The sequence below is a fragment of the Cebidichthys violaceus genome, unplaced genomic scaffold, assembly GCF_023349555.1.
Source record: "Cebidichthys violaceus isolate CVI_PGR_0920_01 unplaced genomic scaffold, fCebVio1.0.p SCAF_1, whole genome shotgun sequence".
NCBI classification, from domain to species: Eukaryota; Metazoa; Chordata; class Actinopteri; order Perciformes; family Stichaeidae; genus Cebidichthys; species Cebidichthys violaceus.
The window spans coordinates 20329028-20431603 of NW_027176262.1; the positions used below are offsets into that span (position 1 = coordinate 20329028).

At 43.1% G+C, this 102576-nt stretch overlaps 5 protein-coding genes across 6 annotated transcripts; 2 read left to right on the forward strand and 3 right to left on the reverse strand.

Annotated features, from left to right (window-relative positions):
* Positions 1-1009: 1009 nt before the first annotated feature.
* On the reverse strand, positions 1010-14227 carry zgc:153184 (uncharacterized protein LOC751652 homolog). Of its 2 annotated transcripts, none has more exons than XM_068714287.1 (6): positions 14005-14227; positions 3845-3928; positions 3623-3691; positions 3013-3081; positions 2123-2338; positions 1010-1460 (listed from the first exon to the last, which is right to left on the reverse strand). In XM_068714287.1, the coding sequence occupies exons 1-6, from the start codon at positions 14008-14010 to the stop codon at positions 1050-1052; spliced, it is 855 nt and encodes a 284-aa protein (XP_068570388.1). In that variant the 5' UTR covers positions 14011-14227; the 3' UTR covers positions 1010-1049. The 2 variants fall into 2 exon arrangements, with proteins under 2 accessions (XP_068570388.1, XP_068570378.1); XM_068714277.1 differs by lacking the exon at positions 14005-14227 and adding an exon at positions 5212-5599.
* Positions 14228-19906: 5679 nt separating this feature from the next.
* On the reverse strand, positions 19907-22774 carry mlnr (motilin receptor). Its single transcript, XM_068714262.1, has 2 exons — positions 21997-22774; positions 19907-20214 (listed from the first exon to the last, which is right to left on the reverse strand). Exons 1-2 carry the CDS (start codon positions 22772-22774, stop codon positions 19907-19909), a joined length of 1086 nt encoding a protein of 361 aa, XP_068570363.1.
* A 3199-nt stretch (positions 22775-25973) lies between these two features.
* Positions 25974-58899, reverse strand: fndc3a (fibronectin type III domain containing 3A). Its single transcript, XM_068714299.1, has 26 exons — positions 58505-58899; positions 56807-56882; positions 46100-46176; positions 45752-45998; positions 45391-45501; positions 45130-45330; positions 44271-44329; positions 42974-43140; positions 42797-42856; positions 42568-42706; positions 41776-41829; positions 41532-41656; positions 41149-41323; positions 40452-40538; positions 36425-36563; positions 35794-35862; positions 35556-35674; positions 34467-34572; positions 34059-34234; positions 33790-33903; positions 33452-33601; positions 32010-32356; positions 31058-31270; positions 30591-30757; positions 29603-29727; positions 25974-28523 (listed from the first exon to the last, which is right to left on the reverse strand). Exons 1-26 carry the CDS (start codon positions 58619-58621, stop codon positions 28200-28202), a joined length of 3744 nt encoding a protein of 1247 aa, XP_068570400.1. The 5' UTR covers positions 58622-58899; the 3' UTR covers positions 25974-28199.
* A 16829-nt stretch (positions 58900-75728) lies between these two features.
* On the forward strand, positions 75729-83978 carry rcbtb2 (regulator of chromosome condensation (RCC1) and BTB (POZ) domain containing protein 2). The gene is made up of 12 exons (XM_068714311.1): positions 75729-75931; positions 76979-77113; positions 78016-78166; positions 78505-78671; positions 78771-78929; positions 79350-79457; positions 79535-79677; positions 79979-80169; positions 80624-80750; positions 82657-82796; positions 82880-83010; positions 83139-83978. The coding sequence occupies exons 2-12, from the start codon at positions 76988-76990 to the stop codon at positions 83277-83279; spliced, it is 1584 nt and encodes a 527-aa protein (XP_068570412.1). The 5' UTR covers positions 75729-75931; positions 76979-76987; the 3' UTR covers positions 83280-83978.
* A 6988-nt stretch (positions 83979-90966) lies between these two features.
* Positions 90967-93345, forward strand: lpar6a (lysophosphatidic acid receptor 6a). The gene has a single exon (XM_068714321.1). It carries the CDS (start codon positions 91821-91823, stop codon positions 92907-92909), a length of 1089 nt encoding a protein of 362 aa, XP_068570422.1. The 5' UTR covers positions 90967-91820; the 3' UTR covers positions 92910-93345.
* Positions 93346-102576: the final 9231 nt, after the last annotated feature.

Sequence of the window (102576 nt, forward strand, 5' to 3'; positions counted from 1 at the left end):
TTTGATTTTATAAATACTCTTGATTCCTTTAAAATCACGTCATGTGTTTTATGTTCTCTTGCTTTTCACACAGTTGTTCTGATTAGACCTCTGCTCAGGTTAAAAATGGGCAGAGCTACGGTGTAAAATAATGTGCCTCCATGTACTAATAAGAACGATCAAAGTGTAATTCGTCCTATACCTTAACAGATGCACTAGAGCATAAGAATATATTTACTGACTGGCCCATCAGAATCATTTTGACTCATAATGATTCTTACAACCCAACACAACGTTGACCATACACATGCAATGTCAACTTTTTTTCTGAAAGAAGAAGGAAGCTGTTTATTGTCTTCACATTTCTGTGCATAATTGCTGAGGATCCGAGCCATTCCACAGTAGCACTGTGATTTAGACATTTTGCAGTGTACAAAATAAAACAAACAAACAAACAGAGAATTAGACCGACATACATCAAACGAGAGCTAGATAAGCAAAGTACATAATTTCAACCTAAAGAGATACCCATTGATGTCAGAAAATGTTATATATCTGCTAAATATATGAAGTCTAATAATATGTTGTCTTTTGTCAACACAGCATTCAGTATTTCCAAAGTCCAAAGTGTAAATGACAGATACTTCCGACATGGAATTGCACTCTTAATAATGTCTATAGAGAAAAAAATGAAAGACTTGATAAAATATGAAACTCATTTCCAGATAACTGATACAGTATCAACTTTGAGGCTTGTTTCCATGTGCAGAGAACAGCTGCTTCTCCTAACTCTCCAGTGTTTATGGACCTGTTCTGTAGACGGCCAGGAGGGGGCGACAGAGGGACTAAAAAAAAGAGCAGGAACCAAGAAATTTAAAACTGATTAACTGTTTCTGAGGAGTATTTAAAGAGTTCTCTTAATCAAAGCACTGAATACATTATTCAGTGAAAATATGTGTGTGTGTGTGTGTATATATATATATATATATATATATATATATATATATATATATATATATATATATATATATATATATATATATATACACACTTAAGTAAACATTCACAGTTCACACCATGTCTTTTCCTCCTTGGTGCTCCTCCAGAGGCATCTCCTCTTCCTCTTTTGTCTTAACATGGCCCTCTATCTGCTCAGCAGGGCAAGGCTCTGAAGGCTGCTGTTCCTCCTCCAAAGCCTCCAAGTTCTGGGCTTCCTGCTCCAACCCCGGATCTCCCCTGTCATCTGGGTCACTCTCAGCTACCCCATCCTCTGTTTTTTCACAGTCCCCGTCTTTCTCTTCAGCTTCTTTCAGACTTGCCGGCTGTCCGTATTCGAAAACCTGGTCCGTGTCCCCGTTTTCTTTTTGTCTGTGCAGTTCACACGGGGACAGATCAGTCCCAGAGGCTCCCGCCTCCTCTCCAGCTGACCTCCTGTGCTGTCTCGTGGGCGGGCGTCTTTTGAATGATAGGCGTGCACGAGTCTGTGTGGATAAGATGGGAAGAACCAGCAGGGAATTTAGATTTTTGTTTAACAAAATAAAAAATCAAGGCAACTTAGATCTACAAGACAGCTAAGAATCTATATGCAGTGTCAATTCTTTTGCACCATCAAAGTATTTATGTACACGTCTTAGCATGTGCGTGCGAACACCGCACAAAATGGTACCTAGGGACTCTAACTAGGCTAAGGGGATTACATCTTCAATCCCCCTTCCAGCGGCACTCATGCACTACAGGGGCATCTTGCTCCAGCTTATCCAAGGCCTGCTTAAACAGAAGATGCAGAGCGCCTGCTGAGAAACACGTCAGCGAGGACAGGGACAATGTGTCCGGCTGTGACGTCACAGTTCAGTCGAGGAATAGCGTGAGAATCATTTCAGGGGCCTCAATGTGACAGTAGCTCATGTTTGACTCAGAACTTGTGCAAAAACCCATGCAAACATGAGAAACACATGAGTACCAACTACTAAAAAATGCTTACAAATGGCCTGTAACCAGAAAAAGAATAATAACATGATCTAGGGTCTTCTTCAACACCATTCCTACAACAATACCACAACACTAGTCCCACTGCATTATAAGAAGATGGAACAAATAGCTCAGATCTATTTGTTCTATTTGTCGCGCCAATATGCCGCTTTACCTTGTTGATGCTCGGCAGCGGGGCGCCTTCAGGAGGGCTGTCGAAGCTGACGGCATCCTCCTCTTCACTGGACAGGTGCGAGGGCCGCAGGGTGGGGCTCAGGGGGCTCCGCGGGCTGCAGGGTGTGATCGGGGACAACGGTGCCGGCTGGAGCTTCACCTCGGGACTCTTGTTGGTTGAAGGCAGCAGAGCAGTGGGTGACAGGGCAAGATTGGCCTACAGTGGGAAAGAAGAATCCTGAAGCCTGGACACTGTAATCTCCTTAGTGCATCGTGTTCCCGATGAAACTTAAATTGTCAAACAATGGCTTTCATTAAATGTGTTTGAACAGCACTTTTGAAAAAGAGCATGGCTCTGCCTCCTACTTTGGAAACTCGGCTGTTAGGAGCATGGCCTGAAATTGCACCTTACGTGTCACAAACAACACCTGTCACGTTCAGACTAAGAACTAAAGCACATGAAATCAGGAGTTAGCACCCAAACCACTGTTGACGTTTAGAGCAGAGTATCCTACCTGCACTGGGGAGAAAAGGAAGAAGGAGAAGCGGCAGCCCTTTTGTCCCATGGCTGCCCACCGTGTGAATCGTTAACTAATGGATCAATGGTGGCGGGTTTGTACGAGGATGAGTGACCCGTGATCCCATTAGCTCATTAATCTGAGCCGATTGTGGCATCAGGGACAAGCCCTTCCCCTTTTTTCCTCAGCATGCTCACAGCTCAGGCACCAGTGTCAACTGAGCAGTGGATGGCAGTAATGCCTCACATCTCCTGATGACGCACACTCCTCACTACTCCTGCCCGTTTACTACGTCCTGTGATAACACATCATTGGTGAGGCTAGCGTTTTGTTTCCCCTCACTAAATATTCACATGTTGAATGATGCATCTACCTGGAGTTTCTCAATGATGGCGGAGTTCTTCATCTTCATCTTAAAGGGATTTGGTGAGACGACAGTTTTCTGGAAGAGAACACAATCAGACCAGAATGAATGAAAAGACAAATACGCAAAATCATCACAACCCCCATTTAAACCATTGAAAGCTAATATGTTGTGTGATACTTCCACTCTGTTTACAATGTGTACTGTCAGTGTAGAGTACACCGGGCCATACAAGCACGTACGATGATGGAAAATGTATTAGTATTAAATAAATACTATTATATTTTGCTGTTCATGCCTGTGATGTATACATTTTTGCACTGTTGTGCTTTTCGACTGCTATAATGGGATGGGTTTGTGTGATTTGTTTGGCTATGTCAATGTTTGTTTTGATTTCACTGGAAGAAAAAGCAGCACCACTTTCCCGATGTGTGAGCAGAAGAAAGAAATAGATAAATTGTCTATTGAGGAACAGTACTCCGTCTACTGTGATGAAATTGTGAGGTTGCAATGAAATTGCACAGTAAACAAATCCAAGCCTGTTTTCTGGAGACTTTCTTTGTATGCGAAGAAGACACATTAGTAGCAAATGGGTCAGTGAAGTAAGAAAATGACTTACATCTGATTCATTATCATCTTTTTGGTTCTGCAACTTTAGGGAACATGGGGGTCTTCTTCGAAATGGCAACTATAAACAAAAAGGAGGAGTAAAGAAAAGCTGATCACTTGGGGTCAATATGCATTCACCAACTATTCTATTTAAGTTCTAGGGCAGCTAAACAAACATTGTTTTGTATATTTTTGCATGGATGCTTTAAGACATAAGACATGAATGAAGTACCTCATCATTTGAGGTGGGCATCGGTAGAATGTGACCTTTGAACCTTCCAGCCAGCTCAGCCACAGATGGCTTGGATGGAGAATCCTATTGGAGAGGAAAGACATTTAATCAAACCCTTTATGTTTTGACATATTGTTTTGTTACATTTTAAAATGAAGTACTGAATCCTGTGAGTTGAGAGTAAAGTGTAAAACCTTCAAACAAATGTCAGTTTTATTGAATGTTAAGAATGTATGCATGGCATGCCAACAAACCCTTCTTGGGCACTGACTTGCTGAACCAAGACAGGTAAAAACATGGAAACAATACATTGTGTAAGTTCACCCCCAGGTCTGAGCTTAATGCCTACCATTGCATAAGTGTAAAAAATGCAAAAAAATTAGGGGGGGGTGGGGGGGGTGTTGACAGGAGTTGCTCAGTGACCGATTCGACAGCATTAACATTCTTTTTCTTAAATATAAATATGATGTAGAGAACGGTCGACTCCATTTCAGCCTTGGTCTGGCAAGATTCAGGGTTGATTTAAAAACAGCAGATGACGCAGTGAGCCATTTTTCAAACCCATGAAATGCCGATTTTAATATCTTTGGTAAGAAATGTCAGTATTAACACCAGCACTGCTGTGTTTCCTTTAAGTACAGTCATAAAAACATCATTTCAGTGTGCAGCACCTTTTTGAGCACGTCATGTGCACAGAGCCATTTTGCAGCTGAACAAGGAGATTTTCTAAGACTAAAGAACAAAGTCTCACTTCCCTCTTCTATGCAGGAGAAAATGCAGACGGGTAGAGAAAGGCAGCAGAAAGGGTGAACATGCAAAACCCCATCAGAGTGTTGGATTCGATGCTGTCCTTGGAAGGAACTCGTCTCTTCTCTGGCTAAAGAGTGTATTTTGCGGGTTTGGACACAGGAAGTGAGCCCCTCTCGCTCTCCACAGCTGTTCAACATCACGCCCGTGACAGCAGGGACCTGTCCTTGAAGCCTCACACTCTTATCACTTCTCGGCCCCTTTACTTTCTGTCTCTCCCACTATTCCCGAGCCGATTGCTAAACTTCCCTCCTCCGCGCTGCCCTTTCATGACCATTGACTCACTCCACATATCTGTGGCCGAAGTGATAAGTTGGCCGTCGGCTGCAGGCTGTAACGTGCATGAGCGCGAGCCTTGAAAAGAACTCTGTTTTCTAGGTTCTAGCTGTTTTTGTGCCAAGTATTTGATGTCCAGATGTGTCAGGGACTGTGCAGATAGCCCATGTGATGCATTTGCATTGTACAGTTACGGCTTGTGGTGCTCCTCCCTTCCTGGCTTTGGTGCCACATCTCATTTCCATGCTACTTTTAATTGACCACTAAAAAGCTCATGCTTTTACCTCACAGCTGCCAGTTCCGTCACATTTCCTGGGTGTGTGCACTCTCGGTTCCTTCCCTCCCTGCACAGTTTGAGCCGTAGCCCATGGATCTCCCAAGCTTCGCAGATTCCACATGTTAATCACCAGCTTTATTTTCCTTCTCCCCCTTGTTCTCAACATGACCTCACCACCTTGGTCCCTCCACCCAAACGTATTACGGCATCAGCTAGCCCCGCAGTGCCTCTGTTGACGCTTCTCTGCGTCCTAATCCACATCCCAACCCTTTTCCTGAGTTCTCCTTTCTCATCCGTGATAAATAGTAATCACCAGGGACCACCCACCCACCGCACCATTATTTTGGAACCTCCAATTGTTTAACTCTTTCCTGTCCATCAAAAACAAATGCCTCCTCCTTCAGAGCGCAAACTGTCGTCACAACAGTGCAGGCAAAGGATGTTTAAAACGTTGCTCAGGTGTTTTGGGCAACAACAAAAAAAAATAATCATCGTTTCAGATTTTTTGAAACTTTAATTAAATGACACACAGGAGGGCTGTCTACTAGCACCCTCAAACATACAATCAATATTTACTTTGAGTTACTTCTATTCCTAGACATATGATTTAATAGAATATAAAAACTCATTTTAGAGAGAAAACGTATTTCTACATACGGAAAGAAAATAATGTCTCAATGCAAATACCTCCATGACTTCAAATACACCACGCTTACAGTTGTAGGATTGTATTACACGTATCAAAATGTCAAATTACTGTTACTTCAGAACTACAGTCTAGCATAGTTTGATGCAAGCTTTTTATCTACTATGATTTAAAAAAGAACCTTTTAGAAAGACATTGTCAGCAGCATTGTGCACAATTTTGAAATTTGAACAAATGTAATAATTAGCCTGTTTTCCTTTGTCTTTTAATTGACAATGAACATATTGTTCTCTCTGTTAAACTCAAATCATTTCACCAACTGTTTCCCTGAGATGACAAAAGAGACCCATTATTCCAATGAGCCATACAAGGCCTTCGGCTGGTTTTATTAAGTATTGCTCATGTTTAACTCAGCTGGGACCCCAAGCTTTTTGAGGAGTGGGAAACTTTGGTTCACTGCAGGAGAGAGCAGGGCAAGCTCTATTTCTGGGCCTCCAGGCCTGGGAAAAAGCCCCAGAGCTGTGCAGGCAGCCTGGATCACAGCTCTGCTCTGTAACCCCTCAGCTCCTAAGAGAGAGCGTCCCTGGATATGCTAGACCACATCTGAAACATACTGTAATCCAGCATACAGAGAAATTGAGCATGTCTAAACAAGGAACTACGAGAGGAAAAAAAAAAAAAAAAGGTTCTCAAAGCAGTGCCTTACCCATGTGATTAAAGTTTTCCAAAAACGGGCCTGTGTCGACGCTAAAAAGAAACAAGCTATTTCTGAACTCTTGACTTCCATGGAAACAGATCCTTTGGCTGTCGCTGGCTTTACAGTTACACATACAGTACAGACTTAGTGGACTGTTTGCTTTGAATAATCAGGAGACATTAATACCGTTGAAGTTCATCTGAGCAATGCAGTGAAACTGCTGAGTGGCTGACTTTGGTGACCCTGTGGTGGCGGCGGTATATCATACCAATCGTTGTATGAGGATACGTTGCAAAAAGGACAATGTGGCAGAAAGCAGTGCATGACCAATGTCACAAAAATAATGCTGCGTTCAAGAAATTCAACAGGAAGTGTCGAAAGACCCGATACAACGAGAAATAATAAATGGATGGAGGACAAAAAGCCCTACTGAAGAGTACAGTTTAAAGATGTGATCAGCTGTTTTTAGCCATTTGTGCTAAAAACAAAACAAAACGGTCGATTTGCAATACGCACATGACCATAAGAAAATGTTATGAGTAAAGATTAATCCAACAAGCATCTTCATTTCCAAGCTGCGGAGGGAGACACGAGGTTAACTGTATGACCGGCCGATTTGGAGAGAGAACACAGAGACAAACAGATCACACAAAGCCCGCTTTTGTCCGGTCCTGTTATTCCTATGTCCAGAGGCAGGGGAGAAGAAGCACATGACAGCAGTCTCTCTAAATCCAAACATTTCTGCTTGATACAACAGCGGTGGTCAGAGAGCAACAGGCCATGTAATCCACCGTGGAGCTGATGAAGACGACGTCTGGCTCAGGATCTTTAACCCTTCTCTAGGAACTAATCCTCATAAACTCACCAGCGGAGTGAAGATAAATAAAGCGCACCGAAGCACAGCTGTTGAGCAAGCACTTTCACCTAGCGTAATGGCTTCAGTTTGAGTCTGCAGACTTTTATTTAGACAAGTCAGCGTGTTCTGCCAGGAGTAAAAAAGACACCGTAGTGAGCAGCTCCCTTCTGCCTGCACTTGTTAAGTGGTAAGAGAGCAGAAAGGCACCTTCCCCCTCGCTGCCTTTCCAGGAAAACATGATGCGTTTTTGGATCAGACCTCATCTGAATATCTCACTTTTCCGCTGCCCTCGCTGGCACAGACTATGTGTGTTTTCGCATTTGTAGAAGTACACTAGAAAGGCCCTCAATCAGAGGGATGAGGCAAACGGACACCCTCATCTACGAGACATTGCTGCCTCTGCCACAAAGGAAATGGGAGATGCTGCAGACACAGACTAGTACTGTAGGGTTGGGCAACAAATATGTAATAAAATAATAAGCAGAGAGGAATAATAAAACCAGATGACCTGGGAACAGAAAGCTGCTGACAAAGCTATAATTCCAAAGATGGAAATATTTATTTTTCTTAAGTGTGACAAATGCAACAACAATTGAGTCAAGACCCCAAGAGGCTTTAGCGATATGCTGTTTAACTGCAATTTGACTGGCAAATGATAAAGATATGAGAACCGATGACGGAGCCGGGCTCGCTCGTGGAATGCACCGTGATATAACTACAGTAGCCTGCCTAGGATACTCTGGACTGTTGTGCAATGAGAAGGCGGGGTTATGGAGAGTGAATGGGGAGTAAGAAAAGACAAATGTAAACAGCTCACAGCAGACGGTACATGCTCAAAATGTTTGAGGCTAAGCAAGGAAACTGTGATACAAGCATCTGATGGGGATTCTACATGGTGTTCTGGTATTCTCATCCTCTCTGATCCAGCAATCACAAAGACAAAAAACATCTGGACAGTGGATCAGATAGTTGTCGTGGAGGGCGGCTGAGAAAAACAGACGTGGGATGACTTCATACAGTAAAGCCCCGCACCTTCCCCACTACAACGCCGTGTAAGACCTGCAGCGATCCATTGCCACAGGGTTTGGCATCCATTCATCCACAGCAGGCTTGAGACAGTGCTGCTTACTCTACTACACATAAACTCTCTGAAAGGGACCATTCTCCATGTAGTTGGATTTTTCGGTACTTGCATACATTTTGCTGATAAAATGTCTGTCTTTTTATTGCAGTACATTTTGGAATCCAGGGCTTTGACTCCCAATGGAGTATTTTTACACACGTTGCTACTTTTACTTAAAGCTACAACAAGGAACTTTCATTTTGTGTTGATTTTGGTGGTTCCTGAGGACATAAGTGGTAGTGTTTCCAAGCACCAGAGTCCCTTTAGAAAACCTCTCATTTTACTGCAGCAGGGTCTGACAGTCTGCCCCTTTCAGTCCTGGTTCTGGCTCTGCGGTGCCTCCCTTCCCTCCAGCAGGCCCGGCAATGCGGCCAGGGTCTACAACAGCGTGGTGACAATCTTCTCCCTGATGGTTCCGTTAACTTATGTACATCATATAGACACATCAGCATTAAATTTAAACCGTTTCATAACCAGTTAAAAGTTCCCCATGCGCTGTGGACTTGTCTCTAGAGTCGCTATTCTGATATTGAGTTGTCTTGGTTTCAGCCAGCAGTTAACGTTCATGCTCAAACTTGCAGCGTGCACCTGCCTTCTAAGCCTAAAACCATAACCTACAAATGTCAATATTTTACAAAATGCAAAACATTGGTTTGAAAAAAAAAAAAAAGCCACTTGCAAAGTACAAGCAGCTTGTAGCACTTATTGTGTTTGCACTCCTTTCTCCCAAAAAAAGGGAAATAAAGAGCATGGCTAGATGCCAAATAGAAAAGGGTGGTTGAGGAGGTGCAGGCAGTATGGGTTAACTGTTCTGCAGGGAGATTTGCAAGTTTATTTTCTGGTGTTTCCACTTCCTCTGTCTGGCTCACTGCTCTAAAATCCCATCTGCACGAATCTCACATTTTTAGACACGATACTGACTAATTTCAACATGTTTGAGAATCTGCAGATGTCTGAGACAGCTTTAAGCCGGACTCAGGCTGCCTCCCCGTCTCAGTCTACATGTGTCCGTCCATGACATAACCTCCCTGAGAGCCAACATCGTGTGTTTTTCTATCACAGATCACAGTGTTCTCCTCGCTATCTTGTCTGTAGTTCCCACCCAGGTTATCTCTCTGCCCCACGCACTGGAGGAAAAGGGTCTGACACAACCTCATCTCTGATAGCAGGACTCACACTGCACCATGTATAGCGTGAGGGCCTGTGATGGCAACAACATACAAGATAATAACAACAACAACCGCTCTGCAATAAAAAAGCAGCTATGGAATGTCGAGGCTTTATGAAGCATTTGATTGGTCGTAAAGGTGCATATATCCTCCAATGAGCCAGGCTTCACAAGAAAAGTCAGCAAGAAGATGTAAAATACAGGCAACAAACTAGATGGTGAAATTTACACACATAACAACACAACCAATATGATATTTCAGAATGATATTTGAGATTAACTTCAGGCGATCACACATTTACTGGAAACAATTTAAATGCTTCATGCAGCAAGTCAGTGAGAGCTACGTACTTATCTTTTTTTAAAGCAAATATATCTTCGGTTTGTAAGAGCCTGCTATAAAAGTCTCAGCTTGTACTATATGTCATCGCCTTCAGAGTATACAAAGCAGTCAACAGAAATACTATCACCTAGTGTGGGTTTAAGTTACTTTTATGCCGAGTGCAGCTTAGCTCACATGGAAGCAGTTCATTTTGCACAAATCTAGTTCAATTTTATCACCAGGGAAACTAAATATGTTGTGAAACAGTGAAAACGAACTGCAGTAAAAATATGAATATTCTGCAGAAACTTTGCACTTCCTGTTTGCTTCTCTTTTCCAACTAATTTCGCAACTATAATATTTTTGTCATCGTAAAGTGCTGGTTAGAAAAGATGATTGAGTTCAAATATGTGGACGTAAGATAGAAAACATGCTAGAAAGACAATTTCAGACAAGCTGATGTGGTTTGCAGGATGTTGAAAAAGCAGGAAGCATTCGTGGAATCGGAGTTTGTCACACGACATGCTAAAGGTTTGTCCTACTGTATCATCACTAATGATCATGGCTCTGAAGCACTTTAAATCGCCGGACTTTAATGAACTGTGTAAGCTAATAAAATCAGATCACATCTATACATTGTATACACCCTCTGAACACAGATATCCAGCTATAACTAGACCTTGAAGTAGAGAGCGTGGCAACGTTTTGTGGCCTTTCCTTGATGCCGATGCTTTAAATTCCACTGAGCTTCACGGTCAGTTAGGTGTCTGTTTTATGACAGAGTGAACCATTCATACTGGCCTGAAACACACACAGCTTTATATACACACACACACACACACCCACACCCACACACACACACACACACACACCTCAGGCTGCATCGGTCACAATAATGAATATCCTGTTCTTTACCCTGCGTCTCATCATACAACAAGAAAGTTTTATTTACTGTCACACTGGACTTTTTATTGCTTTTTGTGGTTCTAGAAGTAGTTGTAAGTAGTCGGCATAGAACTATTGGTCCATAATAACAACAATAATAATAATAGTGTGTCACTCTAAGTAAATGACATACTGTTGTAAAAACAAAATAGGGAAAATACGGACTCATTAGCAAACATCTGGCTGGTACAGAGTTCTTCTGTTATTGGTCTCTTAACTTTACTATGGATTACATAATAGATGTGCACACCATATGGTTGGCAAGGCAATCCCAAATATTCCCTCCTCCAGCAGTGGTGTTGTTTTTCCATCAGAGGAAAATCTCCACCCCCCCCCCCCCCAGCCCACAAGCCGACACACACATGCAGTAAATCCTCAGGTGCATGCACAAACACACAAATGCACAAAATGTCCAGTTTGTCCACTTCATTGTTTGTCGTTGCAACACAGGAAACACAAAATTTTAGAATTTCCATGCGTCAATCTCCTTAAGGCTTGCTAGAGGCAGTTAAAGCTAGAAACACACAGCAGAATTTAGACTAAGAGGTGATGTCATGAAATGACGGTGAGACTGACTTTACAGGCTTGTTTTAGGGGTTTGGTCAAGTAGACTAAGATTTATTTAGTCAATTAGTCATTTCTTTATGTTTCTTTCATGCTGAATAACTTTTGAGCATTAGCCCTTTCTGGTAAACACAAGATTACAGTGGCGCTTTTGTGTGATTCTTTGTTGAGAAACTCAATTTTACAGATTTTTCGATATCAACTATTGAATAGCTGTCAAAATTGTATGATAGTTAGTCGAGGACAGCTGTAGCTTAATACCAGCCTATTCAACTCAAAACCGACGCCGCAGCAGACGATGCCTCCCATTCCCAACAGCTGACATCCGGGAGAACTGACTCAGTTTCAGGTAGAGCTGGGTGAGGTGGAGAAAATCAAATATCATGACAGCTTGGACGAAATACCTCAATATTGATTTGAAGACCATATACTAGGGTTGACCATTGGTGCTTCTACAAAATATTTACACAATGATATTTTTGAAAAATAATCATCAGGGACGTGGACAATAACAGAACAGTCTAGTAAGATCAAAGAAATACATCTCTTTTCTGTAAAAGCAGGAAAAGACAACACTCCATATTACGATATCCAAAATCCATAACGATATCTAGTCTCGTATCAATGTAATATGGATATATTGCCCGGCCCTGAAATCAATTCGGTCACATCAATTTCATCCTCAACAGCAGCAACATACCGTTGCACAACCAGCTGACAGATTTCACTTCACCCATGAATGTTGCAAGACTCAATTGGCATTGCTTGGGTGTCATCAGTGAGTGCAGACCAAAGTGACTTTGCAGGAAACCACTGACAGATGACTGTCTGCAACATCAAACACCTGAACCTGACAGGACTCAGCGGGCCGTCCACAGCTTTCACTTCAAGTTTTAAAATCACGGCGGCTGCCATGGAAGGGTCACATTATACCCAGACCGTCAAAAGAAATACGTTTCTGAATACATTCCAGGTGAGAGATCAACTATGAAATCCCTGAGCAACGTTTACATTTCTAACCGGGCCTTGGTTTGGTTGTTCACCAAGATCAGAGAGTTAACAAGAGGCAAGTAAGAATTCAGTTGCAGCGCTGGTCATTGTCATCGACCTCTAAATCACTTGCTAGACTACTATTAAAACTGAGCTTGCTGGGTTTGTGAGGCTTCTTCTAGAAAAAGCTGGAATCATCTAGTTGAACCGGCTTTCATGTTCAGCTTGCTGCTTGCGCAGGTTTGTTTTTCTCTCTCAAAACAGTGTTATCTCAGAGAAAGTGTAACTATATCAGAAAAAAAAAATGTTGACCTCAGAAAGCTCCCCTCTATCTTAATAGTTATCATTCGTTCATCTTTCCCCAATCCAAATTATTGTCTCTCAATTTTGGCAAAAGGGAAAGAAGAAGTTTTTAGATCCAAGCTGAACTGGCCTAAAGCATATCTGAGTCCTAAGGTTGGGTGGTGTAAGTATGAGAGAGTAGCTCTGTGGCAGATTACTAATGTGCTCCGTCACATGCTGGTGGGGGGGGAAAAAAAAGAAGGGCGTTTCTCTTCCTATTTGCCACATGACATTAAACACTTGAGAAAGATGTAAGAAGTCAGAGGGAACAGCTTGTTTTGCAGGGAGGAGGTCACAAACCCTGCATGAAAAAACGGACTTGGACAGGCCTCCAGTTCCATGAAGAAGAACACCTTTTTTAAAATCCGGCGTAAGTGGGTGAAGTGCGGTTTGAGAAGAGAAAGCATGGCTCGTCAGCTGTGGGTGCGATGGGTGGGAAATTGTCTACGTTTAGACTTAAATGCTGACTTACAGTGAAGACGAAAATTGACTTCACACATTCATCGCAGCGCACAAACACTGGCTCATGACAGATGCTCTGCCAGCTCCAGTTCCCTCCGCTCCCCCTGTGGTGACTTGGTATGAAGTCGTTACCACAAACCTACTTTTAAACCCCATCAGCCGGATGCTCAAACATACATGTTTATGTTGAGACGTGTTTGTGTGTGTGTGTGTGTGTGTGTGTGTGTGTGTGTGTGTGTGTGTGTGTGTGTGTGTGTGTGTGTGACGATAGCACAACAACTACACCCTCAGGAAAGTACAGTCATCTTTTCACATAGAACATAAAATGTTGGTCAAACATAGTATCACATACAATGCCAGAGTTCGGAGGTAAATAAAGGAAAGATTAGTAGGAACTTTTACAGTGATGAGTAGCCAACACAACTACACCTGCAGAGTACTTTATAGGTGTACGATTATTACTTGTTAAGCGGTTGCACAGACAGGGCCTAGTCCTTTCAGAAATATCACAGTAAATACACAGACCATTAAATATACTACACAGTTACTCACTGAGCTCCTATGATGTCATGTTTTAATAATTCCAACCACACATGGCTGCACAAAACCACATCAAATGTTAAAAACATCTGCTCAAGTGGCCTGAAAGTACAGGCTAGAACAGAAAACTGAGCTTGGTTGTTACCTCCATCCTAGGGGAAATGCCAGAGATCGTCCCCTCCTGCTTTTTTTTTTTTTTTCTGTTGTTGTTGCTGTGTTTCGGCCTGTTGGAGCAGACTGCCCGCTGGTTGAGAGGAGACTGAGGAGCGCAGCGCCGACAGAGAGCAGCTCTGTGTTTATATCTGGAGCCAAATGAGCCTCATGGACGAGGAGGAGGAGTGGACAACTTTTACGCGCATTTGGCTCCGTCAGCGCTGTCAAAGCGGTCAGGGTAAAAAGAAAACTACTTCTGCAACAGCCTATCAAAATAAAATAAAATAACCCTGAAACTGTTGCGCTGAATTATTAGACCAAAAAGTCTGTGTCTTCATATAAAAATATATATTTTTTTGAGATTTGTAGGTCCGACTGATGCAAACTTCTACCAACCATACCGTTGGTGTAATCCAATTATAATAATGGAGCATCTACAAACTGTGTAAATGATCAATTGGTATTATTTCACCATTAGATGAATACAGCGACAGTACATATACTCAAAAACCATTCATAAAACAAAACGTTTGAATTGTTTTTAATCAATGTACCAATCAACCCAAGCTTTCTATGAGCCAAAACCTTCTAGCCGGTGTGTTCTTACTCCTGGCCACAACCAAATGAGTTAAGTCACCATGTTTCCAGCTGATGGAAAACACCTGCTGTGACGTCATTGATTGAAATGTGGCCAGATGAGCAACATTGCAGTGTAGCACCAGTTTTCTCTATTTACCCTTTCAAACCTTAAATTTACTTTCACCTGGAAAGTACATGTAGACAACACCTATAGCTAGAATTACCCTAAATATTTATACTTTTAATCTGAAAGCAGTATTTTCTTACGGTCTGTCTCTGTCTTGACTCAGCTGTGTGAGGTGGGGCATCACTACCTACAACTGCTGTGAATAAGAAACCTATTGGAAAGCTATTTAGCTGTTCCTCCACCCACAGTACATTCACCCTGATAAAAAAATATATATATCTATAATCTTTATTATTCTTATAGGCTCTTTTCATATGCTGTGTATCATCATAACTTCCCAAAAAAATCCTGTAGTTTCTCTAAAATTTCATTGGAAAAATAGACCAACTTAAAAATATATAATCTTCAACATCTACAAGCAAAAAAAAAAAAAGTTGTTCAAAGGTCTGACGCTCAGTTTTAAAAATAGATCTGCAGATAAAGGAGTTTTTTTCTTCTATAGGAAAAAGTATCTGAAGGCTGGATTAATGAATTGCACTTCATATGGACCATATGGCTGCAGGGTTCTTATTAGGTCCAGGCCTAAACGTGCATGTCTAAAATGCCTGTAGTTTAAGTCTCACCTTCACCTGTAATAACTTTATCATGTGCATTGCAGAATGTAGTCTTCACTGTTGCACTTTTCTAATGTTGCCTGTTCTCCTCTGAATGTACTGCAATCTGCATGTTCTCTCTGTGTTTCCTACGATGCCAGTCCAGGACACTCACAGCTGGTAAGCATGTGAAAATGACTAATAGCTGCTTTTTAGTTAATTATTCTCATTTTGAGTTTCAATGGAAGGACAAAATATCTGGGAGCAGCTCTGCTGTCCTGCATGGGGCCAGGAGGAAGGCGAGTCAGTCACTTAAGAGGCTTGTGGTGTGGTAATGTAGAGAAGCCATCTAAGCTAATGGGTTGGTTTCTAACTCACCAACAACGCGAAGCAGCTGCAGGATCGACCGTTCCTCCTCCTGCTGCTGTATAATATTCTTTACAATATCTCAGTCCTAAGTCGTGATGGAGAGAAATAACATTACTGCCCTTAAGTTTGGTGAATTAGCCGCTGAATCTGCTCACATGGAAAAATGCATTCTGATCCTCATCCAAGCCCAAATTGTTTATTTGACATATTTTTGTTTACTTGTCAAATAGCAAAAAGCAAGTTGTGATCTGGTTTCACAGGTTTGAAACTCACAGACAAACAGGTTCGGCTTTTTTAGAGTTTACATTAGTCTCTCAGTAGGCCTAATTTCAAACACTGTTCATGAACAAACACTTCACAGTATACATTAGCCTTCGAATTGCAGAGCATTCTACTTCTAATTTAGAGAAAGAAACAGAGCAATGGCTTTGTGAGTGACATGGTTCATTACACAACGGAAACTGTTTACTAAAAGCTTTAGGAGACAAGGTGATTAGTGCTTTATAAATGAAGCTTATTATCATAGTTACTGCCGTTAAAGGCATTTGAATGCACGGTGGGAGTGCCTGATGGTTTGTAAAAGCCGACGACACGTTTTAGTTTGTCATCTTGCTGTCATGCAGCTGTGACAACACGAGCGCAGAATGAAAGTGAGGTGGCACCAGGCACACGCCTGGCTCTTTGTGGCAGAGAGACATGATTGCCAAAGAGGTGGACTGGATTAACCACATCAGGCTCTTATGTTTGCACAAGTTGCATTACCTCCCACGTCTAAATGAGGTGGTCACCAAATTCTCTAGGTTCTCCTTTATCAGCTTTAACAGCAAACATTTGCCACAATCGGACCGGGGTGGGAAAAACATGTGGGTTCGGTGAGGAGGAGAGAAAGAGCGATGGCAACCGGAGGCCATGAAGAGAACAGAAACCAGCAGGAAAGGTAGTGAGCCCATACAGACTTTCTAGAAAGAGTTGTCGTGCAGACCCTTCTCCTAAACAACCTCCATTTTAGTGCAGCTTCCTGAGGCCACATGCATGGACCAGCAGGCACAGGGAGCCAAACAGGAAGTGAATATGTGTGGCTGATAATTTGTGGAAATGGGCTGAAAGGGGAAGCTGATAAAGATTTCTTACAGGGAGAAGAGAAAAGCAGAACGTTTAAACTTTAATTTCCTGTTTATCTCCCCTGGCAGCAGTAGCCTTTGGCTCCCCCCTCTGGTGGAAAAGACCATTACACTGAAATGATGGCACGTACAAATGTTTCATTTGGAGATGAATGCAAATGAAAAAAAACAGACTGCAAAGTAGTGTTGCATGGCATTACAATGTTATATATGTATGAATCCATGTAGTTTCCGCCAATTCAGTACATCCCATAACCCCCTGTCATTACATTACAGTCATTTAGCAGACGCTTTTATCCAAAGCGACTTACAAGTCAGATTCTATCACATTTCTACAACGTAGGCACAGCTGCGGGAGCAATGTTGGGGTTAAGTGTCTTGCTCAAGGACACTTCGACATGCGACTAGCGGAGCCAGAGCCAGATCGAACCGCCGATCCCCTGATTGAAGGCGGGCCCTGCTATCCACAGTCGCCACAACATGTCATGTTTGTGGTTTGGTATTACATCAGATTTATCTCTGAAGGCTATGGGGTTATCATCCATCCATCGGTGTGCACCAAATGAGGCGAGAAAGAAAATCTATATTCATCTCATTTATAACTTTTACAATTTTTTTGACACTATTTCAATACAATCATTTCAAGTTGCCACAAAAAGCAAATCCATTTTGTTGGTTTTCCGCAGAATCACAGCCATTTGAACAAAATCTGGAGAAATGCACTTTTTGTTGTAAGTGTGCTACATAGTAGCTACCGTTGGAGCAGACTAGAGGGGGCAGACTTTGAAAGATAGTAATGTTAGCTCATTGACTAAATAGCTCCCACCTTAAATTCATTAGGGGAAGTTTATTCAGGTGTTTGGGGAACACAACATAACTTTGAGAAACAGTTTTTTCTTTTAAGTGTGATCTGCATAGCTAGATCTCAAAGACATAAAGCAGTTTTTGTGTGAGTGTGAGAACGCAGTGATTGGTGGTGGAATAGGCTGCGACACAAGGGGCACTAGTTAAAATCATACCTATAGTCCTCTAAATTGGTCAGGGCCGGCTTCTTTAATAATACCAAAACAATTATAAAACACTGCCTGAATGTTAAAATGGGGCAGACGCAGCCATCCAAACTCTGTGCTTGCAAATCAGTTTAAATATGTTTTGTTCATGAATTAAAAACAAATAAACCTACATCTCAGTTGCTTAATAACAGGCCTCAGGACTGATACACTTTTGAGATGAGGGCGACAATGATTACACAGTACGCAGCAGCAGTAATATAACATCATTGCAGTAATTGTTTGATTACTTGTCAGTTTGGAAATAACAGTATTTTTCTCCTCATGAACGTAGTATACCTCTCAGGAAATATGTTATCGCATGTGATCCATTATATCAAATTATTTATGTCATTCGAATAAATCACTGTCTAAGTATTACAGATCCAAAAGACGAGAGGAAGAGGAGTGTGCGGTGTGTCAGAGGTCCGCCGATGGAGAAGAAGTCATGACCTGAAAAGTTGAGTCAAAACAACCGAATTGTATGTTTCTACTGCTGAATGATTTGAGGTGGTGTGAAGAAGGCCTGAGGGGGGTGTTGACAGCTCTGGAAGAGCCTCTCATGGACACTCTCTTCATCATCAGTAAAGAAAATAACCATCAGAGGAGTCGTGACACTCGCTGATCTTTCCCCAGGAGACGGCAGCATGGTCTGTGGCGTAAAAGCGTTTCAGACAGAGATGAATGGCTCAGTGAAAAAAAAAAAAAAAAGTGTCAGAAGGATGAGTCAGCCCAGAGCGACTATGTCTCTTTGTATTTGTGCAAACCAAGGCCTGATGATTCATGGGCAGAATCATGACAGTGCTTTTTAAAGAAGGAGCTGTATGGCAGACAGAACCTGGAAAACTGAGTTTATTTTGGGATGTTGTTCAGGTTATAAATACATAACTTTGACGTTACCTTTCTTGCCAGAGTGCGCGTGGCGCAAAAGTGTACAATTTCTGATCCAAAAACGCAACATCGCAGGAGAATTGAACAACGGTGTCGAGATTATGCAAGTGGAAGCAATAAAAGCAATAAGCTCTGCTGCTGCTGACACCCTAATATCTATCCTTCCTCTTTGAAATACACTTAGAGCGGCCATTACTTTGAATATGGTGATGCAGGGATGTTGGTTGCCGGCCTTAATCTAACTCAGAGCCCAGGTAATATAATAGCTGTGTCAGATTACAGGATGGCCGGCACGTACGCAGGCCCCAAAACCTCAGGGCTCAGGTGGCCTCTGTAACACGCACACAGACATCAACTGTCCCATTTTCATAGTAATGTGCTTTTATGCTCTATCTATTCACTAGAGAGATGGTACACAACCCTGCAAACACACACACACACACACACACACACACACAAACCGGAACACCCAATGTCAGATCTGCACAACTAATGGACCACAGCTAATAGGTTCACTTGTTTTGTTTTTCTTGATTTATGGAAGCAACACACAAACCGTATGATAACAACTGCACACCATACATTAAACAAATCAAATCTTGCAACATTATAAATGATCAGTCATGTCAAACGTGGCAAACGCCATCTGTGGTTAACAAAGAGGGATGACTTATTAATCAGTGCTGTGGATTGATGGTAATAGTGAACTGAAACAGTGCACATGTTCGATAAGCCAAGCATGCAGGCAGAAATATGCAGCGGCACACAATGTATAGTTTGTTTGCTTGAGGTGTAACACTGAAACAGGACAACGTAAATTCATTCTTATTTTCCTCACAAACACAAAAAATAAATGAAATGTGACACGGTTGAAATTCATCATCCAGACTCTTTGAACAAAATGCCATTAAATAGTAAATCTGAATTTGCGTTGAAAGTGCAGTGAAGCTCTCAGCCCTGCTTTCCCCCTCAAAGATGAAAAAAAAATGGGACAAAGAATCCTCCTCTACACATCTTCATCAAGTTTCCTTTTTAGCTGCAGTCCTGAACTTTAAAGAAGCCTGCAAACTCTCCCGTGGTGGTGGAGTCAAACAAGCCTGTTTAAAAAAAAAAAGAAAAGAAAAGAAAAAAAAAAGAACTTCGCTCAAGAGTGTGCCGAGGCCCCTCAGACCCCAGTCAGGCTTTCATTCAGGGTGGAGATGTGGTCGGTCACGCACAGCTGCCTCTGGCCGTGGAGGGCCTGTCTGGGCCGCTGGTGCAGCAGGAAGAGGCGCTTGGCTGCAGCCCTGTACTTCCGAGACATGAGGTTGTAGACGACGGGGTTGATTGAGGCGCTGAGGTAGCAGAGCACCATGGAAGCCATGTTGAAGTTCTGGCTCAGCATGGCCGTGTCGTAGTCGTCCACCTGGGCGAAGAGGTTCCTGCCGATGTGATAAGGCAGCCAGCAGATGATGAAGGCCAGCACCACCACCACTGAGCGGGAAACAAAGTCAGGAGGGGAGATGAGTTTCATTCAGAGGTGGATTTAAGGAATAGCTTGGAAATTATGCTTTTTTTTCCCCCTTCTTACTGAGAGTTAGAGAAGATTGATACCAGAAATTCTAAAGTGAATGTTTCTCATAAACACTCAGCCAATCTGCCTTATTAAGACTGAGTTTGATTAGATTTAATTGACAGCTGCATCTTTTCAGATGGCAAAAATTCAGTTTGTTATATTGTTAGATTCAGACTTTTAGTTTTTTTCAACAGAACCATGTCCGCTTTCAAAGCAGTGAGAATATCAATACACCCAAATTCTCACATAATAACCAGTATTCTCATAACTTGAACGTGTGTTCGTGTTGGGGCTCATCTATCACAAGACGCTAATGAAAAAACATTGTTTTTTCAGGATCATTTAAGTAACATATGATCTATGATCTATGGTCACCCTTGATATTTATTAATGACCAGCAGCAATTACCATCAAAAGAACTTAAACCCACGCACAAACACACTTCCACTTCCACGACCTGCCTCGTTCCCTTAAGTGACGGTGGCCTGCAATTGGCCTCAACGATGAAGTGACATTTTCCCGATTCAGACAAGTGAGCGAGCCGATTAGAGCATATTTGTAGCAGAAACGCCACTGAGGAAAAACATGTCACGAACCCCCCCCCCCCCCCCCCCCACAAAAAAAAAAGAAGCTTTATTTGGCTTCTACAAGGCAGAAATCTCAGTGCTGGGTGAGCTAATCACTGTGTCACTGGTATTGATCAAGAAGCCCCCGCAGATAAAATTACCATCAATTTGTCCGATGGGGGCAGTCATTTCTATAAGGATAATAAATGTCCATTCGGTAATTAGAAGAGTATCTGGCTCTGCATGAGCCTAATTATCTGTGAATGAACTAGTACCAGTTATCTATAAATTGAAGACCTACATCATGGACTCACACAGTGAACAGATGCCACAGTTTTCTGCAGACGATGTCTTTCATCGAGTGACTCCTGAGATGTGTGACACTTTTAAAAGGAAATTTAAAAGGAGCCCAGGATTGTGGGAGCATGTAAATTTCCATTATGGTTGATTTATGGAGGGCACTGATGACAATCCAATTTGGGATTTAACAAATGTGGATACAAATGACAGCCTGACAACGTGTGCTCTGTGCATTGTGTGCTCAGCTAATGAACAGCATTAATATCCTAATGGCTGCATCTTGATTGAACATTTGGCTAATACAGATTGGCCTGGCCACGGTCCTTTACTGTAAAACAGGGTTCCCTGCGCAATATGCCAGAGCTGCAAATTAAGCCAAACATGATTAGCTTCAGACAAAATGGAATAAAAAATTTAAAAAAAAACAGCGGATATCGACCACAACGCACATGGCACTCAAACAACTGTGGCCCGTGAAAGCACTTACAGAGCGCTGGACTTGATAGGGCAGGTTTAACTGCGTTAGGTTTCAAATGTAGATCAGTGCTTTAGATATATATGAAAACAAAATTAAACTTTGCAATGGCAAACACACACAATAGAGCCAGCGCAGAAAACAAGAAATCCTAGATTCTACAGTAATCTGTCAGCCTGTTTAATTTTTTGCCACAGCAACAATGAACGGCAGACTGACTTTGTATTTGTATTTCTGGTTCAAGCTTTTTACCGACAAAGAGAGTTTCATCTGCTGTCGCCCCTGAATCTGAATTGTCTGGCAATGGAAAGCAGAGAAAGGTTTCAGAAAGCATAAAAGAAACATCCGTCTGCACTCACCCAGGATCTTGACTGTTTGTCTGTGTGATCTTTCACGGGCCAACGCGCCCTGCAGGTCGTTTTTGCTTTTCCACAACTTGCACCCGATGGAGCCGTAGAGGAAGATGAGGCAGAGCATGGGGCAGAAGAAGTAGGTGGTGGACACCCACAGCATGATGTGCAGCTGCCCGGAGCTGATGGCGTAGTTGGTGTGCTTGCACTGCCTTGTGTTGTAGTCTGGGTGTGTGTCATTGTCGTACTCCACCCCAACCAGGAAGAGTGTGGGAGCTGCGGACACCAGGGCGAAACCCCACAGGGCGAAGATGATGTACTGGACCCTGCGCCTGGTCACCACCACCTTGCTCCGGAGGGGGAAGCTGATGGCCAGGTAGCGCTCGATGCTCAGGGCCGTGATGTGAAGGATGGTGGCAGAGGTGCAGCCCTCAAAGATGTAGTGATAGAAGCGGCACACCGGCTCCCCGAACAGCCAGGGCACGTACTTCCACAGGCGGTACAGGTCAAAGGGCAGACAGAGGAAGATGATGAGGTCAGATACCGCCATGCTGGACAGGTAGAGGTTGGTGGTGGTCTTCATGTCCTTGAAGTGCTGGATGATGAGGATGGTCATGGTGTTGCCCGTCACCCCGACGATGAAGATGAGGATGCAGATGACCGTGACGGGGATGAGGGTGGAGGTGGGGAACAGGGAGCCCTCGTAGTGGTGGTCGGCTATGTTGTACTGGTCCATGGCCTCTGCTCCAGCAGCATGAAGGTCCACCTGGGGTCTGGTCCAGGGCATGCCTTCCTCGCTGAGGGCTGGCACAGCAAGGTGTGAAATCAGGACCCAACAAGTAGCTGAGGAGAGAAAGATTAGACCGTTACAGGTACACTTTGTTTTATCGCTCTAAACTGTTCATTATGTCGACTTCACATTTCTGCTAACATGCTGTGGAGATTTGAGAGTATTTGTTTTAATTCCAGGCAGCTGTTGGTTTCTATTAATTTATGTACATTGTGAACATCTGTTAGCGGCATCTTAGAACTTGTTACTATATATAGGTAATTCAGCATTATATAGGTAAGTCTGCATTATTTCTGCATTATTTCTTCATTTGAAATGATTGCCCTGCATTTCCTTGTAGCAAGAATGAAAGATAAATGCACAATTTAGTTTTACACATCTCAATTGTCTACACAGAAATTAATGGAAATCAGTGGATACCCAGAAAAATACATTTAAAAAAATGTGAAACACAACAACAAATTCAATTCAATACAAAGTAAAAGCAGCTTGTTGACTACAAGGCAAAATCACTGGTGTGACTCCTTATATTCAACTGTAAAAGCAGAGAAAACATCCGACTTTACCTTTAAAACTGAGCTGAATCCTTCAAACCTTTGAACTGTTTTGGTCTCTGTTGTGTTGCTGTGTGTCGATGGAGAGCAGCAGCAGCAGCAAGAGAATCTCATGAAGTGGCAGAGCAGGTCCCCGATGCTCAATAACCAGTCGAGCTCTGGTGAAAGACGAAGAGAGGAGCACCTCCTCCACAGCACCCTGAGGAGTCGGGGAGCAACAGGGAGGTTGTCTGCTGTGTGTGTGTGTCTAAGTAATCTTCCTAATCAAATGACGACGGGACAGATGACGGTAAAAGGCATAAGATGGAGGCAATACGATTTGAGGGAACCCCCCCACCACCACCAGCTCTGCTCCTCTGGGAGAATAAATGCAGATTGAGGACCATACTAATCCGGACCGAGCATGAATACAAAAGAAATAAACATATAAAAAAGGGATACAACTTTATCAACTAACGCATAAGTCAGTGGTATCCAAGGGTGTTTGCCAAGCTGTCTGGAAGATGTCACTGATAAACAAGTTCTGTGTTTGATTAATTGAACACCAGCCCAAACTGTCCGTCCGCTTGGCCTCATCACTCCACACACCCACCAGCTCATCTCCTCCTCCTCCTCACTCTCACGTTACCCATCAGGCCTGTTATAATAAACCTAACTTCAACAATGCTGGTCAAGAGGAATGCCGTTCTACGAATTTACATAACGTTTGGTCAGTTCTTTGAGGTGTAACCAGGGACTTAAAAGGTCAAAAGTTGTGTGAGTTCTTCCACCTGGTCACAGTTTACACTCTCGTTTTCAATATTAGAATACAAGCCTTAATTTAGTGTGACCTCCAGCAAGTCAGTGCACAGTGTTCTTGACTTCACATCCCACTAATCCACAAATTCTGAGGTTTTCAGTCTGATTTCAAGTTTTGGAGTGAGTGTTTTAAGCTCTGCGGGGTCAGTATGACAACTGGCCAGTATCCCCAACTAGTGTGCAACTAGTAAAAGGTGATGAACATGGACGGCCGTTTATTTTTCAGTTCCTGATCTGCAGGTTTTCCTTGTTGTGTCCGAGCAAACATTAAGTCACCAAAGCCTGGCAGACCTGCTGGATGGCCAGCGGTGTGCTCTGTTGGTTCAGAGCCACCATATCCATTAAATCTGAATGAACCTTTGTGGCAAGAGTCACACTGACATTGAGGTGTATTTGCGTGTTTACACTGAGCTGATCCACAGCCGGATGCACCACTCGGACCTCAGAGGGGCAGCAGGGATGTCCCTCCTCTGTCATTGTTGACTCCTGTCAAAGCAACGCGACGGGGAAAGCTTGTTTGCACGCTCTTTTCTTTTTCTCTTTCCGTTCCTTCTCTCAACAAGAGTCAGTGTTGTACACAGAATGGTGACGGAGACGAGTGAGCCCACTTTCACCCTCATTAATCATTGTTCTCCTGCTTACACAACAGTTAGGTGTGCTTGTGCAGTGAACGGGAACTCATCTATCTTACTCCAGAAACTTCCATTTAACAGGGTTTGTCACACACAGACGCGATAGTGTAAGGGAGCAGCAGCAGCAGCAGCGTGGAACTCTGAAGTCACAACAAAATTGAGACCAGACAGCAAGAGTGTCCCTGTGTTGATGTTCGATTGGTAGTTGATTCTTCTGAATGCTTTGGACACAGAGGTTCTTGTCTTGAGAGACAGACAGGAGGAGAAGAAAAGGAGGCAAACGGTGGAGAAGTAAAGAAATGGATGGGAGCTTATAGTCTTATGGTTTTAGGAGGATGTTGTTGCAACCACCTGTTTCTATCATCATCTGAGAAAATACAATGGTGGTATTCCAGCAATGTATGTGATCTTTGTACAATGAAAGCCTCTGACAGGGTCCTTCCTCTTGTTCACTTGGAGTCTGAACACTATGCAGTGGCACAATCTGCCCGTGACGTGGAGCTCATCAGACTCGTGGTTGGTAAAGGTTTTTTGTAATAAACTGTTTTTGTGTTAAACTAAAATATAGATAATAGATTAACAGCTCTGTTCCTTGGTTAGATGTGAGGTTTTGAATTATGCCACATGAATACAAAAGGAGAAGGCAGAAGCCCACCATGGTGCAGGGTTGCAATCATACCACCTGAGGTGATGCGGTCACTTCTCGTTTCTAATCGGTGCGTCTGTTTCACCAGAGTAGATTAGTGAGTTTTAGCAAGCAGCAGCTGAGGCAAGCACTGTTGTTATCAATGATGGCTGCAAGTAACACGTATTTTCATTAGTCAAATAATCTGAAAATTATTTTTTGATTAAAGTCAATAAATTATCAAAAAAAATTCAGAAAAATGTCCATCTTCAAATGTGTCAGAGCAACAGCCCAAATGAAAGAAATATGCTATTTACAAAGAAAAGCGACAAATAATGAGGTTTGAACAGCTGGAACCAGTGAATGTTTAGTGGTTTTGCTTGATACATTTCTTTAACAATTAATGGATTATAAGAATATCTGACGATTATTTTTCTGTTGATTGACGTCGATATAGACAGATTAATACATTGTTGGTCAGAAATACGTTTGGGGCTTTACCTGGCAGCCAATCAAAAAAAACTATTTTCATGACGATGTTATGTTCGATGAGCAAAGACAAACAAATGCCAGAACTTCAAACACGATTAAGAATTATAAATCTTTTATTGTGCATGGATCCTTTGTAGATATCATGGCTATACAGATACACTTTAGATACATATCTATGATTATACATTTTCCCATAACGAACATTTTAAAGTGATATGTCTGGTAGTATGTATAGTATAACAAATTTTCATTTTGGAATGTACGGTGTATGAGGTAACTGCAAACATTCAAATTACATAAAAATGGTCTCTATTTTTGTGCATATTTTACTCATTTTGTTGATCTCCCCAACCAAAGGTAGTAAGCCCAGGATGGAGAGGCGTTAAAATGGCACACGTTGCAATCGCTATCAAAAATAGGAATTTGATTTCTTTAAATGACAAGGAGAAGACATTTGCAAAATGCCTGAAGGACCAAATCATGTAATTATCCAAGACGTTTTGCAAGGTACCTGTATTTCATTTTGACGGTTGCAACAGCAGTTACCTGCCCCAAAAACCAGACAACACTAGACCCTACAGCCAGATTACCACTGAAGAGTCAGCGTCAGAAATCTGTCACGAATACTTAACACACAGAGAAAAGGCAAATTTAGATTCACAGGAAGTACATGATATAACACATTTTGTATTTGCCATTTGCGTTCCATGATTCATGAGTACTCAGGATTTATTATTTTCTCTGGAGAGTATTAACTTATATTACTTCAATATTATAAAAAAATATACTTCACACATGTATGACCTGACGAAAAAAAGAAAAATCAAAAGAAATTACAATACATAGAACTACTTTCCATTTCTCTCCCTATTACGTAGGTTTACTAACATCAAATAAATGTTGCAAAAAGAACAGTAAATAAAACACATTTTAAAGTTTACACTAAAAGAAAACAAAAGAAAAAAAAACATCAAAACTTAAGAGAAATTAAGAAAATTCTCCCGAGATTTTTTTCCTCTCCAATTAAGGCCTCTGAAACAACTGGTACTTACTTTTTTTCAGTTTTTTTTTATCCTCTTTTTTGTTTTTGCTGAGAAGATCAGCTGTTTCAGTGACACATTATGTGGTACTACAACTTTTAAAAACACCCAAAACACAAGTAGGGTTGCACAATCTCAAAGTGTGTTCTATAAAATGCATCACGAGACCAAGACGCAGTCAGTCGAGGTTTTCTTCCACTAAGGTGCAAAATCAATTACTGGGGGAAAAAACAAAATAAAACAAAACATACAGGTAAGCATACATTTTTTGTGCTGAACAACAATATTTCGGAGTAAAGCAGCAGTATAACTATATGATAGTAAAAATAATTAGAATTCGCTGTTAGTTTGGTTTTTGTTTGTTTTCTAACTTTATACTGAGTCTCTTTTTTTTTTTTCCTTCAAACTTACAGGTCCTTGTGTCGTCACTGTACAAAAATATACTAACATTTCTCCAGTCATTTTTGCATCCTTAAACATTCTGAACATCAAAAAGGTTGGAAAGTGCTAAATGAACGCTCTATAGTGTGAACAAGATTCGCTTTCCTGTTTTCTTCTCGCATTAGAACCCTTAAACTCCAGCCGGGGGTTAAGACCCTTCATCTAGCCCTGAAGCCCTCCCAGCCGTGTAACCTCTGTGGCACCAACTACATACAGTATACACATCTGGACACACACACACACACACACACACACACACACACACCCCCCACTGTGCAAACACTGGCCCACCGGGTCCCAAGATCAAACAGCACATAGGCTACAGACTCACCTACACACTATTTTTGGAACACATCTATCAAAAACGGTTTCATACTGGATACATAAATGGAAATATAAATAATGACTATTTCTATACACATATATATATATATCTATCTATATATATCTATATATACTGTAATCAACAAGTACATGAGTCGAAGCGCCCCTCCCCTTCCTTCTCCCCAAAATAAACCATATCCCTGCTCTTTCTTTTGCGCGGGAAGCTGATGATGAAACAAATGTGAACTGAACAACAGATAGCACAAAGTTGGGACTGGGTGACAAGGAGTCACAGGTACCAAATAAGGTGTTACATCCTCAATTTCTAACTGCCATTGAGCTGTTACTCACCAGCCCTCCCTTCCTATGCACCCCGATGCAGCGAACGCGATTACTCTGTCGACAGCGGGGGGGGGGGGGGCAAACAAAAAAAAGGTACAAAATGGAGAATACAAAACAACATAAAGAGAGGGAAAGAATAAAGCTATAACCCTGCAGCTGGGTGGTGCAAACTGCTTATTTAATGACAAAGTACTGGATGACAAAAGCGATGAGGATGGCGATGACAGCGAAAACCATGAGGAGGAGGAAAGCGCACTGCTCGTCCGTCAAGCTCCGTCGGGCTCGGTTGGACTCTGTGCCGGCCCTGGAGCCCGAGGCGGCCGCACCGCCGCCCACCGCCACGTCGTTCCGCTGGGGAGAGAGGGTCACTGTGGGGCTGTAGGGCCCGCTCAGCTCGGGGGCGTCCTGGCACTGCCTGATGGCGCACACCCTGAAACGGTAGTCGCTGTTGGGCTGCAGGTTCTGGACGTGGAAAGATGTGGCAGAGCCTTTGTAGGCCTGCGGACGGGAGGGAAGAGCAGAAGAAGAGTGATTTCAAAAAACGGATTTCGTTGTGGATGAATTATCGGTCTCTTTCTCATCTTTATTCATGATGTTTATGATAATGTGTCACTGAGGGACGGCTATAATTGAGCTACTTTAAGGACTCCTGAACCTGATGACAAATAGTGGAGGAATTAGGTTGGTTTGATGAATTTAACTTGCTGACAAAATGCTTTCCATTTTACTGCTTCTGCCTAATGGATTGCATTGCAGCTCTTTTAAGTGGCAAGTATAATAGGAAAAAAAACCAGTTATGCATCCCTCACTAACAGGCTATGTTCTGATTTATTTTAGAGTTATGTTGTTTGTTGCCGCGGATGAAGGGGGAAGCCATCTGCCTTTCCTGTTTACCCAGCTGACACACCCACACGTTTTCAGACAACCTTGCGTGTGTTTGGTAGCTTTTAAATTGTGACAGCAAGCCTAAAATCGTATTAAACAAATTCCTAGTTTATATTGGTTATACATTAGGAATGTAAACAAATTCCTAGTTTATATTGGTGATACATTAGGAATGTAAAAAAAAGTCTGTTTAGTGCAAAGACTGAAGCAAAGTGCCTCAATCAAACTCTATCCGGAGAAAATGAATAATTCTTTCTCATACATTCTAGCCTTCAGTCTACGCCACCGGGACAGACAATAAGGATTGAAACAAAGTCATGCAGGATGGCAGCCACATATTTAAACTCCCTGATTCAATCGCCATGTATGATGTGGTGAGATTAGCATAAGCCTGCAGCGGCCATTACTCCAGGTTAACATGGCTGGAGGCCAATGAGAGGGATGAATGTGCTGGCAGGGGCTAGACACCTGGGATACCTCATGGATCAATGACCTTTGCATAATGGGCAATTTAAAGCCAGCGGTGACTAATGCCGACCGCCGCAAAGCCGCGGTGAAGACATTAAGGCCCTGGGTCCATCTGTATCCTTATCGGCATAAAAAGGCCATTGTGACGAATGTTATGTCAGCCGCAGGTAAGGACATCAAATACAAAGAGGGAGAAGCAAACCTTCACACGACAGCATCGGTACCTGTTTAAACTCAGAGTTTCCCATCATGCACTGCAAGGTGTAGATGATCGGGTCCCCCTTCATGGGCGGCAGGGCCTCCCATGCAACTTCGCAGGAGTTGTCGTCCAGACGCTCCACTTTAGGGACTAGAGGTTGGAGGAAGAGAGCGCAGATGTGATACAAAGTAGTGCTGAAGATGGGCGATACGTGCAGTAACTCAACATCTACCACTCGAAACAAGAGATCCGTCTGACCGACAAAGGATTTCTAAAAAGGCGGAGGAATAGAATAGAAGCTTTGGGGGATTTCTCAAAGTGCAGCTGCTACAGAAACCTTTTGCGTTAATACAAGAGAACTCACTTTTGATATGTGCACTGGCTCAGCTGATGAATAAAGAGTGAATATAATAACTATGAGCCAGCCTCTTCTTTAGGAAGGTGGCATTTGAAGCAAAAACAATTGTTTGTGTTTGTCAAGCGTTTGGTTTGAGCTCTGGTGTGGTAATCACGAGAAAACACAGTGGCAGGGATTTTTGGCATTACGATGTCACGACGGTTAGTCCGAATTCAAACGGTTAATGGTTTAGAGTCCACTTCACTGTGTGGGGAGACAAACATTGTTGAGTAACACCATATGACTGCTTGACTCAAAAGAGGTGCCGCTTTGAGAATAAAACCCACGTCCTCATTACTGACTTCAATGTGTCGGATCAAAGGAGGCTTCCGCAAAGGCTGGTTGAGACCGGAGCACAGTGCCGAACGACTCCTGGTGACAGCCGACAAGTGAATCTCGGGCTGCCGGGTCTTAATCAAATGCAAGTCAAACTCGGATCAACTGAGGTTAAAAGCTGAGCACGCTGGCTGTCTGTACGTCAGCAGCGAGTGTTTGTGAAGATAATAAGAGCCGATCTACACCGGGGAGAGAGAGAGAGATATATAGCGAGATAGAAACGGATATATTGAGAGAGACATAGAGATAGATAGATAGAGAGAAAGGACCGACACTGTACCTTTCACAGGGGCTGGAGGAGAGCGTGGGGTGGTGAATGTGTAAACATTGGAGAAGGGCCCTTCGCCCGCCTCATTAAAGGCCTGGATGCGGAACGTGTAAGAGGTAGACTCATTAAGCCTCTGGACTTTGTGTGTGTGGCATGGTCCTTTATACAAGGCTAGAAATCTGCAATGACAGAAACATGAAGAAAGAGAGAGAGAGAACGAGAAAGGATTTAATGAGCAAAACATGACAAAAAGCAAACGGGACGAGTGACTCCTCTGCCAGGAAATATACAGAGTCATAACGCACATCATCAGTCCCCGTCTGCCCGTAACGACACTCTGTCTGGAGCATTACTTTCTATGTGCCCCGCCCCTCCTCGGTACAGCCATCGGAAGCTTTCGCTCAAACACCGGTCTCCTCTGTTATCGGTTTATCTCTCGTCAGGTCACTTCCTCTCGTCTCGACTAATGGGCCACTGACCTGCCGCTCTTGTCCCCCATCTGCAGCTGATACTGGAGGGCGTCTGAGGTGGCGGCTTTGGCTGGGCCGTCGCCCCACTTGAGCCTGAGGGTCTGGTGGCTGAAGGCGGTGCACTCCAGGCGGGGTGGCTGTGGGGGCAGGGGCTTCGTTTTCAGCTTAAAGGTGTGACTAAAGGGGCCGGCTCCCAGGCTATTCAGGGCTTGGATGCGGATCCTGAGGAGGAAGCAAAAGAGGAGGTCAAGGACATGAATGACCTGAGCAGAAACACAGCAGTGACTGTCAAAGTGGCATGAACTGGATTTTATTTCATTGGCAAATGTTGATGTTCAGCCCTCACATTTCGTGTTGTTTTGGCTCTTTAACTGGTTCTGAACACACTCATCCGGAATAAAAGCTGGAAGCCAGCTCTTTAATTCACTCTCAGTCTTTTAGTTTATTGCAAGTTCAATATGTAGAGCGAAAACAATAAAAAACATGCCTCTAGACTGCACTGCATAACTGTCACACCTCTGAGTGGGCTTAAAACATAAACCTCATATAATCAAACCAGTATGAAATACACCCGTGTGGATGACTTTCCGAAAACACTAATCCACGGCGGCCATTTCATTTAATTTAACGCTGCGTAACTTGAGTTTCCTGTAAAAAATCTATTTCTCCTAAACAGCTGTCAGCCCTTGCCAGAATAACCTGGATTTACAAATGTAACTAATTATATTTTGCACCGGTTGTCCCCTTTGGTATCCTTTTGTAGAAAGAAACACAGTGTGTGTGTGTGTGTGTGTGTGTGTGTGTGTGTGTGTGTGTGTGTGTGTGTGTGATCAATTTGTATCACATTCTATGACTTGTGAGTACTGAGAGTTAGCTCTGGTTGACATCTGAAAGGTGTAAAGTTGTGTAGTACAAGCGTAACGCAACATTTTGTGACCGCTGTGAGCGACGAGGCACCGACCTGTAGCTGGTGTCGGGCTGCAGATGCTGGATGATGTGTTTGGTGACGGGACCGACAACAACGGGCTGGCGCTCGCCGAGGTCAATCAGGTAGGAAGTGATCTCAGAGCCGTGGTCACACGGCGGGTCCCAGCTAATGCCCAGGCAGGTGGACGGGGAGTAGAGAGGCGGCGGCTGGGAACCGTCGTCCTCGTCTTCCTCGTCTTCATCCGCGTCTACCGGGGTCTCGTACCTTCGCAGCGCGGACTCCTTCAGCGCGTAGATGTTGCTGACGCCCGCGGGCACGGAGCAGGGCGTCTGGCACAACACCGCCTCGCTGAAGGGCCCCACGCCGGCCACGTTCACGGCCTGCAGACAAAAGAGGCAGCTAATTAAGCCGACGTCAAGTCTCACTGAGGACGTGAAAGGACACGTGTAATGCACATGTTTGAGCACAAGGTGGCATTCCAATGTAAACATAACTGCTATGGGTTTCAAGTCCTAGGGAATATATTGTTTTCATTCTCTAGCCAAAGCATCAAGTGAAAAATGAATACAAATTAGAAAAACTAGGACCATAAGGTTTAGGTTTTTAATCTACGATTATGATGAAAGTCTGGTTATATAGCTTGACCAGAGTGTGATATTTAGGGGTGGTCTGGGTACGAGTACAGCCAGTCCTGTGGACCAATAGTGGGGGAAGTAATAAGTTGTAAGTAACCAGTGTCTCCACATTCTTCCTTTTTTGGACCACAAAGAGACTGCAAGAGTACAGCACGGTCTGAAATTTCAGCCTGAACCAGACCCAAGGGACAAAGCCGGTGTTTTAAGGCCAGAATCTGTCTCTGTTTTTGCTAAAACGCTGGCTCAATTGGTCACAGTCTAAAAATGCAGTCGGTGCAACAGCAGAACACAGACACGGTCTAACTCGCTGCTATATCAGCACGATCATCGTGATAAGGTAACAAGTGAACCAACTGTAATTTAAGATTACAAACCGTGATAATTCAGCTCTTAGCAAGCATTAGTTAGCCAATCATGACAGGCAGGGACACACTGAATTAAACCTCTGCCAACCAATACAGCTGATCCTAAAAAGTAATTATCATCAGTTGCTTAATATATTCAAACTGACTCATCCCTTTGCAGTGATGCGAGAACAACATTTCATCAAAAAGTTCACAAATGTTCTCCAAATCACTGCCAATCAGCTAAAAGCTCAAGGAAGGAATCTCTAAAAACCCCAAAATCTGGAGAATGCCTTCGTGGGTTTGGACCCGTACTCCAGTGTTAGGAGCACACTTTACCTACTAAACGAGTCTTCATTTTAGTGTGAGCTCCCTGAAGTCTTCACGACAATTATCACTCAAATAGGGTTTGTAAGGTGAGATCTGATTCTGTTTACAGAGGGAACAGATGAAAATTAGGCTTCATAAAATAAACAAAGTGTCTATCAGTGCTCACCTGTATCCTGCAGAAGTAGTTGGTTGCAGGCAGCAGTCCCTTCATTTCATGGCTGAGCCCTGGTCCGCTGTAGCACACCTGCATGCTGCCCTCAGCAGCTCCCCACTCCAGACGAAACTCGGTCACCGGAGCTCCGTTGCAAGGCGGGGCCTGGAAGACAAACACCAATCAGAATGGCGACCAGCACTTAACTTGATGACGCAGTTTCATCATAATGCAGATATATACGAGTTTTCTGATATATATTCTCAGAATGATGCACAAGTTGTTATAATTCATGCGTGTCAGTGGGGGGGGGGGGGGGGGGGGGGGGGGGGTGGAAGGGGAGCTAGTCTTACCTCCCAGCTCACAACAACACAGCTGGGGGATTTGCATGTGGTGGCAGGAGCCTTGCACTGCTCAGGGGCCCCGGGGCCGGTTGTAACCTCACAGCGCTCCGATAGAGGTCCAAACTATGCACACAGAAAAACAAAAACAATTTAATACATCAATAAAAACATCATAATGAACCTTTATAATCAGATTCAGTGAGATACGGTTGACAGCATGTAGCAGAAAAAGACAATTCCTCCGTTATTGATAGATCAGCGCTGACAGTCTTTCTCACCCCGGCCTTGTTCGCTGCCTTGAGCCGGAAGCTGTAGGTTTTGCCAGGCATTAAGCCTCCCACAGAGCAGTCCAGCTCTGGACCCTGGTGAACCTCCCTGTTCTCCTCAGACTGCGGCCCACTCACTTCTACACTGTAGCAGGACACCGGGCTGCCTCCGTCTACATGAGGCGGACCTAGGAAATTTATGTGTTTATAAAAATCAATATACTTTAAAAAAAAAAGGGTTTTCCAAGAAAGAATAATACAGTATACACACACACGCAAAGACAAATGTACAAACGGCAAAATAATACAAACCGCATCATCAAAGCTCACTGCTTTGAGGTCATTTGCTCGACAAACAAATGCATCAACAGAAGCGAGAATGCATCCCACACAGATCTGAGTTGGAGAAGAATGACTCACCCCAGCGCAGTTGCACCTCCCTGGCTTTGGGCTTGCCCACCAGCCGAGGGGGCTGGCAGGGCCCTGGGGGCACCGCAGGAGTCTGGACCTGCAGGGTCTCCGACAGCTTGCAAGGGAAGACAACACACCAATTAAGACCCAGCGCAAATAACAAATTCACTCCTCTCTTCCTCTCCAACACAACCAAAACACAGTGGGTACAAATTGTCATTTTCAGACCAGAAAGGAGAGAAATGCTAATGCCTCGTTTAAATAACAGCGGCATGCAGAGCCCCCGATAAAGTTAGACAGATTGTCTGGCGAGAGAATAAATAGGTCTTCATTTTTTCCCCAGACACAACTTTGCTGTGACAAAAGGCAAACATGTGAGTGTTATGTCACATTGTGCTGCACCAACAGACAGGATCTCGCCACCATGAGTCACGGTTCTTCACAAGCCCCATCATGAATAAATGCATGCACTAACAGCTGATGAAGAAATTAATGAAGAGTGTCTGTGAACTCAACTAATTAAGGAAAAACATCCTCTGACACATGCAGGGAGGGTTAATCGATTAGCGGGCTTTGTCTTGTTCTTACACACCAGGAAGCATAGTCTAATCTCCCAACACAGGACACTGGCTGAATGACAATTTCCTATTAAAACTCACCATAAATAGAATGCCTATCTAGAATGATTCATGTAAAATTGATCAGATCAACCGAGGGATGTGGTGAGATTCATGGCTGCCTACCCTAGCACTGTATATTAAACTGTACAGCTACGTTGTTGTGGACCGCGGCAGCCAATAAGGCAAGAGTGCCCGTTTACATATTGTTTGTGTATATGAAGTGATCCTTTTAAGTTAGACAAAATACGTTGTTAATCAAACCACGGATTCTAATTTCGAGAATGATCTTGGCACAGAAAAAAAGCAGGTGAATTCATGTGCATGATTTATTTCTACCTGCGAGCAAATAAAATTGTAACTGATCAGCAAACTCTCAGACTCCCTGTGGCAAAACGCAAGGCCGTGTGTGTGTGTGTGTGTGTGTGTGTGTGTGTGTGTGTGTGTGTGTGTGTGCGCACACGTGTGCTGAATGACTCACCGGGCTCTGCCCCCCCTCGCTCATGCAGTAAACTCGCGTCTGGTAAGAGCAGCCGGGCTTCAAGCCTTCACACACGTGCTCCACGGCTGGCCCCGAGTACACCAGCTCCCATGACAAGCCTGAACACAAACGCATTGCAAATGAGCTTTAATTAGTCAAATGGACTGATGCTTTTAATGTCCAAAACACAATTTCCCCTTCAATTTAAACATTTTCATTGTCAGCACTTGCAACTTACCGCTTAAGCCCTCAGACAGCTCCACAACATACTTCGTGACTTCTGCTCCACCATTATCTTTCGGGGTCTCTAAATTGCAAAAACAAACAAAAATGATCAACCTGCACTAAACAAGTTCTTCAACTAGGCGATGCCTGCAAGCGTCCGTTTTCACTAACGCTATGTCTGGATAATCTGGAATGAATTAATTGCAGTAAGATGTGTGCTGAATATCAACAAAACTATGAAATTTGGGGAGATAATAGAGGAACACGCTGCTTCTTAAAACTTCCCAAACTCATTATGAAATATTAAGTTGTATAACTAAGAAATGTAAATGTAGAGGACTTGCAAACACTGAGGTTCTTTCAGCCTCAAACATTTCTTCAGAAATATGACAATGTTTTCAGAGCTGCAGACCAAGTACAGCAGCGACTGATGCGTTTGTCCAGTGAGGTGTGGGACGGATTCATGCTGGTGTCTGAATGAAGGGGAGAACTGTCAGTCATCTACTGTACAGACTACGTGAGACGTCACCACCGGCCTCTAACAGAGTCACATAAACAGTCAGGCAGAGCTCAATGAGAACAGTGGAATTGTAAACTACATGTGAGACAGAGGAGTTTTGATAATTGGTAGGATGGAGACTCACCCCAGGCCATCTTGAAGCTGTTGGGCAGGACTTTTCCTCTGATGACGGGCCTGCAGGGACTGCTGGGTCTGTCGGGGTTGGTGATGAACTCGACCACCTGGCTGGGGTTACTCTTCCCCTCAGAGTTGTATGCCGCCACCTGGAGGAATGGCATGAACGCAGGCAGTGAGGAGTCTTGTTATCTCTCAGTTGGAATACTGTTCCACTGTTTGCATAGACGGTCGATGAGGGCAGTGAATAAAGGTCATTACGTTTCCTGATGACAAGCCCCGACTAGACTCAGAGGAGTGTAATGGAGGCAGTACGACACTCCCCGCCTGCAACGATAACGGCCACAGACAAATACCGTATTATCCGAAGCATTCGGCTCCTTAAATCGATACATAAAACTTAAAAGTGACACCAGACACCACAAGCAAAAAAACGGAGCGATGAGCTTTACTACCATTTGCATTTTCAGAGCACATCTGCGAAGACTGCGATAATATGGAAATCTCTGTGAGCCCGCTGAGTACGGCTCATCCACTTACTGTACCAAGACAAACCTGCACAGCAGCCAGCCTGCCCTCACACTGCGCAACTGGATAATTGGAAATGAGGGAGGGAGGGAATCTTGATAGAAATGTTTATTAGTCACTATCATTTGGGCGAATGGTGGTCTGTTTGGGTAACACAATACCTTTCGGTCAGTATCATGTTGGGGAATTCTGTGGTGCTGCTTTTCATGGCTACACACAGGCAATACAAAGTATAGAATGTTATCGGCCTTATCCTTTAAAAGAGCGTGCAGGATTTAGTGCCATCTAGCGGAGAGGATGCAGATTACAACCAACTCAATTCCCCTTCTGCTCACGCCCACCTTTCCAAGCGAGTCAGAGAACTACGGTGGCCTTCAGGTAGGTAAAGATGCAAAAGGCCCTCTCTAGAGCCAGCGTTTGGTTTGTCCGTTCTGGGCTACAGTAGAAACATGGTGGTGCAACACGGAGGACCCCGTGAGGAGGACACGCTCCCTATGTAGATATGAAGTACTCAAGGTAAGCTAACAAGAACAACGATTCTTAGCTTCAGGTGATTATACACCAACGAAATACTATATTCCATTTCTGCTAATAGATCCCTCTAAATCCTACACACTGAACCCGTAAGACATTGATAACGCAAATATCACATAACAGTGATTCCATACCATTATAATACCCTCATGACGGCACAGCTACGGGTTTTTATTTGTTTCGTGTAAAAGCCGCATATTCACTTAACACTGCAACATTTGACAAGTGAAATAAAATGCTACATGAAGCTCAACACCTACAAAACACAAACTGCAGAGTGCAGATGCATGAAACCGTGCACGACGGGACGCTGCGTCATTAACGGACAATGCATAGAGTCAAAATCAATGTAATTAACACAATGACAAGAACAAACTCATAAGAACCAGTCACATATATTTATTGTATTTCGCCGATCTGTGGCGGCCGGTTCGCAGCCGTGCCGGGATCGGCCGTATTTCGCCGGCCGCAGCGAGACCGGGATCCCACCGGCCAGGACCTCCTCCAAAAGTGAATCCTCTGGAAGCGGCTCTCACTCTTGCTAACGACGAGATCGACCGTCTGAAAAAGCAGCTAAGAGACCCGGAGGCATTCAAGAAGAAGTCTGAGATGATGGAGTTTCTGTAGCAGGGTGCACGATGGTGAGGTAAAAACAAGCCGTCTGCAGAGGAGTCTAGAGGTCGCTGATGAGCGAATAAAGAAACTGAAAGGACTTCAGGGGACAGAGATCAACGAGTACAACAGGATGGTTGCACAATATGAGGAAAAAACCACCAACTCCTTGATCTCAGCGAGAAGAACGAGAGTCTCCCACAGAAGCTTTAAGAGTCTCAAAACCTGCTCGTCACCAAAGAAGCTGACCTCGTCCACAACGATGAGGCCTGGAAGGAAGTCCACGACACTGTGGTGGAAAAGAGCAACCAAGTCCTGGACCTGAGAGACCAGATCTGGGAATCCAAAATAACCGGTTTACAATCAAACAAAGGTCTGGACGATCTATTGAACAAGGAGGTGGCTGAGACCGAACTGTTGGCAGAGACCCAACAGAGCCAGGACACAATCATCGAACAGTTGAAAGAGGAGAACATCTGTCCGACAGTAGAGAAGAAGAGGAGAGGATTCTTCTTCAAAAGCATGGACAAACAGACTGACGGAAGGAAAATGCAGAAGGACATGAAGAAGAAAGACAAGGAGGACAAAGCTGAGCTGAAAAAGAAAGACAAAGAGGAGAAGAAGGAGACGAGGTTCTTCAGCTGGATGCATACGAAGAAGATGTGAGACGGCGACAGAAAGGTGGATGGGGCCGGAAATCAGTAGCAACATCTTCCTCCCCTCTTCACCTACGGTCCGGAGGAGAGGCAGTGGGTTCCGGCTCGTAACATCTGCGAGTTTAAGTTAAAGTGACTTTAACAAAACTGAAGCTAGAAGAATAAAATGATCAAAGTTACGTCATAAAATAAGTTCCAAATGGTATTTGAGTTTAAAAACAAAGATATTATTCTACAGTAAAAACATGTGACCTTCATCACTGATGGGTTTATGGATATTTTTAATATTAGCATTATTTACCGGTATTATAATTGAATTAACAGAGAGTTGTAAACTACTTCAACATGTTTTCTTTGTGAATCACTGGTTCATGTGTTGAATACATGAAGCTGGACAGAATCTACGTATCGACACTTTGAAGATGCAAAGTGTCTCTGAATAACTGCAGGTAGTCGCTGATCATAGTACTAGTATCAATACTAGTACTATCAATACTCTTATCGGTTCTCTCTGATTATGTCTCTCAGAAAGGTTTAAATAACTCACTATTGTTGACTCTACTGTTTCAATGGCAACAACAAATGTAACTCTGAGAACATTCCTACAGGCAGGAGTATATAATCATATCACAAGCACAACCCATAGTATGAACAATTTCCAAACGTGCTCTGAATATGCCAATGCCAGTCACAGAGTTCAAACCATAAAGTACTTTTATTCTAAGCGCCTTAGAGTATTATGACTGTTGTATTTAGCATGAATGGCCTCACTGAGGACTGAACCGCTAACCCCGGCAGTGTTAGACTCACATTTCTAAGAGTACAGTACTGTATGTGTGTATCCTGCCCTAAAATCATTACCTGATATGTAATGAGATGTGTTGTGCTTTTTTCCCCATCATTGTAACAGAGTCAAACTCTGATTCCACACATTCCACAGCCTTCACAAAGCCAATTTTAAGACACTCAACACCTTTACAAACGTACCTGGGACGGATCCCATGACTGAAAGCCAAAGTAGGTCAATCAACGCTCTAAAGCAAAACTAAAAAAATTAAACATAACACAGGCCTTCAATATACTGTAGATCATCTATTAATCTCTGCCAACTGTATTCTCTTGAGTTCAAATAATCATCTTATTATCAGGAGCAGCCAATCCTAGTCACCCGTGATTCATCAGAGCCATTTAGTAAATAATCAGACCTCCAGGAGAGCAACAATTTAGTGGAGAACGTCAGAATGAGAGATGAGGACATGAAGGGAGGGTGAGAGAAGAAGAGAGAAACGCAGTGACATGGAGAGGAAGACACTTGTCGGTCCATAAACGGGTCACGGAGCCACATTAGCTCAAACGCTTTGCTCGACTAGCTTTCTCATTGGGGCCAGGCGTGTGATGAGCAGTGGAGTCCTCCTGATTATGCTGCGAGTTGCCCACCGCCCCTGCTGGCAAAATCCTGCAAAAAACGGATGAGTCATAGGGCCACTGTTGGCCTGAGCACCCTCCTGCGTGAAGCCTGTCCCCAACACACACACACACACACACACACACACACACACACACACACACACACACACACACACACACACACACACACACACACACACACACACACACACACACACACACACACACACTCTCCACCGCAGCTCAAACGCAACCCGCGGATCACCAGCTTTGACTGCAAACATCACAGGACTCCCTTACCCTGAACTTGTACTTGGTACTCCTGTGGAGATTCCTGACGGTGCAGGAGAGCTCGTCGCCGTCGTAGCTTGGCTGGAAGCCATATCCCTGGGACAGAGACGAATGACAGAGGGAAGAATGGAAACAACCAAGTGAGCAATGACTTACAAGACAACCATTGTTGCACGGAAAATAAAGCGGTCTGCAGGAGACAAACGGCTACAGGGGATAGGGGAACGGTTTTTTGTGTTTTCCCTGGCAGGCGTTATGTCTGCAGGTAGCTGCTTGAGGCGGTGCAGACAGAAGTGACAGTAACTAGCTATAAATGTCACATAACTTTTTTTTTTTTTTTTTTAGAGCAAACAGTTTCAAGTGTTTTGATTTTTTCCTCTCGGCTGAGTTGAAATGAATAATGCCTCAACACACCAAGTAGCTACACAAGAATGCACATCAACCAGGTATGTCTGTTATTTATATACGAGACTATGAATGTGAAAACTGTATATGTACTTTGACAGCATGAAATATCTATGCTATTGACAAAGAGATACACTTGGCAATACTGCCTTCTAAAAAGTGATGGTCCCGCAACTGCATAAAAAGGGAAATGTGGAATATTTGACAGGAACAATTCAGTTGCGGATATTGCCGAGTCATTTGTGCGTCTCGAGCTCAGATTTTTCGATTTAAAAAAAAAAAAAGAGCCTGAGAGACATACCAAGCCTTCCTCCTCCATCTCCAAGATATAGTAGATGTCATCCTCCTTGGGAGAGCTAGTGGGCCTCTGCCACTTCATACACAGCCAGGTCACCCCCGCCATCTCCAGCTCTGGAGGGAAGGGTGGCAATGGCACACTGCATGAGGTGAACAGGTCCACCACTTCACTGAACTCGCTGGGGAGGGCAGAGAGAGAGAGAGAGAGCGAGAGAGAGAGAGACAGAGGATGGGAGAGAATGGGAGAAAGGGACAGGAGAGACAGAGTGAGAGACACACATGCACACACAGATGGAGACAGTGAATGGAGGAAACAGTAACATAAAAATAGACAACAGGGAGGGTGCCATCCAGGAAATAAAATCGAGCTGGATCTGGAGTGCCTACCTTACTCCCATGTCATTTTTAGCTGCAAGGCGGAAGGAGTATCTTGAAGCTGGTGAAAGCTTGGTCACTCTGTACTGCTTCTGGGGTCCGTAGTAGCACTGCTCATAGATCCCAGTGCCCTTACCCTTCAGACAACAACATTTGAGTTTTAATAAGAAGTAACTTGGGAGTCTGAGTGGCACATGAAACACACGGGTGCTGTGCAGTGATCAACATTTCCTTCATGACAAATAAAAACAATTACCTCATCCCATTGAAGAATGTAGTTTTGGATTTTGGAGCCGTTGTCGCATGGAGCCTGTAGGCAAACCATGCATTGAGTGATTATTGTATCTCAATCCGATGCATGTATAAAACACACATACCACGAATACCCAGTTATTTCTTTGACTTTAAATGTGAGCACAAACTAAAATGTTTGGAGGGCTTGAGTCACACCGCACTTCATTTGAAATCTTGTGCTAAACATTTCTCATTACTGCCGCTAATTACGAAGAAGCCATTATCAGCCATGCTAATAACAAATAATGTGCATCCAGGTGTGCACGCTCTTCCATGTTTTAATTAAATCAGTGAAGTTTGCTGAGCATGCACGATTGTTCTTGCAGAGCCTCGCTTAGCTCTCAACACATTTACGCTCACACCTGGGAGGTGATCTGCGTAACCGCTACCTTTAACTGCAAGCCACTGAGCAACTTTAATGAAGCCACAGAAGGTAAACGCACTGATGGTGATCTCAGCGATGGGTGTTGAAGAAGGGGAGTCTGATTCTGAAACACTTTTTTTTCCCTGTCTGTATATGTGTGTCAGGTAGCACACACTCACACTCACTCACACACTCACACAAAACAAGATTAAAAGGCGCTTTGGCAACCAATTAGTGAAATCAATTTTTTTCACCTAGGTATTATTACTGTACACACAAGAGCTCATGGTCTAAATGTTTTGTTAATCTGTTGCTTGCTTTCTGTCATGTCTATACGGTTGCTAATTGTGAAGGACCCGCCCCTAACACTGTTGGTTTATGGGGGATTACCTTCCACTGGAGGACCAATGTGTTCTTGGTCCCACTGGCCTTCCTGGGAGCGTTGGGCGGATCCGGCTCACAGTTTAAAGTGGTGAAGCTCGCAGCCTCCGACGGGCTTCCCTGTAAACAGTTACACACAGCCTGGACCCTGAGGAAAGACGAGGAAAGCGGTTACAACATGTTCCGCCGTGCGTTAACGCCGTAGTTCAAACAGAAGCAGGCAGCAGGTTATTCCTACCTGACATGATACTCTGTTGCTGGTCGAAGGTCTTCTAAAGTAGCACTTAGTTCTTCCCCGCTGCGTCAAAAACAAACACAAAAACATTCTTTAGTGCTGTTTCAAATAACCGTCTGTGTAAAATGGTGTTAGAGAAGTTGGTATTGCATCTCGTAGCATCTTGCTTCTAGCGCTCACCAGTACATGCTGTTGTACTTCCCATCTTTGCCGCTAAATGAGACGGAGACCTCGTAGCTGAGGGGCTCCGGGGGGCTCCGGTCGTGCTCCTCACTTCCGTTCTCACTCTCTGGCCTGGTGGGCGCGACGCAGCTCACTACTGCTCCTCTGGCCTGGATGTCTGAAACCTATCATGTGAAGGTTTAAAACCATCAAATCAAACCTGGGCATGGAAGGAAAGCTTTTGTCCCTCTAACCACGGCAAAATAAACTCACTTTTCTAAATTGTACTATCCTGCACCCGAGTCCAAAGAAGGTAGGGTGTTGTAATCAGTCGTGTCATCAAGTTTTTAAGAAAAATTCTCATTCTTAAGTTTCCAAAATCAACACAAAAATCACATTGCTTGGTAATGGAAAGGACACAGGAATCAAAAAATAATATATAAAGCTTTCAGCACTTGGCAGGGACGTGTTGTGCAACCCTAACATTTTTCATTCTGTCCTGAGGAGACTTAAATATAGCCTAAGCTACACTGCGGGGGGGGGTTCTTCTTCATATGTGGAAGAACTCAATCAGGTCACGTCTGCACCACCTCCTCCCCTCTGCCCTAGGGGCCCACCTTACTCCCTCACTTCGCACAGTTTGATTCTTAGCCCTTAAAAAAAAGCAGTTTGGCAGCACAGACAGAAACAAATCAGAAGTTTCCCTTCGACATCCTCCCATGACCTTATCTATCATCTTTCTTTTTACAAAGAGTTCAGACCTCGGCGACAGTGTATGACAAATCCCATCTTATATGAGGTCAAGGAAATTCTATTTGTAGTTAAAACAGCTATTGTCCTCCTCGATTTATCTTTATTTATCCACATTGCTTCCCTGCATCCTTATACCACTGGTTATTTCAGAGAATAAGACAAAGGGGACTTTGGCATATATGTATATTTCCATCTGATTATTTCCCCAGGCCAAAAAGTAATCGTGATTGTCATCTGTAAGCACACCACCGTGAAGATGTGAGAGCTAAGTAACTGTTTCGCAAAGAGCTCAGAGCTTTTAGTAGATGCTAGCATAGTTGTTTGGTGGCACATGTGGGAATAGAAATCCCCACATGGATGCTAGTCAGTACGTCTGACTCCATTAGCAAGATGTCAGCAAGAATCCATCATGGATGTTAATAGAGTGTTTAATGACGCAATGGAGTCGCATCATTACGGATTCTCGTGAACACGGCGCTAATAGCGTCACACAACATCATCCAAATTGTATTGCTAAGATAAAGAAAAACAATAAAAGGAGATATCAGGAGTGAATACTAACCACTGGGGTACCGATGTTACTCAATAATGCTTGCAGGGCCAGAGCTTCTTCATTCAGCTCTGAGAAGAGAAATACAAGTGAATATGGATTAAAAACAGCACCGTCTTTATGAAATGAAGAAAAAATGAAGGAATGTGATAAATAACGTGCCAGTTGCTATTTAAATGTGTAACACTGACTTAACCTCTGCCTGCAGTTGTTACTGCTGGATTTTGTGGGCAATGTAATATCCATTCTGCTATTATAACATTTATGAACATCATGTCTGTGCGCTTTGTGGACAGTGTAGCAACTATAACTAACTACAAATACATTTTGCATGCTGAACCAGCACTGAGGATATTTCAGTGCATCGACAATGAATCAAAAAGGAAATGTAATGTTTTATTGATAGTCGTTCAAATTCAAAGCTCTGCAAAATCTTTATAATAATTGATACAATCCTGAGAGGGTTGCTGCCACAGTTATACTAACTTCCAAGTTCACAAACTAGCTTGCCAATTAGGTACATTTGTACGCCTGTCTCTAATAGAATTATCCAGGAATTATCAAAAGTAACAGCAGGATTTTGAACATCCTATTACAATTTTGTTTCGTAGATTGCTCGTGTTCCTGAGGTCATGAGGTGAAATTATTTTCCCCTCCACTGTCAAAAGCTGTGTTAAACTCCATGATTAATGAGCAGAGTTCACATAATCAAGAATAACATTGGCCGTGTTGCTAATCCCTCACTGCCACCAGCTGCAGCGACTAATGAGGCACTATTCTCAGCGCCTTAACACAACACACTCCTCGCATCCGGAGAACGCTGTGAGTGCTTTACGTCAGACCGTGAACCTCTACACTTTAACCTCCTCACCTCCTGACTCTCCGTTTTTGCCCCTGGCCGTCTGCTTGTCGGGGCCGGCCACGGCGTGGCTGAGCTGCCCCTGCTCCGCCTCCAGCCCCTTCCCTCCGACGCCGTTGTGAATGTCCACTGTCGGGGGGCTGCTGCAGGTCTTCTGTGGCGAAAGGGGAGGGCTGTCCTTCGCCTGCCCTCCTCCTCCTCCTCCTCCTCCTCCTCCACCACCACCACCGCCGCCGCCGCCGCCGCCACCACCGCCACCACCGCCACCACCACCACCCTGACGGTCCTTCAGTTTCTTCTGCAGACGCTCGTACGTTTTGCTAGTTCTGTCGTCTCTGTGAACAAACGGCGGGCGTCCGTGTTGGGAGTGAGAATCTGTAGAGACTGAAGGGGCAAAAAAAAAAGACAAGACTTGTTTGTATAGACACAGACAGGAATACAATAAAGACCTGTCTGGCAGCAAAAGAAGCAGGTCAAAAAAATAGCAAACTCTAAGGTTACTAGGAAAGGGATAGACATAACAGGGCGGTGCTGAGGTAAACCCCCTGAGATAAAGAGTCTGAAGGACTCAGTTTTGACTCAAACAATGTCGTATTATAACAATACAGCCCAGACACCGCTGACTCCAACTCACCCTGCTCTGTGTAGATATGAGCTGGATGGTACTGGGAGATGTACTGGGAGCTCATGTCGCCCACGCCGCCCGCCATGCCCGTGTACAGGTGGGGTGGTGGGGGCATCATGGCAGGGTGTGGGATGAAGGCAGGCAGGTGGGCATGGGGCGGAGGTGGAGGGTGGTGGAGAGGGGAGTGGCCCCCTGGGTGGAACTCCGGTTGCTGAGGTAAAACCAGAACCCGCCGCACTCCGTTCTCTTCTATGATCTGAAGAGGAAACACACGGAGATGGCAGCCATCAAAGCCTCTCCGAGGTCGACCAGATGCCAATCGGAAACGCTGCGCTGGAAATAGTTCACAATAAATACCTGTGAAACGTATCCAGGAGGCACATAGATTGGAGGCACTGAACCATTTGGAGACATCATGGGAACCTGAGCAGGACCTGTGAAGAAGGAAGGAGCGAGATCAAACACTTTCCCCCGAGGGCAAACAGCTGTTTCATCTGTGGGTGATGTGTTGAAAGTAGTAGTGCCCCAGTCCGACCTGAATCATTCCAGCTCTAGCCTGGGCCCGACTAACACATGTCTTCTTAACAAATAGGGATGCTCTGTAGTGTTTTTTGCTGTTATCCAATATTTCCAGCTCATTTTGGCCGATGTGCGATCGCCAATACCGTTAATAGCACATATTGTTTTTTCAAGTCTGTCCTGTATTGGAATAAACATATTATCATGTCTACTGTTGTCGTGATGAACCCCCCAAAATCACAACTACTTCAACTAAGGTAACTTACATGTAAGCCATGCCGTATTTAGTTTCATGTAACATTTCAGTCTCCGTCATATCTGTGGAAATGTTCATTTCTGTCTAATGCCAATATTCCATTTTAAGGCCTTTCTCTGCTGATACCGATGACTTGCCGATATCATCTTGCATCCCTAATACCAAAAAATGTGTCTGTGTCACTCGCGCGCACATACAAAAGTTTTGTTGAAAACGTGGTTCAACATAGCAGTTGCTGACTAACAAACTGTTACTATAAGTTTATGTTAAAGCCATCCGTTTCCAATATTTCACAAACCATCAGCTTAGTACAGCAGCTTACTCTACATACTGTAGTACCCAGACGTCTCAGTGTCTATGGCTACGGGGAAGCACCAGCTGCCAGAAGTACAAACCACAACTGTCAATTCAGAATAAATCAATACATCGAAAATACATCTTTGTTGAATTCTCTCCTAATGTTTTTATAGACGGCGCCTTCTGGCACTGCTTTTGACCTTGTAGTCAAAGAGACTTTTTATTGTCCGTCCAAGCCTTGTAAGTTTCTTCCGACTGCCTTAAACCTTCTACACAGATAATAAATGGACTTTATGTTACATTTCTGTATATCTGGACAAACATAATAACTCCTCCCAGCTTGCCACCTTTGGCATATAACACTTGTCAGGTTTTCACCAGAGCCAAAGTCAGACGGTGCCTCTGTAGGGGAACAATCCCTACAGTCCATTCACTCTTCTAAACCAGCTGTGTTTTCACACATTTCATTTTTTAAAAAGGCAAAGGATGGCTTTTTTTTTTTTTTAATACTGGCAAACGCAAGAAGGCCACTTTATAAAAGTGCTGAGAAACAACAAAGTTCCCTGCATGGGTCTGTTGTAGGGGCCAGTGCATCGGCTTAGCTCAGCTCAGAGAAGTGACAGCTCAGCAGAAAGCCTGAGAGAGAGAGAGAGAGAGAGAGAGAGAGAGAGAGAGAGAGAGAGAGAGAGAGAGAGAGAAAGAGAGAGAGAGAGAGAGAGAGAGAGAGACCTCTGTGTTAAGTTTGCACATTTCTCTTCTTACAAACCTAAGACGTAAACACTGGGGCCCCGACGCCAGATGCCATGCAGGAGAGCAAAAAGGATCCACAACGCGTTCTGACCTCCCGGCAGCCCGTCTGAGGAAGAGTGTCTCTTTATTTGGACGAAGCCGCCGTGAGCAGAGAGAAGGCACTTGCTTCTAAATGAGTAGCCATAACGGGCCCACGACCACAGAGGCCGTGCTTTGTAATGACACATTAAAACTTCCCGTTTCCAACATCTCGTAGCACCTCCCCAGGTGCTGAAGTCCGGGCTCCTCCTCTCGGGGGAGAGCAACAACAAGTGAGTGTTGGAATAAGATAAGATCATCAGATACAGTTTTCCCTATTTATTTTTTTTTAAACGTCTTTTTGGAGGTTGAAGTTTGTTGCTGTGCTATACTGGGAGGTGTTTCTTATACCAGGGGTAGACTAAATATTAGAAACACCTCTCAGTATAACGTAGCACAGTTCAGCTCCTAATGATCATACAGTTTACTGTCGGGCGGTTGCATTCGTTTTAGCGAAGTGTCACTAATAAACTGACAAGTGAGTTTACACCTGAGCACATAACAACTCGGGTACAGAGTTTCCTGCTGCACTCAAGGCTCAACAATGAGACACGCTATGTTTGCAAGGCAATAGAGCTGGTTGGATTTCAACACTACACTCATTCCTTATATGCTTCAATGCTGCCAAGCACTGAGCAAATAAGGACTACATGCTACAGTGGATGAACGCTAGCAGATTCACAGTGCAGTGGTTGGCGTTAGTCAAGTGTGAATAAGGTTGACGGAGCTGACCTGAAGTAAACAGAGAAGAAATGTAGTTACTTTAAAGTACTTTATCATAAAGATAGCAATAATCTAATAATATGAAAATCATCTAAGAAACTAGCTTTATAGACATTTCCCAAAACTGGGTTCACATCACTGTGCCGGACGAGTGCACTCTTCTTAAAACTTCTTTTCACGGTTCTCTTCACTCCAACGCCTCACAATTTATTACTTTCCGTTTGCAGAAAAAAACCCCCATTAAAAGTCAAAGTCTACTACATTAATCTACGTATTATAAACTTTATTGGAAAAGACAGCTAGCAGGTAGGCCTCTTATACTGGTATGAAGGACAAAAAAAATAAAAAAAATCTCAATCCAGGGAGCATTGAGAGAGCTCGGCCTGAATGAAGGCAGTCACACCGGCTCAGTCCTCATCGATTTCAGATCCACGTCATTTGAGTGGGAGTTCAAAGGGTGCCATGTTCACGCAACTCTCTTTTAAGACTAATAAAAGGATCTCTTGCTTGCACCAAGTGCCTCTAAGCACCTCAGTGATGACTGATTACGGTAATTTCAGTCGATGCTGACTAACAGGAAATCTAATGAATCACATTAGCGTACAATATGTGATTGTCTGTTTTAGAACGAGACGCTTCATGTGTACCGACGTGGAGAGCAAAGGGAGGAGAGGCCCAGCAGAAAGCTTAGGGGGGAGGGAGGTAGGATCAGGGAGCCACACACACATCAACCAGAGAAAGAGAGGCAGGGTGGAGATTGTGTGTGTGTGTGTGTGTGTGTGTGTGTGTGTGTGTGTGTGTGTGTGTGTGTGTGTGTGTGTGTGTGTGTGTGTGTGTGTGCGTGCGTGCGTGCGTGCGTGCGTGCGTGGTGGGGGGGGCAACACCCACTCTTTTACATCAGGCTGACGCACGAGTGCTGACAGATATCAGATAGAAAAGGCCACATCCTCATCCCCCCCCCTCCCCTTCCCTCCGCCTGAGTCAACTGGAGCATCGGTTTGTGCCGACGTGGCCGTGGAGTGCCAGCCTTCCAGAGGAAGCGGCCATGGGAAAAAAAAAAAACATCAGTCCTCCTCCACACAAAACGGCAGGCTGCCACTGAGCCAAGAATAGCCACAAACAAGCTGCCCGTTCTGGCAGTGTAAACAAGAGGCTGGGCAACACTTTGGAAACACCATCATCTCCCGTCAACATCACATAACCAGTCTTTCACCTCCACGCCTCCTGGGGCGGGCCGACAGTATCAACTGGTGCGGCGTGTCTGAGTCGAGAGGGGAGACAATTGTTCGGGGGGGGGGGGGGGGGGGAGACTTACCAAAGGGCAACACACACGTCAAACACGTGTATATGCACGTAAACAGATGCGCCAGGGTGGTAACGCCACTTTGAGCACCCACCTGTTTCCACTGTCTCGATCGAGGTCGGAAACAAATTCAAGTGGGACATTGAGAAGGTCTCCTGCAAGCCGAGGAAACTTGGAAATAACGGCAACAATCCAAGCAAACTGTCGGGATTTCATCGGGTGTGGAAATAAACCCTCAATTAGACGAGGTGAATAAAAAAAAAAAAGAAGAAGACAAGCGAGATAGAGGCTGGATGGGTTAAGAGAAAGATGTGAAGATTCGAGAAGGGCACGCTAGACGAAAAAGGACAAGAGTGAGACAAGTAGCGAGACGGAGAGAGGTTTCACACGGGAGCTCTCAATAAGCTCTCAATGGCAACATGATGAACTGTAAGCCTATAAAGATGGAGCGGGCTTGATTATTAATTAGAGCTAATAAATTGTCTCCATCCACAAATAAAGGGAGAGAGGATAGGCAAGGGAAGGCAAGCCGACTAACTGACAGAGGTTAATAATTACTGCCAAGCACGGGAAAGAGGCTAAGTATTGAACCGTCAGTAAAGCAAAAAAAAAAAAAGAAATAATTGCGACCTAACCTTCATTCTTAGTGATGACACCGTGGCAAATGGTTCTCTTTTTGCGTGGCGTGGCCCACTTTTCTTTGTAGGCAGGAAAGATCTTCCATCAATTAAGCGAGCGGTAATTTGCAATAACCGTACCGTTCTATTAGCAGATTACAAAGCCGGGGATGGGCACGCTCTGTCCTCAGCCGGGCTGTTTCTCCACAACGTGCCCTTTAGCGTCAGACCACCACCAACCCAGACACATGGACGAGAGGAGCGAGTGGAAAAAGAAGAAAAGGGCATTCTGTGTTGATCCGTGCGCAAACCAGAGCCTGAGGGAGGAAGCTGTACAGTAGCAATAGAACAAATGAATAAGAATATTATTTTTTTTTTGAGGTGTTAGTAAACTGTCTGAATTGCTGATTTTTTTTTTTTTTTAAAGCATCCGCATGGTTCTTACAAAGCCACCAACATGAATGAGGGAATCAGTAACCTTCATGCTTGTGCTTGTTACAGAAACACCACACTGCTGCTGCTGCTGCTGCTGCTGCTGCTGCTGCTGCTGCTGCTGCTGCTCTCAGCCAGACAAACCCAGAGCGAGAGAAGTGCCGTGACCACAGGGGCCGGATTTTTTTTTAAATAATGAATGATTTGGCTCCGTTCAGGATATGAAGATTCCACTCTAAAAACCACTGTCTCCTCCTGTAACGAGAAGCTAACCTCACGAACCCAGTGACGTGGATAATTGAACAAATACAAACACAGCCGGGTGGACAGAGGAGTCGCCCCGTTCCTCCGGACATCCCACCCTTGATTTACTGGGAAGAAAAACTATTTTTTTTAAATCAAACACCCCTCCCACACATCAACTTCCATCATCCTCTTTACCTTTTCTCCCTCCTCCCCTTCGTATCAACGCAGCAAAGGGAGAATGAGTCACAAGCTCAGTCATTTTACTCACTGCAGAAGCTGTGAATGAACCTCGTCTGTGTGTTTGTGTACGCGTACTTGGAGTTCGGTGGGGGAGGTAGTGAGTATAAAAATACTGTGCTAATGCGGCTAATGTGTCTGATGTTTGAGGTCCAACTATGTGAACCATATGTGATGAGCTTTGTTTCAAAAAAAAAAGGGTGATGGGTGTGGGCAAACATGCAACCATCCCACAACTGTGCACATGAGCTTTAATCTGAATGGATACGGCCCACGCAGTTTTTACACAATGTGTATTTGCTTCATTCATGTAACTCCTTCCGACATCATATTATTTACCCTAGACAATGTGGCAAATACGTTCTGGTACAGAGTGTCTCAGGTAAGGGGTCATTTTGCATGTCAAATGTATTTTGAATAATTGTCTTCAGTAGGAATCAAGATTCCTTAATTCCCACCGATTGTAAAACACTAATGTCTACATTTTTACAGTGAGAATTCTGACAGACAGCCGAACAGCTTGGGAACCGGCCAAACTTCTCTGACGTTGGGATTAGAGTGGGCTGTGTCCTTTCTGAAACCTACAATCCGACATTCACATCCATTTCCCGTTGTGATTGGGCAGCTGTGTGGAGGTGAGAAATGTAAGATAGGTGTGAACTTCACTCTTCAGCCGTCATATTTTTTGTGGCACTTTTTCGTTTGTACAACCAAGTGCAATTCTACGAATGTCGTTCTAGAGAGAGTGTCTGAAGATGTGCGTTAGACCCATTTTAAACATTATCGCGTCTGCCGTCGCTCTGTGACAGCTACAATCTACTTATTTCCGATCACAACCAGGCCCCAACTGTAGTAATTCAATTTAATGATACCACTTGGACTGTTTTCACTCAATCGTAACAATTTAACTCGTCTTGAGCAGATATGCGATGGAAAATGTGTATTGCAGCCAGGCGGCATCCTCCGGTTCTGAGAAGTGAAGCCATTGTGAAGGAGCCTTAAACTTGCATTCTTTCTACTGACCATCAGGGGGCAACTGCTCTGGTTGCAAAAAGAAGTCCAGAGAGAAGTCTATGAGAAAATGACTCTACTTACTTGATTTATTACCTCAGTAAACATTGTAAACATGAGTTTATGGTCTCAATCACTAGCTTCAGGTCTTCAATGCAGCATGATGTTCATTTAGTAAATTATGGTCCCATTTAGAGTAAAATAGACCATAAAGCAGGGTATGCTTTAGGGCGGGGCTACCTTGTGATTGACAGATCCCTGCGACGACGTTGTCCAGTTTAGGAGTTGTCTTACAAGTTGAACTTTTTCACAGTGTGTTTTCAGTAAATGAAATGTGTCGTGTCACTTCAAAAAACCAAGATGGTGGCTTTGATGAGCCAACTCCAGGCTTCAAAACAACAGACCGCAAACCAATGGGTGATGTCACGGAGACTACGTCCACTTTTTTCAGTCGATGCTTGAAGCTGTACAGAACAGACACATTATGGAAACCGTCCATTGCAGCCGTAGAGCTTCCTAAAAGTCAATTTCAGTGGAAATTCTGTCGAGGCAGACCGCACTAGTGTATTGACAGTATGGATACACCCTCGCCCCCTCACCACACGGTATCAAATGTTCAACAGTGCACATCCTGGCTGCTCCGTTTCAGGCACAGAGGACATGACAGCCTCAAGTCCCTCTGATAGAAAATAGACCGAGCACCATCAGGAATGAGATGAGGTGTTTCACAGCTATGGCATCAGAGATAAGGGACAAGTAGGCAGATGGGTTGACTGACCAACCGATATGTAACAGAGAGAAAAGGATAGAGGACACTGGCAAAATGGCTGCAAACTGAGCCAGGTGTAAGTATGCAAGCACTTTAGCTCCCTGTTGAAATGCCGAAATGGCTGTTTTGGCTTTTGTGGGAGAAGGCACATCTCTCTCAGGCTCAATAAGCCTAGTGGAAGGAGACGCTGCTTTCAGCCATCAACCAGAGACTGAATCATCCACAGTGATGTGAATCACCGGCGGGCCGAGTTAGATAAAGAGGTGGATCTAATCAACCCCAGTGGTCCTGATGCTGACTTGCCTCATCAGTCACCAAGCTGATCAGGTGGTCTATTGCTGGGTGCCAGTGATGCAGCCTTCAGACGGAGAGAGAAGACGACCCGTGGAGCGCTGGGGGTCATGTCCACTCACATACAGAACTCTCCGTGTGGCGAGGAGGACAGCTAGCAGGAAGAGACTAGATGGCCACGCTAATTAGCCTCCCTTGCCCCTCCTCCGAGGCACGTATCAAAAAAAAGAAGGAAGCTGCCTTCCAGGCACTGCATTTTATACGATTTGTCTGTTTGTATTGAGCAGGCTGTCATGCATTAACACGAAGCAATTACACACATCTAGCTGCTAAAAATACATAATTGAATACACAAATTGGGTGTGGGACGGAGCAAATCCTGAAAAATGTGTGTAAACCGGATCCTCCTGGCTTCGGGAACCGTGTCACCCTGTCCGTGTCGGTACATACTAGGATAAAAAAGGTGAAAGCATGCATATGCACAACAGACACTTAAGTGAACAAGGATAATCTGTTCTTGTGACCACACAACAAACCAAACCGACCAACCCTGCGCGGGTACGCATACGCACACGCACACACACACACACACACACACACACACACACACACACACACACTCTTCTTCCTCCCTCCTTGCACCGCAAGCGGTGAGTCATCCCTCTATTCACGTCACCGAGAGATGAGTGCACCCTGTGACAGGCCAGTTAGTAGCAGTCGCACTGATCTATGTGGCACCTCTCTCCCTTTGTTTCTCCTCTGATGGAGAGACTATGTATGCTCGCTCCCTATTAGGGAGGTTTACTCGGCTCATGATGGGAGGGCCGGTGTGGGAGCTCGGTCAGACAGGAGTAGGGGGAAGAGCCCCCTGCTTTGGGAAACCGTATGATGGCTTCATATCACTGCTTTTGCTCCTTTGTCATCCAAAACCTGGATACCCGAGGCCTATTGTCTCATTGTTATTCATGTACGTCACAAGGCATAGTCGAAGGCTACGGACAAGAAGTACAAGTGGGATAATAAGCACGAGTCTATACATGGGTCATTATATTTATGCTGAAATGTCGAGCGCCTGCCTACTGCGGTCACAAAGGGTAGCGATAATTATTCACTCGCAAACCTTTATTATGCTGACATCCTTTATCTTTCTTTATCAAATCAAATTGAACATTTAACAGGAACAAAAAAAAAACAAAACGGTGGCAGTGAGCTCACAGAAATGTCAATACACGGAGGGACGTCCACGGAGCACAACAAAACAAAGCTAATCATTTTCAGATCTCCCGTTTTTTCCCGGGCAACTACGTTTTATCATAATTATTTACAATTACAGCCCCGCGGCTCCACCTCCTACTACTCCAGCTGTCTTCCGCTCACAATGTCAGCGACGTGTTGCAGCCAGACTTCATTGTCGCTGTCACAAAGCCAGCGCAATCACAAACAATTGAGAAGAAGGAAATGACTGCCATCAGGACGAATGTGTTACACATCTTACTCAAACACGGCCTTTCAGCCCTAACTCCTCTACCAACACACTGTAATCAGACCATATGCTTATTCTACATTATGGTAGTATAGCAGCGCGCAGCTCATTTTATCAGCCGTCATATTAAACAGGAAGAGCCGCGTGCCAAATGATATTCGGATAGCAAAGCTGATGGGGGGGGGGGGGGGGGGGGATGACTATATTTTTGTACAGGAAGTGTTGAAACAGAAACTAAACAAAAACCAAAAAGGTGCACACAACATCACAGTTCCTGAACATTTTGTGCGTTTGCACGGTTTTCCTCTCCACGTGTTGCCCTTTATTCATCATATTGATGCACTTAAAGAACAGATCCTTTCCATTGCATTGGCTGGCAACATAAACTGCAATCGTGTCATTGAGCAGCCTATGAGCCGTGAGACATGACTGTCATCCTGTTGACATTCCTGTAAAAATACGTCAATGCTTCCTGGCCAAGCCCCTCCCCCTTTTCACTGCGCACTCTGGAAAAAAAAAATAAAAAGCCGGATGAATCCGGGTGAAGGTGTTTGCTGGAAATAAAAAGAGGTTAAAGCAAAAATCAAGCTCAGTTAATCAGATTATACTTATACGCCTATTAGAACTTGTCAGTGTGATTTTAAGCGCTTACATGAAATTTGCTCTAAGCAGCAAGAGCCTTTCGCAACCTCATGTGTAGACGATTTTTTTTGGGGCCTCTTGATTCGACATAATTACCTACACAAGCAGACACGGAGACTCTAAGCTCTCGCTTACAGGTGAGTACATTTCAGCGGGGAAAATATCACATATACAAATGTCCAAATACAAAAGGACAGATAAACATCTCCGGTGTTAGTGCTCATAAAAAAGTGCATCAAACGTTATCTTTAAACACAATCTCGCATTTTTACAGATGACCAAATTAAAGATTCAAAACTAATTTAAGTTAAGAAAATTGTTTTTGCACTTGTGAATACGAGGTTTTGCATATTTCTTTATTTGCATATTATTGTGGTCTACCTTTTCCATAGACGTTTGGGTAAAAGCAGAGTACTCAGCGTTTTTAAAGCAGCCATACATTTAATGGAGGCAGCCCCGTGAAGAGTGTAGCTAAGAAGGCGTTTGTCTTGCGGTCACAATGCCCTGAAACTCCCCCTCAGTACGTCGGCTGCTCTCACTTGAGCACTCTCTGCTGGAACAGTCGCGCTTCGCTCTACTCTACAACAAAAGCTACAACAATTACCGCTGCTGTTGAACGCAATGAGCCCGAGCACATTGTTGCACGTCTTCATGTTTAGAAGGTGATGCTATAATAACTTGAACGAAACTTTGATCAAATAATTGTATTCATCTTTCATACATACACATACATACACACACACACACACACACACACACACACATATACACACACACACACACACACACACATACACACATATATATATATATACACACACACATATATATATATATATATATATATATATATATATACATATATATATATATATATATATATATATATATATATATATATATATATATATACACATATATATATATATATATATATATATATATATATATATATATATATATATATACACATATATATATATATATATATATATATATATATATATATATATATATATATACACATATATATATACACACACATATATATATATATATATATATATATATATATATATATATATATATATACACATATACATATATATATATACACACACATATCCAAACCATACGTTACGGCTTAACTGTATAAAAATAAACGGTGAAATCATAGGAACATTTTGTGACACGGGTGAGCTTTAAAAATGGACTCAGATTTCATTACATAAACCTGTTTTGTTTCTTCAAGGCTAAAAAATATGGTATTTATTTAAATTTTTTACATGGGTCCAAATAATTTATCCATATGTATTACATGACAAAAATCCATATTTTGAAATCAACCACTGGGTTTTCAGACATGCATTTGAATTCAAAACGACCATAATAACGGAGCGGCTGTCTCACCTGTGATACACTGAAATTGACCATCCTCTCGTCGAATAGTGAAGGCCTCACCTGGGTTTACCTGCACCAGGATTACCTGTGGAGAAACACAAGCAACGTTTCATTTGACCAAGTTAAATTCCACACTTGTTCTACAGCAACTAGTTCATTAAAACGGACGCCTCTTTTGTACAACTTTATACAAAGATCGTGCAACATTCAACAAGTCTTTAACACAAACAGTGTTTGCTGTTACAATGACAATACGGTCACCTGAAAATCATAGTGGGGAACACTTTTGGCATGTTGGTGATGCTTTATACGTAGGCATCAGCGGCAGTACAAGCATCAGAAACAATAACACACAAGTCCCCTTTGGGTTTCCATCACACCAACCGTTGTCAGTACTAAACTAAATGGAAACAAAATCAACAGGAGAAATGAACCGAGAGCAAGACTGACAGAATGTGGGGCTAAAGAGGCTTTTCTCCAGTATTGACTTTGGTCATCAATGTAGCTGGTAGGAAAAGCATTCATTAATCTGAACTTACATGGGAGTGTGAACACCAATAATCACTGCCATACCTGGACAACTCTCTGTGTGTGTGTGTGTGTGTGTGTGTGTGTGTGTGTGTGTGTGTGTGTGTGTGTGTGTGTGTTGAATGTACCACACAATACATTTTTTTCTCAAGCAGCACAGTATCATAAATACAGCTTTTTTTTTGGTTCTTTTTGGACTAGTTATTGCTTCATTAAAGTCATCCACAAAATCTAAAACAGAAATGTATCAATTTGGGATACAACCCTTGCCTCTAGAAAAAAAAAAAGCACAAAAACCATACCAGCTCATCATAATTCATGTTTAAAACATTTTAAATCATGAAATTATGGGTTTGGGTCTCTTTCAAAACAATAGAATTAAACGGCTGCTAATTTTGTCAATCAATGAGATGAAACGATTGAATGTTTAACTTTTTAGTATGCGTTAATGCAATGCATTCACTTCTATGATCATTTACAAGACCTTTCTGTAAATATGACATAAAAACAACAACCACCTGTACATTTAAGGAACATTCAACAGATGTTGCCAGCAGGAAAAAACAACAACTAGGAAGCTAAGGAGGTGATTCTTATTTCAACCCATTTCTAACAAGGAAAAAAACAAACAATTATCTCCCATCTCTAAACCTAGTGATTGGGTTAATATTTCAAACAAAGAAATCAAAATGATTCATGACTTTTAACTGAACTGCTTGTCCCTTGTACCTAGTTGTAATGTACAGCAAAACAACGTCCCTGTTCTCCAGTTATCAGGCCTTACAAGCCTCAACTATAAACCTCACAAACTGTAAACTGTTCATATCTCCAAGTTCAACATGACTACTGGAAACATCAGGTACACACTGTTCCCCTACACTGAGTCATGCTGCTTCTGTCATCACAAAAGAATCAGCCTCAGAAAAACGGGTTCATTATGTCCAAGGAACAAAACTTTTCAAACCATTCAACATCCCCGACAACGTCGCCTTCTTCTGATTACCGTCAAATAAAACTGAAATCATCAACACGACTAAAGACAAACAATACTTTTTTTTTTTTTCGTTCACTAATAGGTCAGAGATTCGTCATTCTCTTAACTCCAAAAAAAAAACAAAAGAACACAACGCAATTAAGGTTTTTTTTAGTTGCCCGGCAGTGCATGTGGGCGCGAGTTACCTCACTCTTGTGGAAGTCGCCGTCATAGAATCTACACTCTGCTGGCAGAGGGCTCTGGCTACGGTTCTCCTCAAGCACAGAAACCATCAGCACCTCCATCTCTGACACTGCTCCCATTCATGTGCTCGGCGGGGAGCGGAAAGAGCCCTTTGACTGTCACACACACACACACACACACACACACACACACACAGACGCTCGTATGTTCACACACACACCCACACAGGCAGCGTCAGCAGCAAGTGTAGATGACAAGGGGGGGGGGGGCGCGATGTGGGTTTAATTGAATCAAAGTCTAAGCACTTCAGTCAGGTGCATGTGTGTGTTTGCGATCCCTCCCCTTTGACCAGCCCTCGCAGTGTGAGTAACATTGAAATCAACAGATACATTCATTGCATTGGAAGATGTGACTGCTACTTACTGTTGCCCGCATTGCTTTTTCTCATTCAGGCGTCGCTATTCACGCAGTCAGAGAAGAAAAAAAGAACACAACAAAGATGCTCTAGGGTCTAACCAGACCCTCCACCACTTCATCAGAAATCACATGACCTGCGATGCTAACACATCTGGGCTGGGCTGATCCGCTACAGCCACCACTTCCATGGACTCCTGCAACGCAATCCAGGGAGAAGCCGGTGAGAGGCGTGGAGGAGGAGTGCAGCAGGAGCTATGTAGGCGGACGAGGGCTTGGTCTCGGTTGCGCTGGATGCAGCCTTCACAGAAAGTGTGGCGTGAATCTCATGTTTGCTTAGCGTGGCTCAAAGTCTCATCTGCTCCGTAGCGGCGCGCTCTCTCTCTGCAGCAGGGCGGCTTGTTCGCTCTCTGCCTCTGGGCTCCAGTGCAGCCTCCCTACCAGTCAGTCTCCACAGCAACCCCTTCAACAAATAAGCCACGGCGATGTCCGCTTCCAAACCTTCAGAGAAGGGATTGAAACCTTATCAGCAGTGGCCACTCTCTTGGAAAAAAAAAAAAAAAAAAAAAAGGGAGGCGGATGAACCCGAGGAAACGGAATATGAGAGGAATGATGCCCTCAGTTTGCTATTCAGTTCTCTTCTCTGTCACTGACTGTGTGCCAGCTCCGTTAACGCCCGCTGTGCTCCTTAATGTGGTTCATTTAAATAGCATTCCATCAGGGCGTGATCATAACACCGCTAAGAGGCAAAGGTATCGGGGTTCCATAGCGTGGGGAGTCCTTTGTTCTGCCTTTTTTTTTTCACAACAACAACAATGGCGTGAGGGAGCCGAGCGACCCACGCAGCCTCTGAGGCTGACATATACGACTACGCTACAGTCCCACTCCCTCCCCCCGCTGCTCTCCCTCCCCCTCATGCTCTCCCTGGCTCTCTCTCTCTCTCTCCCATTCACAGAGCGACATGCCATACACCCTCTCTTAATACTCCGATCGATGTGGGAGGAGACGAGGTGGTGGGAGTTCAATTTCAGAGCGCCAGCGTTCAGCGACGATTGCACCCTCGAGTCCTCCGCCGTCTTCAAAGATCACAAAGCAGCACCCCCGACAGTCAAAACGGGGACACAATTTGTACGCCGACACAATAAGACAAGAGAGCCAGCGAAGTATTTTCAGTGCTTCTGTAACATCTGTCCTCATTCATTCTAAACGGATCGTTCCTTAAAGAGACAGCGCTCGTCACTTGATCGGCATGTGCCAAGTTAACGGATACTCTGCGTCACCGATACCGCTGCGCATGGGGTAGTACACCTATGGCCCATCCTCCACAAGCAGAGACCTACGCTTCTTTTTAGTCTGCGTAAAGATGAAAAAAAAAAAAAAAAGAAGCTGGAATTTAAGAAAATAGAATAATATAGCCACTAGCAGCAATAATCTGTGTAATTTTTTAGGGAATTAGGGAAATATGAAGTCAAAATGAATTTTGGAAGAAGAAAGCACTGCGATAATGAGCTGGACTTTGCATTGATGCATTCAAAAGATCTGTTATGGTCATGATGCTGAAAATCTGATGAAATAAGAAAGTATTTTTCAATGATAATGAAATGAACCAATTAGACATGCAGCTTTTTCTGGGAGGGAAAAACTATGTCCAGATAAATATTATAGTCAAATGCAATCAAAGCCTTCTACTGAGATTCTATTTATTGAACTGTAGACAGGTGCGATCGCTGTCAGCACCCTCAGCAACTAAATAGATAAAATAAGCTGTCAATTTGGCAACAGAAAGTCAAGCAACCAGTTGCAGCAAGCAGCATTTTTGCTCCGTGCTGCCATTCATTCCCACATATATATAACACATACGGCTGATGTTACAAAACAGCCTGGAATTGGAATGAGGTTGTGGCAAAAATGGTGTTGCAATTTTTTTTTTGTCATTTCAAAGTTACAACTGCATAATATAGTTTTGTATTGCGTGATGCGATTAGTGTTTTGGGGGTTCAGAATATTTTCAGGTATCGTCATTATTATATGCTTAGACCGCTAATATTGCCTTTACTGTTTTGCTTTGGATTTCAAAAGGATTGCCTCATAACGTTACATCAATGTAACATTCCACAGAGGCACAACCTCTTCTTTTCACCGTTTTTGTGAAGCTTTGTCTACAACATATTTAGTACAAATGAGCAAATTTGTGTAAGTGGCAGGAAAAAGGGGAGGAGATTAATACATGTTTTAGATTAGTCAGGTTCCTCTTCTGATAACTCCTCTGCCGATCACAGTTACCTTCATCCATACATGAACTACAGATGACAGATATCCATATTGGATATCGGTCCGATACTGATAGCATAGCTGGATCAGGTATCGTGACAACTGGCTGATCCGTTATTGGATACCATTATTTTAATAAATAAAATACATTTATATCTATGTATTTATTTGTTACATTTTGTTAGATAAATTTAGAAAAGCTATGTTTAAGTCAAGTTTGATGTTTTCTTACACATAAAAATAATGATCCCCGTCTCCTCCACACATTAAGGCACACAGCTTATCAATTACACACTGGATCAGTACTTATACCGGGCGATACCCAAAGCCCAGGTATCGCTTGGGTTTAACGTTAACCATTACAGTGTGAAATACAGTTTTACTGACGATCGGCGAAAAAATATGCGATCAGGACATCGGCAATCATGCTTTTCTAGTCGCCGATCTCTGATAATGTTACATTGTAAACGACCAATCAGTGTTTGAATCAACAGGAGGAGAGCTAATAACGGTGGAAGCACCGTTAACGGCCAACAAACGAAGGTTCCCCTCGGTTACATTATGATGCGTTCAGGCTGTGTTCAGTGAAAATGAGTATTGGGCAAAGGTAAATTAGAACGTTATCATGATGTGTTCTCATGTAATCTCGTAAAATGTAGTGTTGGTGAGAAACTTGAATAAATCCAGTAGTTTGAAGGAGATGTTTTCACAACATAAATAGATATTAGAGATGAACTATGACCCGTTTACACTAACTCTAAGCAGCTCATTTGTTTTAATCAACGAACATACACATTTTTCTTTCCTTATCATTTGACTTGTGTTTTTATGAAAAAATAAGCATGATAAATTACTACAACAATGTAAAAGAACAACATTTAGACTTTTTTTATGGTTTACACTGACTTCAGAGCGGTTGAAATGATTTTTTTGGACGGTGGCAAAAAAAAAAAAAAAATGTGTCTGGAGTCTTGTAGATCAGCTGCATAATCAAACAACAAAGGGATCTGTATCTATCAATATGGATCATCAATGATCAGCAATTAAACGTGATCGGGGATCTAAAAGTTATATTTGCTGTTTTTTTCTTTTGTGCCGATCCGATCCGAGATCCGATCCGAACCGTGAGTTTTATGATCCGTTGCGCCACTAATCCCAAACCAAGCGTTTAAATCTCCCGAGGCTCAGCTCCGATAAACTTACGAAAGCTGAATTTATAGTGCTACTGTCAGATACATTCAAGCTGTGCCCGAGCCGGGCCGCCGCTGTAGGACGACTGTGTCACTGGACGTGGAGCTGCCATCACAAACTGCACGAGGACTTCATTTTGGCAGCGCATAAGACTCAAAAGAAGGTGCTCGGATACTGCAAAGGTTACTTTTCACACAGATGACTAAGCACTGTGATGTGAAATGGTTTCCTGCTCACATTCACAACAGGGATGATCTATTTAACAGAGCGCTGGATGAAAGAAACCCATGCATTCAGAGAAGAGGGACAAAGAAAATGAAATAAACTGCCACAGAACAGTATGTCCCCCTCGCCAAAAGAAATACATCGCGTTCCCACCATTGTAAAGATCGCATGTATGAAGCTCATGCAATAAGAGTGTGGATCAATCGTGGTGGCCACTGCTGTGTTTTATTACCCCGGAGAAACAGGCCCGCTCTGTGCTTTTCATGGCTGTTAGCTCTGACGTTTCTCAGACGTCGGTGACTCAGAGCTCGGGTTTCTCTCTATTTGTTCCTCTTAATTGTTTACTGTGCGTTGATGTGAACTAGCAGCTGGGTGGACAGGAAGCGGGAGCCAAATGACACGGGGAAAATCCTGCCAGTGGCGGAACTAGCCAGGAACCGACCCCCGGTTTCCCTGCAGCTTGATGGCGTACGCTTACATGCGCAATGATAATTCAAGGCAATTTAATGATCCTCCATCCTCCAAGATCCCCTGGAAACGAAAAGTAGGAGAGACTTAATCTTTCCTGCGAGGTGTTCATGCGGCAGCAAGTCCTGGTAAGAAGCATCTGCAGTAGCAAGTCCTTGTAAATAGAATCTTCTTAGCCATGTTAAGTCACAGAGGAGAGATTCTGTTTTGTGTATTTATCGGAGGGAATGTCAGAAAAGCACAGAGACAAGCTCTGTGACACACCGTTTTCCATCAGCTTTCTGTTCAATATGTTCAATTTGCTATCGTTTTTTTCTACATTGATTCCTATGTTGGTCTATATTCATGTCTATTAAATCATGTCATCAACCACCGTTGACTAATGATGACTAAGGGCAGTGATCATCGGACGCATACGGCCCACCAAAGCTTCCCATCCAGCACGTCGCAGATCGTTAATGACCGTTGCAGGTGCAGCCGGTTGCGTTCTCAGGATAGCCTCTTTATGTCTTTTACTCGCACTTGCGCACCAGAATTCTCGAAGGGCGAGTTTAAGTTGTTGGCAGTGCACCAGTCCTCGTCTAAAAGCCCGCCCCCGCTACAACGAGCCTTCACGTGTGCGTTTCAGTCAGTGCCTGGCCTGTAGGAGTTCAGATAGGACCGCAATCTGCACTCAGGTTTCTGTAATCACAGACTGAAGCCGTCACTCCTCACTCCTCAGTGAGCGGCCTCCCTGGCTGACAGTGTTTACGAGTTATCACTTATGGATTCACATTTTTTTTTTTTAATGTTCACACTGATGTAGGTTAATAAAAATAACTAACTAAAATATCAAACAATGATGGGCTAATTATGCCTACAAGATTTATTTCTTTTTTTTGCTTACAAAAATTCTGGTCCTTGTAGGAAACGACCCCTGACTGAGGGCTCAACATTAAGTGAATATTTGCATTTAGTATTATTTGTTTAAATTATGTGATGTCTAGTACTAAGTAAACAAGAAATACCTGCCATTTTATTTGTTTCAGTCTTTCTAGGCTCATATGTCTTCATTAGTTTGGTACATCTGGACTTTGTCACGTCTCTGCTTCTTTCTAAAATTTGACGCAACATCACTGAACTCATTTTAAATAAGATTTATTATAAAATCAATAACTGAAGCCACTCCAGTATTGATCCGGCTGCATGGTTAGGATCATTGTCCAATAAGTAAGGATGCTACTGTGACTTTGCTCCCCTTTAACTTCTCCTTTAAAAAGAACCCTCCGGTCCGACGCTGCCACCATGTCAGAGAGGTGAGAGGCTATTATAGTCCTGACACTGAGATCTCCACTACAGCTCAACTATTCATTTTTGTTCAATCAGACCACATCATCTTTTGGCTCTTGCCCTCTCAAAATTTCGCAACAATTTCAGCAAACTCCAGGCATGCAGTCACATGCTTCTGTTCTCCTCAGGAGAGCCTTCCATCTGGCTCCAGACGTGTGAAGAGCTGTACCGAGTGCAGTCCTTCCAGAGGAATCTCTCATCACAGTTCAGGTACTTTACACTAATGTCGCAGTCGTCCTTGGGATCCAGGTCAGCCAGCTAGTCCTTCTAGCTTGGTGACTTTGTTTGCTCAGTCAACGTGCTCTCGGGAAAAGTCAAGGTGGTTTCACATTTGGCCATTTTTAATAATGGAGCCTTATGTGCTCCACCATAAATGTATGTTTTATTCTTTTCCACAGGTACTTTTCTCCCAGGCTTGTCTTGCTCCATCCAGCCAGGTTGTTAGCGGTCAAATACAGATGACGAGATTTGGATTTCAAAATTTAGAATTTGTCATTTTAGTGCAAAGAAAAAAAAGAAGAAAAAAAAAAAGCAATTGATTGTGTTACAAACAAGATGTGAACACAGTTCTTACGCTAAAAATGTACAATTAAAACCGCTTTACCTCCACTACTTATTTATTTTGTTATACTATTATGACATAAATCACCATTTTAAGCTAACAAAACGTTCTGCTTGTTTGGCTCTGTTTGACTAATGTTATGCCTGCTTGCTTAATAAGGGACCATGTTCTACAATATTGAACATAATTCATTTGCTGTATTGTACTAGAGTTTGATTAAAGCGTTCAGTGCGTATCTTGATCAATGCAGCGCATGTACTTGAACGCTTATTGAGTGGAGCTCAGATCAGCATTGATTGGTTTGCATGATGAAAGATGCAGCACTTTGGTCTGTTCTCAGTATTGGTGCAGCAACACTGGTGTGGTTATTCTCACTGGCTTGGAAGAAAGTGTCCTAAAACACTGAGTCACGCACTGTCCACCTCCTCACAATAGGTGACAAACAGTGGGCCGCCCCCATCTTCACAGACCGCTCGGTGGCGGAGCAGGAGATGGGTTTTTTTAACATCTCGAGTCCTCAGGCAACATGTCCAAGGCCCTGTCTCCTGTGTCTGGCTGCAGCGTACAAGGCCAGCACTAAAGACGGCCGAGTCGGGGGTGAGGTCTCACGATCCCACAGTAACATTAGCCCACGCATGGCACGGCGCCACGAGCAGACCACACACACACACACACACACACACACACACACACACACACACACACACACACACACACACACACACACACACACACACACACACACACACAAACACACACAAACACACTCTCTCACGGCTGTGTGCTCCCTGTTCAATTTGTAGTGACTCTTCAATGCTGAGTGTTCTCTCACACAACCAGAGTAAACAGCTTCTTTTTGTATTTTAAATCTCAGCTCATGTTTTTAGAAGATTTACAAAACGACATGATTATGTTTGACTCGCAACATTAGAATAGAAAGGGAATTCAAGCCAATTGAAAAACACTTACTCTACACTTTATACTATAAAGTCCTGTGTTGTCTTGAAAGATCTTTCAAGACAACACAGCACAAAGTCATACCCAGGAGTGATAAACCCCCCCCCCGATACTATACTTTGGATAATAACTGCCAACGAACCATTTCTACTTCCAGACATTTTTTTCTAGAAAAAACAGTCTTTCAGGTTACAAACAGAAACTTGCGCTAATATTCTAAATATGCACAAAAGAACATGAACACATTAAATGGACGGTCTCATGAAAAAGGGTAATGAACAAAATGGAAGAAAATATACATAGTCATCAGCACAGACAACAGCTAAGTACATAAGCCATTAGCTGGGCTTAAACATTGACAGAAACGGACTGATTCATCCGTTACCAATATAGCTACAAACCAAACGGCAAGAGCAGGAACAACTGGGGGGGGGGGGTGTAAATGGATGGAAGCAGTGAATCATACTGTAGCCAAAGTCATCTCTAAAAAGGAATCATCTCAGGTAATGACCCCAAGACAACAGCTTCCTCTCTGACTCACAATAATTGGTCCAACAGAGCGTTACTACCGAGCCGAGGCTGGAAGAAAGAAACCAAGAACAAAGAATGAGGTGTCCTCGCAGAGGAGGAGGGGTCAGCCATCGCTGTGAATCCTCTTCACTGTCACCGCCGCGCTGCCTCGCTCCGTCAGGGCCCCAGACCCCTCCAGTGGTTCCTGCGCCTCACTCGGCAGCTGTCATGATATTTACACACCTCCTCAGACACACACACACAACACACACGAGCGGCGTCTTATTCGCAGTGACATGCAAACAGCGGCCCTTAAAAAGCCCGATATCGAATAATGCAAAACGGATGCCCTTTTTCCTCATCAGGATCAGTAGTCAGACACCCTAAAATTAGTCGCATGATCTCCTTATTCTGCCATATGAGCTTTCACAAGGTACTAAAAACACAACCAAAAGGAAGCACAGCATTGAGTGCACATTTCCAATAAGGAAACCAACAGGTGGGTACAAAGTTTCAAAGATCTTTTGATTTTTTGCAAACAGTGAAGCGACCATGAAATACATTCAAAACATAAATAGGTACACGCGTTACCTGTAGGGGAAGTCGATCTGAGGCAAGCTAACCATGCTAGCATTAGCCAACTGCACAGTCACACTCAGCCCCTCACAGTCAAAAAGGTAAGAACTGAGGTAATAAGCCATTATACGTGCAAGGACATGCACCCGTATAGCTGTGTTGAAAATGATGGCTACAGATGGAGGGTACTGGCCATGGAAGCGCAGTGCATCATATCCAGCTCTGGCAGCATTTCAGAGAAAACCGCACACGTAATGGGTGCTGCCCAAAAGCTTTGGCCTCGTATTGCTGCCCATTGTTCGCGGTCGTTGATGCAGCTGGTCCTCTCTACTTGGAATAAATTATTCTTTGCTATCGATTGTCATTAATAATATTGGGGTTTTTGTAAGCTACCGCAATTCAAATCTCATAGAATTTATTTCATGTAGAATTAAAAACATCAAATCATGTAAACTTTTAAAATCAATAGCAATGAATTGTCTCAGCATCCGATTGTATATCATGTATATGGGTATTGATAGGTCTCAGAGGTATACACTAATACCTCTGGTGCATAAACAAAGTCATCACGCTGTCGTTCGACAAAACACAGAAGCCGCTCTGTGTTATCCGATACTTGTTATTCCTCCTCGTAGCACATTTCAACCATCATGAACATGCAGCATCTCAAATTGGTCCGGGCAGCAGGGTGGTAATGATGTGAGCCAGGTAGGAACTGTTTTCCTCTAACTCCTGATCAAAAAATAAAAAAAACCCTGTAAACACAGACAGAGGACGAGCACAGGTAATCAGGTAACCTTTGCGGGAGGGGGTGAGGTAACTGAATTCCATGAGAACAACACCATCACAACCCAACCAGCTAAATCTGATCTCTGCGTTAACAAAAGACAGATTCAGGCGAGGGGATTTTTCCACTGAGGAAAATGACGAGATGGCTGGAAAGGCCTGTTTATAGGGCAGAGCTAATATTAGGGAGTCTTATCTAGACAAACTGCATAAGCCTGAGGAAATGACGGAAAAGATAGAAGTGCTGGGTACCACCCTCTCCAGAAAGAAGTCATGGAAACTTAAGCAAATTGAACAGATGACCATCAAAAATGACAGGGAAATAGCCCGGGCTTGTCACGGCCACTCAATCTCACTCTGATACTGACGAGAGGCGATCAGCCCATATCCTGCCCCCATACAGCCGACACTGCTACCAAAACCGAGAGAGTTGTGGTTCCTAACGAACAAGCACCTGTTGCCTGTGAAATATATTGCTGACCGTTTGGGCTGTTTCAGTACTCGTTTTCAATACTCACCCAAATGTGCATGTTTTGTTTAGCATCTGGAAACAAGCCACCAAATGTAGCAGGTTTCACAAGAGGTGCATGTTGTATGCCGTGGTCAATGTAAATTGGATGGAAACAATAGTTCAGATGGAGTTCACAGCAGCCCGATACAGCCAAGGAATATTTTTTGAAAATATTGCTGGAGTAAGTTGAGGCTAAATATAAACAAATGAATTCAAATTAAACCAATTTACACAGCGGCATCTGATTTTTCTACAGCGATTATATTAACCGACTCTACATGCAAACGACTTTGGATTTATTATCCCCTGACCCACACACAACCCTGGCTCCAGCCTCTGCTGGACTACATATCAGGGCAAACACCACATTAGTGTTTGCTGCGCTGGTCAAACCATACACTACGTCACTGCCTCTAGTGCTACTACTGGAGTACGTGCTCAAGTGCACAGGTCTGCTAATTTCCCAATTTCACCGATTAAGTCCATGAATGTAGTGCACCTTAATGCATTGACATTCACGGTTTTGCAAAGCAGCCCAGTGCAATGCATTGAATTGTTCAAACATCTCGGACAAACACAAAAAAACTAGCACAAGCTATTATGGCGTTTTTTTTCCCCTCCTATATCGTAGGAACACAAAACAGTTACATAAAGGCCAACAATAGAGAAAATAAGCCAGAGGCTCTGCTTCTAACAAATCCCTTCAACTGTAATTACAAGGCAGATTGCTAAAAGTATATTTGGGCATATCAGAATTGATGATGCAGCAACTGTGACTAATAGCAGGGAGCCGTGAGTGTACCTGCTGGGGGCCCTCCCCATTGACCATGGCTGGGGGTGGCGGTGAGGCCAGCATTGGGAGTTCAGGGCTGAGAAGCTGGCCGGACTCCAGAGGTGAGGTGTGGTCTGCCATGTCTCCTTCATTCACACCAGTGAAGAGGAACTCCTGCAACAAAGACAATGGAATCAGTGAAAATACTCAAAGTACACCGCCAAAAGTTGTAGTGTCATCGTCGTAGACCAGTGCTGAGAACTACATCACCCAGAATGTCCACAGGATGTGGCTTCTCTCGCCTCCCCTCACCTATCTGTATAATGTTGGGGTGTGAATGCCTTTAATTTGAACTGCACAAGCATTGTGAATCGCTACATGTGTATTAAAATGATGATTAACTAGGCTTACTCTGAACACCATGAAAAGTGTTTCACAAGTTTGATAATACAACAAAAACAGAAACATGCTTGTTGTTATTGGCTTTAAGATTTAAGCAGGTTATGAAAATGAAGGATAATTTAAGGATGGATGAAAGGAAGGATAGTTGTACCGATTACTACAAATTGATAGGATGTTACAATCAGTTTTTGTTTATATTGCAAACAATATGACAGAGCAACAATATACATTACAATATAAAAAAAGACACTGTAAATATTATTTGGAAACAATTGTTGGGCAATGGGACACAAATAACCTCTAATTGCACTGTTCTCCGTAAAGACGTTGTGACTAGCTGAATCGCACTGAGTGGGAATTTGGAGCACATGAAAATTAATTTCAAAGCACATCCACTGTTCTCCTCTGCCAGTCATGCACTGGCAGCATTTTGGCACAGCAGCCCAGTTCAGCCGACAGTAAAAAGATATTCAAAAAATATCCAAACTCAACTGATTGCAAACCATAGACAGGGTTGATCCGATGCATTTCCTTATAAGCATGTCAATAGACAACACTGACATGGAGTCATCGTTGTCTATTCATCCTATTTGGTACTTGCCTCTGCTGCATGCTGCACTTACATGGAATTTGTGTCTCTCAATTTTCCTTAATGTGATGCAAACTAAGTTTCTGTTTTAACAACAATGAATCACAGCTAAATTAAAGAAAAGTGGTTATTGATATGCATCTGTTTCCTGTCATATAGAGGAAAGGTCTCCCTTTCTAAGAAAGTTAGATACACTTAATTGTTATTTTAAAGACATACCAGTACACAAGTGCACTTGCCTCGGTAAAAGAAAAAAAAAAAGAATGTTAAAAATATCAAGAAGAAGAAAAAATAACCACTGCGCCCAATTAACAGTGGATTAAATAGAAGCATTTCCTTCATGTCACAATTTAAGAGGAAAAGGCATCAGGTAGCAGACTGTATTGGGCATGATGTCTTTCAGGTGACAACTTATTAAGCAAAACAATATGTCTACATGGCCTAGTGCGTTAACAATGAGAAAAGAGAAGGAAATTAGTAATTATTGTATATGAAAAAATGCTAACCCCTTCTACTGAAAGAAGGAATTGGTTCTCAGGCCACGTAACAAATACAAGTACATACTGCGGTCCAATGTGTGCTCTCATCCTTCACATAAACAACCACAAATATTCAAAAGCTGACCCTGGAGGGATATAACAAATGCATATCAACAAAGAGGGATAATACTTAAGCTAATGTCAAGTACAGAGGAAAGATACAGATCCTTTAAAAACACTGCAGTGACATGAGACTAAAGAGGGCCAACCTGACTGATCACTAGTGAAAACAAATACACAAACTCTGGCTCGCAGAAATTCTGTCTAAAAAACAACAGAACCGCACGAGAGAAATGTAACATGTGTCCTTGAACCTAATTACAATCTAGCGCATGCGCCCCTTAAACCTCCCAGTGATCTGGCTTATCTGTTAGCTTTAGCCCCTCCCATCCTTAAGCTTAAACAACAAAGTCAGTTCACCGGGTGATGGTCAATATAATGGGTTTGAGGGAACCATTGCTAGCAGTGGAGGACCGACATGTGATATCATGAGGCCCGAGTCAATCACTTGGCATATTACTCTCGAACACATCGATTCATGCTCCAAGTCTAAAATCATTTTGCCAGGACAGCTAGCGAGGGGTTAGTGACAGAAGAAGCAACAAAGGGGAATCCCTGATCTCACACACACACTTATGTTCTGTTGTTTGCACCTGACCACCCACAGTTCACACACTTCATGAAACTCTATACTCACGTTGGAAAATATGATTTGAGAGTTAAATAACCCACAAATTACATCATTTCAAAAGGGTGGATGAGTGATTTCAAGTATTAAGAGTTACCTGTGGAGGCTGAATGAGGGCCTTGTTACCTGGGCTAACAACACACAGTGTAGGTACTTTCCCATCTTTGCATGTGTCCCTTCTCTCATAAGACGCTGCTATAAAAGTTGATAAATAATTAGAGCCTCCTATTAAAAAACCCCAGCTGACACTGGTGTTAAAAGTCCATTTCACTAAAGCATATGCAACAGCCTATTCCCGTTGCAGCACAATAGACATTACTTATACATCGAAATTGTGGTGACATCTGTTGTTGACTGTAGATCCTATTTGACTGTGGCTAATGGAGGAGTCAATCAGGGGCACAACAGCTGTTTTTCAGTTACAGTTTTGGTGAGTTGGGGAAAACACCCCGAATGGGTAGAATAATAGGACATTGTGTCTTGCCAGCACTTATGTTTATTCCTTGTTGTCAAGTAGCAAAATGGCATGTATAACGTCAGTTTCTAATAACGACTAAAACTGACCCAGGTTTGAACCAATGCTCCAATTCGGCGGTTTACCTTTAAACACCTGGAGAAATGTTTCTCTATGGTGGACAGCTTCACATGGAGTAACAGCTGCTCATGTATTTGAGTGCCTTACCGTTACCCACTAAGCTAAACCTATCTCTGCCTCCTTACAACGTAACGCTATATCAACTACAAGCATGTTTAACATGTCGCACTAGTAACACTAAAGTCATTGTTCAGAGGTAAAAATTACCGACTGTTAGGTTAGCTACCTTGCAGCCAAGACAAGTGTTTACTCTAGCTACAGGTGTGTGTGCTTAACGTTATGTCACAACGTTAGCTGCTCGTTATCTAACTGGAACATAACACGGAAGTTAGCTAATTCACGAACGATAACCTCAAGAGATGTACTTCAAGTCCCTCGTATAAAATGCACCATAAGACATGTCAGCAGCATACGTGGGTTATTGTCAGCTAGCGTTACTCACTCCGTCAGTCGGCACAGCAGCAGCAGCAGTCTGGACAGACACGCCGATGCACAGCGATGGTTCCTCTGCAGCTCTTGCGGAAATGTTTCACGTCAGCGAGCTCCGATGACCAGCTACCCTCTGCAACACCTGAGACGGATACCTCGCTAGCTACCTAGATAAACACAAGACAAGGCGAGATGTGACATGCTAGCGTTAGCTACCTAATGCTACCAAGCTAACAGTTAGCAAGATGAAGATGTGCTTTTTCTCGTAATTTGAACGACGGCCGCTCGCATCGACTGCACCTAAAACAAAGCGAAGTTACTAGCGAGCACCAGTGATGGTGCTAAGCATTAGTAATGTCAGCCTGGTTGACAGTTTTATCGAGGTAACTTTCCATCCAACCCTGCTCCTCGCATAAAAGTCAGGAATTTCACCATCGCTTACGGGGCTCTGTGTGCGCATGCGTGTGGTACAGCAACTCATGACGAATCCCGATTTCCAAGATAGCGAAGAGAAACATTTATAATATTGTCACGCAGTTTTAATTTACCGTGTGTCGTGGCTGTGGTCAGTACACCGTACAGTTAATTAATAAACATCATCTGTCTATCTACGTGTTCAGGGTGTTAAGGAGGAACTAAAGGTTGACGTGTCAGTGATCGGTTTGTTGACCGAAGTAATTCGCAGATAAACATGAAACAGACGGGTCAGAAACACATTCAATTGTTAATGTGATCTTCAGTCCTGCCCTGCCGAACAGTGAATTTTCCGGTCCACCTTCACAGCATCATATTGCCTTCAAAGTATACTATCGGTACAGATCTTATACCGTATTGTATTTTTACCATACATAAAATATATTCACTTAAAGCACCAATAAATAAACTGGAAATTAATGAATTTCAAATATGTTTTGTGCATTTTTTTTCATTAATTACGAAATAATATCTATCTATCTATCTATCTATCTATCTATCTATCTATCTATCTATCTATCTATCTATCTATCTATCTATCTATCTATCTATCTTATATTAAATCATAATGTCTCTCATGTGTGACATTATATATGAAAGATATAAATTGTGGTTGCATTTGGATGCTTACATTTCCATGGCTATACCTCCCGATTGAGGAAGTTGATACTGAGGTTTGACAGGTAACATCACAATCAATCAATCACAGTACACACTTTTAAGTAAATTCACATAGCATGTCTTGGTTGTGTGAAGAAGCTCTTTACATTCCATGGTATGCAACAGTGCCGAACTCCAACTTAGACATGCAGAACAATTGTTAAACCACAACCTTATATTGCCAAACAACATATTAAGGAGCTGTATTATGTAAAGTGAGTGGCATCAAAATGAAATATTTCAGTGTTTTTATTTTACCCAACAAACAAACATGTGCCAACACTATCTGTAATATAGACTATGTGTCTAAAGGTGCATGTGGAAATGCAAGTACTATTTGAAATATTACCTCACAGTTAATTTATAAGACACTAATTTTACTCAACGACACAGGCTATGAATTTATCTTCAAATAAAAACCAGCACTTTGGCATAAACAAGTGCAATATATCATACATTTATATGCTATCCATGGCTCCACCTGCTGGTTGCTGTATATTGCATACAGTTAAGTGATGTATTTGTTAGTTTTACATTTCAGTTAACTGGTAAAGCATGTTTGTCATCCCTTTGTTTTGTTTGTTTTTATATTGTTTTGTACCATTTCTATATCGCCACATAAGTGGTGGACTAGTAATTATCTCTAAGACAACATTAAACATAAATACCTCTATACTGTATTTTATTTCTGTGAACAACAATGGATACAGGAAAAAAAACAACATTTGACTCAGATATCATTTCAATACCATAACTCAGTCACATTACACACTTTGTTCCATATTCTGCTAAGTTCTGCGTATTTGTTTTAAGCCCATATATTCATGTTGTTAAATTCCCTCTTGAACACAGTATTTAAGACAGGAGGCTGATGATCATTTGCAGTCCTTTGCAGCCCATAGAGTTACTGAAATGATTTACCCCTGAAGGAAGAGGTGTGTTTTGTAGATGTGAAAATACTATAATAACTCAAATGTAATTATTATTTAATGCACAGTAATGAATCTCCCATGCATCGATTGGTTAAGATCGTTGGTGACGAAGCTTGTTCTGGTGACAGAATACAAGCTGGATGATAGTCTAAAAGTCTAACCTAATTGAATCATAAGTATTTACATCTGATTTGTGATCTAAAAACATCAGTATGTTTGCCATCACTGTGACAAACGTTTATCAGAGAAATGGAATTGAGATCAGGGTGTTGGAGGTGGGTTGTTTAATGCAAGCTAACATGGCACACATGCTAACATGCTACACATGCTAAATGTGTATGTATTAATGCTGACATGCTGCTATAAGCATTTCATTCTGAGCACAGCTTGGCCCGAGCAAAGCTCACATTGATGAAAGTCGAGCCAAGTCTGACAAAAGAGCTGAGACCAAGATGTCCCAAAAGGGCCACCATACAGAGACTGAACCCTGTTTGGGTTACAACATGACCTTTCCTCTGGCACCACCCTCAGGTTAACTTTTACACTTTTTGTCCCATTTTTAATCCATCCGACCATTGTTTTTGGTGCGTAATGAGCATCAGACCTGCATGGATAGGTGTCACATTTGGACATGTTTGTTGTCACTAAGCTGACTTCGAGACAACCACATAATTAAAAAAAAAAAAAATCCTCGTTCTGTGTAAAACTAATTCAAAGCAAAGTGACTTTAGTAAGCAAAAGAGGATGCATATGAGAGAAGTTACACAGATACATTAAGATAAATAGTCAAAGTGTGAATACTGTCATGAAAGAAGCCATTTGCATCAGGTGTGAATATTGTTTACATGATGATACTTTTCCAAATTAAATGAAGTATAGTTTAGTAAGGGTTTGGATGGTATGACGTTAAAATCAAGGTAAGTATAAAAGCCACACAAAATGTCTCTAAATTTGTTTATCAAATCTTTATTTAATCAGGGTTGAAAAGGTTTCCATGTATTCTAATACATTACAAATTCTAATACAATAACTTTATTCACTTGCAATTTTTGATTTTTGTTTTATGGATTGAATACCTCGTTTTCAGCCATTTTTGATTTTCAAATCAAACTGATAAAATATTGGAGCTTTAATTAGAAACAAATATATATTTACATTTGCTTCGCACTTTTTTTTTATACAGATAGCTGCTTCACAAAACACGATTTAAATGTTACAACTATATTTAAATTACTAAGAGATGTTTATGATATTGTTTGCCCATAACAAACGTTAGAACATCCCATCTCCGACATTCTTGAACGCACCATTTTACTACAGGAAGTACGGTGGTGTGTTTTTGTCAGTTGGCGGTGCAGCGATCGGAGCTAAACTATAACGAGGTGCACCCACGGCAACTGATGTGAGGATAGATCCACAACAGACTGCCGAGATGACTCCACCTGCCACTTGATTCGGCAATATGTTGTCGGACAACTTGTCAATGCTTCAGTGTTCAGTGATTAGGAAACGACACCGCAGACGAAACACTAGCTAGGACAACAACAAGGTAACGTCAGCTGCTCCCAGCATCACGCCTTACGATAATTAGCTTCATAGTTTTGTGTTGGACAGTTTGATAGTCAGGGTTCCACTAATGCTAGATGCACATTAGCAACTTTTTTATGTTCCAAGTTGGAAAACCCAGGATGCAACAATACATGCCCCGTTACTTCAGCGTTGTTTGTGTGCATCCTCTTTTGTTAATCTTAAGTGTTGGACATCTCCTTGCACCTCCTGCTGTAAGCCGTGTGTAGGCTTACTGCAGTTCGGGAGGGGTGGTGTTCACGAGGTCCAACTTTATGTTATTGATCATTGAGAGACGCAGATATACAATGCTCACTTTGAAGTTTCTTAATTATTATAACGAGTTGAATTTTGCGCACTTAGCGCTGGTAAATCAAATGAGAATGACTCCATCATATTACCGTTAAGTTATTCATCTTTTCCTTTATTTTATTTTTTACCAGAGATCTTTTATTATGAGCATGTATTGATTCTGGACAAAACTGAGTCAAGATGATAAATAAGCTCCATTACATACATATTACATACATACCACCCTGAGAACATTGATGATGTGAATTCAAAAGAAGAGTGCACCCTTCACACATGACTTAGTTTCCATTGTACTGCAAAGTATTGCATTAGGCTTTAGTTCTGGTAGCATAAGCTGGACTTCACTCCTGAGAGTGAACACACTGAGGTTACCTCGGTTAACAGGCATACATGTTTTAATCTGTCTACAAATCTGTGCTAAGTGCCTACTTGCTGTCTGTGTTGTGCACTTTTGAGACATGGAAAACCTCCTCTCAGCTTTTTTGGTTGCTACAGGCCAGACAATACTTAATTCATAGTTTACAGTAGTCACAGTTTAGCATATTAATTGACAACTGTACAGTTTAAAAACAACAGCAATAGGAATACCATTTTTTTTTTTTTCATTCTTATATTTTCTCCACATGTCTTGCTTTTGTAAATGACATTTTTTTAAATCAAAATCTCTGGATGACTCATATTCACGTTTGTCTAACTGTGTTTTCTCTTCATCCCACAGCTGAGCAGTATGCTGGACGTGGGGAAGTGGCCCGTGTTTGCGCTCCTCCCTCCTGAGGAGCTACGGCTTATTCGGCAGGCTTGTGTCTTTGGCAGTGCTGCAAACGAAGCCCTCTATGTCACAGTTAATGATGAGGTAACACTTTGGCTTTAAGCAAGGCTGCTTTAATCCTCCTGTTTACTTGAAGATGTGTTACAAGACCCGATAGACCTAATCTACTCTCACAATATTGGTCTGATTATTGCCGATTTTAGCAGTGGACATGAAAAGTGGTGCAGGCCTCGCTCTCTGTGGTTGATACAGCTTGCTGTTCCAGGTACAGAGATAAGCAGATAGAATGAGGCTATCTTTAGCCTCACGGGCCTAATACCCGAGCAAGCTCCATTTTTATCCTGTGGAAAGGTAAAGGCCGTGTCCCGTCTTGCCACCCACGCTCATTTGTTTGTCCCATGTTATATTTTGGTGGGTTTGCTTAAAATGGGGCTGTACATTTCGTACTTAAGTTTATGTTATTTTTATATAGCATACAAACATTCTGGGAGCTGAACTGAAGTATTTCTGAAAACAGAATCTCACAAAAGATTACATTTTGTTTGCAGGTGTAGTTCTATCTGTGTGGGAATAGCGCTGAAATGATTAGCCCGTTAATGAATGAATTAGTCAGTTGACACAAAGTCAAACTCTCTGCATTTTAAACTTTCTGACATTTTGGAGACTTCTGAGGCAATTGATCAAAAACATAATAGACGGATTAGCAATAGTGAAAATATAATTAGTTGCTGGCCAGTTGCATGTTTAAGAATTCAAGTGGGACAGTTGAAAAATAAATCATTTAGACTGTGAAATGACTTGTCACACTTTTCACACAAATAAAGTACTCCTTACAAAGTTTTGATGTTATTCTGCGTCTTCCCTGTATGATGTCTCAACGAATATTTCCTGTTTGCTGTGGTGTCCGTATATATCGGTAAAGAACGGGATGTGTCATTTTATTTACAGCGGTACCATTTCATCAGTGACGTTTTGCTCTTTTGCAGGTCTTCGCTCTGGGCACCAACTGCAGCGGCTGTTTAGGCCTCGGAGACCTTCAAAGCACGATAGAGCCGCGCCGGATTGATGTCTTGTGTGGAAAGAAGATTGTGTCCCTAAGCTATGGAACGGGACCACATGTGGTTATCACTACTGCAGGTAATCCAGTCCAGAAAACCTGTGTTTGTCCCCAAGGGGACGTATCTTCAGGATGCACGGGTATGACATCACAAACAACAAGACGATGCATGCAAATGTCTAGAATCTGGTTTTATGTCAATGCTGCCAGTATTCCAGTAATCAAAAATCACCTAATTGTAACAAAACAGTGCTTATAGTGGATTATTATAGTCTAATAACATGTATTCATATGAATATAACCTGAATACTTTTTATTCTGCTGTCTTTAAATCATGTGAAGTCGACTGCTTTTTATCGAGTGATAACATATTAACCATTGAGACAACGTGAATGAAAGGTTGCCTGCTGCTCCGTAGACGGAGAGGTATTTGCTTGGGGCCATAACGGCTACAGCCAGCTGGGCAATGGCACCACCAACCACGGACTGACCCCCGCCCTGGTTTCCACCAACCTCCTCAGCAAGAGAGTGACAGAGGTGGCCTGTGGCTCCCACCACACTATTGCCCTCACGAATGATGGAGAGGTAACCCGTCCTCGGTTGTGTCCTCTCGCGAGTTTCTTCTCTGCTTCATCATCTGCGTGTCTCTCGCGTGTGACGGTGAACGTTTCTCTCTGCGTTCAGGTGTTCGCATGGGGTTACAACAACTCGGGCCAAGTAGGTTCAGGGTCTACGGCCAACCAGCCGACACCGCGGCGGGTTAGCAGCTGCCTGCAGAACAAAGTGGTGGTGAACATAGCCTGTGGTCAGCTCTGCTCTATGGCTGTACTGGACAACGGAGAGGTAACGGGTCACGTCAATCTGCATGAACAGCAGCGCGAGTCAGAGCTGCCAGGAGGTCAATTGATTGGCTGTGGGCATTCCCTTTTATTTTGAAGGGGCTTGGCTAATGCAAACGTGTAACACACTTGAACATAAGACGGCATGGCTGATCATTTTATGTTCTTATACTTTTAGAAATATTCAGATTCATTAGAAGTTGTGTTTTCTCCACCAAGAACGCCGTGTTAATCTCAGAATGTACGCACTAAAAGAGCACGGCGCGAAAAATTGAGATAAAATGCAAATGAGCTGTCAGATTTTTTACAATACTCAAAATATATGCAGGTAAAAGATAATGGAAGCAATTAGCCCTAAACATACAGAAAACAACCAATGCCTTGATGTAGTTCTGTGTCGTCTAAATGCGTCCCCTGTGTGCAGATCTATGGTTGGGGCTACAATTGCAATGGACAGCTTGGTTTGGGCAACAATGGGAACCAGCAGACCCCATGCAGGATCGCTGCTCTCCAAGGTGTCAACGTCGTGCAGGTAAGATGCAGCTCGTAAGTCTCCTGTTTTTGATGATTCATCTCCTAACATTCAGCTCCATCCCTTTGCGTACACAGGTTGCCTGTGGATATGCGCACACGTTGGCACTCACAGACGAAGGGATGGTTTACGCCTGGGGAGCCAACTCCTATGGGCAGTTAGGAACAGGCAACAAGAGTAACCAAGCTCTCCCCACCCTAATAAACACTGACAAGGAGAGGTTAGTACTTTGTCCAGAATTAGCACTAACACCTCCCTGTCACAACAACAGGTCACTGAGGGGCCCCATGACAAGATCCTCAGAGGTTTAGCCGCTAAATGCCTTCGAAGACATAAATAGTTTAACATTATAGAGTAAGAAACGACTTGATTGCTGACTCTAGAGAAGTAGAGCCCATTGTAGAAATCTATTTGTCTAGGATAGAATGCCTCCTTTGCCTCTTTATCTCCACATACCTGCATGAGAAGGCTGTACATAAGTAGTATTTTAAGGTTTGACATTCCGTTTTTATTGCCACCAGAATGGTGGAGGTGGCTGCGTGTCACACCAGTCACACATCAGCTGCCAAGACGCAGAGCGGGCAGGTTCTGATGTGGGGTCAGTGTCGAGGTCAGGCTGTGGCCAGCCCCCACCTCACCCACTTCAGCAGCACAGACGACGTGTTCGCCTGCTTCGCCACACCAGCGGTCACGTGGCACCTCCTCTCAGTAGGTAAGAGTGTTAAAGGATAGATGTTTTTCACAGAGCCCAAGATTCCTTATAACATCCTCAATAATTGACATTGCCCCATTTACCCCCGATACTGTGGGAAAATGTGGGCCATAGGTGCAAATACCTGGAAGTGGTTTATGGAATAAACAGGAAAGTCTGTTTCCCGTGCACATCAAACAGACATGTGTTTACCGACTAATTTCTTTTGAACTCGACTCAAACTCTTTTTTTTTTTTTTGTTTACACTGCATTTTGTAATGGCAATGAAAAATCTGTTCAACTAACAAAGCCACTGAAGCCATCGGCGCTCTCACAAGTGCAATCTGTTTCTGTCCGTCACCTGTTCAACTGAAGAGCAAGTGTCCCAGAGAGAGTTCTATATCTATAAAGACTGGCCTTATTAAAAAAAAGCTAAAGTAAGAACTCACTTTTCTTTTTTCTTTTTTTTTGCCAGATGGCGATGACTACCTGACCGTTGCCCAGTCTCTGAAGAGAGAGTTTGACAGCCCAGAGATTTCCGACCTCAAGTTCTTGGTTGACGGGAAGTGTATCCATGTTCACAAAGCGCTGCTGAAAATCAGGTACAGAAAACGAGGAACCACAAAGTCCAAAGTGAAAATGGGAACTTATTTTCGCACCTTTTTAGTTCTTGCAACTTCATATTTTATTTGTTTTGCTTCTTTAATAATATTTTCCAGTGCAACATAGCCTCCTTAAAAATTGAATCGGAAGTCCAGAAAAGCAAATCAAAACCCATTTAGTTCCCATTTAATCTGTGTCTGGTGAGGTATAAAATCTAAGCATTTTGAGCTGTACTTGCTCACACATATTTCAACTTCTTTAGACTATCTTCTCATTTTGGTTCCTATTTGCACAAATTAAGAACGGCTTTTGGATGCACATCATCATTTGTCTCCAGGTTTTCCTCTCTGGTACTCTGGCCACTGTACTCTTTTTCTTCTTTGCTTGATTTTTCCTTTCTTACTCACCAGAGCGTCGTGCTTCTCCATCCTGACTTTCATATTGGTCACATGAGTCTATTTTTCACATTTGGAGGTTGTGCTTGGTCATGAGTAACGGAGGCGCTTGGTGTACCACAGTGGGATTTTCAGAGGAACAGAAACACACTTTGATGTTGCAGAATTACGCGCTTGTTAATTACGGAAACATAAAATCAAGAGAAAGAAATCATTTTGTTAATCGTGCAAACGCACTGGCCTTCCTATGATAACGGCTTCAACATATACCGAGTGACTGCCGCGTTGCCTGTGCTCAAACTCTGTTAGACGGTGTTTCCTCGTCTTTCCTGTTAATGTCACAGGGGAAGCAAAGACAGACATATTGTTTCCTGCTTTTCTTTTTATAACCACACTTGGACGCAAAGCGTCTGCGTTCCAGTCACTTGCTCTTTTGCAGCGTCAGTAGGAAGGAGCCAGACTGTCTGCGACGCCGACCCTCGTGCACACGCTCACACGCTCACACACAGCTGCATGCAAACCGAGCGAGACGCGTGCTTTGGCAAGATCACATGCAAATGGCACGTTTGAGATGCACTTCGAGAATGAAGATTCAGTTATTTGCTCAACCGCGTCCTGATACGAAATGAAGGGGGGGGGGGGTTTCAGCCAGTAGAGATTAGCAGCGAGGGAAAATGGTAATCAGTATTTATAATACAGAGGGCTAGAAGGAAAAATACTGTGGGCTGTAGTTGTTGGCAAAGTGCCTCAGCTCTGCCGCAGGAAGTGTGCGTTAAGAGTGAATTTTAAGTTAGATTACAGGAATATATGAATATATTTCCTTTTTACTCTGACATTACAATGTTACAGTAACATTTGCAGTTTATTACCTATAGCTGTTTCTCCGTACTTATTCAGAGTTTTAAACTCTTGCGGTAGTGGTGGGATTCAGTGGTATGGAAGAGGAAACGCGATTTACATAAACTTCAGACAAATCGTGATTCCAAACATGACTAGAAATAAAGATATATTACGTTTTAGTTCTTGAACTACTCGTATCACGTATACTTTACAAAATGAGGCTGTAGCGTTTCAGATCTTTGCAGGTATTGTTCCTTCTTGATATGCAGTTTATTCATATATTTAGTCCATTTATTTTGATACAGTATGAACATTAATTAGGATGTTCTTACTTGATAACACAGAGAACCTCGAGTCTCATTATTTTTTCCTGGCAAATTTAATTTTCATTGGGTGGTAATGCAATTTGCTGCAAGTGCACACTGCGCTGCGTTGGCTCACAATGACGCTATAACTTTGGCAACAGGTTAGCGTAAACCGTGGTTTGCATTCTGGGAGAGTAGGATATTGTTTTTGAATTACAAAATTCAATGTGCCGGTAATTCAATGTGCCGGTAATTCAAACTGCTGTTAAGCGCTCGTTTGATACAAAACACAATACTCTCTAAATCCCTGGTGTGGTATCTTTTATTGTCACCGGAGTAGTCCGATCCTTTTCTTCCCTCTCCAGGTGTGAGCATTTCCGTGCACTGCTGAATGAAACCGATGAGGATGCCATAGAAATCCACCAGTTCTCCTACCTGGTGTACCGAGCCTTTCTGGAGTACCTCTACACGGACACCATCAACCTGCCACCAGAGGATGCTATTGGTACGCCCCGCACAAGGACCACAGTCCTTTACACACTAAAGTCCCTAACCGCGCTCACCTGTGTGTTGCTCTCCCGTGTGCAGGCTTGCTAGACTTGGCCACGTACTACCGAGAGACCCGGCTGAAGAGGCTGTGCCAGGAAACGATCAAGAGAGGCATTTCTGAGGACAACGCCATCACTCTGCTCTCTGCCGCTGTCAAGTATGAGGCGCGGGTAAGCTCATAGCCCCTGGCACACAGTCAAACACCGTGGTGGCGGGGGGGGGAGAGTGTGTGTGCCTTCTCAAGTTGCTAGTCAGTTATACTCCTCAGCACTGACCAGACAGCCCTCTTCATTTTTAGGACCTGGAGGAGTTCTGCTTCAAGTTTTGCGTCAACCACCTAACGGCCGTCACGCAGACCCAGGCCTTTGCGGACATGGACCACGACCTGCTCAAGAACTTCATTAGCAAAGCCAGCCGCTACGGGGCCTTCAAGAACTGACTAGACGGCCCCCGTAGCGACGGACTCGACGCGACGCGGTTCACTGAGGCCCTGAGAGTCGACCCTAGACCAAAGTAAACACCGGGCCGATGAGCGCTTCAAAGTCGCTGTGGACCTTAACACTGGAGACGCAAATGGCTTTAGGTTTCTAACTGATGCGTCCGTGTGCTGCTGCCCCTAAAACTATCCCAAGCACAGTAGCTGCTCGGGGCGTCCTCAAATATTGGGTGTCCTCAGTCACTCGGTAACGAGCAGACGGTGCAGAGGCGCGAATAGAAAGTGGTCTTTGTGTCACTGACAATAGGCTGGGCTACTAACTGGAGGTGTCCAATTGGTTTGATCAACAGACAGATCGGGTGCCTCATCACAGCCAGCTCCGACACAATGCCTGGAAACGCTGCTCGCTATTCATTGCAATACAAGGGTTTGGCGTTTTGAGGTGTGAGACAAATGATCAATGCGCATATCGCACTGTAGCCATGAATCGACCCTTCAAGTTGTGCTGCTTTTCTGTGAAGCCTTGATTCTCCAACATTCTGGATTGAGAAGTAGTGTTTAATGAGGAAAAACACAAGTGGCTCTTCTTCTACACCCTTTTTTTTTTTTCTGAACATCTGTAGCTTGTATCCGGTCAGTGATACCATCTGTTCTCTTGCATACGTTAATTTCGCCATTTTTGTTTTATATTGTAAGTGTTCACCTTTGCCATCCAAGCTTATGGTTACCGATTGATGTCGACCAACATTTGCACTGTTTTGCTGTCGACAGTTGGCCCTCCGTCAGCAGACTATAGAAAGGTGCAGTCGGTTACACTCGGTGTGCAGCCGGAAACACTGTCTGATTCACAGGAGCATATTGAGTCCTGTGTAGCCTGTGGCTGATGTCACACTATAGGTGCAGCTGGTTTTACTGTTGTGTTTCATTTGCAATTTGCTATGTTTACAAAAAGTTTTTTAATTATCACTATTTGTATGCTGGCAGCAAAATTCTGGATCTTTTTACAAGTCCTGCTGTGCGTCAGTCCCCCGGTAGCACCTTGTGGGAACTAAATAGTGCCGGCTTGGTGGAATCGCCAACTGACTGTGTTAAATATAAGACCGCAAGGTCTTTAAATGTAGTCACCAGATAATTCACCAGATCCATCTAAATGGAAATGTAACCAAACGCTCCTACTTTAACAAGCCAATTATTGTATTTTGTTTTTTGTGGAACATTTTGATAATTACAACAAAAAAGAAAAAAATGCCTGTGTGTTCTCATTTTGTATGGAAAATGCTGTAATCTGCGGACAGCGCCACAAAGGGTAACATTTGTAATTTGAAATATATTAAATTGAGTAACTATGAAATTTGATGTATGTGTTATTGCTGTAATTAGTTGTCTGTCTGCGGCGGAATAATTTGCAGCCTTCGCAAATATGTATACACGGTGTAAAATACTGTATGATAAGTAAATATTTAGCCCACACATGTTCTTTTTTTTAAGCTACAAACACATTACTGTGAGAAGTCTGTGTTTAACCAGTAGCAGCTCTAAGCCATCGGGGGGCAGTGTGTTTCACTTGGATCTTGTCATACTTCTGCATGTTTGTGCTAAAAAGCCTGCGGAGTACCCAAAGGTACATGACGAAGTTTTCACACCTGCATCACTCTGCCACCAAATGCTTCTACCAAAGAAATCCACTCATGTCTTATCTGCGTATTGCGGTTGCCTGAACTCTAAAGTTATGTCCGGTGAGTGCAATGCATGAGGCTTGCAACACGAGTTGTTTAAAAGATATGTCATCCTCCACACACACACACACACACACACACACACACACACACACATCTTGCATTATTGCTAGAGGTTATGTCATGCATAGAGGAGGTTGTGGCAATGATTTGAAGGTGTGGAACACAATCTAAATCTGACAACTGTGCGCACATTGAGATGTGACGAATGAAGTCTTCCTGCGAGAGGAAGCTCCTGTTATATTCTGCAGGTAGGCCTGTTTACATCCTGAAGTGCAGCTTTACGGTGTCACATCACCCAGTCAGACTTCTTCCAGTATGTCAAATACCTGCCAGAAAGATTCAGGGCGTGGTCAGAAGCACAGGGACATCTTACAAGATGAGGCAATCCAATATTGTGGTGTGTAGTACATTTTGAATTTGGGGAATATATATATATATTTTTTTTTTCTCAGAATCTGGCAAATAATTTAAATTTTGATTTCTTATGGTCTCAACAAAACATAAGCTTCATAGTGTGCTGAGCCCTAACAGACAGCATGTTTGGAAATATCGTGATGAAAGCCAGATCAGCAGCTCACGGATGATAATTCAGTTTCTCTGTTCCAGCTAATGGCTACTCCCAAAACAAATGATGTTAGATTTATGCGCACATGGCTTTGAGGATAACGCTCACTGTGATCCACAGCATATCAGACTTATTTGGTGTAAGGCTGTCTGCGGATTTTGGCTTTGCTTTAACTTTGCATTACAGTTGCCAGAAAACATACATTTTACGCGTCTCTTCGGGAAAGGGGCCTTTTAATAGTATGGAGTGCAGAATTAGGCTGTCAGTCAACTTAATATGTTGTTATATGAAGCCTCAGACTAAACATATGTACATTGTCATGGAAAATTACTCAACGTAACTGACACACAAGTTCAACGGTTTTACAAGAGAATGAGGAACTGCACTCAGCTGCCAACGGTAACTGCCCCCCACCCTCCACCCCCACCCCCCTCTGACACTGTGACAGAAATGCGATTAATTATGGATTCATTTGATCCCAATAAAGCCCTTTGGTTTTCCAAAACATATAAGAAGAATTCTGATCTCTTACTTGATTGAAAAAAAAGAAATGACAAATTGCAATTAGTTCTGCATTCAAAATGTAACTATTCAGAGCTACATGAGTTGATGTGTAAGAAGCATTTAAATGTTCCCGGTCAGGATGGAGTTCATTTTATAAGATGGTCATACATGATGTACGTAAAATCTGCAAAGACCCTAAAGCCACCAGACAAAATGTGGTTGAGGAAAAAATATTTCCCTCTGTAAATGTAGAAGTATTGTGTATGATGTCACAATGAAATGGCTTTACTGCAATAAGTAAGCTTACCACCAACTTCATTTCCTATAATTCAAGAAAAAGAATCACCTAGAACTTCTGCTCTGTGTTGACAAGATGTTGTAGGTTTGATAGAAGAGAGTTGCACCTCTTCTGGTTTATAAATGTTGGTAACCTTTCTCTCTCTCAGGGTCAGCTCGGGTCTGCTGTGTGGTTGGCTCGTGATAATAACACTGCATCTAATTTCTGGCTGTAATAGTGTGTTAGTTTCTATTTTGGAGTCTCACGCTTCAGTTTCTTTGAAATCTGTAATTAAACGTCGACTGGCTTGTCTTCCCCTCCTACATACCTCTCTGCATTGCTACTCAAGCATGCAGTACGGCTTGTTTTGCCCTCGAGACAACATTAACATCGGTGGTCTCACGGTCAGCTCTCTCAGGATGACGTTATGTAAAACATGCACATATAGCAGGAGAATGAAACCATCTGCGTGGCTTTTTTTCCGGTGAAGAATTGCTGGAATACGCCGAGCTTCATCCAGAAAATGGAAACAACAGCCGAGGTCTTTAAATTCCAAACATGGTGTTCGGGCCAGCGGTGCCAGGAGACGGGACGACCCCGTTCATGTTTGTTTTAAGTGAAGCAGAGCTTAACTAAAGACTTTTCCTTCTAAGGTGCATGCCATTTACTTACATGCAACATTACATGATGAATCTAAGGCACAAATACTGTAGGTCACGCTTTACAATAAGCTACGCAGCATGCAGACTCACTAGTTACTGATTTCCAAACCACTTTACCGACTCATAGACTTGCAAAAATTGCCTGAAAATGAGTTTGTTTAGTGCTGTTGATGGTTTAGTTGTTGGGGCTTTGGAGCTACAGAGACTGTCATGTAAAAAAAAAAAAAAAAAAGTTGTGAAGACAAGTTGACACCGAGTTGATAAGACGTACGGTTAAAAGGGCTTTTTATACCACTGTATATGTGCAGTCAGTGGGGGAGGGTGAAGTATTTGCGGGTGGGGAGTATTTGTTTTACTAAACAGTCAAAAGCTTTTAAGTTGATAAAACTGTGTGGGAGAGCACCAGCAGCACACACGCTTCTTCTGTGTGTTTATATTTCAAATGTCAAGACAAAAAAAATGTGATCGTATGTGCAACTGATAAAGATGATAAATTTAGAATTCTCACTATCATGAAAAGCTTTATTCAATGTGTTAAAATCCGGAGAATGGTATCACAGCCTCACTGATGGAACACCTCTTCCCTTCTGTGCCTTCTCTGGACATTTCAAAGCGTTTAGTCTCTTTGGTGAAACATATTTGTATTGTTTTATTCTCGATGATGATTCTAGATGTGTCAGGGCTCTGGACTCACAGACCTTTTTTGTTGCTGTGGCAGCCCTGAAACACTTCCTTGGCCTCAGCGGTTGGTGTATGGACTGCAGTTCTGTGGGTTTGTGTCCGTTTCACTTGTCATTTGTTTATTTGTTAACGCCAGCACAACATTTGTGCGGCCTCTGTTTCCAAGGTGAACTTGAGGGAATGAGCCGAAAAGCCCTTTGGGTCGCAGTGAAGCTGTCCGTGGTCCAGCATGTCTTGTTGCCAAGTGAGACATTTGTTCAGCAGTTTTCATTTGGGTTGCTCATTTTTCATATTGCAGGATGTGTTATTTTAGATCTTCTTCAAGAGGTGGGATTGAATCATTGTTTTGAAAGTCATGTGGGAGTGTCAAGTCTTAAGTCCCCTAAATCCCAAAGTTGAACCCCAAATTTAGAGTCCAAAACAAGTCCTTATGTTTCATCAAATGTAATGACATTTTATAATGTGATACACAACCTCATATTATTTAGCTAATAGTAATATTGTTATTACTATTTACTGACAGGGTACACTGGGTGCATTTTTCTTTCCATGCTGTGCCAAAAACAAATTCTAGTTAGGCCATTGAAGTGAAGTGAAGTCAAGTAACTACTTGATTTGTGTTTGAATGAATAATTCAACATTTTGGGAAGTGTTTCTAGCTGAGAAGATTAACTCCACTCTCACGTTATGTACGAGAAGCTACCGCTTCGACCCAGTTAGCTTAGCTTAGCACAGAGACTGGAAACAGGGGGAAAGAGCTAGCCTGGCTCTGTCCAGAGGTAACAACATCCAGCTACCTGCACCTCTGAACCTCACTAACACCAGCTGCATAAACAATAAAAAAAAAAATTCTATTTTTTTCCCTTTGACTAATATCAAAGGGGCTACCCGTTGACTCAATTCAGAAGTATAATATTAAGGTTCAGTCTACGTCGAGTAACACACCTTTAGTGTAAAGTCACATTCCGGTTGCATTCTTTTAAAGATATTTGTGATGTTTGAAGACCGTCTCTGATCATCGTTACACAACAGTTATTCTGTCACCTGCTATCTTTCTCGTGCCTTTTTTCTTTTCTATTTTAAAAGCCTTCGGTCTTGGCCTTGGAGGTGCCAGACAGTTTCCTGGCATTGTGAGAAATTCACCAGTCAAGGGATTTCAGGCACATGTTTTTGTTTAGCGACCGCATACTCGCATGTGAAGAGCCTGTTTTTATGTGCTGGATGGAACTATTTTGCGAGCGAAAGACAATAGTACAGGTTTTTCTATTTTTCTTGAACATTTCATTCTAGCCTTGATGGTGTTTATTTTGTGGTGGAGTGACAAAGAGAGGCACAGTGGCCATAAAACACCCACAGTCTCTTTGATTCCCTGCAAGATTTCCCTTCATTTGTTTGACTATTGTTGGTAACTCTGTGAAGTCAAAATGGACCACTGTGGAATTAGTGTCATGTTGCTCAACTAGAGCACATATGTTTGTATGGTGTCAGTTCCAAATGGGGAAATATTATTGTAATCAATAACAAGTTCCCCCCATGTCTGCATGCTTTTACTCAGAATTTGTTCGAGATGCACTTGTTTTAGCTGCAGGACACACATTGGTTTACTGAAACCCCCAGTAGGTAATATGCAGAACATTTGACACAGTTACAGTCACTCAACAGAAACACACTCAAACAGTTTATAGTATTCACTCACCGCGCTGCCTATCACAAAGCTGAGAGCACTTTCAAGTTGTCTGAGACTAATTATTGATAAACTTCACATTCCTCCCTGCTAAGCTACTTCACTCGCAACAAAGGCCTCAATGTTTTTACTGGCTGCCAAGTGGGGAGTTTCTACTAAAGGAGAACTTGAATGCTTTTTTTTCTCGGAACGTATGTGAAGAGAAAGCTGTGGGCATGGGCCGACATGAGCGGCTGAAAAAGCACTGAATAGAGAATGCTTTCTGTTCCGTCTCTATGTCTCCTGCAGGATAAAACAGTGCTTCTTTAGCAGAGCTGCTGCCCACACAGGCTGTCAAAAACAACAAGGAGACGGTTCAATTCTGGTGTTCCGCCCATCAGACCTGTGGAGGCCGTCGACCCCGGCAATTACAGGGGTTTAGTGAACTTCTCGGGCGCTTTTGACCTCCCGTCTTTATTGACAGCCTGACTTATGAGGGAAAAAACAGTGTCTTGATTGTTTTTGTTACATTTCTCTCATGCGTTACAGTGGTGGAAGAAGTATTCAGAGTCTTTCTTTAAGTAGAAGAAGCAACACCTTCAACATAGAAATACTCCTTTAAGTCCTGCATTCAGGATGTTACGTTAAGTAATAGGAGTAAAATGTGCTTAAAGCGTCAGAAGTACAAGTACTTGTTATGCAAAACAATGGCTCCTGACAGTTTTATATTATTACAGTATCATATTATTAGACTTTTATTACTCGTGCATAAATATGTCAGCAGCATTTTATGATGCAGCTAATTGAGATGGAGCTCATTTTAATTGACTTATAATTATAATAGTTTTGTATTATAGGTGATATAATAATGTAGTCTTCAAATTAACTAGTAATTAGAGATGCTAAATAAATGTAATAAAGTATAAGAAAAAGTAGAGAAGTATAAAGTAGTATTTGAGTAAATGTACTTGGGTACATTCCACCACAGATGCTGTAAGAGGTTGCACAGGGTTTAAGAAGTCACAAAAACATAAATAGTGAATAAAGAATAAATACATTTAGAGGCCTTTTATCGTCACTCAGTACACCACAGCTTAGAGTCAGGGCTGGTCTTTTTATATGATTATGGTGAAGTTATGTTTCAACTCCGATGCAGCACGAAGCACTTGTTCTGCTTTAATATCTAAGCATGTTTTGAGATTTTTTTTGGCCTTATAAAGGCACATTTTAAAGCTCTACTTGATACAGAATGTTGCTTGATAATAAGCTCAATATTGGTGGTATTACATTTGATATTGCATTTTTTTAACTTCTGCTCTCTCACTGCTCAAGTAAGAATAGCTCAAAACTATTTTTTTTTAAATATTTATTTCATTTACATTTATGTATGTAGCAATATGTGTTTATAGTGACAGTAGTCCAGCAAATGATGAGCATGTGTTGTGAACTTCCGATGAAGTCCCTTACCATGCCAGGTGGTTGATTCATGCTCCAACTGTAGAGCAGACAAAGGAGTAGGAGGAGTTAGATGGGAGGCAGTGGGAGGGCTCACCACAGCTGCTCTCCCTTCCAAAGTACAAAAACTGCCTGTGATACCGGCACAAAGGAGAAGAAGAGCTCTGTCTGAGTGTGATGTGTGCTGAGCAAAAGCTCGGGAGGCTGTCAGAGTGAGAGAGACATACCGGGGGAAGAGACGTAGACCTACTGAGGGACTCAGTCAGGTAGCAAGAGAAAGAGAAAGAAAGAGGAGGGAAACATTGAGACACTCACATTGTGACACACTCAAGTCTCCAGAGCTCCTCTGAATGAGCCTGGTGGTTTGTGGTGAGGACCATGTGAGAGAGGTGGAAAGCGAACAACAACTTTGCTGCTTTGGAACTGAAAAGGACACTAAAAAAACACAGGACTGAGTTTTGACAAAGAGAGGATTTTTGCCATGTGGACATCTCTCTCTGTGGGGCCTGAATGTGGATTTACCATCCTTTCCTTTGTGGACTCAGCGGCTCGTGCTAATTGAGGACGTCTTGAGTGAAAAGGAGACGCATTTTGTGTGACTGAACCATCTGAGTAAGTGAAGCTCAGTCTGCAACTTGTGGGCTGCAGCCCGCTCGGGAGACAGGACAGGGGGAGGGGAGGACGCTCTTGCCTGAGTCTCTGTCCTCTGGGGTCTTTTCAATATGAGGTAACCCCCAAGAAAGCTACATCAAGACAGGGACTCATGTTGACCATGTGCAGCAGTCCTCTCTAACATGGGGCAGTCGTGTTGGAAAGAAACCTTTGTACCAATGGTCTGAATTATCAGATGACAGAGTGTCCTTTTAATGTATCCTGGATTAGGACTGTTCTGTGCTTTACTCTCCATTCATGGTGAATTCATTGTGCAGGGCAGCCCTTTCATTATATAGCCGTTACATAACAGACACCCCTCGTCCGGCCACTCTTTGTCTCTCAGAATGTACAACAGTACCCTCCCTCCGGACAACTTCACCCAGCGCTGGGTTGAAAACAACCCTACCTGCCACAAGAACGATGGGTTCAAGTACCCGCTGTACAGCACCGTCTTCAGCATCGTGTTTGTGGTGGGACTGATCACCAATGCTGTGGCCATTTACATATTCATCTGCTCCCTGAAGCTGCGGAACGAGACCACGACCTACATGATGAACCTGGTCGTGTCTGACCTGCTGTTTGTCTTCACGCTGCCTCTGAGGATCTTCTACTTCATCAACGGGAACTGGCCTTTCGGAAACACGCTCTGCAAGGTCTCCAACTCGCTCTTCTACACCAACATGTACGGCAGCATGCTCTTTCTCACCTGCATCAGCGTGGATCGCTTCCTAGCCATTGTGTTCCCTTTTCGCTCGAGGGCTCTCCGGACCAAGCGCAACGCCAAGATAGTGTGCGTCGCCGTGTGGGTGTTGGTGCTCTCCGGGAGTCTCCCCACAGGGTTCATGCTGGAGACCACCTCACACGAAAACAACAAGACTAACGCCACTTACTGCTTCGAGAACTTCTCCTCCAAGCAGTGGAAAGCTCACCTGTCCAAGGTGGTGATATTCATAGAGACAGTGGGCTTCCTCATCCCGCTCCTACTCAACGTGTGTTGCTCCATCATGGTGCTGCAGACTCTGCGCCGGCCCCAGACCATCAATCGTGGGGGGAAGCTGAACAAAACAAAGATCCTGCGCATGATAATTGTGCACCTCTTCATTTTTTGCTTCTGCTTCATCCCCTACAATGTGAACTTGGTTTTCTACGCTTTGGTCCGCACTAAAACTTTAAAAGGCTGCTTTGTGGAGTCGGTGGTCCGGACGATCTACCCGATAGCCCTCTGCATTGCTGTGTCCAACTGCTGCTTTGATCCCATTGTGTACTATTTCACCTCGGAGACCATCCAGAACTCCATCAAGAGGAAGTCTCAGGTGAACCGTTCGTATGACGTCAAGTTCTCCGAGGCGCTGCAGTCAGAAACCAGCTCTAACCTGCAGTGCAGCCTGAGGAACCTCAAAGCTAAAGTCTTTCACAATGAGTCGTCAGTGTGATGGCGGGGTTCCAACGCACAACATGAATAATCCATCTTTCCTTAGGAAAATGAACCTCCTTGAGACAATGAGAAGGTTGTTTGTTTTTGGAGTGCTTTATGGAACACCTGCCAAAGAGGTATTATCTTCATCTCAGGGCAAATGTTTGGACTTGTCATTGACAGCCTCGGCTCTGCAGTATTATTGCTACATGCATTCTGTGGATTTCTTATGACTACTCATTCATTTCCCTTTCCTGTGGAGTATTTTGTAATTGTGTTAAGCACAATAACTCTGCACGTGACCTTAAGGGGAATGTGATCCCTGAACAGCAGGACAGTTATGATATTGATATTGAATGCTACTTGTGTCTGTATATTTGAACATTTCTGTGGTAAGTTGTGGTGCTAACTTTAGATTAGCATCTATTAAATTAACATAAAGTTATATCAAGATATTGATTGTACAGGGCTTCTTTTTTTTTTTAAATTGTGAATTACAAATAATTCACAGAAGTGCCTTTTTTGTTCTTGCACCATTTCATTATCGCCTATGTCTTTATTGACCATTAAATGCACTGACACAGATTTCCACACACTGCACTCATGCCACAGTAATGAATAAAAGTCATGGACTGTTTAAAACAAACAATTGCGCCTGAAACCTTTTATGTCATTTAAATGAAGAAGATGCTATCTTTTGATGCTGGAACAGGAATGATTTTAAATGTTGAACTTGGACCTAATGGACCCAAATGACATGTTGGCACAATACCTGTTTGTGTACAACATTAAACCTCACGACCGTTTGCACAAGTCAGGTGAATATTGTAGCAGTGGCGTTATGTAGTTACGGGCCTTAGTGCACGCTACATGTAGTTAGCAGATATGAAGCCAGGCGCCCCTGGATTGTAGAATGTAGCACACGACAGCAAATGGGTTCTATGATGCTTGTGCAGAATGCAAATGAGGTGGCAAATAAGTGGAAGTAGAACGTTGGATGAGGTAAGTGAGGCTGACTCCCACTGGGGGGGGGGGGGGGGGGGGGGGGGGCACAGCTTCCCGTGTGGCAATCAGTGGTGAAGGAGAGGAAGTCTTTATTAATAGAAACTAATAAAAGCAGACTATTCACATTTTGAGGCAAACATTCAATACATTTGTATGAGAATGTGGTGTAAGAACCACCAGGTCTAAAACAGCATAATTGTACGACTTGTGTGCCATTCTGATGTCTGCTTAAACATAGTGAGCGGATCGGTTTGGTACTAGATAGGAGTGAAAGCAGCGCGGCGTCTTTTATGTTGAACTTAACCTCGATAGGAATTCCATTTTATCTTCCTGAGACATTTTGTTTTCCTCTTCCACAAGGGCATGCTGTTTTTACTGTCGTCCCTGAAGAGGCTGGTCTTTTGATCAACAGGGAATTCAAATTCAAACAGTCATGCGGCATAGTTTGAAAAAAAATAGTTGCTGACAGCCTTACGAAAAGAGACAGCAAATCGAAATGAAATTGATTTCTATTTGCAGTTTGATGGAAAAAAACATACGTGTGAGATATTTGTCCTGTTTGTGGACACATTTACAAGTGACATGGCATCAGTGAGGAGTCAACACAGTGTGAGAGTGAAGAACTAGAAAGCAACATGGTGCTTTAGCTTTATTGACATAGCCTGAAGGTCAGGCAGCGGCGCTTTATTCACACCCCACCTATAACTCTGGTTCTGGAGCAATGTGAGCGACTGGAGGACGGGGGTCAAAGACCCGGGCTGTTATGAAAACAAACAATTTGACTCGGAGGCGGTTCGCGTCATCTGCACTGGAGGCCATCTTCGTGCGAGTGGCCTCGACTTGGCCACGTGCTTACACTGAGCATCTTGAACTCCAGCTTGTTCATTTCAAGTGGATGTTTTGGTTTCATCACTCTGCGTGGATGAGTCAGGCCGTGTGTAGTAAGCACACACGACCGTTATCTGAACACAAGGTGTTCATGGCTGCTGTCATCTGGGCCAAAGGTCAGAGCGGAGATAGAGTGGCAACCAGAGGAAATCGCAGTATAAATGCAGTCGAGATATGTAAATACATTGTTTTTCGAGACTAAATGGAGGAAGTAAACAGCTCTTACTGATATAACCACATTTACTCAGAAAAGAAACCAGCCCCTTCCTCAGAAACGCTGACTGATGTAACTGCTAGACGTTTCCTAATTGTTCCCGCTTCACAGTGTTGCTTAAAACGCCAAGGACTTGAAGTTGTGTATACCCTGAAGTCTTGTGGTTGTGTAAGCTCTCTCTATCAGGGATCGGACCCCCCCTCACGTGAGCCCAGCAGGCTGCCCTGCATACACAACAGTTATCTAATCAGCCTGACCTCTCCTTCACAGCGGGCTGCAGGGAGAGAAAACACAGACGCCACACTGCGTGTCATCACGTACACTCTGTTCCGCGTTGCTCTGGTCATTTCTAAGACGGGAGCGCGCGTCAAAGCGTTCTCGTGCAGATCCGGGGATCTGGGAAATGTTATTGTGTGAGCGATGCTAAGAAAATATAAAACATTTATTCTTCTAACATTACGACATTCAGAGAAGGCTTGACAGCCAATGGTTTTATGTACTTAATAGGATTTTCGCATTGTTCAGCCTTTAAGAATCCATCATAAGTCATTTGTTTTAATTAACTAATAGAATCAGACAAAACAAAAACAACGTTTGTCTTCTGCAGGGTCATCACAGTCACTGTCTCCCTCCAGGTCTTTCTCTTCCCCCTGTTGGTGAACCCAGCATGTTCTCTCCAATGAACCTCTTAATGGCTTCTTTGAAGTTCTGTCAGTCCCAACTGACCGAAGATCCTCTGGTGTGTTGAGAACTCGTGTCAGGAGTAATCTCCGCTGGGGCACTAACGGGGACCTCTCTCGGTCTGACGTGGGATCGGGGTGAGGTCTTCGTCCTCAGATTCACTCCACAGCTCCGGATCACATGACAAGGGCAGCGCCTGTCCCGCTGAATGGCTCTCCGCAAAGGGTTAATGAACTGTGTTCCCTGTGCATGGCTCACAGGATGAATTTAAGAGGAAATAGCTGTTATTAGCCTGATTTGGCCAAGTGCCCATTTAGAGATGTGCAACATTTTCCCACAATTACATTAGAATCACATTCCACATCTCTGGTATTTACAGTCCCATCTTGGTTTTCGGGTAAACAGGTATTATTATTGCTCTGTAAAAAGTTTGTCATCCTCTGGGGAGTGAGGGGGGGGGGGGGGGGGGGGGGGCAGATTGCTTACTGGGGAAGAAGAAGGCAATAAAAACACACAATGAGGTAGACTGCATTAAATAACCATTTATCAGAATGTGGTTTAACCAAAAAAAAAGAAAAGAAAAGGTTGTTGTGCTTGTGCTAGCACAACAGCCTCACTCATTCTGAATTTAGAGGCAGCACTGAGCTAATAAGCAACGGTGGAATGGTCTCAGTGTCTGCAAGGAGGGAGGTAGGCTAAATAACTGCACCGACCAGTCCCATGTAATCCTCCTTAACTCCCTGTCGCCTCGGACCATAAACAGGCCTTATCAATCCCTGGAGGAGTTATTTGACCAGATCAGCTGCTGGTCGCGTAACATCTTAGGAATGAAACAGAAAAAAACACTCCCTTCATCTGGGTGCCGTGGTGTTTACAAAAAAAAAAGTGTATGCAGCGAACAGGAAAGCCAATGCTTGTCTCTATATGCATTTCAGCAACGCAGACAGGAAATGAAATTTGGGCATTTCAACTGCTTTTTCACAAATGCTGTGTGCACAAAGCCCGTCATTGTTCTTCCGTCCATCGACCGGATGAGTCTTTACCTTGAGGCAAGAATTAGAAGCCTGTTTGTGCCATGTGTGACATCAGTATAGAAGCAAATATCTGACAGAAGACAAAAAAAAAACGTTGGATTTTAAGCAATAACAAATACCAGGTAGATTTTGTCATTAGCTTTACTAGATAATCCCACCATGAGAAGTATATGTGCAGTTTCTTTTTAAACTGAACAGCCTGTGACTCTCCCTACAAGTCCCAGCTTGATCTGTGACTTTATAGGAATAGGCATTAACAGTTCTGAAGAAATCCTTCCCGTGAGTCCAGCTGGGAAAATTCCCACTGACACAGGCTGTAGCACTCAGTCTCTACCCCTGAAATCTAAACAGCACACATAATATTCTGCCTTTGTCTGAGTGTTTCAGCCTGACTGGACAGAGTATTACAGTCTGTTGGAGAAAAAAAAACAAAAAAAACGTCATGATTAGGTGTGTTCTGCTTGATGGGACAGGTTGGGCTCGCCTTAACTGGGAGTCCTTCCTCTGGGAACTCCTGTGGATTTGAACAATGTCTGGCCATCCAATGTGGACACATTAATCCTCCCCAGCAGACACAGCTTCTAACCAGAGAGGACAGCCCACTGGTTCCACTGACAGCCTCATGAGAGAAAGTCGAGGGCACCGGGTCAAACGTCCCATACATGCCCCCATGTCACAGCGCAGTACATGGAAACTCACTCGAATGTTGTAAAATGTGACACACTGTAACATCACATTAATGCATTCAAGAAAACTTTAATTGAATTTAAACAATAGTGTCAAACAACGTGAAAACGAGTTTAGTGTATCACACTAACAGGGTTATTTAGTTTTGGACTAATTTAAAGGGCCACACTGTCACATGTTTTTAAAAAGTTACTATCTTGTTATCAGCTGCTGGCCTTTCTGTTCAGCTCTGAGAAATGCTGAATCCTCATCTGCACGTTCACCGTACTATTGACAGTGTAAAAGAAATACCTCCGATTTAAACTCAACTGTACAGTCACCACATTAAGAGCTGATCAGCACAACTTGTAATGAAGCCACAGTAAAGGCACAGAGGTGGTGGAAGTTTTGAGGGTGAGTGATGCGAGCAGGCTGAGGTTTTGCACGAGGGTAGAAAGTAGACACGCACAGGAAACACACCAGAATTAGTACAGGTACACGAATGTAAAGGCAACTAAATGTACTAAGCCTGAGCGTAGGTGCAACAATAGTCGAGGAAATGAGGGCTGATTATAGCTGATTGCAGACAGGTGAGTATGATAAGCAGAGGAGCAAGGAGAGGCAGGAGGACCACGTCCACACACAGGATATAGGGAAACAGGCAGCGGCACAGGCCACGGCCGTGACACGCCGGTTCCCGGTCAAACTTAGAGATGACACGCTTAGAACGCAACTTCCTCATCCCTTTTGAACCAGGCTCCTGAAAGAGACACCTAATTTATTGACACTGTGGCCACAGAGTGAGAAGGACACGGCTCATTGATACCCACAAGGTTATCTGCATTGCTACAAAAACACACTCACAATTAGCCCCCTGTAACTGGCAGATAAGACCAAGATAATTCCACAGAGGTAGTGTCAAGCTAGAGAGGCATGTGCCATTTAATCATCACATAGTGATTGTACTATTTCCTTTGTTTTCCATTTAGGGAACATTAAGGGAACATTTTTGCAAAAAACACAGGTATGCTTTATCACTATAAACTGTTTTGCTAGCCATCCTCTGGAGTGTGAGATCCTTTTTATCGTTCTGAGTTGATGGATGGATTAAACGTCTAAGCTTCAAGAGTCTATTAAATGTTTTCCATGCCACACGGAAATGAGTTGAAGCTGATGGCTGCTCCGACAAAACACACAAGAAAGTCTGAACTTTTTTTTCTTTCCTTCACACCAACACGAAACAGTACACTCCCTGTACTCTCATCGCCGTGTGAAACCTTTCCAGTGATGTAAACAGTGTCATGTGTATTTGGAAAGTCCAAGTGGCACAGTGACTGATCAAGACATTAACCTTTAACTCGTCACTTTTTCCTGTTTGAACTTGTACTGCGGGGTTTGCACTGTTTTAGATCAGTGAGATAAATGCTAACTGTGTTTTCACACAGAATCAACACAGAAATATTTCATTCATACTGGGGCCTGAACCACTGCAACATTCTTTGTCATGCGTTGGATACCAAGCAGTTTGGAGTTTGAATAAATCTGTGTCGACCTCATTGATAGACAAACATGCTAGGTTATTTTGACAAATACTTTGCTGCTATTCTTTTTCAAACTGAAGAGCAAAGCTATAGTCTAGGCCTCCTGAAAGTGTTCATGGGGGGAGTTTCTCTGCATCCAACGCGTGCAGCCAAATCTAATTTCAAAACCGAAAAGCACATTGCTGCTTCTCACAGGATATAAACAGAAATGCGGTGGCGGTGAGAAGTTTCACTGAAAATGTTGCAAGATGTGGGAGAACAGTGTGTGACATGAGATTCATCTTAAGATCAGTGTGTAGATCAGTGAAGTGATAAGGGCGCAAAGATGGCAAAGGGACAGGCCAGCAGAGCCTGTGACCCTGCCTAAAGTTGGACCGGCCCATTAGGAGTCACCAGGCGTGTGTGAGCCACAAACAATAGCAGACTCCTTTCAAACTGCGAACGGCCCGATAACCCGCGCAGAGCCCGCACCGTCCCACCTCACACAACATGGGATCCAAATTTAACTGTTCCTGACCTTTTTATTTTGAGCGGTCGATGAATTGTGGAGCTCCACGACAAACCCCTGCTCGTCTATTGTCTGATGCGGAGCATGCAAACGCTGGCAGGAGACAATGGCGGGTCACTGCAGAGGGCTTGAAATAATCATAACAATGACAGCTCCCATATTTATAGTTGCAAAGAGACCTCCAACTGCAGCGCCTAAGTGCTTTGTTATTAACAGGAAAAGCTGCTCCCCGCGAAGAATAAGCAGCACTTCTCTTTACTGGGTGAGTCATGGTAGCAGGTTTCATTGTTTCCCCTGGCTGTGCGGTTGATACCACTGAGGTTGTAAGTGTCTAATAAAAACTCAAATACAGTACAGAAACGAATGAAGCTGAACATCTAAATACAAATATATTAAAACATGTGAACACTGAGGTTCCCTCATTTTGCTGTAAATAAGAAAAGGAATCTGGTAGAAAATGCCTTTCTAAGCATCGGTAGCCAGACAGAGATCACTGGGTCATCTTGCATCTGCAGCGCGCTTCCTGTGTGAAACTGGGGGGGTGGTGGGGGGGGCACACGAAAGCAGGACACAAAAACAGAACCGTGACAGAAGGGGAACAGAGATTGTTGCAGACAACAAGCGTCAATACTTCACCGTAGGCGATGACAGAAGATGTGCAGACGAGCAAAACGAAAGGTCTTCTGTGCATCGTTTGAAAGGTCTTCTGTGCATCATTTGAAAGGTCTTCTGTGCATCGTTTGAAAGGTCTTCTGTGCATCATTTGAAAGGTCTTCTGTGCATCGTTTGATAAGAGGGGAAGCTACTTGATTGTACGCTATTGGGTCACCAGGATGTAGCGGGAAGAAAATCAATGAAGCACTTCAGATTAGATGTCTGAGCAGGGGCCAGAGATTGAACCTCACTGTGACTCTTGAGTAGTAACTGTAATACAGGATGTTGCCTGTTTTAAAATGAGTAACATTTCAAGGTAAACTGAACAGATAAAGAGAGGAAGTGCTATCAGGGCCCTCAGTTCTACTGATTTTTTTCAGTCGTGAGCTGCTCAGCTGACACTCGATGTTCAAAAACCAAAGGGCATTGTGGGTTTTGGGTGTACTTCTCCCAAAAACCAAAACACTGCGGCGAGTTTGGAGAGGTTTTCTTCATGGGCGAAAGTGAAACGATGGTGTTGTTCACTTGTCAGTGCAGTGACTCTGACCTCACAGCCCTGCTGTTAACACTCGGTGTAGGAGTGCTGCACAGAGGAGCAATTCATTCAAAGAGAAATTCCTTTTTTGGCCCATTTATAGCCATTGAGATACAACAGACAGGACTTCACTTCCTTCCTGCGAGAGGAAGCCCATGTTCAACAGCTTGTTTGGGTCAAAATGCAACCTCAGAAAATTGTTCAGTCACGACTTTTTTTCCCCATACCCAATAATTGAAGAGGGTGGACTTAATAACATGAACACCTGCACAATTCCATGCAAAGCAATAGTCTTGCGATACCTTCTATCTTTGTTTATAATGGTTCGTGTATTTCATTTGTGTTGAGGCTTTGTTAGAGGGGTTCATTTCTGAGATTTTAATGGTGTTGTTTTATTATATTAATTATCATTACATAACAGCAATATAATGTGAGATGCTGTTATTCATTAATGACTGTTTCCAAAATGGTGTCCAAAATGTTTGGACATAATTTCAATTTCATGGAATTTCTGCCCGCAGCAGACGCTGTGACTGAGCATTATGTAAATATGAATAATCTGAATCACAAAGATGGGAGGAAAAAAAGTGAAGAATCAATAAGGAATTTGAAATATAGTACATAGAAAGACAAAAATGTATACTGTACAAACTACTACATACATACACTGTGCATGTTGGCTGTTGCCTACTTGCATAGGGTTATTTATTCTAGGGCCTAAAGTATTATACTATAATAAAGTGATTATTAGTTTGTAACTGAAAACCTTTTTTTTGTTTTGTAATTCAACACAATATGCCAAATTGATCAATGCATTAGTGTCTACTAAAGATATAATTTTGCTTAGTAAAATAAAATGTAAAGACTGAAAAGGTTTGTTTTGATCAGAAAATAGCTGATCAAAATAAATAAACAAACATAATAGCATTTGAATACTTTTTTTCATTTTAATACTTATGGCTAGTCCAGATCTCAGTCTCAAAAAGTACTGAGGTTCAATAAACCGCCAAAAAATGTTGATTGCAGCCGTTAATAACACAATCCTTATTATACCATGTGAGCTCAGACTCCTCAGTTTACAGTAATTGGCTGAACTACGAAGACGCCGTCTGGTTTGTGGTGGACACTGATGGGAGACCCTCCTATCTGCAGGACACACAGTATGGTGGTGGTGTAGCTCGTACGCTACACCACTGTATCCTTACTAAACATGGACATCTTTGGAGGTACAAGGGGAAATAAAAAAAAAGCAGGGGGCTGGGGTGTGAGGCCTGGAGGGGGATTCAGTGTGTCTTCAAGATAAGGGGCGAGCTGCGGCCCCGGGCTTCCTCAATAAAACACATCGTGGGCAGATATGTGTAGAGCGGAGACCTCCTGTCAGCCAATGAGAGGCCTCAGCCTCAACTTTGGCAGCGGGATAATCCATCCCTGGTGTGACTGTTGATGGTGAATCAGCACCATTATGGGTTTGTTGACTCAAGGGTCTGTAGTATCTATATCCTGTTGAGCCCAAACCGTCATGGGCGAGGCTCGTTTTGGGTTTTTACCAACATGCGATTAGGCTCTTGTCCGCTTCTGCTCGGTATTGTTGAGCTTCTAATTTGGCAAAACAAAGACAGGAACAGGCTCTACTTGTTCCCTTGTATTGAATGTCTTTATGCTCTCAATAACTAAGAACTTAGTCCCTTTAATTCAGCAGCATGAGCACTCCCACATGTATCTGACTATCATCGGCTTCTTAATATCAAAAAGGATTTCAACAAAGGTTTAATTATATCTGAGTCAGAAGCAGACGTTTCTCGCTCCCACCCACTACAAACGGTTTCAACTCCACCTAGTGGTACAGAAATAGACCAGCAGTCACCTCTCAGTGTCTGTGCCATTGTATGGGGTTGTTATTGTCTCGCCAAGGATAAAAGACAAAGAATACCAGAGACTGGACATGTTCCAGTACTTATCG

Bases quoted from the DNA above. Each gene is read 5' to 3' on its own strand.
- mlnr (XM_068714262.1), bottom strand. From the start codon at position 22,774: ATGCCCTGGACCAGACCCCAGGTGGACCTTCATGCTGCTGGAGCAGAG. The intron at 20,215-21,996 runs GTGAGTGCAGAC...TTTCCCGCTCAG, and splicing joins ACAAACAGTCAAGATCCTGG to TGGTGGTGGTGCTGGCCTTC.
- fndc3a (XM_068714299.1), bottom strand. From the start codon at position 58,621: ATGGGAGCAGTGTCAGAGATGGAGGTGCTGATGGTTTCTGTGCTTGAG. The intron at 46,177-56,806 runs GTGAGACAGCCG...CCTTCTTCACAG, and splicing joins TCAATTTCAGTGTATCACAG to GTCCTGCTCAGGTTCCCATG. The intron at 41,324-41,531 runs GTAGGCACTCCA...TGCCCTCCCCAG, and splicing joins AAAAATGACATGGGAGTAAG to CGAGTTCAGTGAAGTGGTGG.
- zgc:153184 (XM_068714277.1), bottom strand. From the start codon at position 5,370: ATGTTGAGAACAAGGGGGAGAAGGAAAATAAAGCTGGTGATTAACATG. The intron at 3,929-5,211 runs GTAAAAGCATGA...CCTCTCCAATAG, and splicing joins ACGGAACTGGCAGCTGTGAG to GATTCTCCATCCAAGCCATC. The intron at 3,082-3,622 runs GTAAGTCATTTT...GTTCTCTTCCAG, and splicing joins AAGATGATAATGAATCAGAT to AAAACTGTCGTCTCACCAAA.
- lpar6a (XM_068714321.1), top strand. From the start codon at position 91,821: ATGTACAACAGTACCCTCCCTCCGGACAACTTCACCCAGCGCTGGGTT.
- rcbtb2 (XM_068714311.1), top strand. From the start codon at position 76,988: ATGCTGGACGTGGGGAAGTGGCCCGTGTTTGCGCTCCTCCCTCCTGAG. The intron at 78,167-78,504 runs GTAATCCAGTCC...GCTGCTCCGTAG, and splicing joins TGTGGTTATCACTACTGCAG to ACGGAGAGGTATTTGCTTGG. The intron at 80,751-82,656 runs GTACAGAAAACG...TTCCCTCTCCAG, and splicing joins AAAGCGCTGCTGAAAATCAG to GTGTGAGCATTTCCGTGCAC.